The sequence below is a fragment of the Eulemur rufifrons genome, chromosome 15 (genome assembly GCF_041146395.1).
Source record: "Eulemur rufifrons isolate Redbay chromosome 15, OSU_ERuf_1, whole genome shotgun sequence".
NCBI classification, from domain to species: domain Eukaryota; kingdom Metazoa; phylum Chordata; class Mammalia; order Primates; family Lemuridae; genus Eulemur; species Eulemur rufifrons.
Genome location: NC_090997.1, coordinates 3,281,270 through 3,406,639, shown reverse-complemented (window position 1 = coordinate 3,406,639; position 125,370 = coordinate 3,281,270). Strand labels below are relative to the sequence as shown.

The 125,370-nt window shown below is 42.8% G+C and overlaps 6 protein-coding genes and 1 non-coding gene across 8 annotated transcripts; 4 read left to right on the top strand and 3 right to left on the bottom strand.

Annotated features, from left to right (window-relative positions):
* Positions 1-21,552: 21,552 nt before the first annotated feature.
* Positions 21,553-26,507, bottom strand: PSMB9 (proteasome 20S subunit beta 9). The gene is made up of 6 exons (XM_069488274.1): positions 26,391-26,507; positions 24,483-24,550; positions 23,638-23,769; positions 22,879-23,008; positions 22,510-22,651; positions 21,553-21,959 (listed from the first exon to the last, which is right to left on the bottom strand). Exons 1-6 carry the CDS (start codon positions 26,448-26,450, stop codon positions 21,832-21,834), a joined length of 660 nt encoding a protein of 219 aa, XP_069344375.1. The 5' UTR covers positions 26,451-26,507; the 3' UTR covers positions 21,553-21,831.
* A 408-nt stretch (positions 26,508-26,915) lies between these two features.
* On the top strand, positions 26,916-34,214 carry TAP1 (transporter 1, ATP binding cassette subfamily B member). Its single transcript, XM_069488795.1, has 11 exons — positions 26,916-27,625; positions 28,112-28,226; positions 28,371-28,501; positions 29,305-29,510; positions 29,916-30,113; positions 30,851-30,979; positions 31,138-31,326; positions 31,907-32,080; positions 32,321-32,483; positions 32,779-32,915; positions 33,698-34,214. Exons 1-11 carry the CDS (start codon positions 27,040-27,042, stop codon positions 33,902-33,904), a joined length of 2,235 nt encoding a protein of 744 aa, XP_069344896.1. The 5' UTR covers positions 26,916-27,039; the 3' UTR covers positions 33,905-34,214.
* Positions 34,215-35,379: 1,165 nt separating this feature from the next.
* On the top strand, positions 35,380-38,399 carry PSMB8 (proteasome 20S subunit beta 8). The gene is made up of 6 exons (XM_069488075.1): positions 35,380-35,546; positions 36,311-36,458; positions 36,615-36,726; positions 37,140-37,269; positions 37,642-37,846; positions 38,088-38,399. The coding sequence occupies exons 1-6, from the start codon at positions 35,400-35,402 to the stop codon at positions 38,174-38,176; spliced, it is 831 nt and encodes a 276-aa protein (XP_069344176.1). The 5' UTR covers positions 35,380-35,399; the 3' UTR covers positions 38,177-38,399.
* Positions 38,400-39,937: 1,538 nt separating this feature from the next.
* Positions 39,938-48,893, top strand: TAP2 (transporter 2, ATP binding cassette subfamily B member). 2 transcript variants are annotated; one of them, XM_069488798.1, is made up of 12 exons: positions 39,938-40,065; positions 40,477-40,973; positions 41,062-41,176; positions 43,557-43,687; positions 43,961-44,166; positions 45,514-45,711; positions 45,863-45,991; positions 46,817-47,005; positions 47,182-47,355; positions 47,496-47,655; positions 48,005-48,141; positions 48,488-48,893. In XM_069488798.1, exons 2-12 carry the CDS (start codon positions 40,481-40,483, stop codon positions 48,728-48,730), a joined length of 2,175 nt encoding a protein of 724 aa, XP_069344899.1. In that variant the 5' UTR covers positions 39,938-40,065; positions 40,477-40,480; the 3' UTR covers positions 48,731-48,893. The 2 variants fall into 2 exon arrangements, with proteins under 2 accessions (XP_069344899.1, XP_069344898.1); XM_069488797.1 differs by having other exon boundaries at positions 40,473-40,973.
* Positions 48,894-57,284: 8,391 nt separating this feature from the next.
* On the top strand, positions 57,285-60,976 carry LOC138395812 (HLA class II histocompatibility antigen, DO beta chain). Its single transcript, XM_069488799.1, has 6 exons — positions 57,285-57,375; positions 58,833-59,102; positions 59,551-59,832; positions 60,317-60,427; positions 60,678-60,709; positions 60,887-60,976. The coding sequence occupies exons 1-6, from the start codon at positions 57,285-57,287 to the stop codon at positions 60,920-60,922; spliced, it is 822 nt and encodes a 273-aa protein (XP_069344900.1). The 3' UTR covers positions 60,923-60,976.
* Positions 60,977-76,297: 15,321 nt separating this feature from the next.
* LOC138395375 (translationally-controlled tumor protein-like) lies at positions 76,298-76,912 on the bottom strand. The gene has a single exon (XM_069488156.1). It carries the CDS (start codon positions 76,890-76,892, stop codon positions 76,374-76,376), a length of 519 nt encoding a protein of 172 aa, XP_069344257.1. The 5' UTR covers positions 76,893-76,912; the 3' UTR covers positions 76,298-76,373.
* An 18,531-nt stretch (positions 76,913-95,443) lies between these two features.
* On the bottom strand, positions 95,444-95,584 carry LOC138396083 (U4 spliceosomal RNA). Its single transcript, XR_011235569.1, has one exon. It is a non-coding gene; the product is annotated as a U4 spliceosomal RNA (small nuclear RNA).
* Between the last annotated feature and the right edge of the window lie 29,786 nt (positions 95,585-125,370).

Here is a 125,370-nt window from a genome sequence, read left to right as displayed (position 1 = left end):
TAGCCTAGGCCTACACAGGGTCAGGATGAACAAAATCACTGTCTTCTACCTGCACATCTTGTCCCACTGGAAGGTCTTCAGGGACAATAACAGGCATGGAGCTTTCATCTCCTGTGATAACAGTGCCTTCAGGAATACCTCCTGAAGGACCTGCCTGAGATTGGTTTTCAGTTGACTTTTAAAAAATTGACACATAATCTTTTACATATTTATGGGGTACACATGACATTTTGTTATCTGCATAGAATGTGTAATGATGAAATCAGGGTGTTTGGGGCATTTATCATTTCTATGTATTGGGAACATTTCAAGTTCTCTCTTTTAGCCACTTTGAAATATACGATAAATTGTTGCTAACTGTAGTCACCCTACTCTGCTATGGATCATAGAACTTACAAGTTCTATCTAGGTGTCTGTATATACCTATTGACCAACCTCCCTTCATCCCTCCCTCCCACCCACACACCCTTTCCAGCTTCTGGTATCTATCATTCTACTCTTTGTTTCCATGAGATCAACTTTCTTTTAGCTCCCCCCTATGAATGAGAACATGTGGTATTTGTCTTTCAGTGCCTGGCTTATTTCACTTAACATAATGACCTCCAGTTCCATCCATGTTGCTGCAGATGACATGATTTCATTCTTTTTTGTGGCTAAGTAGTATTCCATTGTGTAGATTTTCTTTATCCATATGTCTATTGATGGACATTTAGGTTGATTCCATATCTTGGCTATTGCAAATAGTGCTGTAATAAACATGCAAATGCAGGTATCCCTTTGATATGCTGATTTCTTTTCCTTTGGATAGATACCCAGAAGTGGGATCGCTGGATCATATGGTCGTTCTATTTTTAGTTTTTTGAGACATCTCCATTCTGTTTTTTATAGTGCCTTCCCAATGGTAGTGTACAAGAGTTCTCTTTTCTCTATATTCTTGCCAACATCTGTTATTTTTTGTCTTTTTAAATAGCCATTCTAACTAGGACAAGATGATATTTCATTGTAGTTTTGATTTGCATGTCTCTGTTGACTAGTGATATTGAGCATTTTTATATATACCTATTGGCCTTTTGTATATCTTCTTTTGAGAAATGTCTGTTGGTGTCCTTTGCCTAATTTTTAATGAAATTATTTGGTTTATTTTACTTTGAGTTCCTTGTATAATGTATTCTGGATATCAGGCCCTTGTCAGATCAATAGTTTGCAAATATTTTATCACATTCAACAGGTTGTATCTTCACCCTGTTGATTATTTCCATTGCTGTATAGAAGCGTTTTAGTTTAATATAGTCCCATTTGTCTATTTTTGTTTTTGTTGTCTGTCCTTTTGAGGTCTTAGCCATAAAATTTTTGCCTAGAGCAGTATCCTGTTTTCCCTATGTTTTCTTCTAGTAGTTTTATAATTTTGGGTCTTACATTTAAGTCTTTAATCAATCTTGAGTCTATTTTTGTATATAGTGAGAGGTAAGGGTCCAGTTTCATTTTTCTGCATATGAATATCGAATTTTCCCAGCACCGTTTATTGAAAAGTCTTTCCCCCAATGTATATTCTTGGCACCATAGATATGTGGATTTATTTCTGGATTCTTCATTCTTTTCCATTAGTTTATATATCTGTTTTTATGCCAATACCATGCTGTTTTGGTTACTATAGGCTTGTATGTAATATTTTGAAGTCAGATTTTATGATGCCTCCTGCCTTTTGCTCAGGATTGTTATGGCTACTGGGGCTCCTTTTTGGTTCCATATAAATTTTGGAATTTTTTTTTTTCTATTTCTGTGAAAAATGACATTGGTATTTTGATAGGGATTGCATTGAATCTGTAGATTGCTTTGGACAGTATGGTCATTTTAATGGTATTAATTCTTCTAATCCATGAGCAAGGGATATCTTCCCATTAGTTTGTGTTCTCCTCAGTTTGTTTCATCAGTATTGTGTAGTTTTCTTTGTAGAGGTCTTTCACTTCCTTGGTTAAATTTATTCCTAGGTAGTTTTTTTTTTTTTGTAGCTATTATATTAATAAATGGGATTGCCTTCTTGATTTCTTTTTCAGCTAGTTCATTTTTGGTGTATAGAAATGCTACTGATTTTTATATGTTGATTTTGTATCGTGCAACTTTATTACATTTATTTATCAGATCTAAGGGTTTTTTGATGGAGTCTTTAGGTTTTTCTATACATAAGATTATATCATCAGCAAAGAGGGACAATTTGACTTCTTTTCCAATTTGGATGCCTTTTACTATTTCTCTTGCCTAATTAACCTAGTTAGGACTTCCAGTTATGCTCAATAGGAGTGGGGAAAATAGCATCTTTGTCTTGTTCTAGTTGTTAGGGAAAAGGATTTTAGCTTTTCCTCATCAGTATGATGTTAGCTGTGGGTATCACATATGGCTTTTGTTATGTTGAGATATGTTTCTTCTATGCCTAGTTTGTTGAGCGTTTTTATTATGAAGTGACATTGCATTTTATCAAATGCTTTTTCAGCATTAGTTGAAATGATTATATGGTTTTTGTCCATCATTCTGTTGTTGTGATGTATCACATCTATTGATTTGCATATGTTGAACCATCCTTGCATCCCGGGGATAAATCCCAGTTAATCATGGCTGTATTATTATTATTGCTATTATTTTTTGATGTGCTGTTGGATTTGGTTTGCCAGTATGATGTTGAGAATTTTTGCATCTGTGTTCATCCGTGATATTGGCTTGTATTTTCTTTTTTGCTGCATCATTATCTGGTTTTGGCATCAGGGTAATGCTGACCTGATAGAATGAGTTAGGGAGAATTTTCTCCTCTTCACTTTTTTGGAATAGTTTAAGGATAATTGGTGTTAGTCTTTTTTGAAAGATTTGTTTATTTATTTATTTTTATTTATGAATGAGACAGAGTCTTGCCTTGTCACCCTGGCTGGAGTGCAGTGATGTCATTGTAGCTCACAGCAACCTCAAACTCCTGGGCTCAAGTGATTCTCTTGCCTCAGCCTCCTGAGTAGCTGGGACTACAGATGCATACCACTGCACCTGACTAATTTCTATTTTTTTTATAGAAACAGGGTCTCATTCTTGCTCAGGCTGGTGTTGAACTCCTGAGCTCAAGTAATCCTCCCTCCTCAGCCTCCCAGAATGCTGGGATTACAGGTGTAAGCCACTACACCTGGCCTTTTTTTAACATTTGGTAAAATTAAGTAGTGAATCAATCTGGTCTTGGACTTTTCTTTGTTGGAAGACTTTTTGCTACTCATTTAATTTCATTACTCATTATTGGTCTGTTAAGGTTTTCTATTGCTTCCTGATTCAACCTTGATAGGTTGTATGTGTCTAGAAATTTGTCCACTCCCTCTAGGTTTTCTAGTTTGTTAGTGTATAGTTAATAATCTTGGTAAGTTGTGTGTGTCCAGAAATTTGTCCATGTCTTCAGGATTTTCTAATTTGTTAGTGTATAGTTGTTAATAATAGTCTCTGATGATCTTTCGTATTTCTGTGGTATCAGCTGAAATGTCTCCTTTTTCATTTATGATATTGTTTATTTGGTTCTTCCTTCTCTCTTTTTTCTTGGTTAGTCTAGGAAGTAGTTTTTTGATTTTGATTATCTTCTCAAAAAACCAACTTTTTGTTTCATTGATCCTTGGTATATTTTGTTTTTAGTCTCTATAAAATTTAGTTCTTCTCCGATCTTTATTATTTCATTACTTCTGCTAATTTTGGGTGGTTTATTCTTGCTTCTCTAGCTCCTTGAGGTGCATTGTTAGATTTTTATTTGAAGTCTTTCTACTTTTTTGATATAGGCATTTATTGCTATAAGCTTGTCTCTTAGCTGCACTTTTTCTGTATCCTATAGGTTTTGGTAGGTTGTGTTTAAATTTTCATTTGTTTCAAGAAATATTTTGACTTCCTTCTTAATTTCTTCCTTGAACCAGTGGTCACTCAGGAGCATGTTGTTTAATTTCCATATATTGGTACAGTTTCCAAACTTCCACTTATTATTAATTTCTATTTTTATTCCATTATGGCCTGAGAAGATATTTGATATGATTTCAATTTGTTTAAGTCTTTTGGAATTTGTTTTATGGTCTATTCTGGAGAATGTTCTCTGTGTTGAAGAGAAGAACAATTCTATAATTGTTAGATGAAATATTCTGTAAATGTCTGTTAGGTCCATTTGGTCTTATATACAGTTTAAGTCTAATGTTTCTTTGTTGATTTTTTGTCTAATATTGACAGTGGGGTGTTGAAGTCCCCAACAATTATTGTATTGGAGTCTATTTCTCCCTTTAGATCCAATAATATTTGCTTTATATATTTGGGTGCTCTGGTGTTGGATGCATATATGTTTAGAATTGTTATGTCCTCTTGCTGAATTGACTCCTTTATCATTATATAATGACCTTCTTCTCTTTTTACAGTTTTTGACTTAAAGTCTGTTTTATCTAAGTTTAGTTACTTCTGCTCACTTTTGTTTTCCATTTGTGTGGAATATCTTTTTCCATCTCTTAACTTTTAGTCTGTATGTGTCTTTACAGGTAAGATGAATTCCTTGTAAGCAGCATATAGTTGGATCATTTTTTAAAATCCCTCCTATCAATCTATATTTTTTAAGTGGAGCATTTAATCCATTTACATTCAAAGTGAATGTTGATATGTAAGGCCTTATTCCTGTCATTTTAAAATTGACTTCTTGTTGTTTTGTATATCCTTTATTCCTTTCTTTCTCCTTTATTATGTGTCAGTGTGGTTTGGTAGTATTCTGTAGTGGTAATATTTTAGTTTTTTTCTTCCTTGTTTATGTGTTTGTTCTACCAGTGGTTTTTATATTTTTGTGTATTTTTATGATGATAGTTATTGTTTTTTCACTTCTGGGTACAGAAATCCCTTAATCATTTCTTATAGGGCCAGTCTAGTGGTGGTGATGAATTCTCTCAGCTTTTGCTTGTCTGGGAAAGATTTATTTTTCCTTGATTTATGAAGGATAACTTTACTGGGTATAATATCCTTGGCTGGTGGTTTTTTTTTTTCTTTCAGCACTTTGAATATATCATCCCATGCTCTTCTGGCCTGCAAGGTTTCAGCTGAGAAATCCAGTTAGTCTGGTGGGGGTTTACTTATAGGTGACTAGATGCTTTTCTCTCTCTCTCTCTCTCTTTTTTTGTTTTCCTTCTTATATTTTTGCTTCTCCATGGGTTGGGGCTTTTCTCTTGATGTTTTTAGAATTTTTCTCTTTGTCTTTTGACAGTTGGATTATAGTGTGCTGTGAAGAACTTTTTGAATTGTATCTATCTGGGGATCTTTGATCCTCCTATTTCTGGATGTCCATATCTCTTGCTAGACTTGGGAAGTCTTCATCTATTATTTCACTAAATAGGTTTTCTAACCCTTCTATTTTCTCTTCACCTTCTGGGGCACAGAAAATTTGGTCACTTTATGGTGTCCCGTATGTGATGAAAGCTTTTCTTCTTTTCTTTTTTCTTCTCTTTTCTTTTCTTCTTTCTTTCTCTTTCTTTTCTTTTCTTTTCTTTTCTTTTCTCTCTTCTTTCTTTTTCTTCTTTCTTTTTTGTCTGACTGTGTTCTCTCAAAAGACCTATTTTCAAGTCTCGGGATTCTTTCTTCTTGATCTAGTCTATTTTTGAAGCTTTAGAATATGTTTTGTCTTTCATTCAATGAATTCTTCACCTCCAGAATTTGTTTGCTTCTTTTTTATGATATCTGTCTCTATTCCTCATTCATATCCTGAATTGTTTTGTGATGTCTTTGTATTGTTTTCTAGTATTCTCTTGCATCTCACTGAGCTTGTTAACTATTAGTATTTTAAATTCTTTTCCTGGGATTCTGTAAATATTTTTGGATTGGGCTCTGTTGGTAGAGGATTATTGAATTGCTTCAAAGATGTCATATTTCCTTGCTTTTTCATGTTTCCCATGTCCTTAACATTGATGTGTGTGCATGTGGTGTAACAGGCACTTCTTCCAACTTTTTGAATTTGCTTTCATAGGAGGACTTTTTCCTGAAGATGTATCTATGGTGTAGGTTGGGTAGCAGACTGTGGCTTTGATTCTGGGTGCATGAAGTAATGTATGTCTGTGTGATTTCTTTGGCTGTAAACAGATTTCCTCTGTGGCTTAGGGTGCAGTTATTAGTCGAGGCTGTGGTGAAATTTTTCTGGGGACTGGGATACTAGGTGGGCCAGTCTTCAGGCCCCAGTGGTGATAGTGGTGGGCTAAGCCTGCCTGTCCTTGGGTCCCAGGGTAGCATTTGCTGACGCCATTGTTAGCAGATCCAGGCAGCCTGATTCTTGGGATTACTTGGATTTTGGGAATGGCAGCAGTGAGCCAGGCAGATAGGCAGGTTCTTGAACCCCTGGGCAGTGGGCATAGTGTGGGTGATGGCAGTATCAGCGGGGGGAGAACTCTCTGGCACACAAGTGGTCCATGCTGGCATTGGCAGTGACTGTAACAGGCTGGGTAGGCCAGTCCCCAGATCTATAGGGGGCATGTGTGTGTGGGTGCCAGCTGTGTTGGTAGCAGCAGGTTGAGTGGGCCTGACCTCAGACCCCAGAAGGAGTGCTCAGGTGTCAGCAGTGGTGGACCGGGCTGGGCAACCCCCAGGCCCCTGGATGGTGTGTGCTGGTACTGTGGGGGTAGGGATGGAGCCAGGCTGGGCAGAGCTGTCCTCAGGCCCACTGGTGGTGCCTGTGGGCACTGGGTGTGGTGGACAGGAGCAGTGTGATCCTCAGGCTGCTGGCGGAGTGCTGAGGTGGGTGCAGCAGTGGCTGTGCTGTGGCCCTGCTACTGGGGAGGGTGGGTTTGCTTTCGGTGGGAATAGCTGTGGGTAGGTGGCTGGGGGTCACAGGTTTTGCTCACTCCTTGGCCTCACAGCAGCCTATAGCAGTAGTGGTGGGAGCAGTGGAATTTGTCCTTGGGATGTACAAAAATATGTGGCCACCTGTCTACTGAGGGGGGCAGGGTCAATGCCCATGACTTCCCAGCAGTGATAGCTGTGGGCAGGGAATATCAGTGCGGCTCCAGGTATGTGGACATATAGAGGCTGTTGAGCTCCAGGGCAGGACACAGTCCACTGGGGGCTGGGCTCTCAAAATGGGACCTTGCTGCAGCTGCTTAGCACTCAGGCTTGTGTGGGACTCAGTGTGAGCTTTCTCTCTGGGGCAATGCCGTCCCATAATCTCCAGGCAGCTTTCTATGTTAGTCTTGGGACGGGTCAAGGGGCTTTTCTGTGGCTAGGATTGTAGGAGTCTTCCAGCAGTGTGAGCCACTGGGTGAAGGGTCTCTCACTTACCCTTTCCCTGCTTTAGGGAGCCTCTCCCGACTCCCAGGCAATCCCAGAAGAACAGGCTGCCTTGCTTCCCTCCCCTTCCTTGCTTCTGGTGCTTCTCACCACTTCTCTGTTGAATTCCAGTGCTCTCTCTTAGATGATCTTTCAAAGTGTGATTATTTACTCACTATTTTGATTTCTCTCCACGGAAGAGGCAAGCACCAGATGCATTTAGTCATCTGTCTCGAAAAAGATTTCTAATTTTTTTTTTTATAAGTAGAAGGAGTACACTCTAAACTAAGAATAAACAGGCCAGGTGTGGTGGCTCATGCCTATAATCCTAGCACTTTGGGAGGCCGAGGCAGGAGGATTACTGAGTCCAGTTTGAGACTAGCCTGGTCAGCATAGGAAGACCTTATCTCTACAAAAAATAGAAAAAATAGCCAGACGTGGTGGCGCACACCTATAGTTCAAGCTACTCGGGAGGCTGAGGCAGAATAGTCAATCGAGTCCAGGAGATTGAGGCTGCAGTGAGCTACGATGATGCTACTGCAGTCTAGCTTGGTCAACAGAGACCCTGTCTCAAGAAAAAAAAATTAAATTAAAATAACAATAAGCAGTATAGTATAGTAAATACATGAACCAGTAACATAGCTGTTTATTATCATTATCAAGTATTATGTAGTGTATAAAATTGTATGTACTGTGCTATTATATGACTGGCAGCACAGTAGATGTGCTTACACAAGCATTACCACAAACACATGAGTAATGCATCGCAGTACAGTGTTATGACAGCTGTGATATCACTAGGCAATAGGAATTTTTCAGCTCCATTATCGTTTTCTACTTTTTTTTTTTTTTTTGAGACAGAGTCTCACTCTGTTGCCCAGGCTAGAGTGAGTGCCGTGGTGTCAGCCTAGCTCACAGCAACCTCAAACTCCTGAGCTCAAGGGATCCTCCTGTCTCAGCCTCCCGAGTAGCTGGGACTACAGGCATGCACCACCATGCCCGGCTAATTTTTTCTATATATATTTTTAGCTGTCCATATAATTTCTTTCTATTTTTAGTAGAGATGGGGTCTCGCTCTTGCTCAGGCTGGTCTCGAACTCCTGAGCTCAAAGGATCCGCCCACCTCGGCCTCCCAGAGTGCTAGGATTACAGGCGTGAGCCACCGCGCCCGGCCTCTACTTTTTTTTGAGACAGAGTCTCACTCTGTTGCCCTGGCTAGAGTATAGTGGCATCATCATAGCTCACTGCAACCTCAAACTCCTGGGTTCAAGTGATCCTCCTGCCTCAGCCTCCTGAGTAGCTGGGACTACAGGCATGTGCCACCACACCCAGCTAATTTTTCTGGTTTTTGTAGAGATGGGGTCTTGCTCTTGCTCAGGCTGGTCTCGAACGCCTGACCTCAAGCAATCCTCCTACCTTGGCCTTCCAAAGTGCTAGGATTACAGGTGTGAGTCGCTGTACCTGGCTTCCATTATAATCTTATGGGACCACTGTTATATATGTGATCTGCAGTTGAGTGAAATGTCAAATGTGGTGCGTGATTGCATATAGAAATACAATTGAAATTTGTTTATCTTGTATCCTGTTAACTTGCTGAATTCACTTATTCTTGAAGTTTTTCTGTGGATTCCTTATGATTTTCTACATGGACAGTCATGTCATTTGCAAATGGAATCAGCTTATTTCTTTCTTTGCAATCTATATGCCTTTCATTTTCTTTTTCATGCCTTACTGTACTGGCTAGAACTTCTAACACTATGAATAAGAGTGGTAAAAATGGGCATACTTGCCTTGTTCCTGATTTTAAGTGGGAAGTCTTTCATGATTAAGTCTAATGTTAGCTCTATGATCTTTGCAGATGCTTTTTGTGAAGTAGAGGAAGATTCCTTCTATTCCTGTTTTTCTGAGATTTAAAGAAATCATGAATTGGTGTTAAATTAGATCAAATGTTTTTTCTTCATCAATTGATATGAATATGTGAATTTTCTGCTTTAGCCTGTAATATGGTAGATTACACTAATTATTTATGAATATTAAACCATCTTTGCATTCCTGGAATAACCCTCACTTGGCCATGGTGTATAGTTCTTTTTATATACTGATGGATTTTATTTGCTAATATTTTGTTAAGGATTTTTACATAATGAGTGATATTGGTCTGTGGTTTCCTTTTTTTGTATTGTTTTGCCTGCTTGGGACATTAGGGTTTCACTACATTCATAAAATAATTGGAAATGTTTCCTCCTCTTCTGTTTTCTGAAAGAGATTGTTTATAATTGGTGTTAATTCTTCTTTAAATCTTTGGTAGAATTCTTCCTTAAAACTATATGTGTCTGAATATTTCTTTTTTGTGAGTTTTAAAATTATAAATTCAATTTTCTTAATAGGTATAGAACTATTAAAATTAACTATTTTATATTGAATTATGGTACTTTATATTTTTTTGAAGAAATGGTCCATTTCATTTATGTGTCAAATATATCTGTATAGAATTGTTTGTAGCAATCCCTTACTATCCTTTTGATATCCACAGGGTCTTTGGTGATATATGTTTCATTTCTGAACAAATCTTCTCTTTATTCTTTGTAAGTCTTGCAAGTGGTTTGATTAATATGTTTCAAAGAACTAGCTCTTTGCTTCATTGATTAGGTTTTTTTTTTCTGTTTTCAATTTCATTTTCTACTTGCTTTTGGTTTATTTTGCTCTTCTTTGTCTAGGTTCTTGAAGTGGGAGTCTAGGTTATTGACTTGAGACTTCCTCTTTTGTAATGTGTTCATAAGAAGTTAGTGTTTTAAATTTCTCTCTCAGAACTACTTTACCTGTGTCTCACAAAATTTGATATATTGTACTTTCATTTTTGTTCAGTTATGTGTATTTTTTTGTTTACTTGAGATTTCGTCTTTGACCCATTATTTATAAATGTGTTGTTTAGTCTCCAAGTGTATGAAGATTATCCTGTTGTTGATTTCTAGTTTGGTTCCATTGTGTTACAAGAACATTCATACAGAGTATGATTTAAAATCTTTTAAATTTGTCGAAGTTTGTTTTATGGTCTCAGATATGGTCTATCTTGGAATGTACTCTGTGGGCACTTGAAAAGAAAGTGTAATCTGTTGTTGGGTGGAGTGTTCTATAAATATTGATTAGATCCTGTTAGTTGATAACATTGTTGATTCTTCTATATTCTTGCTGATTTTCTGTCCATTTGTTATATCAGCTGTTGAAAGAAAAGCATTGAGATCTCCAACTGTCATTGTTGATTTGTCTGTTTTTCTTTTCTATCAGTTCTATCAGTTTTTGCTTCACATATTTTACAGCTGTGTTATTTGTTGCATATACATTTATGATTTGTATTTCTTTTTGGTAGATTGACCCTTTTATTTATATAATGTCCCTATCTGTCTCTGATAATATTATTTTGGTTCTGGATTTACTTTGTTTGATATTAATATAGCCACCCATTTTTTCCTTTAATTAGTGTTTGCATAATATATGTTTTTCCATCCTTTAACTTGCAAACTGCTTACCTTTTAAATTGCTATTTACAGGAAACAGCAAGTAGTTGTGTTATATTTTTAAATTCGCTCTGCCAATTTCTGTCTCTTATTTATTGATAATTTAGGCCATTTACATCTAATGTAATTATTCTTATGTTAGGACTTAAGTCTGCCATTTTATATTTTTGTTTTCCATTTGTTCTCTCTGTTTTCTATTTCTTTGCTTTCTTTTTCCCTCCTTCCTAAACAATTTTAAGAATTGCATTTTAATTTATCTATAGTTTGTGTGTGTGTGTGTGTGTGTGTGTGTGTGTGTAGTTCTTTGTATAGCTCTTTTAGTGGTTCTAGGTATTACATTTTATTTACATAACTTACCTATCATTGTCATCATTTATCAGTTTGAGTGATGTGTAGTAAAATTATATTGGCCATAAATCTCATTGAGATACATGAGCTTTTCCCTACTAATTTAATGTCTCTGTGGATGAATAATACTTATTTCTAGAATGAGATAGAATTTAGCCTCAGTTTTATTATTTTTTAATATACACTTTTTGTGTATATTTAAGGCACACAATATAATGTTATGGGATACATATAGATAGTAAAATGGTCACTACAGTAAAGCAAATTAACATGTCCATCATCTCACATAGTTACCCATTTTTTTGTGGCAAGAGCAGCTAAAATCTCATTCAGCAGTAGTTAGCATCACTTTTATTTTGAAATTTCCTTCTACATATGTAAAAAATTTGAAACTTTGCACATAAATAAGTAGATGGGACTAGATGGAGTTTTGTTATAAAAATGTTGCTTAATTATTTAAGTTTCAGCATAATTATATTTCCTAAGTCACACAATCAAATATCGTTAAAACTATTTTAAATGATGTAATGGTTGACAACTTGGATAGGTCCTTTTTGTCTTTTGTCAGAAGTAGAGAATTAGAAACCATCTAACTTACAAAAAGAATCATTAAATTCACTGTGTCAATTTGTGGGAAGCAAACCTAAATGTAAACGTATGTGTTTAATCTAATTAACTTGTCACAAGAGGTGCTTTAAAAAAAAACCATTGGGTCTTGTAACCATTTTCTAATGGTGGAAATTATTTGACTTTGTTACTATACTTGCAGTCTATGTAAAATTTTTCAATTTCACCTCTTTGAAAAATTTCCAATATTAATAGTGATTATGTTGCTCTGTAGCCTCAAATTATTTTATGACTTTGGACTAATTTATATTGTATTAATTAATCACTGACTTTTGATTACTTGCAAAATTCTTAAAAGAAATAATTCATAGAGAGAAAAAGTACTGGGTGACCACGTAGCTTTCTACTTATATACTCTTGTCTTTATTTACTTTTTGCAAAAGTCAAATTAAGGTGGTAATTTCAATATGGTATAGCATTAGTGTATTTTACTGATGAGGTTAATTATATTTTAAAGCTAATGTTGAAAGCCTTAAATAATATTGCCATCCAACTATATGTATATTTCTGTATGTTTAAAGTGCACACAATGATGAATTAAAATAAAAAAAACAGGAGAGAACTTGTATTTTCAAAACTGGTCTTGGCAAAGCAGACAAAAACATACAGTGGGGAAAGGATACCTTATTCAATAAATGGTGCTGGGAAAATTGGATAGCTATATGCAGAAGAATGAAACTGTATCTCTATCTCTCACCATATACAAAAATTAACTCAAGATGAATTAAAAACTTTAAGACCTGAAACCATAAAAATTCCAGAAGAAAACCTAGGAAAAACTCTTCTGGACATTGGCCTAGGCAAAGAATTTGTGACTAAGATCCTTATAAGGCCAATGCAATAAAAACAAAAATAAACAAATGCGACTTAAACTAAAAGTCTTCTGCATAGCAAAAGAAGTAATCAACAGAGTAAACAGACAACCTGTAGAATGGGAGAAAATATTTGCAAACTATGCATCTGACAGAGGGCTAATATCCAGAATCTATAAGGAACTTAGCAAGAGAAAAACAACTGTATTAAAAGGTGGGCAAATGGTATGAACAGATATTTTTCAAAAGAAGATATACAACTGGCTAACAAACATATGAAAAATGCTCAATATCACTAATCATCAGAGAAATGCAAATTATTTTTTTTTAATTTTTTTTTAATTTCAGCATATTATGGGGTTACAAATGTTTAGGTTACATATATTGACCTTGCCCCACCTGAGTCAGAGCTTCAAGCATGTCCATCCCCCAGACGATGTGTACCGCACCCATTAGGTGTGTATGTACCCATCCCCTCCTCCCCCTTCACATCTGCTGGACATCTGTTATTACTATATATGCACTTAAGTGTTGATCAGTTAATACCAATTTGATGGTGAGTACATGTGATGCTTGTTTTTCCATTCTTGGGATGGGTTCCAGCTCTATCCAGGATAATACAAGAGGTGCTAGATCACTATTGTTTTTTGTGGCTGAGTAGAACTCCATGGTATATGTATAATACATTTTATTAATCCACTCATGTATTGATGGGCACTTGGGTTGTTTCCACATCTTTGCAATTGTGAATTGTGCTGCTATAAACATTCGAGTGCAGATGTCTTTTTTATAGAATGTCTTTTGTTTTTTTTGGTAGATGCCCAGTAATGGGATTACTGGATCAAATGGTAGTTCTACTTGTATCTCTTTGAGGTATCTCCATAATGCTTTCCATAGAGGTTGTACTAGTTTGCCGTCCCACCAGCAATGTATGAATGTTCCTATCTGTCCACATCCACACCAACATTTATTGTTTTGGGACTTTTGGTAGAGGCCATTCTCACTGGAGTTAAGTGATATCTCATTGTGTTTTTGATTTGCATTTCCCTGATGATTAGAGATGTTGAGTATTTTCAGAAATGCAAATTAAAACCACAAGGAATTTTAAGAGTTTTAAAAGTTTTAAGAATGGTGATTATTAAAAAGTCAGAAAACAATCTGACTGGGCATGGTGGCTCATGCCTGTAGTCCCAGCTATTCAGGATGCTGAGGGAGGAGGATCACTTGAGGCCAGGAATTTGAGACCAGCCTGGCCAACACAGTGAGTCCCCACCTCATGGAAAAAAAAATAGACGTTGGTGTAGATGTGGTGAAAAGGGAATACTTATATACTGTTGATGGGAATGTAAATTAATGTAACCTCTATGGAAATCAGCATGGTGATCTCTCAAAGAACTAAAAGATTTACCATTCAATCCAGCAATCCCACCACTGGCTATCTATCAAAAGGAAAATAAATCATTATGTCAAAAAGATACCTGCCCTTGTTGTTTATCACAGCACGATTCACAATTGCAAGGGTATGGAATCAATCTAAGTGCCCATCAGCTGAGGAGTGGATAAAGAAAATAGGGTTTATATACACCATGGAATACTACTCAGCCATAAAAAGGAATGAAATAATGTCTTTTCCAGCAACTTGGAAGCCATTAACCCAAGTGAAGTATCTCAGGAACAAAAAGCTGTTATACCACATGTTCTCACTCATAAGTGTGAGCTAAGCTATGGTTATGCATGTTCATACAGAATGACATAATGGATATTGGAGACTCGGAAGAGGGTGGTGGGAAGGGGATAAGGGATGAAAAATTATCTATTGGATACGATGTATGCTATTCAGATGGTGGGTAATACCTTAAGCCCAGACTTCACCATTATGCAACATATCCATGTAACAAAACTCCACTTGTACCCCTTGTATCTATTGATATAAAAAATTGGTCTTGGACTACTCACTCTACACTTAAAGAGGTAAAGAGTTTCTTTTTTTTCTTTAGTGTAATCTGCCCAGATAGCAGAGGTTTCTTATTAGAGTACTCTCACTCAATATCTTGATAAGTTTTTAGTGCTTTGTGCTGATACTTGTCACATTATTAAATCATGTTAAAACAAATAACAAAAGCCCTTTGCATCTGAGAGATTTCAAGCTTCTTATAAGTATTGTTTTTTTTTTTTTTTTTTTGAGACAGAGTCTCACTCTGTTGCCCGGGCTAGAGTGAGTGCCGTGGCGTCAGCCTAGCTCACAGCAACCTCAAACTCCTGGGCTTAAGCGATCCTCCTGTCTCAGCCTCCCGAGTAGCTGGGACTACAGGCATGCACCACCAGGCCCGGCTAATTTTTTGTATATATATATTTTAGTTGTCCATATAATTTCTTTCTATTTTTAGTAGAGACGGGGTCTCATTCTTGCTCAGGCTGGTCTTGAACTCTTGACCTCGAGCGATCCACCCGCCTCGGCCTCCCAGAGTGCTAGATTACAGGCGTGAGCCACCTCGCCCGGCCGCTTCTTATAAGTATTGTTACCTTCTTTATGTTTATTTTAAAATGTCTTATTGTCACTCTGGTTATTGAGATTCCAAAGCTATAAAAATTGCTCTCTATCAGGTACCTGTGCACTTATCTTAATCAAGCGACCAGTTTCCTCTGACAATTCTTTTTTATTATTGCCTTCCTTTTTTTTTTATTTCAGCTTATTATGGGGGTACAAAAGTTCAGGTTATGTATATTGCCCATGCCCCCCATCGCCCTGAGACAGAGCTTCAAGCGTGTCCATTCCTCAGACAGTGCGCATCGCACTCATTATATAGGTATGCACCCATCCCCTCCCCCCACCCCCCACCTCTGCCTGACACCCAATTGGTGTTATTCCCAAATGTGCACTTAGGTGATGATCAGGGAAACCAGTTTGCTGGTGAGCACATGTGGTGCTTATTTTTCCATTCTTGGGATACTTCACTTAGTAGAATCGGTTCCAAATCTCTCCAGGAGAACATAAGAGATTCTATATCACCGTTATTTCTTATAGCTGAGTAATACTCCATGGTGTACATATACCACATTTTACTAATCCACTCATGTATTGATGGGCATTTGGGTTGTTTCCACATCTTTTATTTTTGCCTTCCTTAAGTCCTCATCCAGAATGCAGAACACTGAGACAGTCCAGCTATTTTTTTGCACTGCAAATCTTTAGTTTCTCTAAGTAGCTACTACTCACTTGGCCACTAGGTGGCGCCAAATGCTTAATAGTTCACCTTAAAAAAATGAAGCTATTACAGAAGTAATTATGTGTATTTGGCATGCTTTGTGTATTTTAAATCCTACACTGTCAAAAGAGTTACCCTGTGTATCAAACCTACAATGTGATAAAAGCTGAAGAATAAAAAACAGGAGCTCAACCTTTCCTACATTAATTTTATACAGGTAAAAATATTAATACATGTTTTCGTGAATGCATGTGTTTCAGGAAGGGTAAAAGCATAGTTGTGTCCATATCCCAAGTCTGGCACGGTGACTGTTAATATATCCTTTTTAGAAGATTATATTTCTGGCTTTGAATATCCTTGTAAATTGGTAGGAATCCTAATACACACTTTATAGAATGGATTAGAAGACTGTGGAAAGTTGTCAGTTGGACTAATGACTGGTAGGTCTTTGTGAAATGGTGACATGTGGAGGACTCTACTCTATTCTGATGTTTTCTGGTTACTCTGATAAATTAAACAGCCATCTGGTCTTGGCTTTTCCCCCATGCTTGTCTGAAGGTTCTGTTATAAGCTACTCAGCAAAAATAGAGTCTTTTGAGGGAAACACAGAAAGGACAACTTCAGAGGCTGAGTGGAAATGACGCTACCAGGTATTTTTGACTCTTGATAATCCAGAGAATAGTATTGCGAGAACAAACTTACCAGTTTAAGCTGATGTTGCCACCCCTGGTGAGATTGTACCAGGGGACTTAAAAATTAGGGTTTACAGGACTGTTCTAGTGCAGAAGCAGCTGAATTCAAGACCAATGGAACAAGAAATAAGACTGGATGAAATTGTTAACCAATATTTAGTTATGATGATTTATTTTAGAATATCATAGATATTGTTTCAAATGTTCTATTTTCTGATAGGCATATGAGAAAACCATTTTATTTTCTTCCTGATTTTTACATCTACAACTCTCAATTTTAGCCTGTGCTTATGGAAACTGAAACTAAACATTCTTTGAATGGTACCTTGTTCCAGTGGAATCTCAGAATTCAGAAAAAATATCCTATAGTAAATCTTAATATAGATTACAAGGTGTACATACTCAGGAGAAATTAAGGATGATCATGACTCTCAATTTGAATTCTTACAAATGCTTTTATAATATTTTAAGCTTAGAAATATCTCAACTATCCTTTGTTAAAGGACATTGAGTAAAATTTTGCTTTTTGTAACTCTCCCCCATAAATCCATAAACAATCAAATATTTTTGTAGACAGAATCACTGGTGGAATATATGATGATTCTATAGAAAATTGGACATGTAGTTCTTTCCTACAAACTAGGCAAGGTGCCTTTTATGTGGGTTGCTTTATGTTTTTACAGCAATGTAGTAATGTGCAATGGTTCAATCAATAGTCCTTCTGTCTACAAATTTGAAATCATGATCATGCCAGAGATGTCACATCTAATGGAAAATATCATTTCATTGGGTATTAAAGAGCAACAAGCATTGTAGTTCACATGTGGAAACAAGGTCTGCAAAGTCCTCCTAGGACACTGGTCATAGCTTATTGAGTCCCCACCAGACAGTGGAAAAGGATGTTGCTTCTGACAAGCCAGGATCAGTGGCGAGCTGTGGGCATCTCAGAGAAAATGGGATTTCATCCAGAGTTATAGGCACTGCAAGCAAAATTCGGAGGATATGGGTTGAGGGAGAGTTCTCAGAATAAATGAGTTGATGAGTTACAATAAAAATATTCCTAGTTATAACAGAAGTGATTATAATTATGATCGTATAGGCTAAAGCCTTCCAGACAGTTGCGAATGCTGTAGTCTTAATATCATTAAGGCCTTTGTTTTGTTAACTGTACAATGAGGAGTTCTTTACATCTTAGCCCTAAAACAGGTGAATTAAAAGACACTATCAAATGAATGAGACTGAATTAGAACATTTCTGAACAGTCTTATTTGGTCAGTTCTGTACCTTAATTAAGGTCAGGAACTGTGTAGGAAAAAAGTTCCAAAATTAGAAATAAGACAAAATTGTGCTTGCTTATTTAATATCATACTTGAACATTTTCATAATACTGCCTGACCAAACTCTGAGTAGTTTAGGGATTATAAATTGCCTAAAAAGAACCCAGCCAGCCCTGTGCAATTAGAGGTTAATCTGTAGAAAGCTGATAAGGTCTGATGGCTTTTGCTTTTTCTCTGGTAAAAAAGATAACACCAAGGTTATGTTTTATATGTACTAATTAACCATTTTGAAGCTCTAACCTAGCAATTGTCCTATCTGAGACACATACCTCTCTGTTTTTCAAATACTCTTTGCATCAAGTCTCTTGTATTCTTCCTTCTTAACTCATTAATGAGGGAACCAAATAACTTCTCCCAGAATCAGGCGTTTAGAGTGGAAATGCAGGAACCACAGATGAGAGGCTCATGTTGTGTAAAGGCCCATACTATACAGAGAACAGGTTTGATAAACCACATCGCTGCTGCCGCCCCATGGCTTCTCCATGTTGCTGTGTGTTCTGCTGTTAGGACCTGGGCTTTACTGCAACCGCCACTGAAGACCTCCTAAACCACTTCTGTTCCAGGAACTTCACTTTTTTTTTTTTTTTACCACTGCTTCCCTAAAAGCCAGTTGCTTCTTCTGTCACCTTCTGTCACCAGCGACATTAATACAGTACAAGGGGGACCCCCATTTCCTCCTGTTGCTCACTTTTGTACTGAAGTCTCAGCTGGATGAATTGGACTGGTGGGACTTAGGTCTCCTATGTGTGCCCGAGCTTCCGAGAGGGCTAGGGGAAGTGCGTTTTCTGATTTCTGCTACAGGGAGGCAGGACGCACAAGGCAGGGCAAGTTTCACAGTACTCTAAAGCTGTTCACATCTGATGGACCCCCGGAAAACAACCAGTGTCCACACACTGGGCACTGTGAGGGGCGATGTGGAGCCGCCGCTGGGAGCACGTGCTTAGTTCATGGGCCAAGTCAGTGGTTCTTAAAGCTCAGTTAACTCACAGACTCACGGAGATAGAAACGATGATTGTTTTGTTTTAAGCCATTAAGTTTGGGGGTGGTTTGCTGTACAGCAGTAGAACATACCGTATGTATTTTTGTGTGTCTGACTTCTTCACTCAATATTGTTTCTAGGAGATTCATCCATACTGTTGCATAACATTAATTTTCATGGCTATTATAGCATTCTGTTGTATGAAGACACTGTATTTTACTTATTCATTCATTGTTGAGGAACTATTTTGTTACAACATTTGAAAGTAATCTGTGGATATTATGTCACTTCACCCTGAATATTTTGCCATGTATATTTTAAGAACAAGGATATTTCTCCTGCATAACCACAATACCATCATCAGCCTCAAGACACTTAAAACTGATACAATATTATCAAATACACCGTCTATATTAAAATTCCCTCCATTGTCCCAGTAATGCCCAATAGTAAATGTTATTTTGAGCTGTTAAATTTCACTAATACAGTGGCTCTGCTTCTTCCAGCAGGGGTGTGCAGGGGGATTCGGTGACTTTAACTTTTCTTCTTCTCATAAATGTATTTGAAGCCATAAAATTCTGTCTACGTGCTGCTTTAGGTGAGTCCCGCAATATTTTATATGTAACGTTTTTACCAACCTGGTTGTAAATGAGTTAATTTCCTTTACGACTGCCTTTTAAATCCATGTTACTGATCAATATTTTGTTTGTTTACACACCATGAGAATTTTAGGTATCCTTTTGTTATCAATTTCTAATTTTATTACAGTATGGTTGTAGAACATAGATAGTTTCTAAGATAATGACAATCTGGAATTTATGGGAGTTTCCCTTACAGAATAATGCATATTCTATCTTGTTCGGTGTGACTTGAACTATCATGTATATTTTGGGGGCTTTTTGGAGGCTTTAAAAAAAAATGAATCTTACAAATCTTGTACCTAATTTTATTTCCTTCTTTGCTTTCATTACCCTGTTAAACTGGCTCTCTGGGGGAGAACCGAGAAGTTCTGATTTATAGCCTTGCTGATTTCTGTAGTGTAAATACTCCCACTATGGTCAGTATCAAGTTACCAGTACTTAACAGTTGCCTTGCAAAATTCCTGAACAGTTCACAGTCTGCTCTTGTTAGCCAATATATGACAGCTCTAGTACATCACCTTTCTTTTCTTTTTTTAAAAGATATTTGTGTTTATGATTAATGGATTTACCGCCTTGCATTCCCTTATTTTCTTAATCTTACTTTCCCTTTGATCCAATTTCTTCTTCTTTTAAAAATGGCTTTAAATTGTCTCTTTAAGCTGCTACAAACCTTTTGTTGGAATGAGAGGCATAAGAATATGGTTATTTGGCCAATAAGGAAAGATTAAGCCTTCTAATTTACAAAAGTTTAAATCTTCATTCAGTTCTCAAAGTCTTTGCTGTGCTGCTTAGGGTGTGTCCTGTGTGTGCATCTCAGGGGTGCCCTGGGACTCGTGAGGGTTCAGACTTAGAATTAGGGAATCTCCCCTCACACTCTCATTTTGGAGATTCCCCTGCACCCTCCCACCCGCAGGGGCCCTTGTCTTGGTTCCTCGGGCCAGAAGGCGCGTGTTTCTCTTGGAGACTTAGTGCTTGTGCTACCACGCCCCTGGGGCCTGACTTCAGGGCAACGCTAGGAGAAGAAAGGGGGAAAAAAATTGAAAAGCCACCCAAAGGAGAGTCCCCTCTCCAAGTGTCAACTCTCTTTACAACCCACCTGCTTTTGTTTACTTTTCAGACTCCTTTAGTAGTTGCTTTTTGTATACCTCCCAGAGCTTCTAGTGGTCAGTGGGAAAAATGGGCTCTTAAACTACTGCTTTAAAATTTAAAATAAATTAAGTATCATGGCTAGAAACAACAATTACAGGCTCTTGTAATTTTAGATTTTTTCCCACACTCCCAGAGGCATATGATTGTTTTAGAGCACTTTGCATTTGTATGTGTAGCCTGAGACCCCACTCGTATTTCTGTTGCATGTCCCTGTTCACTGTCACTTATTAGCAAAGTGGCATCGAGTGTTGGAGCTGTAAACTGCCTTAGACATCATTCAACACCTTCTTTCGACAGAAAGGAAATGAGGGCTCCCAGAAGGGGAATAATTGTTGCCGTCACTCAGGAAGTGCATGGAAAAGACAGCAGCGGAGCTCAGCTTTGTCAGCGTGGTTACTCAGGCATCTGGAAAGAACTGCCTAAGTGCCAGTGACCACGCTGGGCCACTGACTGCAGATTTCAAGGAGATGACACGTGGAGCTTGAGGGGATGGCAAGCTTTATGGAGTGGTAGAGGAAGGGCCCGAGATAAAACTCAATCCCGGATCTCAGCCTCTCAACCTGCTGTGCGACCTTGGGCAAGTGCCTTTCTAAGCCTCCATTTGTCCTTAAATAGAAGTAATGATAGCATAGTAAGTCCATAAGGTGCTTTTCCTTGGTTTGAACTCTAAAAGACAAAATTTACAAAACATTTGGCCAATGCCTGGCTCAATAAACGTAGCTCTTTAAAGTTACTGTTATTATTCTTTGAAATTCACAAGTGCCCCTCAAATATTTGAGCATTTTTCACACACTGATCTTTAATATGAATGAATGCATTCTGAAAGGAATTCTTTTATGAGTGAGTTTGCTGATGCTCTCAGCCAGTTCGCATGTGTGTGGCTGTCTCATCTATCTGTCAATCGTAGCCTTAAAGGAACGAGTCCCACCTTCTTTCTCACTTGCACCCTCATTCCTTGGGCATCAGAATGAGAATTTTTATTGTTTATAAAACTTCAGAGTCACTCAGTGCACGATGACCTGTCATGTTTAGGGCTCATTACATTTCCAGTGTACTCCCCCTTTCTTTCCCTAGGAAAGACATTTTAGACCTTGGACACAAGAATAAAAAGGGTGTGCTGACATCTGGGCGGGAGGAAGCCCCCTCCCCTAAGCTACATCTCCCTGAGCACGTCCCACTGACCATACCAGCTTCTGATCCCAGAGCGTTTATTGCAAAATAAGAAAGGGAAGTCTGAGGAAGATTCACTCATCGTAGAATTTCGGCAGCTCATTGCCCAAGATGACTCGATGGTCCACACCAGCAGCTGTAATAGTGACCAGGTAGATGACACCCCCGCTAGAGCCATCCCGGCTCATGGCCAGAGCAATAGCTGCAGAGGGTTTCAGGATAGAGAGAGGAAGAAAGAACAGCTTAGCTTCAAAAACCCTTTCCTTCCCGTCCTGTCCAAATGCCTACTACTACTTTCCCCTCAAAACCTCCCCTCCAGAGAGGCGTATCTAGTGCTGTGCTGGTAAACTGGCTTCAAAAAGGGCCTTCACATGTAGCCTCTGCTGATGTCCATAGTGTGAATCCTGCCACTATGACCAATTTCAAGTTACAGATACCAAGCAGCTCATAAACACTTGGATATTTAACAATTAGCTCTCATGAGCTGGCCTAAGCCAGCCCCAGCACACCACTGGTTCTCACGGCGACTGTCTAGCCAACTTGGTGTACGCAGAAGAGTCCTGATGTATCCCCATTGCCCCACAGTCCCATCCGGTTTTGCATTTGTCCTGCCCCCTTTCACTCTCAAAAGTATCCCAGTTTGGACATTGAACTCAACGGCCACCCAGGTATTCCTCTTCCTGTTCCTCATAATCGACTTCGTTCCCATGTTTAAAAGCCCTCCCCAGGTACCGTTCGACATGGCCAGTTACCATCTGTGGTGAAGCGCCTGCACTCCTCAGGGGACATGCCTGGTTTGTAGGCTGCGTCCACATAACCGTAGATGTAGGTGCTGCCGGAGCCACCGATGGCAAAGGGCTGTCGAGTCAGCATTCCTCCCAGGGTTCCGTATACCTGGGGGGGCACCCTCAGGTCAGACTAAAGAATCATCAGGGCTGTCCTTCCCACTGAGACAAGCAGGTGGTCTCTGCACCCTGTATCAAAGCCCCAGTATCTCATATCCCCAACAGTTGAGACTCTATTATGTTTTCAGAGCTAGTGTGTTTGGAACTCATCGCTACATTGACATATGACTCCATCTCCCCATGTAGGGAGCGGGGAACGTCCAGGGAGGGACTCACCTGGCCCCCTTCGCGGTGGTCCCAGCCAGCTACCATGAGATGTGCAGACAGGTCCTCCCGGTATTTATAGGTGATGTTTCTCACCACGGTTGCAGCAGCCAGAACAAGTGGAGGTTCTTCCAGTTCCATCCTGAAGGAAGCGTTAGGAATAAGGGTCGATATAATTTCCTTAAGTCCCACTCTCCTATGTCATTGCCATCATCCCTGCCAAGTGACACCTGAAACCTTTAGCTGCAATAATTCAAACTCCAGCTTCCCTCCCACGTGTACAGGGGAACGAGAGTCCTATACCCCCAACTGGTAAGAAGCTCTCAGTTTTTCACCCTCTTTCACTCAGCCCCACCCACCGGCTCCCCAATGACATAGCAGTCTTTTGGCTACAAGGGCCCTGCACTTATGGGTAAAAGCAGATAAGTTTACTTCCTTCCCAATGACCTTGATTTCTCATATGGTAACTGCCGGATATTATGGTGGGCCATGTAATCATTTTCTTCCTGATTATTTGTCCTAGGATAGTGATTTACGGTTTTCCAACTGCTTTCACATATATCATTTGGTTCTCAAAATAGTTGTCTGGTGAGATACTGTTATCTCCACTTTACAGGTGCAGAAACTGGCCTAGAGAGATTCAAGTGCCAGCAGGAGCTAAAACACGAATTTTTCATTTCCCAGTGTAGTGCTCGTGGAACGGGACACTGTTCAGGGGTACACAGGTTGGGGGAGCTCTAGTGGGTGGGGAGTCAGACTGGCACTTCATACCCATGGAGCTCCAGCTGGTAGGCGGCCATGTCGGCCACGGCTTGGGCATCGGCGGCTGACCCAGAGAGTGCACAGTAGATGTGCTGGTGGAGGGGGGACAGCTTGTCAAACACTCGGTTCACCACTGCCTCTCTGTTAGGAAGTAGTCACTGTTAGAGTTTGGGAATTTTTGAGGTTGGTCATTCAAAGCTTCTCAAGTTTTCTTGAAAAGAGAATAGCATGCAATTTAATGTTTGGATTAAAGGAGGATAGTCGTCTCAGATAAAATAATCACTGCAAGTATTAATCAAAGTTAGACTTATTTTAGGCTTGGATTTTATAGCAAAACAAAAAATACTACATCAAGAAAAATATGCCTTTTACCAAGTTTTCTTTCCTGTTAACAATCTTGAAGGAGTTACATTATGTTCTGTAGAACATAATGTAATAATATTGGTCTAATTGCATACGCTCCTTTTTCATGTGAGGAAACTGGCTAGGAGGGGAGAGGAGACACATGATATACGAGAAACCGGGTATCTGCTTGACAGGACCATCTTTTTTATCCCTAAACACAGATAGGAGGAGGCCCCTCAAAATCTCTCTCCTGTCCCCCTCTCAGATCCTGTTCCTTTAGGCTCATCCCTGTATTCTACAGGACAGGCCACATAGGCATTCAGGTCCTCTCCCATGAATTCAGAGACCGAAGCTCCCACCAAATGGCTTTATTATAGTGGCTTTCTGGGAAGGTCAACTCCATTTCCCCAAAGCTCCAGTCCACCAGTCCTTTCACGAGTGGGTAAGAAAAATGTGTATGTGGGTAGCGTTGGCTTTGTTCCAGTGCATACAAATCCACTGGCACTCACCCTGCGGACACCCGGGAGTCAGAACCCATCACCACGCCCCCGTCAAACTCCACTGCCATGATGGTTGTCTGCAGAGACAGAGTATGGAATGTCAGAGAGGAAGGGCCTTGATCCCCTCGTGCTACAGACGAGGAAACATTCCCAGAGAAGGGACGTGACTGTCTCGAGATCACACGGTAATTCAGGCCAGAGCTGACTCCCAGTACAGGTTTCTCCCCGACCATCAGCCCACTTTCTCTATTGTTTCATCCAGCTGCCAGGGCAGTGTCACAGCCTGGCTGTGATACAACACAGAAAGAATCCTATCCCTAAGCCGGAGGTTTCCCAAGTGGAATCTTTTCTATTCCAAAGAGAGAAGTGGGGACGAGGCTCCTAGAGCAGAAGTGCTGCCTTTGAGGGGAGCGCTGGGAAGTAGCTCCACAAGTGGATTATCTCCACCACGCAGGCGCGTTGGGTGTGCAGAGAGGGACAGACCCAACACAGAGCAAGTTACTGTGAACTTGGGAAACAAGGTCATGTTTTTTTGGTCCAGAATTCTCCACCCTACCCCCACTTAATCAGAAATGAGCTCTTTCAGTTTCCTGAACGAAGGAAAAGATCAACGAGGTCAGTGGTTAGCATGGCCAGGAGTCAAGGCAGGAGGGAAACAGCAAGGAGCACACAGATGGTTTAAAATAAAAACATTTCCCTTAAGGGATTTCTGATCAAGAAGTAAATGGATATCTCAGTAGCCAGGGGAAGAGATCTGTGCCAAGAGAGGATTTACCTGGGGAATTTAAACTGGCTTTTCCAGGTCAAGAAAAGAATTTTAAAAAAAGTCAGGGAGGGTAAAGCTACACTTTTTCTACTCCTGTGGAGTTGGAAGGAACCTTAAAGATCCTTGATTCAAATGAGGAAACTGAGACCTAGAAAAGGCAAATGACTTATCCAAGGCCACACAGAGTAACAGCAGACCTGGGACTAAAACCCGGGTCTGACTCCTATGCCTTGTTTTGACTTCTACTTCCTACTTGCTCCCTTGGCAATGAAGGAGATTTTTCAATTTATAAGTAGTTTTACCCCTCCCTTTCTCACCACGCCATGTTACCCTCGCCCCCTGGGCCACTGCCCTGAGCATGCTTTCTGACACACTGACTTATCATGAATGGAGAGGGCCAGAGAACAGAGATAACTCCATCCTAGAGGCTATTCCTCTAACACAGCTGCCCTGAGCCAAGGTGGCCGCAGTAGTCTGAGAGCAGAGGCCAGCCAGCCTTGGGGTTGCCACCTGCCCCAGGTGCCCATCCTGAGCAAAGTCCCCCAGTGGGCGGAGCATGGGGATGGGCAGGGAAGACACAGGGGAGGGAGCAGGCAGCACGTGGGCCACGGAGGAGCCTCCCTGGGTCAAGCTGGGGAAGGGCATCGCTGGCTAACAGAGAACCCCATTATCAGCGTTTGGGCTCAGTTACCCAGGGGCAACTTTATCAAAGGTCTGTGTGATGAGTTGGTCTTTCTCAGTAACTGCCCACATCGCTTCTCTCAGGTGCTGTCCTACTTCACCCAAGGCACCATTTCCTCATCTGTTTGCGCTGTCCCCAACTGCCTCTTTTGATTTAACCAGCCCCCACTGTCCAGACCAGAGTGAAAGCGAAAGCGCACTAGAGCAGCTTCCCCTTGACGCTTCCAACTAAGAGCCAAGGCACCCCCTTCTCCACCAGCCTCGCGTGCCGGGTCCCCTCACCAACCCCTGGACGACCCCTTCAGAATAGAAATACTCTACGTTCACTGCGGGGTGCAGGCTCTGGCTGCTACAAGCCACCTCCCTACACTTGTGTTAGTCTCCCCATTCACTTTTCCATGCTTCCAGGGTTTCCCGGACCGCCGCACCTCCTCCATCCCTCTCCCACCTCTCAAGCCCAGACCCATTACCCCAGTGTGGACTTCTCCTGCCCAGGGTAAGTCCGGGTTTGGTGCTCCCGCCTGCAGCATCCCTGCAGCGCTGTGCTCCTCGCTGCCTGCGGCGCTGCTTTCAGACCGACCCGGACCGCGCGCGGGCGCCGCCTGCAGCCCCGCCCCTTCACTGCGCCCGCCAGGTGGCGCCCGCGTCCTCTCGGTGAGGTTGGCGCCCGGCGCTAACCTGTGCTGGGCAGATCTGCCCCGAGACAGGTGACGCAGGAGCCCAGCACTGAGGCTGCCGAGAGCAAATTCGTGCACGCGGATCGGGAGGAGACCGGGAGAGGAGGGAAGGGTGTGCGTGATGGAGAAAATGGGACACCAGGGCTGCGCCCCAGAACCTCAGATCCAATTTTAACTTCGCCCGGGACGGTCTGGGCGGGCCACTTTAGCAAGTGGGCGGATCTAGCGAGCCGGCGGCCGCTTTCGATTTCACTTCCCGTAAAAGGCTGGGCTTCTTGGTAGCAGGACCGGGACCAGCCGGTTGCAGGGACTTTTCGAGAGCCCCGCCCTCGCCCGCCCTGCTGGGTCCCCCAGCCGCCGGCACGAGGACTCGACAGCACCCGGGGACTCCGGCCCAGCGGGGACAGCGGAGAGTTCCAGGCCCGGACCGGGCCCGCGCGCAATGGCCAGTTCAGGGTCCCCCGCTGCCTGCGGGTGCCACTGCGTCTCCCGAGCTTCCCTTGCGTGGCTGGGGACAACGCTGCTCCTTGTCGCCGACTGGGTGCTGCTCCGGCCCACGCTGCCCGGCGTGGTCTCTCTGCTGGTGCCCCCGGCGCTGCCGCTGCTCCGGGTCTGGGCGGTGGGCCTGAGCCGCTGGGCCCTGCTGTGGCTGGGGGCCCGCGGGGTCCTCAAGGCCACTGCTGGCTCCACAAGTGGAAGCGCAGGAGTCCAGGGATGGCTGGCTTCTTTGGAGCCCTTGGCGGCGGCGCTGGGCTTAGCCCTGCCAGGACTTGCCTTGTTCCGAGAGCTGGGCTCCTGGGGACTCCCCAGGGACGCAAATAGCACCAGGCTACTGCACTGGGGAAGTCACCTGGACGCCTTCGTCCTCAGCTACGCAGCGGCGCTGCCCGCAGCCGCCCTGTGGCACAAGCTCGGGAGCCTCTGGGTGGCCGGCTCTGGAGACGCTGTGCGTCGGCTTCTAGGCTGCCTGGGCTCAGAGATACGCCGCTTCCCGCTGGTCCTGGGCCTGGTGGTCCTCTCTTGTCTTGGTAAGGGGATGCAGGGGGGGACGGGAGGACACAAGGGCAGGAATCAAAGGTAATGGTGAATGAAGTAGTGCGGATTCTGGAAAATGCAGATCGGGCAAAACGTCCTAGCTCAGGAGACCACTCAGTGGAGAGGAGAGAGCCCCGCACTGGTGGCTTCAGGAGTCCTGGGCTCCAGTCCTGCCCCAGGCCTTGCCTCACTGTCCTCCGGGTCAACCGTCCTCGTCTCTGACAGGAGGGTGTTCTACTCCATGATGTCTAGCCTTCTAATTGCATCCCTGAGGGGTCTGGTGGGGCTACCATGGGGCAGTGAGCTCCAGGGCAGCCTATTCAGGTTGGGGATTGTGACCTGGTGTCTTCTTTCTGCTGCTCCCTCCAGGATAAGGGCGACTGGTAGGAGGCCCCGGGTTGGGGGGGGCAGTCTGATTGGAGCTGACCTGCTTAGATTTAATATTTGTGACTGCTAAAATGTCTCCCGTCTCTCCCCAGGGGAAATGGCCATTCCATTCTTCACCGGCCGCCTCACTGACCGGATTCTACAAGATGGGACAGCTGCTGCCTTCACTCGAAACATAACTCTCATGTCCGTCCTCACCGTAGCCAGGTCTGTAGGCTGAGACGGGTGTCCCTGGAAAAGAGGGAGTTGGACATTAGGACGGCTGCCCAGCGTGCGCTTCTGTGGGCATACCTGGGACTTGCGTCTGTCTCCTGAACATACTTGACCCTCCTCCTCCTGGGCTCTGTCTAGTGCAGTGCTGGAGTTCCTCGGTGATGGCATCTACAACGGCACCATGGGCCGCGTGCACAGCTCCCTGCAGGGACAGGTGTTTCAGGCTGTCCTGCGCCAGGAGACAGAGTTTTTTCAACAGAACCAAACAGGTTTCTTGTGAAATTCTTTCATTATGCACGTGTGTACTGTTTGCATCCCATCCGTCCGCTTTTACTTCTAACTTTCTTCCCTCCCCACCTCTCTCTCTCTCTCTCTCTCTCTCTCTGTCTCACACACACACACACACACACTATTTCTTACTCTTGATATACCTCAGGAGCAAAACATTGTCCTCTTTACCTTAAGAAAAACCTAGAGTTTTAATCCAGGATTTTCCCATAAATCTGTTCCTTCCCATGTCTCCTTACACAGGAACATCAGAATTTCAAACCTGGAAATTTTCAGTTAATGGAGTCCAGCTGCTTCATTTTACAGAGAAGGAAACTGAGGCCTAGACCCTAAATGCTGAAGCTTGCACAGTCACACACTGTAGGGACAAACTTGGGGTTAGAAGCCCAGTCTCTTGCCACCCAGTGCAGTGCTTGTTGGAGACTCCTGTCTGCTTTCTATCGGGTCCTCCCCCTCCTCCAACTCTGCTACAGGACCAGGTTACGCTCTTCCTGCCTACGTGTGTGGCCTGGGATTACGGGTCTTTAGGGAACAGAAAGCTTTCAGAGAAATGGAAAATCACATGTGCATCAATTTCTTTGTATTTAAATGAAGGTCTTAGCCAGGCCCTTTCTCTAACACTCATTGCTCCTGCACCGAGATTCGCAGACCTCCCCAATCCCCTAACCTGTTTTGCCTTGGCCTCCTTGTCAACACAACCCCGGCACCCTGGCTCATCGTCAGTTCCTCCCCTTACTCGGAAACGGCTTCATTCACTGCATTCTCTTCTCCCCAACCCTGGCAGGTGCCATCACGTCTCGGGTAACAGAGGACACGTCCACCCTGAGTGACTCTTTGAGTGAGAGGCTCAGCCTGCTGCTGTGGTACCTGGTGCGAGGGCTGTGTCTCTTGGGGTTCATGCTCTGGGGGTCACTGCCCCTCACCATGGTCACCCTGGTCACCTTGCCTCTGCTCTTCCTTCTGCCTAAGAAGCTTGGAAAATGGTACCAGGTATGTCCAAGGGGTTGGGTCAACCTGTACAGACCCTCATCTCCCAGACTTGCTGACTCAGTTCCTCTCTGATAGCTTTCAGTCCAACTTTCCTGGTACCCTCACTGATTCTCCATCTTCATGGAACTCGCTGTCCCTGTAAGCCATGTTTCCAGATTGCTCAACATCAGTTTTCATATTCTGTGTCTTCTCTTCTATCTTCTGCCCACAATTTGTAAGAATATGAACTCCAACCCATTCTGGGTCATTTTCTTCTTCCTTGTATTCCTGAGTATCCAAGGGGCATAGCTGTTTCTCTCTGGCCCCTCTGCTTCTACTCAACTTTAATTTCCAAGTAGGTGACTCAGGTCTTGTCCCGTATGGTTTGCCAACTCTGTCTGACATTGCTTGTCCATGTCTCCACAGTCACTGGAGGTGCAGGTGCGGGAATCTCTGGCAGCGTCCAGCCAGGTGGCCATTGAGGCTCTGTCAGCCATGCCCACAGTGCGGAGCTTTGCCAATGAGGACGGCGAGGCCCAGAAATTTAGGCAAAAGCTGCAAGAAATAAAGAAACTCAACCAGAAGGAGGCCCTGGCCTATGCAGTCAACCACTGGACCACCAGCGTAAGCCCATCCCTTGTCCCCTAGATGTCGTGACTCCATTCCCTTTCCTGTGATCTTGCTCCCACTCCTCCTCTACTGGGAACTGGTTGGTTCAGTGTTTTCATCCCAGTAACCTTAGGCTCAATGACTCTATTCAATGTCCCTGACCCCCTCCCTCCTTTTAGAGATGCTGGGTGGCTTCCTTTTGCTGTGGTACACAAACTCCTCCCAACCATGTGGACTGGAGAGATGCCGTGTCTTCCAGTCCCAGGCTTTCTTTTGCCTCTCCTGGGAAGCCCAGGAAGCCAGAAATTCCTATATCTGGGGCTGCTTCTGCGGGTACCGTGTGGATGTGCTAGTGGCGACCATGGGAGTAGTGGGAGGCAGGGATGAGAACTAGACCAGCAACCAGATGCTCCTGGCTTGATGCTGCATCCACTAACTCAGTGACCAGGACAGGTAACTTTCCTTCTCTGAGTATTGGGCAACGTCACATTCAGGAAGGCCTTTTGTAGAGAGCAAAGTGCTCCCCCAACAAGGTGATGATGGCGATGGTGAAGAAGATAATGATGACTTCTACACCGTGTATTTGAGTGAGACCTGTGGACTCTCTGTGGTTCATTCTCCTTTCTGCCCGTCAAGCCTGCTGATGTTACTTGGGGGAAAGGGGCTCTATATCTCCTTCATGCTAATGACTCTGGTTCTGTGTCCCCTCCAGATTTCTCTACCACAACCCAGGTTTTCTGTGGTCTCTGTAGATTTCAGGGATGCTGCTGAAGGTGGGGATCCTATACGTTGGTGGGCAGCTGGTGACCAGCGGGGCTGTGAGCAGTGGGAACCTTGTCACATTTGTTCTCTACCAGATTCAGTTCACCACAGCTGTTGAGGTGAGGTCCCTGCAGTGTCACTCTCAGTGCCATTCCTACCCCTGGCCCAGCACACTCTGTGTGCATTTTTTCCATTCTTTACCCTTCTGATTTCACATCGTGCTGGCAAGCAGATTGGGTCTCCCTGCTTCCTTGTCACTATTGATTCCTCCCTCCAGGTACTGCTGTCCACCTATCCCTGCGTACAGAAGGCTGTGGGCTCCTCAGAGAAAATATTTGAATATCTGGACCGCACGCCTCGCTGCCCACCTCGTGGTCTGCTGACTTCCTTAAACCTGGAGGGGCGTGTCCAGTTCCAAGATGTCTCCTTTGCCTACCCAAACCGTCCAGATGTCCCAGTGCTGCAGGTACACCCCACCAACCCCTGCATCCCACCTGCCACAGCTGCACTTCTGCCATCCCAAATTTCCCTCCTGCTCTCAGCCTGCTTGACAGCAAGCACAGGTCTTTTCTAACCCTTTAAAGGCAAGGATAAGCATCATGTGTTCCATACATCTTTCCCAAACTCAAGAACCTCTTTGGACTTGCAAGAAGAATGCAGAAAGAGGTTTCAAAGAGAAGGCTCTCACATTCCAAGGAATTGCTGCAGCAAAATCTGTCTCCAGCCTTCCATCTTGCCTTTTTCTTTCCATTTGAGACTTGGAATGTGATTTTTCCCATTTCCTGGTGGTATCTGATATCAAGTGTGTGGCACGGTGGTACTTGGTCTTTGCCCTTGCTTTCACCCCATCTTCCATCTCTACTCCTTGGGGAGGCGTCATCCAGAAATCTGTGCTTGTGGGAGGGTAGGAGTTGCCATACTTCCCATTTTTCTTCAGTGGTAAGATATCACACTACGTGGCATGACAATGACAATGACAGTCTTGATGTTAGGGGCCTCTTAGGGGCCTCAGTCTGCTTCTCATCATGTGATTCCCTGGCCTCCAGGGGCTGACGTTCACCCTACAGCCTGGCGAGGTGACGGCGCTGGTGGGACCCAATGGGTCTGGGAAGAGCACAGTGGCTGCCCTGCTGCAGAATCTGTACCAGCCCAGCGGGGGCCAGGTGCTGCTGGATGGGAAGCCCGTCTGGCAGTACGAGCACCACTACCTGCACAGCCAGGTGTGCAAGAAGGTGGCATGAGGGAGGGCAGGGATCATCAAACAAGAAGAGTGTTGTCTCTGAGTATTGTAAAGGAGGGTTAGAGAAGGATAAGAGACCTTGGGTGGCGATGGGAGTGTGGTCAAGAGAGGACATGTGATTCTGTGAGATGCTCTCAGGAAAGATTTTGAGTCGTCAGTCTCTAGATAACCACACTCCTGTGTTCCTTGCTTTATGACTGTTCATCATATCTCATCTCAGGTGGCTGCAGTGGGACAAGAGCCACAGCTATTTGGAAGAAGTGTTCGAGAAAATATTGCCTATGGCCTCACCCAGAAACCACCTATGGCGGAAATCAAAGCTGCTGCAATGGAGTCCGGAGCCCACAGTTTCATCTCTGGACTCCCTCGGGGCTATGACACCGGTACTCTTTCCACTCATGTCACCAGGCAGACACCTGTACCTTCATTAAACCGCGGTAGTCTTGCCTTTATTCTTCAGTGCCTCCTGCCCCCCAGATACCAATCTGAAGCTGTAAGACCTTGCTCCTAGGGCTTCCTTATCCACACATCCTCAGAACTCCATTCAGCTTCTCCGAATCTCTCCTATCCAGCTGCATCTGCTAGTCCTTGGTGTGTGTGGTGTGTGGTGTGTGTGTGTGCGCACCAGTGTGTGCACACGTGGCCACGCAGTGCTCAGCTTGGCTCTTGTCTCTGCAGAGGTAGGCGAGGCTGGGAGCCAGCTGTCAGGGGGTCAGCGACAGGCAATGGCCCTGGCCCGAGCATTAATCCGGAAACCACGTGTGCTCATCCTGGATGATGCCACCAGTGCCCTGGATGCAGACAGCCAGTTACGGGTGAGAGAGTCCCTTCCTAATGTCTACATCCCGCCCAGTCCTGCTTCCTTTATTCATCCCATGTTCGTTTAATTAACTGACACCGTAATTATACAAGGCAGTCTTTGCAATTCTCAGTCCCGTTGGCTTCTCTCAAGGCACCTAGAACCAGGTAAAGGAGACTATACAGATACTGGATCTCTCTAGCCAAACATAAGGAAAAGACCATCCTAAGAATATTACATTAATATTGCGAGAGCTTGTCCTGCGTGCCAGGCATGCTGCTGGGCCCTGTGCATGTTGGCCTCGCTCATTTACTCATCACGAGTCCCTGGGAGCTGGGCGTTGTTATCCATCTTCTATCGCTGACAGAATGGAGGCTACGAGAGGCTGCATGACCTGCTCTGGTGGAGGCCACAGAGCTGCTGCGGAGCACAGCCTGGGTCCAAGTTCAGGTCCGCCTGACTGGAGTTCTCTCGCTCTTTACGACGCCGTATATTTCCTTAAAGTCTAATGTAAAACTTCCCAGTCTGCGGGTAGAGAGAAGACTGTTCAGTACCCTTTACTCTTCTTTCACAGGTTTCACCGGAGGACTCTGACTTTCATCCCACTTTTGCCCCCTAGCGTAAATAGTCTGTAAGAAAACAAAGGTTTGGCAGGGAAGCTCTCAGAACAGGACTGTTTGGTTGGGGTGGTTGGCAGAGCCAGCAGTGATCCTGTGAGGCCTGCCCGAGCCCTGGCAACAGAGGTGTCTCCTGGGTTTCGGGTGGCCCGGCACTGACAGGGTCTGTGTCTGTTCTCAGGTGAGGCAGCTCCTGTACGAAAGCCCCGAGCGGCGGTCTCGCTCCGTGCTTCTCATCACCCAGCACCTCGGCCTGGTGGAGCAGGCCGACCTCATCCTCTTCCTGAAAGGAGGCGCTGTCTGTGAGGCGGGCACCCACCTGCAGCTCATGGGGAACAGGGGACACTACTGGGACATGGTGCAGGCTCCTGCGGGTGCTCTGGAATGAAAAACTCTGACTCCATCTTCCTCTTTGCTCCTCTCTGTGGTGGAGAATTTGGGAGCAAAGACCTTACCAGCACTGCAGAGTAGGTAGCTGCCTCTAGGAGTTGCCTTCTCTCCAGGGGATTTGGAACCCCTTAATAGTCGGGTTTAGAGCCAGGGTCATGCTTCCGCGTGGACAGCACTCTGAAAATGAGGAGAAATATTCAGAATGCACAGAAAGGGAAGATCGACTACTTCCAATATGACCAACGGCATAAGCTGGCCCATCAATACCCTGTGGATTCTTGACATTTATAATAAAATTGTCGTTTTGTACCATGGTTTCTGGTGTTCCCGGCCCACGGGGCGGCTCGCTGTGTTTTGAGCGCACTTTTCAACAGCGGAGCATCTCCCGGTTAGCAGCCGCTTTGTTTTACGGCCCTAAGTGCACCATCTCCCTTAAGTTTTCTATTTCCTGCGATTTCCCCTCCACTTCCCCATGCCCCCACGGAAGAGCAAGACCCCGCCACAGCGCCCACCACGGCACCAGCAGGGCAGCGGGAGCCGCCGGCCTTCCCCAGGCGAAGACGGGCGGCGGGGCTGGAGCGAGCGCGAGGAGGGCGGGGCGGAGGGAGCCGCACACGTGGCCCCGCCCGTCCTTATGCGCTCCCCGGCTCCGCGGTGGCACCTGTGGGGAAATCTCCGCATAGCGGGCGGATTGTCCAGCAAATCTCCCATTCGGGCACAGCCCAGTTGTGTGTGACGTTGGCTGTTGCTGGGCAGATGATGCCAACACAGGTTGCAAGGAGAGGTGAGGTTTAGAGGAGCAAAAGTCGCCCAGCCAAGCAAGGAGCAATGCTGGGGTGGAGGGTGGGGCACAAGAACACGTTCTTGTGGTGGCTGAGGATTAGGGAGACCATTGAATCCGGAGGGGCCCTAGGAGGGATCAAGCTGAAAGATTCGGACTGTCCCCTCTGCTTGGCGCCCCGTCCCCCGCTCGCTGCGGGCAAATTCTGTTGCGGTTGCCCCAGGACCTGTTCTCAGGGCTCAGTGCCCCTCGTACTACTTCTGGCCAATGTTTTTATAAAACGATGCTCACACGACCGCCCCCCCCCCGCCCCCCACGTGAAACTGCTCCCAGCCCCTGGCTGACTTGCAGCTTTCTGGCTGAGGCTGCGCCTGTAGATGGTACGACCCTCCCCACTCCTTGACTGTTTCCAGGGGACGCCCTGCCTCAGTGTCTCTCACTGCAACCCACCGCCAAGGGGCCTTTCCAAGGCGCACCCCGCTTTTCGTCCATTCTTCGGACAGTTCATTGCCCAGCGTTTCCCCGACGTCCATAAAGGCAGAGCGGAGAAGCCGGTCCCCATTGTGATACTCCTGGTTCGGACACCCATTGTCCTTTTCTTGGAAAGGGCAGGGGGATGTGGAAAAAATTCTGGTTCCCTCCCCCTTCGGGCCGTGGCTTTCGCTTTCACTTCCTCCTCGAGAGCCGACGGATCTGCGGTGGCTACGCGGTCATGGCGCTACTGGATGTGTGCGGAGCCCCCCGAGGGCAGCGGCCGGACTGGGCTTTTCCGCGTGCGGGAAGCAGGCAAGGCTCGGACCCGGGACACTACAGTTTCTCCATGCGATCTCCGGAGCTCGCCCTGCCCCGCGGAATGCAGGTAGGGACTGTAAGGGAACCCCGAGGGGGCATGCGGGGAGGCTGGCGCAGAGGAGAGGTGGGTCCGCCGGAGGTGCAGGGAGGCGGGGGAACGCGGCGGGGGGGGGGGGGGCAGCCGTGGTCCAGGAGGGCGCGACCCTGAGAAGAGGCCACGTGGGGATGGGGCCTGAGGGTTAGGAAGTGCAGGTTAGGGCAAGGAGTTAGAGGCGAGGTGGGGGCTCCCATGGGAAGACAAGAGCGCTTTCCTCCTGCCCTTTCTCCAGCACACACAAACCAGGCAGCCTTGTTCCTGGGGTTGTCGTTATGGTACAGGGACTGTGTAGAGCTGGAAAATCTATGAACTTTGGCAGCTACCTTCCTCTCAGCAACTCACTGTTGTGTGACTTAGAACAAGCCACTTAGTCTAGGTCTCAAGCTCTTCCGTAAAATGGGGACACTGTTAATAAGACGTGTTTTGCAAGGGTGGGATGACCTGTGAATGGAGAAAACCCCGAAAGCCGCTATTAAAATTTTCTGTTAGGGGAACGTTGGTTTTCTTTCATTTCTATTGTGCTGGAAGACAGAGAAGCTTGGTGTCCCCTGCCTCTTCTTTTCCTTCTCCCACGCCACATCCTCTGAGAACTTGGTTGTTAAGTGTTCCATTTACGGATGGTTGGAGAATTTCTGCTTATCTCCTTAGCCCCAATATTCTTGAAAACCCATTCCTGGAGCCTCCTGCTGCAGAAGTTTTCATTGTCTCTTTCTCTACCTCTTCTCACTCACCAGCCCACTGAATTCTTCCGGTCCCTGAGTGGGGACGGAGAAAGGAACATTCAGATCGAGATGGCCCATGGCACCACCACCCTGGCCTTCAAGTTCCAGCATGGAGTGATTGTGGCCGTGGACTCTCGGGCCTCGGCTGGGAATTACATTGGTGAGTGTGTGCTCCAGCAGGCAGGATGTGGGCAGCTGGGCCCTCCTCTCCGTAGGAGCCCAACTCTGCACCGACGCTGAAGGGGGTATTGATTTAGGACACTCAGGGAGAACTGTGGCTTCATCCCTTCTCTGTCAAAACTCCATCTTTTCCCAGCCACCTTACTGGTGAACAAGGTGATTGAGATTAACCCTTACCTGCTTGGCACCATGTCTGGCTGTGCGGCAGACTGCCAGTACTGGGAGCGCCTGCTGGCCAAGGAGTGCAGGTACGTGAGGCCTCTCATCTCCTTTCTTAGCTGAGTGGCAGCTCCCTGGCTCTCCAGCGTCACTGCTGCTCACCCTTGCCCCAGGGGATCCATCTTCATGCTAAGAGTATATTTCACAAAACAGCCTTTTGGGGATAAATACTTCTCCCAAATCTCAGCCTGCGCTCCTGCCCATATACCGGATAATTTGTTACTTTAACCCTGACACCATCAACCCTAGTAGGATACATCATTTACTAGGCTTTCTTTATGTATTTTAAATTCTTTATATTCAAAATCTTTCTCTGATCTTTAGATACCACAAAAGAATTCCTTATCCCTTCAATCGTTTCCTGTGCCATCCAGAGGGAGGGAGCTAACCTTCTTCTGCCACCTCTGTCTGATTCACCCGCCTTCCTCGTGTCCTCACCCAGGCTGTACTATCTGCGGAACGGGGAGCGTATCTCGGTGTCGGCAGCCTCCAAGCTGCTGTCCAACATGATGTGCCAGTACCGGGGCATGGGCCTCTCCATGGGCAGTATGATCTGTGGCTGGGACAAGAAGGTGGGTACTCTCTCTCCCACGTTCCCCCGCCGCGGGTGAGATGTTTCCCTTGCACACCTCACTCCCTCCCCTGCAAGATACACAGCGCATGGAGCACTTGGTTTAGGACTGTTCCAGTAGACCCATGGGCTATTTCTCCCTTCAGATATTGTATGTATTTTGTAAGTTTGCCTCTTTTGTTAAAATAGTTGATTACAAACTTGTTTTCTTACTGATTTCTAAAGTTCCATGATTTTACCAAAGTGCTCTCCTAATTCAGATGTTCCTGTGGTAATATTCATTCTTATGTCCACTTTTTATGACTCACCCTTGAACCTTGTTACCAACAACTCCCTCTTCAATTTCAACCTGGAACCTTCTTTTATCTTATAGGGTCCGGGACTCTACTACGTGAATGAAAATGGGACTCGGCTGTCAGGAAATATGTTCTCCACTGGTAGTGGGAACACTTATGCCTATGGAGTCATGGACAGTGGCTATCGGCCCAATCTTAGCCCCAAAGAGGCCTATGACCTTGGCCGCAGGGCTATTGTTCATGCTACCCACAGAGACAGCTATTCTGGAGGCGTTGTCAATAGTAAGAGACCACCACCACCACCACCCCTGGCATGGGGCAGGGAGGGTGACTTAAGACTGAGAGATTCAAGGGAGGCAGAGTGGCAGGGAAGAGGTTTTCAGAGTCAGCAGGGCATTGAAGTCCCAGTAACATGTGTTTTAAGCATGTGCGTGTGTATCATTGGCGCCTTTAACATAATACCGTTAGCAGGAGCTCACTGAGCTGAAAGGTAACTCCATGCTCTTTTCTCACTTGTCCACAGTGTACCACATGAAGGAAGATGGCTGGGTGAAAGTGGAAAGTACCGACGTCAGCGACCTGCTGCACCAGTATCGGGAGGCCAATCAGTAAAGGTGGAGGCGGCTGGGCAGGCCTCCTCTGGGAGGGACTGACTGACTCAGGGACCTCAGCCCGATTAGCCTTCTGGAGGAGGAGAGGCCTAACCTGGGCCAGAGGGAGAGAACAGGCTCCTTGGCCAGTGGGGGCCGCAGGAGTTCATCTTCTGTGTGTTTTCTATTTCAAGGAGCATTTCTCCCAAGGAAACTTCTGGGTGCCCCTCTAAGTACAATAAAGAAAAACGGTTATACAAGTCTCTGTGTTGTGGCTGAGTGGGGTTGGGGCTGTGGTTGTTGGGGGAGGGGACAGGAAATCAAGAGGGGCCCTTCCTGGAGAAGGGCCTCAAACCCCTACCTAAGAAACGGGGCCTCACCAAGTATTTCTCCCTGGGTTTTCCTTCTACGCTCATCTCTGCAGGACTCAGGAAGGCTGATCATTGTTGTCTGTGGACACTTACTTGCAGTTTCATTTAGGTTAGGGTTGTTTCTATAGAGGCACACCTGGGGACTCCAGTGTGGTCCATTGTTAACGGTTTGGTGACCGGAACTTGGGCACCCGGAACAACTGTTTTTGACTCTACAGAATGAGATGGAAAGCTCCACCTCACTGGGTGTGGAATCGTAGACACCACACCCTTTACCCCAAATAACCCTTCAGAGGTAGTGGATACTGAATGCACAGAGGGACATTAGGGGTCCAACGTCATGATGCGTCGTGCTAGATTGTGAGATGACAGGATGATGATTGAAGAGCAAGTGGCGATAAGGAGGACTCCATGAAGTGAGGAATACGAGGAAAAGCGCAAGACCCAGGTTGGGAGAAAGAGGCAGACATCATGAGATTTTCTGAACCTGCTGGATCTGTGGACCACGTCGCCTCCCAGAGAAGAGTTAGTTGCCGAGGCAAAGGCTTGAAAGTAGGAAGCAGCTGAGCATGGAGCTTTCTTCATTAGGGAGAGATCCTTAAAGTCCCACAATAGGGTTGGAAAATTTTTAATAATTCCTTACTTCCAATCTCCCCACCACTATTTCAAAGTCCAAGTGACCCATTGGTAGTCAGTCCACTATGATACCAAAAGGGTGGTTTGGAATCCAAGTGATCCTCCTTTTTTTTTTTGAGTTCGGGAGGTAGTTTGAGCCTGAAGAGTTGTTTCTGGAATAAGCAAATCTTCATGCTCCATAGGTAGGCTCCGGGTGAGGCGGGGGCTTTGAAACCTGATTACTGTTCTAATCAGGGTTGGGGGAGACCAAGAAACAACGCCCGGTACCGGGCATTTCCTCATATGCTGAAGGTGCCACCCACGTCATTTGGAGCACAAAGGTAGGGGCACCCGGACATGTGCCTGTCCCACGTGCTCTGTTGAGGACACATGAAGATAGAGTCACGGCCTCCCAAGGGCAAACACTATGAGTAGAAAGTCCCTTCGGCCTGGTCAGAGCGGCTGCCTGTTTGTCGCTGGGGTTCTGGCTGTGATTTCACCCCGAGACCCTCAAGCTGTAGCCTGCGTGGGGGAAGAGCACTTCTTGAAATAGGTTCAGAGCTTCAGGTAGTAATTTTGAGAAAATCCGTTGTTTCTCCAATTGCAAATCATCTCAATCCTTGAAACAGCTTTATGTCACTTAATGACAAAAGTGTCTAGTTTTGTGCCACAGAGTGACCGCCTCGCCCGGGCAGTAGGAGCCAGCGCTGGGGCCCGGCCCGGTGGCCCGCAGGCCTCGCGCGCCCCCTCCCGGCCGCCCGGAGCGAGGGCCCGGGCCGGGGAAGCGAAAGCGAAAGCGGCGGAGCCCGACGGCCGGGCTCGCGAGCCTCCGGCCGGCAGAGGGGCCGCGCGGGCGACGGAGAGGGGTGGATTTCGGAGCTCAGTCCCCCGCGCTTAGCCGAGAGCCCCGAGGCCGACGCGGCTGGTGAGTTCGTGCCGATGGGGACCTGGAGCGCCCGCCGGCACCCAGCCCAACCCCTCGCCTCCCGGCCTCTGGCCCCCGGGGGTGGATGGGCCGGGAGCCGGGTGTGCTGGGCTCTTGGGAGCTCGGTGGCGGCAGGCTTGAGTCGGGAGGGAGGTCAGGGGAATTTTGTTTTGTTTTAAGTATGAGGTTCCTGATGGTCATGCTCCCCAGCTCCCTGGGACAGGCAGAAAGCCGTCTGTCGCAGGAGGGATGTACTGATGACCACGGGGTACCCAGGGGGTCTTTCAGGGTAGGGAGGGACAGAATGAGAAGCCAATGGACGATGGACAGGTTGAGGGGAGCGGGGGTGGGGTGTGGGAAAAAGGATTGAGACTCCACCCCCATAATTTCTCAACTTCTACCCATAGGCAGGACCATGTGGCTCCCTGACCTGAGACGCTGGGCCTCCCTGCTGCTGGTGGACGGGGCCTTACTCTGGTTGCTTCAGGGGACTCTGGGGACTCTGCTTCCCCAGGGGCTTCCAGGACTATGGCTGGAGGGGACCCTGAGACTTGGAGGGCTGTGGGGGCTGCTGAAGGTGGGAGGGCAGCTGGGATTTGTGGGGACATTGCTGCCCCCGCTCTGCCTGGCGACCCCCCTGTTTCTGTCCCTGAGAGCCCTGGTGGCAGGGGCCTTGAGTGCACCCCCTGTCAGAGTGGCTTCAGCCTCTTGGAGCTGGCTGCTGGTGGGGTACGGGGCTGCGGGGCTAAGCTGGGCCGTGTGGGCTGTGCTGAGCCCTCCCGGAGCCCCGGGCAGGGAGCAGGGCCAGGAGGACAGCAAAGCCTTGATGTGGAGGTTGCTGAAGCTCTCCAGGCCGGACGTGCCTTTCCTCAGTGCCGCCTTCTTCTTCCTCATTCTTGCTGTTTTGGGTGAGTCTGAGAAGATATTGGGAGCTGGGGGTGGGAGAAGGGACTTGGCCCCGGCAGGTTTGTCTGTTATCCTCCCCGCCTCTTTCAGGGGAGACGTTAATCCCGCACTATTCTGGTCGTGTGATTGACATCCTGGGAGGAGAGTTTGACCCCGATGCCTTTGCCAGTGCCATCTTTGTCATGTGCCTCCTCTCCGTCGGGAGGTAGGTGATGGGCAGTTGGGTCCCTTTGCTTTACAGGGGCGCTTCCGTTCCTGACTCCATTTTCAGACCCTTTCATGCAAAGAGCACAAAATACTTAAACTAAAATATGGTTAATTTTTCACCATTCTGTTTCATCCATTCATTCATTTCTTCCTTCCTCCATATTTATCCAACATTTTCCGAGTCTTTGTCCATCATCACGGGTCCGAGTAGGAGTGAGTGTCGTACAAAGGAGCTTAAGTGCCAACGAGAACGTCTCTCAGTGACCTGTGAGCACTTCTGGCTCCACTAAATTCCACCTCCCCTTCCTGCGTCCCACCCCCCACCACTGAGTCTGTCTGCACAGTGTCTCTCCAGGGTCGCCCACCCAGGTGTCAGGGTGGGCCTGTTTCTCCCTCTTGGCTCCTCTTTCCTTACTCATCTTGCCAGTCCCTGAAGATCTTGCTGGGAGGCTTGTCGCCTTTCTTTCCAGCCTCTGCTCTCTTTTCCTCTTCTCTTGCTTTCGCCTCTTTTTAGACATAGGAGTCTGCTCACTCCAAACAGACAAACAAAGTGCTTGGCAGGGCTGGACCAGGGGAGTAGGATGAGGTGAGTGAGGCACCTGGGGTGCAGAATTGAAGGAGGTGCCCACTCACCGTTCCCCAATCCCAGCCCCGCTTGACGCTGCTCCTTTTTGGTGGCCGTACTGCATTGAGCATGCCCCCAACAGCCAGTTCCTCACTACGCCTCATTCCATACTTGCTTCTGCTGACACTCACTACAGCCACACACCGCATAGGGACAGATCAGTCAGCGATGTATGATGCTGGTCCCATAAGATTATAATACCATGTTTTTACTGTGCCTTTTGTCTGTTTAGCTATGTTTAGATACACAATTCCCACCATTGTTACAGCTGCCGGTGGTGTTCAACACAGTCACCTGCTACACAGACTTGCTGCCCAGGAGCAGCAGGCTGGGCCTTACGGCCTGGGCGCGTAGCAGGCTGTGCCGCCTAGGTCAGTGTGAGTGCCCGCGACGTTTGCACGGCGGTGCAACCATCTAAGGACATTTCTCAGAACGTGTCCCTGTTGTTAAGTGACACATGACTGTACTGAAATGTGAACTTCTTATTGATCAATCTAATGCTTTTGTTTTAAAGTCAGTCCCCAATTACTTTTTTGTTTCTCTGTAGCCTTTGGCACTAGTATAATCTCTTGTTATTGATCTCTGTCTGCAGTTTGCATTCATGCACTGCTTTCTACTTCCCAGTCCACTCTGCCTCCTCTGGAGAACTTTTCTCCTCTGGGCCCTCAAATATGATCTTTCCTCATGACTTAATTCTTTAATCTTGAAAAACATTTTTCCTGTGGAGCTAACTCAGTTCCTCTGTGCAGGAGGCCCCCAGAGCCACATTTCCGTGCTGTGCCCTGTCTTGTAAACCCAGCTGCCTCCTTGACCCTCCCGTTGGACAGCCCCGTCTCGTCCCACACTCCGCAGACCCGGACTCCACGTGCATCACACACTCTCCTGGGGCTTCTTGAAAGTGGCTCCCCCTTCTCATCCCCATTCGTGAAGCCGTCAGTGTCCTGGGCTCCCTGCGTCGGCATCCTTAGTGTCTTCCTCACGTTCATTCCTCACCCTGTCATTTCCACTGTGAAAGTGCCTGTCCCCAGTCTCACTGCCATCATCACAGTGCGAACCTCATCACTTCATGTCTGACTCTCCCAACAGCCTCTTCAATATGGCGACTAAATTTGTATCAGAAGCCCATGCTTTGTGAAAAACCTGCTTTTATTGCTTTTCCTTTAAGTTTTATTGTGGAGATTTAGTTGGTCTGAGAGGCCTTCTCCAACTTCGGGGATGAAGGACGGGGACAGCAGACGCTGGGGCCCTGGAGAATGGGGGCGGGGAGTTCATGACCGCAGTTCCCATGACGATGTGTCTGTGCCCACGAGGAGGGCTCTGAGGGTGGGGGAGGAAGGAGGCCACGACAGACACTGAGGAAGGCCACGACACAAGCAAGCCCCGGGCTGTTTCCACAGTATCTTTTCACTTCCGTTACCGTCTTCCCGCGCCTAGCGCACAGCACAGCGCACCCCGTGCGTACTCCGAGTTTGTACATATTGTGACTTTGTTCCCACGTCCGGCTCAGCTCACCGCGTCTCCCCTGTCTTCTGCCCCGTTCATTCCTGTGCCTCCTCTCGCTCTCCTCCCCGCCCTGCCCCGCCCCGGGGTCTCTGGTTTCTTTGTCCTTTGCCTCTCCTGGCGCCTGGCGCGCTCTCCCTGACTTTGCCTTTCCCTTCACTGCCGGCATCGCCTCTGCCTCTCTCGCCCGTTCTCGCCCATTCGCTCTTCCTGCGCGTCCCCTCACCCTGCTCCCGGCTCCTGCTGCCCACAGCTCGCTGTCTGCAGGCTGCCGCGGAGGCTCCTTCCTCTACACCATGTCCAGAATCAACTTGCGGGTTCGGGAGCAGGTTTTCTCCTCCCTGCTGCGCCAGGACCTCGGTTTCTTCCAGGAGACCAAGACAGGTGGGGCCTGGGGGCCAGGCCTGGGATTCCCCTGGACATTCCTTGCCCCTGGGCGCCCCTCCACCCGCGCCCCTCCTGCCTTCATCCCTGTGCCCGGCCTGGGGCTGCCTTTCTCCCCTTGGGACAGGGTGGAGATGCAGCCTCCTCCGCCCTTCTCTCTGCAAGTGAGGGAGGATGCTTAGAGGAGGGGCCTGTGTCAAGGGGACAGTCAGGAGGGCGTTTCTGGGGTCCCTGCAGAATGCATGTTTTCCTCACCTGCTCTGTCCCTCCCAGGGGAGCTGAACTCGCGGCTGAGCTCGGATACCACCCTGATGAGTGACTGGCTTCCTTATAATGCCAACGTGCTCTTGCGAAGCCTGGTGAAAGTGGTGGGGCTGTATGGCTTCATGCTCAACATGTCGCCTCGACTCACCCTCCTCTCTCTGCTCGACGTGCCCCTGACGATAGCGGCCGAGAAGGTGTACAATGCCCGCCACCAGGTACACATGGATGTTAGGGAATCCTGAGGGCGAATAAAGCTTAGAGGTGAGGAGTCCGCATTTGTAGCTGGAGGATCTCCTAGGGAAAGATGTTCTCTTCTCGGCCCTAAGGCTGGAAGGTATATTGTATGTGTATAGCACGTTTGCGTATCCAGTCTTCCGTCAGTGGAGCTTGGAGTTCAGAAGGCCTATGACCCCCTAGAACTGTAGGCAAAAGGTATGTGTGTGAGACAGAGTGGGGGACATTTTTCTGGGGAGACGATAACTTTCCAGCAGCTTCTCAAAGGAGTCTTTACATCCCCTCCTCATGAAAGATTAAAAATGATACCTTGGAAGGTTTTAGGTAGAGGGGTTTTTGCTTTAAAAACGGCAGAAGGAATTTGGATGGAGCACAGGGAAGGTCGGACGTGCAGTGAGGAGTCCTGGTGTGTCAGGACCACCTTCTCTTCTCCTCTTTGACTGTCGTAAAAGTTACTTTACTTAACATTTGCCATTTTGACCATTTTAGGTGTACAGTTCAGTGGCATTAAGTACACCCACATTGCTGGGCAACCATTGTCACCATCCATGTCCAGAGATTTTTTTCACCTTCCTAGACTAAACCTCTGCACCTATTAAATAGTAACTCCCCCCACCCCCCAGCCCTGGCAACCACCATTGTATTTCTGTCTCTGTGACTTTGATGACTCTGGGTACCACATGTATTAATAAGTAGAATCATACAGATTTGTCTTTTTGTGAGCGGCTTATTGACTTAGCATGATGTCTTTAAGTTTTATCTATGTTGTAGCTTGTGTATTTTGGATATTAATCCCTTATCAGGTATATGATTTGCAGATATTTTCTTACATTTCATGGTTGCTTTTTAACTCTGTTGATAGAGTTTTTTGATACACAAACGTTTTCATTAAGTCTGATTTATCTTTTATTTATTTTAGTGTCAGAAAGCTTTTCTCCTACATTTTTCTAAGAGTTTTATAGTTTTAGCTCCTATGTTTTGATATTTGATCTGTTTTGAATCACATATCCAGCTTTCTTAGCTATCTTGGCTGCTTGGGAACGCTGCCCCTCCTTCCTCATCCAGACACTGGGGGTGGAAGAACGACCTCAAATGAAGGGTAGAAAAATAGCATGTATCTCCTCCACTGCCTGACACTGAAAGCTCAGTAATATTTCATTCCCTCGCTCCTTCACGCTTACTTTTTTCTGGAAAGAAAGCGAGGAAGAGGGAAAGAGAACAGTTGGGTATTTTTAGGTCGATTGGGAGCATCCCAGGGCTGAAATGAGACGCAGGGGTCTGCCGGCTTCTGCTGCATCAACCTGGTGTGTTTGCTGCCCCTTTTCCAGGCGGTGCTTCGGGAGATCCAGGACGCAGTGGCCAGGGCCAGGCAGGTGGTGCGGGAGGCTGTGGGAGGGCTGCAGACCGTGCGCAGTTTCGGGGCGGAGGAGCACGAGGTCTGTCGCTATAAGGAGGCCCTGGAACGATGCCGGCAGCTGTGGTGGCGGCGAGACCTGGAGCAAGCCCTGTACCTGCTCTTGCGGAGGGTGAGCTGGCTGAGTGGCAGGGGAAGGGTCGGGAAGGGATGGGGAGCCCACGGCTGGTTCTGGGTCCCTTGAAGCTCAATCTCAGAGGGGCAGGCAGGGGAAAGCATGGGAAGGTCTTTCTTGGCCATATCTCTTTCTTCTCCCCTCCCAGGTGCTGGGCCTGGGCGTGCAGGTGCTGATGCTGAGCTGTGGGCTGCAGCAGATCCTGGCCGGGGAGCTCACCCAGGGCGGGCTGCTCTCCTTCCTGCTCTACCAGGACGACGTGGGGAGCTACATGCATGTGAGTGAGCAGCCCGTGCCTGCCCTTCCCCTTCTCTTTTTCTCTCTGGCCTTCTGGGCCACAGGCTTTGTTCCCCTTAACAAGACAAAACAAAAACAACCCAAATAATGTTGTTATGGAGAGTTTCAAACTTATGCCAAAAAAAGAAAGAGAAAATAATATCATGAACCCACACGTACCCATCAGCTGCTTTCACAAGTGTTAACTGATGGCCAGTCTTGTTTGGGCTGTAACCCCTCTTCCCCCACCCATGTTATATTGGGTGCCTACATCTATGAAGGGAGCCCTCCCCTCAGCTACGCGTTGGCTACCCAGGAGCACAGTTTGATTAGGAAAGGCAGAATAAGCATTTAGTTCTTTTCCTGTATTTACTGGCTCTCAAAAATAGTTACTTCCTCCAGGGCTCCATTTAAAAATTTTCCTAGATAGTTTATAAACATCTTTTGTGTGCGGAGAACTGCGCTAGGCACTCTGGAGGCTGCGAGGAGGAGGTGGGCGCATGCGTGCTGTGGAGGAGGTCCCTGTGTGGTCCAGCCAGACAGAGCTGTGCACGCGGAACTGTGCACGGAACAGTCCCTGCAAGGTCTGGGGAGAGCGGCCCTGCTGCATGCTGGGAGAGTGGACTTCGCGTCCTTCCTGCTGCAAATTCGAACACTGGGGTGTTGGTGCCACTTTAAAGTCCACCCAAATTGCACATTGAAGGGTTGAGAGTCTTTTTTGGACAAGGAGGAGAAGTGTGGCCGTGGGCGGCGTGTGTGTGGAGCTGGGCCTTGGTTCCCGGTGGAGGCGTGTTTGCCTAGCTGCCCTCCCCTTCCTGTGTTCCAGACGCTGGTGTACATGTGCGGCCATATGCTGAGCAGCGTGGGGGCTGCTGAGAAGGTCTTTTCCTACCTGGACCGACAGCCAAATCTGCCCCCACCTGGGGAACTGGCCCCTAGCACTCTGCAGGGGCTTGTGGAATTCCGGGATGTCTCCTTTGCGTATCCCAATCGTCCTGACCAGCCTGTGCTCAAGGTGCCCGAAAGCGGCCACGGGGAGGGAACCTGGACCCCTTGCTCTCTGCCGCTTGTGTGTGAGCAGCCACCGTGGCCTGTAGACCATTTGGGAAGCTGGTCTTGCCTCTGCCAGGAAGAGGTAGGGAGGGGTCCTGAGGGGGAAGAGGTGGGCCCCAGCTCTTCCCTGGTTTCCAGGGGCTGACGTTCACCCTACGGCCTGGCGAGGTGACGGCGCTGGTGGGACCCAATGGGTCTGGGAAGAGCACAGTGGCTGCCCTGCTGCAGAATCTGTACCAGCCCAGCGGGGGCCAGGTGCTGCTGGATGGGAAGCCCGTCTGGCAGTACGAGCACCACTACCTGCACAGCCAGGTGGGTGGGGAGGGGCCGGCGTATGCAGAGCTGGGGTAGGAGATCCAGGGGGCCAGTCGGAGGGAGGCAGGCGAGGAGGAAAGCAGGGTCCCTGCCACGGGGTTTCCACACAGTCCTCTGCTTGTGTCACCTCTGCACAGGTGGTCTCGGTTGGGCAGGAGCCTGTGTTGTTCTCGGGTTCCGTGAGGGACAACATTGCTTACGGGCTGCAGAGCTGCGAGGATGATAAGGTGACAGCTGCTGCCCAGGCCGCCCACGCTTATGACTTCATACAGAACATGGAGCGTGGGATGTACACAGGTATCTCCTGCAACTTGTAAGCCTGCCCCTCAGTAAAGAGGGAAAATGGAATTTACTGTTGGTGGTGAGGGCTCTGCCCTTTCCTCTCCCGCCCTCCTTCCCCCACACCAGGGACTCTTCAGCCTGCCTCCCTCAGCAGTCCTTGTCCCCCGAGAGCAGTGCAGCAGTGGCTTCTCCAGGAGGGCAGCCCCCTGAGGGCCCCGCCCCATGACGTCCCCGGCCCTCCCCCTTCCCCCCGCTGGTGCTAGTGGAAATGCCACGGTACACCTGTCCCACCTGTCCCTCCTGGTGGGGGAGAGTTGTCGTGATCCCCTGTGTCTGAGGAAGGGCATTTCTCTGACTTCCTCAGACGTGGGGGAGAAAGGGGGCCAGCTGGCTGCGGGACAGAAACAACGTCTGGCCATCGCCCGCGCCCTTGTGCGGGACCCACAGGTCCTCATCCTGGATGAGGCCACCAGCGCCTTGGACGCGCAGTGTGAGCAGGCGGTGAGTACCGGGCCGGCGGGGGCACGTTGGGAGGATCAGCTGTGCAGAATGGGGCGGGGCAGGACGAACGCCCACTAGTGCGAGGAGGGTCTGCCTTTTTGGGGTTGGGAGGTGGGCCGGGGAATCGGTGGGGTGGGGACAGCCCCCCTTGCTCCCGGGCTGCCCTGCCGGCCCCCCAGCTGCAGCGATAGGGCTGAGAGAGAAGCGCAGTGCCGACCGTCACCCTTTCCTACCTTCTGGTGTCCCACGCCTTCTTTGCCCCAAGTCACAAGAGATGGTGCCCAGTTGGGATGTGGTGTCCATCGCGCTCTTTCCTTTCTGAGGCACTGTGGTCCTCCCCCTTCAGCTGCAGGACTGGAATTCCCGCGGGGACCGCACGGTGCTGGTGATCGCTCACAGGCTGCAGACGGTGCAGCGCCCCCACCAGATCCTGGTGCTCCATCAGGGCGAGCTGCGGGAGCTCGCCCAGCTCAGGGAGGGGCAGGACACCTATTCCCGCCTGGTGCGCCAGTGGCTGGGGGACTGGGGCCCCGGGGACACTGGGCCTTCCCAGGGCCGTCTCCAGGACCCAGAGCAGCTCCTGCCTTGAGTCTCCCTGGGTAGCTGCCCTGAGCTGGAGGCACGGTGGCGATGTGGACCACATAGTGCTTTTGACGGGGTGGAGCGGGGCGGGGTGGGTGGGGTGATACTGTTTGTGTCCAGGAGCCTTATTTCCTGGGTGGATGAGCCGTGCCTGGTGCTGAGTAGTGTCTCGTGGCATAATAAATATATTTAAAATACTGTCCTTGTTATAGAAACAGTACACGTTCATACGGAAAATTTAGACTGTATTGAAAAGTACAAAGAAGAAAAGTAAAACTACCCATTGTTTTCCTCCCAAAGAGAACTATAGTTACTACTTTGCTGGCTGACCTACCAGTCGTTTATCTGTTCTTCGTGGCACAAATTAACCAATACAACATAAATATTCATGAGGTTGCCTTTCTGTGTCCTTCCCCGTTCCCACCAGTGTCTGATATTTTGGGGAAGCTAACGGGTGGAGGGACAGACAGCAGTGCCCTGATAAAAAGTGTTAATAATAACATGATAATGGCTACCATTTATAGATTTTTAATATGAGGAACTAAGCTAAGCATCTTTCTTGTATTATCAGTTTTGATCCTTATCTCCACCCTATGAGGTGAGTTATTATTATACCCATTTTACAGATGAGGAAACTGAGGCTCGAAGAGATTAAATGACTTTCCCAAGATTACACAGTGGTGGAGTTGGAGTTTGAATGCAGGCCTGACCCCAGAGTCCACACTCTGGGCCAATTAATTATATTGCATCTTGTGTCCATAATCTCTAATCCCTATCCCATTTAATCCCTAATCAGATCAAGCAAAGCTCTGTTGCTTCCAGCTCCTAATAGCTCTGAGTCAATGATCTCTAGTCCCATGGTTAGAGCCTTCATTTGCAGTCTTAGATGATCTCATCTGCAGAGAAGTTTCTCTGCCATTAGTTCCCCTCTTCCAGCCATCCTCACGAAGTCATTTTTCTTTCTAAGGTGCATGGGATAATGTCACTTCCATAGGATCCTTCAGGTGCTCTTATCCCCTCCTGCTGAGATCCTTTTCAGAGCACACAGGGTTTTCCATTGATCTGTGTCACCCTTTTCTGTTGCATTCAGCCCCAGCCGCAACAAACCTCCTGCCCTCCCCAGTACCTCTGTGCATGTGGTGTTTTCTTACCCATGCCCTGCTCCACCCTGTCCTGATTTCTGAGTTCTTAACTCAGACTTAACCCAGGGTTCAGGTCTTCCAGGAAGCCTTTCTTATCTCCTCCGTCTGGAGAAAGTGCCCTTCCCAAGTGCTTCTGTCACTCCTGGGCCTTACCTCTTCCGTAGCCTGTATTAAACTCTGCTCCCTCCTTTGTCCTTACACTAGACCGGACTCACCTAGAGGGAACGCCATATATCTTAATAAGCTTTATATCTGCTGCCTAGCACAGGGCCCAATTCATAGTAGACAATAAATAAAAAGTCTGTCTAATAAATGAAAAAATACCTCCTCCACTGGCCTTGTTCTCAATTCTCCCTACCTGTACTCGCCACTGAAAAGCCAACGTTGTACACATCACTGGTTGCTGGGAGGGACTTACCTTGGACGGCTCCTATTCTAGGAAAGAGAAACTTTCACATTCCTGGAAACAGCAGGTACTTTCCACGGTTAGCAAAGAATTCACCAGAACTGGTTTGGATTTTTCTGCCTGGCAGCTGTTGGGAGCAGGGTGGGGTGAGAGTGGGGAAATTCCTGCAGACCCGCCTTTGCTTCCTTCTGGGGCTGCCCTGCTGCTCCACACCCATCCTCCTCCAAAACTTCACAGAGGGTAAAATCGGCATTTGGAGAGAGAAGAAGGCTGGTCGGATTCCTTCCCCTCCCCACAAAATATCCTTTCTCTGTTCACAAAGTGGGAATAATAATTCCTGCATCTCCCAACCTTGTGGAAGCTGAAGCCCTCATGGAAGAAGATGGTCTGTGATGTCTGCAGTACAATTTGACCCATCGGTCATAATACTTTAAACCTGGAAGCATCTGAAAAGTAATGTAGCAGTCAAACCTTGCCTTACAGACAGAGAAACTGGCCTGAAATCTCACAGCAAATCAGGATAGCGCTGGGAGGAAAACTTAGGTATCTTGATGGGCCCCACAGGAGGATGTAGTAGACCTTAAGGTCTTAAGATGTCCCCAGAATTTCTTGTCTCGGGGGAAACTCTCAGGTAAGCCTCATGTCAGGGACACAGAAAATGTTCCCTGACGGTCAACGTGTTCAGCCCAAACTCCTACAAGTGTGGTCCGCCTGGTAACCGCAGATGTCAGCACCCCTGGTTTGCCCCAGAGTTCATTCACTCCTCCCACCCCACCACCGTTTGATTTCCTTGCCCTATAATTTCCCCGTCTTCCTGTCTCTTACCTTCAGTGTCTTTCCCCATCAGCCCTGTGTTACTTTTTCTAAAGGAGGAGCTGAATGGAGAGGGGAAAACTTAGGAAACTCTCATTTCTTTGGACCCCGAAAGAACCCATCTGCCCTGACCTACGTGGAAATGGCATTGAATTCCAAGTCCTTTGTGCCCCCGCCTAGTGGGACAGCCACCTGGTGTCCACGTGGCAGTCATGAATCAAGAGGAGGAAATGTAGAGTTGTCAGAATTTTGAGGTGGGGAAAGACTAGGGGATAAGAAAAAGAAAAGTTCTTCCTTGTGATCTGGTGCTGAGAGTGAGCCAGAGGAGCACCGGTTTGAGGCTGATGCCATCTAGTGGTCCAGGTTTAAAGCTAGAGTTTTATGGAATCTTACAAATTATGATAATTCTAATAATAATAGTCCTTCCCTGGGTGCTTACCATGTGCTATTTCTGCGCTGAGTTCCTGACGTATGTCTTTTCACTTTATTGTCAAGATAATCCTGTGTGGGAGGTATTACTATTCCAATTCAAAGAATGAGAAAAATGGAGTTTTAGAAACATTTACTAACTTGCCTGGGTCACATAGCTAAGAAAAAGTGGACTTTGCCCAACTTTGCAACAAAACTCCTCAAAAAAGTTGCCTATACTTCTTGATTCCACTTATCTTCCTACTATGCTCTTTTTAGAAGGTAGAGTTTATTTAAGTAAGCAATATATTAATGCGGTTTAAAATTCAAAAGGCATTAAAAAATATTACAGAGGAAAGCTTCACTCCCATCTTGTCCCATGGTTTGCTAACTCCCCTTGCATAGGTAATCCACACTGTGAGCTTTACGTTATCCTTCCAGGGAAATATAGTGTGTATTTAGGCAAATACATATGTATATATATATATATATATATATAAAAAATATGTATACACACACACACACACACACACACACATATTCTTGCTTCCTATTTTCACAAATAGCAGCTCCCTAAATACATTGTTCTAAACTTCCCTTTTTAAGTTAAAAATATAGGGCAACAATCAATAGAGTGACTAGACAACCTACAGAACGGGAGAAAATACTTGCATGCTATACATCCGATAAAGGGCTAATAACCAGAATCTGCAAAGAACTCAAGCAAATCAGCAAGAAAATGTCAAATAACCACATTAAAAAGTGGGAAAAACACATGAACAGAAGCTTTTCAAAAGAAGATAGACTAATGGCCAATAAACATATGAAAAAATGCTGAATGTCTCTCATCATCAGGGAAATGCAAATCAAAACCACAATGAGATATCACTTAACTCCAGTGAGAATGACTTTTATCCAGAAGTCCCAGAACAACAGATACTGGCGTGGATGTGGAGACATAGGAACACTCATATACTGTTGGTGGGACTGCAAACTAGTACAACCTCTGTGGCAAGTAGTATGGAGATTTCTCAAAGAACTAAAAGTAGACCTACCATTTGATCCAGCAATCCCACTACTGGGTATTTATCCAAAGGGAAAAAAGTCATTTTATCAAAAGACACTTGTACTCATATATTTATTGCAGCACAATTCACAATCTCAAAGATGTGGAATCAACCCAAGTGCCCATCGATACATGAGTGAATTAATAAAATGTGGTACATGTATACCATCGAGCATTGCTCAGCCATAAAAAAAAAGAATTAATACCTTTTGTAACAATCTGGGTAGGACTGGAGACTCTTCTCCTAAGAAAATTATCACAGAAATGGAAAAACAAACACCACATGTACTCACTATTAAATTGGATCTAATTGATCAACACTCACGTAAAACTCAACAGAAATCAAACAGGTGGGAAGGGGGAGGGGGGACGGATAAATTCACACCTGACGGGTACAGTGCACACTACCTGGGTGATGGACACACTTATAACTTTGACTCAAATTGTACAAAAGCAATTCGTATAACCAAAATGTTTGGACCCCCATAATATTCTGAAATAAAAAAATACATAAATAATCAGTGAGACCTTAGGAGGAATGTGCAATACTCTTATCTCTTATTTTTAGTAAAATGTCTGTGTATAACTAATTGCTGCTTGTTAGATATTGTCCAAACTCACTTTTGATCTTGAGTGTTTTTACCTTCACAGACTTCATAAAAATAAGAAGAGTATTTGCTTGTTCCTATTATATTGCAACCATTAGAGCAAACATAAGGCCTTCCACCCCCCCCCACCCCATGCCACTGACTGGGTAGAACTGAGGCCAACAGGAGGGTATAGAATTTAAAGAGAAATAACTTAAAGTCACCTGGCTAATGTCAACACCGACACTAGAAACCAACTCCCTTTACTCAGGAGTAGTGGCTACCACATGTGCTTTCTCTGAAGCAGCACTTTACGAGGAAATATCAAAATCTACCTTTGTTGTCCTTCAGCCAAAAGAAATAAAATCAAGCAACTTCTGTAATTTTAACACTGTTACAACAGATGCTACATGAACTCAAGTGGAACTCTCACTGCCTTGAGAGCTGATTGAAGCATCCTACCACCCATTGCTGCTACATCAGGGTATTAAAAAAAGAGACAGAAGGAAGAGGCGGCAGAGGCCCAAGTTGAGCGGTGTGAGGGACTCAGACACAATGGGAGGGAGAGAGAAATAAATGCCTGTAATGACACTGAATGAACAGACAACGAGGTCACTGGGAGAGGCCTGCTACGCTATGGCACTTCTGGAGCCAATTTGCAAGAAATACAATTTAGAATAGGTGACTGCAATGCAATGTCTGACCTGTGTTTCCTTTCCTGCCTCAAACTTGTCAAAACCTTTGACCAAATTTTCACTTCTACAATATTTAGTTGAACTACACATATTTCTCAAAACAGTAATACAGTGCTCTAGTATACTTTAAACATCGTGTAAGTACATGGTGTGCTCATTATATTCAAGTCATTTCTAAGAGACTTATACAAAGACTGTCTTAGTGCCTACTTATGATGTATTTCCAAGTCTAAAAAAAATGCCGTTAATGCCTGTATAACTAGGAAAAGCCACGCATTGTGTTTTTGCAGGGACTTCTGTTTCTAGAGATGATCATTGCATGGGGGCCTCTGCCTTTATGAAGGGAAATTTGCAAATTTTAGCTAGCTCTGTGTTGTGACATTCATGTTTTATGAAAGAAAAACATGTTTCTGTACTAAAAATAAAACCCTAATCCAACCTTTAAAAAAATAAAAAATAAATAAAAATACATAGCTATGTAGTATTCTATTTTATGGAAGTTCCATATTTCATTTAGCCTGTCTCCTCTTATTGATCAGTACTTAGGTTATTGGAAATTTTTGCCATTGGTAGCAATGACTTGTATAGACATCATAATGCACGTGTGCAAAAATATGAGTATGATAAACCCTAAAGGGCGAGTTGCTGAGTCCAATAATACATTATTAATATTGATAGATATTGCAAAATTGCCTTCATAGAGGCTGAATTAATTTACAATCCCAGCAGCAATAGATGAGTTTATACACTTCCCCATTTCTTACCAACACAGAGTGTTGTCAATCTTTTAGATTTTGTCAACCTTACGGGTGAAAGTGGCATCGCATTATAGTTGTCACTTGCTTTTTAAAATGATGACCTAAGTAACAAAGATACTGAACCCAGGAGTAAAAACTGGGATGAAGAAGCAAGATGAGAAGAATAAACAAACACACACACACGTGCAGGCACAGCCAACAACAAATCTGTCAAATATTGGTAAATCAGAATGAGGAGTGAAATGTGACTATAACTATAAAAATCACCCAGAAAATGACAATTTAATTGAAACACAAGGCAGAACAGTCACAAATAACATGAGACTGAGGCAGATAAGGTAAAAGCATTCTAAAGTGTTTGTCTTGTTTGGAAGGAGGTTAGAGGTACTGATCAGCTTCAGATGTTGCCACGTTAGGTAGTCACGTTAAAAATGTAGGACTAACTCTTAACCAATGTGATTGGAATTTAAAACTCCTAAACCAGTAGGGGGAAATTGAAAAATACTTTAAAAATGTAATCAATTTAATATAAGCCATGAAAGGAAAAAAAAAAGAAGCAAAATCAAAACATAACAAAGAGAAAGCACAATATATGATAATAGAAACAAACCCAGTTCACTCAGGAATCAGAATAAATGTAAATAGTTTAAATCTGGGAATTAAAAGAAAGAGGTTCTCAGACTGGATTGAATCTGCATTAAAATATCACAAAATTAAAATATTACAAAATCCAGTTTTATGCCATATGTGATTCACAAGAATCACAGAGAAAACCTAAAGACAGGAAAGGTTAAAACTGAAAACTAGTATAAGCTCACAAAGCAAAAACTAACAGAAGACAGCTTGTGTAGTTACAGAAATATTTAACTTAATTTTATTCTTCTTTTTAAGACAGAGTCTCACTCTGTCACCCTGGGTAGAATACAGTGGCATTATCATATCTCACAGCAACCTCAAACTCCTGGGCTCAAGGGATCCTCCTGCCTCAGCCTCCTGAGTAGCTGGGACTACAGGTTAGTGCCACCATGCCAGGCTAATTTTTCTATTTTTGTAGAAATAGGTGTTGCTCTTGCTCTGACTGGTCTTGAACTCCTGGCCTCAAGCAACTTCCCACCTCAACCTCCCAATTAGTGCTGGGATTACAGGTGTGAGCCACTGTACCCAGCCTAGCACTCTTCTTTGGATTTCATTCAGCATTTTGGAGAAAATGTCCCTTTTCTTCTCCTTTTTATCTTCAATTTCTCTTATCTACAGATGCCTTCCACTTGATTCAGAAATTTAAGGTCTTTCCTATCGTAACAGCATCTTCCCCTACTATGCAACAGAACACGAGAACTCATTCCTCCTATCTAACCCTGATTTTGTAACCATTACCGACCTCTCCCTGTCCCCATCACCCTCTCCTCCCAGCCTCTGGTAACCACTCTTTAATTCTACAAGATAAACTCTTTTAGATTCCCCATATGAGTGAGATCATGCGGATTTGTCTTTCTGTCCCTGGTTTATTTCACTTAACATGATGTCCTCCAGGTTCATCCATGTTGTTGCAAATGACAGGAGTTCTTTCTTTTTCATGGTTGAATCGTATTCCACTGTGTATATGTACCACGTTTTCTTTAGTAATATTGTATATTTCCAAATAGCTGGAAGAAAGGATTTTGAATGTTCTTACACAAAGAAATGACCAGTGTTTGAGGTGATGGACATACTAATTATCTTGATCTGATCACTACACAATGTATACATGTACATCACACTGTACACTATAAATAGGTACAATTATTATGTGTCAGTTCAAAACAAAACAAAAAAGTATTTTCCCTTAGTGTTGCTTTTCTCCCAAATGAGAGACCCATTTTTTTCCTTATTTTCGCTTTCAAAGTTCTTGAAAGACTGTTTATGTCTGTCGTCTTCATTTTCTCATTTCCAATTCATTCTTTATTCTTTTGAAACATGGCTTTTACCTCAACTCTCTGCTGCCCCGTTGAAGGCTGTCGGTGCCCACTAATTATAAAACACAAAGCTCTTTTGTTGTATCCTGGTGAACATTTTTTGCAGCATTTTATTCCTTTGAGAATCCTATCTCCATGTTTTTTTTCTTTTCCTTTTTGTGGTCCTCTTGGCTTATAGGAAATTGTACCGTCCAAGTGTTCTCTCTCTCTCCTGTTTCTTCTCTGACAATCCCTCACTAACTGCTCTTGAGGCAGACGCTGGAGAATGTGGTCCACTCTCTTCTCAAGCCACAGGCTCTCCGCTGGCAAAGTCAATATCCCGCAGGAAGGGGACCAATGGGTCAGAACGGGCCAGGGCCATGGCTAAATGAGGATAGTGGGATACATAATACACAATCCGCCTAGTTCTTCTAGGGCCCTATGCTATGCAGATTACTTTTTTTCTTCTTTTCCCAGCCCATTTTTTACATACCTAAATTACTGTCAGTGATTCTGCGGTTAAACAATTCTGGAGTGGTATAACTCAACTTATGAAAGTATTCTACCTAGTACCTCGTGATGAAAACTCTTCTATCTTGATTGGTTATCAGTCAGAGGAGTTTCCAATCCTGGGGACTCTAGAAAACATATATACTCATACTCTGGGTGAATATTTTTTGGCTGTGTTGTGTGAGGGCAAGGCCTACTCTGAAGAGGCTGATGACTTTATTATCTCATTTTTCCCTCTCTCCAGAATGGGTTCTGGGTGGGTCCCCTGGGCGGTGGCTCTGCTCCTGAATCTGAGAAGGCCGGATTCCTCCCTGACTCAAGGCACAGACTCCCCAGGTAAGAACAGAGCAATCGGGGGGCCGTGTATGCAAGAACTGGCATGGGGAAGGGACGCCTTTCCCAAGAGGTCTAGGCCACAGACCAGACTGGAAGTGGCTTCTGACTTCAAAGAGCAGTGCGGGAAAGTACTTGGGCAGAAAGTGCCCCTTCCCTCTTCACCACATGCCGTGGGCTTCTGGGAGCAGGGGCTTCCTGTACCCGGGCCAGGGATGCAGGAGGAAGGGAAACATTCTGTTTTGTTCCGGGTCCCTGTCCTGTCGGCATCCGTGGGAGGACTGCAAAAGCTGGAGGCAGTCTGGGAACAGCCACCATTCTCCAGCCGGGAGTTACTCTGCCGACTGTGACTGTTTCTGTTTGTCCAAGGGGGGCATATGTGGACAAACGAAACTGGAAACAAAGGTTGCTTCTGCTACCATTTATTAAGCCCCTATTGATGGTCAGCATTGCACTAAACAGCTCTGAGAAGTAAGAGAAGTTGAATACATTATCCTTGTCCTCAGGATACAAATTATTTGTCACTGTTATTTTTCTAGCTGAGGAGACAGGCTATGCACACGCGAAGCCATGCGAGGCCATGAAAGCATATATCTATGAGCAGAAAACAGGGTGTGGTGTGCCGAGAACAGAGCCCTCTTTGCATGTCAAAGTTGCATTAAGTACAAAAGAGGAACAAACCTGGGGAGGACCTTTGTTTTCTAGAGAATAGAAACCACTCTAAGTAAATGACACAACTGACGAAAATCAGCACAGATTTTAAAAGATGATGACAAATTCAGGCTGTAAGAGGACACAGAGAATATAAATGCCAAGGAAGAGGAGGTGGAACCTCACCTGAAAGTCGCTCCTTAGTGAGAGCTGAGCACGGCTCAGCCCGCAGTGCCTGGCGGAGGCCTCTGAACTTAGAAATGAAAGTCAATTTACAATGTTCAAAGATCGATGGCAATTACCCTTCAATTCTCAACTGCAATTCCATTTCTTCAGGTCTTTCCTAACCTACCTGTGTTATTAACCCCATTTGAATTTCCCTTTATCACGGTGGTGGTTCTCAAGGGCACGGAACTGGGGTAACCTACACAGCAGGCTCACAGCACGTTGTAATCCTTGGCCAGTTCGAGGACTCTCTCCTCTGCCCTCATCTCCGTTCCCATTCTTTCCTCTCCTTAGAGAATCCATTCTGAACGTGTCTCGTATGTCTTTACATATGAGGGTGGCCTTTAAAAATATGTAGCAATGTTTTTCTGCATGCACTTCAATTTTTTGTTATATTTTAAAAGTTTAATAAATGTCATTGTGCATGGAATTGCATTGTTTCTTTTCTCACCTGACACTTGCTTCTGAGCATGCAGAGGCCAAAAGGCCTCCTCTCAAATCCACGTGTTCTGCCATCACTTACCAGGTGTGGGTTTTCCCAGAGGTGGGGGGGCTGGTTCACGATCTTTCTTTTGGTTTTCCAGAAGATTTTGTGATTCAGGCAAAGGCTGACTGTTACTTCACCAATGGGACGGAAAAGGTGCGCTTTGTGGTCAGATTCATCTATAACTTGGAGGAGTATGTACGTTTCGACAGTGACGTGGGGGTGTTTGTGGCCCTGACGGCGCTGGGGCAGCCCGACGCGGAGCAGTGGAACCGCCGGGCGGATATACTGGAGAGGAGCAGAGCGTCCGTGGATGCGCTCTGCAGACGCAACTACGAGCTGGGCGCACCCTTCACGGTGGGGAGAACAGGTGGGCTGGAAGGTGGGCCCTGGCGGGTTCAGGAACGTCTCCCATGTGAACCTGGCCGTGGCCCTTCTTCCTTACAAGAAGCAATTTTCTGCTTCGGGATAAACAGATTATGAGCCGTGGAGTCTGTGTATGTGTTCTGTCCCCAAGTGTGACTCATTGTCCTCACAGGTCAGGTCACTGTGGTCTTGGTCGCAGACCCCCAAGGTTTCAGGGACTGTGAGGGCCTGAGTGCTCTCGAATGTTAATAGAAGTGGTGATCGTGGTGACACTTCATCAAGTTTAAATCCACCCTGTTTCTGAGTCTCGGGGGCTGAGATTTCCCTACACTTCCAGTTTCCACTTGGCTGATCTGGGAAAGAGATTAGGGGTAGTGACAGTCCCTAAAGAAATTCCTGTCCTGGCTGGGTGGCTTTTCTTTACAGTGTCTCGTTCTTCTCTCCCTTCCTAGTGCAACCAGATGTGACAGTGTACCCAGAGAGGACCCCGTTCCTGCACCAGCACAATCTGCTGCTCTGCTCTGTGACTGGCTTCTACCCCGGGGACATCAAGATCAGGTGGCTCTGGAATGGGCAGGAGGAGAGAGCTGGTGTCGTGTCCACTGGCCTTGTCAGGAATGGAGACTGGACCTTTCAGACTACGGTGATGCTGGAAATGACTCCCAAATTTGGAGATGTCTATACCTGCCTCGTTGATCACCCCAGCCTGCGGAGCCCTGTGTCTGTGGAGTGGAGTGAGAATTAGTTTCTTGTACTCTGTGGGCCTGACTCAGGACCATATTGACTCAATAGATCCTGTGTCACCTCTGCATTCCTCTTGGTACAGCACGAATTCTTCCTTCCCTTGGTCTGGGAGAGTCGCCGAAATCGGAGTCCTTGGGTTAGGGTGGAAGAAAACATGGCAAATATCTATTCTCATATCTTCCAAGAAATGAGGAGGTCTAATGCCCTCATCACATGCTTCCAACCCTGGGAATTGGTTTCCTCTAATACTTAGGTCTTAGTATTTAGGGGGCAGTCTTATGGGCTCTTAAGAATCAGTAACGGATGGGTGGGGCTACTTTATGGGTGCAAACTTTGGCCTCAAAGAACCATTGCTAAATTTGTCCTTTCTATAGCTAGCATTTGATTTTTTGTCCAGTGCAGACTCTGGGATTTCAAGAAGGTGCGCTGAGTACTGGGGAGCGTTTTGCTAACTTTAGGACCTGTTTCCTGTAGGAGCTCAGTCTGATTATCCTTGGAGAAAGATGCTAAGTGGAGTTGCCGCCTTCCTGCTTGGGCTGATCTTCTTTTTGGTGGGGATGCTCATCCACCTCAGGGGTCAGAAAGGTAAAGAGCCTCCGAGGAGCACACTGTTCCCCCCGGGTCCCCCACTTCCCACCTTCCCTAAACCAAAGAGCGGAGGCAAGGGAAGCTGATTGTCCTTCTCAGGGATCCCTGGGATAATGTTTTCGGAAGCCCGAGCATTCTCAGCAGTAAGCAGAGGTGGAGCTCTGATGGGCCATTCCCCATTCCTCAGGGTCATCGCGACATTTGGCCCTAATTGGGGCAATTCATTCTTCTTTTGATTTTTTTCCAGGATATGTGGAGACGAAGATGTCTGGTGATGAGGTAATGTCTCTTTCCTTCTCTTTGGGTGGCAGATCATCCTCTTGGTTCTCTGGCCAGAGGGAGACACCATGGGGTTAAGGAGGCGTGAGGTTGGCTCTGGCTGGGTGGTACTGTCCCCTGAGTCCCTGGAATGGGAGGGTGGGGCTGCCTCATGGACCTTCGTCTCTGTCCCCGCAGACCTCAAGAGCTGTTCTCCCCCCGCAGCCACGCTAAGGTCCTCGCTGAAGCTTCTCCCCCTGGAGCCTGAAGCAATAGCAAGTGGCCTGGGTCCTGGGCGAGGTAAAGGACGTTCATGAGGCCAGTGTTCTGGGGATGAATATTTTCCGTGATCCTTGGAGGAGTCCGGAACTGATTCTAGAGCTTTGTGTTTTGAGATCATGCATCTCCCACCCATCTGCCGTCTTCCTCCTACTTGTATGTGTCATTAATCCCCATGGCCACTCCAGAAACTCCCCTCAAACCTAACGCCTTCCAGCCTCGGACCATCTACTTGTACTTTTCCACGGTCCAGCCGTAACCCTGCAAGTCACGGTACCAAATGTTTCTCTCTTCCAACTGCAATCTCCACAGTCTTCAGAAGAAAAATGCTCAGTCACCTGTTTCCTTTTCACTGTTTTTAAGAAACTTTTTATTGTAAAATAAAACAGAGACACAGATAACCACTGAAAATATATAATTTCATGAATTATTTAAGGCAAAAGCCCTGTAATCACCACTTGGGTCAAGAAACAGAACTCTGCCCGTTACTGCAGGAGTCCTCACGTGCCTCAGGCCAGTCAACCTCTCCTCCCCTCAAACGTAATCATATCCTGCCTTTTCTGTATTTCTTTGTATCTTTTTTTTTTTTTTGATACTTTTTTGCAGTCTACTCACCCCAGTATGCATTCCTGGACCTATAGCTTAGTTGTCTTTTTTGTATCTTAAACCTCACAGGTTTCTCCCTCATCCTTTTCTTTTCCTCATGATTAATCTGTTGAAAAGCCTTTTGAGCTGCTGAGTTTCCCACACTCTGGATTTTGCTGATGGCATACATATGGCGCCGTTTAACACTTCCTATGTCTTCTGCATTTCATGCAAATTGGCATCTAAATGCAGAGGCTGGATCAGACTCTGGTTTGATCATTGTGGAGAGTCTGTAGGTAGTGTTGTGGTTTTTCACCCTGAGATGCACAATGTCCAGCTGTTTCTCTCTGCGTTATGCTCGCAACCAGGAATGCTAATTGCCTCATTCTGTTAATTTATTGGGGATTGCAAAATGGTGGTATTCTAATTCTATCATTCCTTCCTCATGTATTTGCTTTCTTACTTCCATATAGAGACACTTTCCTTCAGTTACTAGCGGGTTACCCAATGGTAATGTGGACAGGCAGGATCAATGTTTGACTGTCCTTTTATTTAGTTGTTTAGAAAAAACTCAAGCTTTTTCTCCTCTGCTCTTACACAACAGCAATCATCAACACAGAAGACTTCTGTGACCAAATGTAGGTTTCTTTCCCCACACAGCAAACAGCAGACACCAGTGGGTAGCCTCTAATTCAATTCCGACACTATCAACCTGGGGGTAGCGTCACCCACAGGGGGAGGGCTCAGTCCCTATCAGTCCCTAAGACTGTCCCCCCCTGACCTTCAGACACCAGTCATAAATCCAGGCCTCCAGAATTTCTGAGCTCCAGCTTCAATTGGGGATTCCCACAACACCCTCCTTGGGTTTGCTTAATTTTCTGGAGCAGCTCACAGAACTCAGGGAAATGCTTATATTTACTGGTTTAGTACAAAGGATATTGCAAAGGATACAGATGAAGAGACGTGGAGGGCAAGGTGTGGAGAAAGGGGCTCGAGTGTCCACACCCGCCCTGGGCACACCGCCCTCCAGGCACCTCCACATGGTCAGCTATCCGGAAGCTCTCTGGACCCAGTCCTCTTGGGTTTTTATGGATGACTGTGTGGCAATCTCATTAGCCTCCAGGGAACGGTGCAAGACCCTCTCTGGAATGAAGGTCTTATGACCCACAATCAGAAAGGCGGGGGAAGATTGGAGTCCTGCCTCTGGGCTGGTGAAAAGAGGGCAGGAGAAGGCCAGACGGATTCTGGCTCCTGAGCTCTAACACACCCAACATCGTAACAAGTGACTGTAACAAGAAATATGGAAGCTATAAGCTGGAAACCGTGGATGAAAACCCATATATATATATTATAACACCACCCCGGTTTTCAAGTTAATGAATTGGCTTCCTACGATGATCCACAGGTGACTAATCAGATTTTACTTTTATTTTTTTTTGTATTACTATAAACTGAAGGATTTAAATATATTTGATGGGTTTTAATCTACTGAAGCTCTGTTGAAGCTCAAATTTCTTCTAGTGGCTACCTGAAGAAGTTTCCACTTGCCAAAAATGAAACTGAATTTCTTTGACACAAGCCTTGTGATAGTTTCTTTGGTACCTGGTATGACAAGATGTTTCTGGCTCATCCTGTGCATTTTCTGCCTAGAACTGGAATCAGCCATTTTTCCAGAAATCCTTGGTTTATTTTAGGGGGAAGTGTCATTTAAGACCATAATCCAGAGTTGAGGTGATTCGTCCTGCTGAACCTGCAGCTGGAGTTGCCCCAAAAGCTGCAGCAGGGGAGTTCGCACAGAGCCCCAAACATGGCAAGATGGGCCAGTTGGGATTCCAGAGAGAAACACTGAACGCCAGGGTGACTGGTCCACAGCATTTATTAGGGGAACTTACATACGACACGGAGCGGGCTGCTGAGTCAGCCTGGGACAGTGAGAGAAAGAAAGGATGCTCTGCCTAAGTTTATCCGCAGCGAGGAGGTCCGGGTATGGAGTCTATGTGAGAGTTTAAGGAATTTGGCTCAGGGCTGGGACCAGTTTCTTTCAATGTTTTGGGCAGCAACTTAGATACCTTTATCAGCCTGGGAATGTTCAAAGCCTGGGTTTGGGTTCAAGCCTGCTGGGAAAAACCCGCAGCTAGCTGGGTCATAGAGGGGTCAAGGCATTCTGATTTTTTGGTCAGGACACAGAAAGAGAGCAGGGATTGGCCGGGGGGTAGGATGGGGACTCTACACAGGGACTGGTCATTGTGTCAGGCTTTCTCAGTGGAAATAAAAATATAACATTTAAATATGTATATGTGAAAAAAATTAATCTTGTCTAGATTACATCTGCATCTCCTTTCTTTTGTATCAAGAATTCTGGTTTTCGAGGACACAGGGAAAGACACAATTAGAACGTCCATACTCACTCATTTGCTCCCCCTGAGTTAACATGCACAGCCGTCGAAGGATACAGCACTCATACCATCAATACCGCCAAATGGTTACTGGAAACACTGGAAGTTTTTTGCCTTTGTCCTCCCCATGATCCCTCCTTTTAGAGTTGTAGTGTATCTCTATTAATGGATCACATAACACTACATAGAATATAAAATAGTCCCCTTTTAGTCTTAGTTCTGTGAGCAGTGACATGTTTAACGCTCACCATCATTTCTTACGTCAATGTCCCTATTGTGAGGTGGTTCACAAGGCTTGGTCTATGGACCTCTGGGACCCTTCCAAGGGGTCCGGGAGGTCAAACTGACTTTGTAATAATACTAAGATATTATTTGTTCTTTTCTCTGTGTTATTTGCCGGTGGTACAAAATCTGCGGTGGGTAAAACTATTAGTGTCTTAGCATGAGTCAAGGCAGTGACACCAAGCTGTGCACATAGCCCTACTCCTCACTGCCATGCAAGTGCTGTAGGAAGGGCCAGTGCCCTTGATGAAGTAATCAAATCAAACATATCTTTTTAATATTCAGTGTGACAAACAGGCAGCATTTCTGATGCACATTGATGGAAAGGGAGTTAGTCGTCTTGTTGAAAAGCATTTTTATGATTGCTTGAGTTGTGAGTGGAGCTAGACATTTCTTTTTTTTTAAAGGATTAACATTTTCCTTGACAATAGAATGACTGACATACATTATGGTTATTCAGATGTAGGTTTCTGGTAGATATTTTCTCAGAATGAACAAAATAAGCCCATACTTTGAGGAAAATGATATTGACAGTGAATATTAGAATTTCAAGAGAAAATTAAAATTTTGAAAAACTTGTGTTTGCCACAGCTTCCCACTACTGGAAGATTTTTCTGATGAGATTGGTGGTGGTTTTAAACAAATATGGTTTTTAAAATATTGCTTAATGAAATGTGTTAACACAATACTTTATAAATGATCAATGCATGATATTGCAAAATCAGGCATGGATAAAAGATCAATTTAAAGTGCAAGATAGACCAGTGAATTTTAACATAACAGAATATAAAGAGTTAATTGATAAGGTTTCAGATTCCACACTGCAATTAACCTGTAAGAATTTACCATTTGTTGAGTTTTGGTGTCTTATCAAAGAAGAATATCCACAACAGCTGAAAAGGCTGTTGAAATTTTTCTCTTTTTCCCAGCTATATATCTGAGTGAGGCCAGGTTTTCCTCATGTACTTCAGTCAAAACAGCATATTGTTACAGATTGAATGTGGAAGAATATATAACCAAGCTACCTTTATTAAGCCAGACATTAATGCGATTTTAAAAGTGTACAACAATTCTTTCTTTTTCACTATTCTTCTGTGCTGGAAAATTCAGCTATTTTCTATAAAAATATGCTATATCAACATGCAATGAGTTTATTACTGTTATTTAAAAACAAACAAATAAATATTAATGTCACTGGAGTATCCCATGTACACTAAAGCTCCTTGGAGTTCTCAACAATTCTTTAAGAATGAGAAGGGATCCTGCTACTGAAACATTTGTAAACTACAGAGTAGTCACTGTGGTTGTTTGAAGTTCTTTCTCTAGTAGCTTCCTCAGGAACTGTGTAGGGAAGTGGCTTAGTCTGTTTGGGCTGCTGTAACAAACTGCTCCCACTGGGTGGCTTATAAACAGCAGAAATGTGTTTCTCACAGTTCTGGAGGCTGGAAGTTTGAGAGCAGGGTGCCGACATGGTCGGGTTCTGGTGAGGGCCCACTGGCTGCATCTTCTGGCCAAGTCTTCATGCAGCAGAAAGGGAGGGAGCTCTCTGGGGTTTCATTTATAAGGGCCCTATTCTCAATAATGAAGGCTCAGCCTTCATGACCTAATCACCACCCAAAGGCCCCATCGCCTAATACCATTACATTGGGGTTTAGAATTTCAACATATGCATTTTGGGAGGACACATTCAGTCTATAGCAGGAAGTTCTTGCATTTCATAGTTAAAAGTCAGTTTTGCTGGATATAAAAACCTTGGTTCTATTTTCTGCTCTTGAGTATCTTAAAAATGTTACTATATTTTAATGTAACATTGCTATCAAAAAGTCTGATGATAATCTAATTATTAACAAGTCATTGCTATTTTTGCTGGGATGCACAGAAGATATTTTCTTTTTCTTTTGATAACTTAAATAATAAGTGACTGAAAGTGAGAGTCACACTCAAGTGAGGTTTATTAAGCCAAAGTCTAAGGACATGCTTGGAGAAAAGCACAGACCACAGAAGCATCTGTGGCCCTGGCTCTCCATAGAAGCGTTGCCACCCAACCAGGTTCACTTGCCACTGCCCAAGAAGCAGCCAATACGCTGAGTCAGCAGGATTTACGGCAGAGAAAGAGTCTTTATTCTGCATAGCCCGAGCGTGAAGCAGGAAGATGGGAGACATTTCTCAAATCCGCCTCCCCGAGAATTTAGGAGACAGAGTTTTTAAGAATAGTTTGGCAGGCAAGGGATTAGGCAATTTAGGTTCGTTAATTGGGGCAAAATTATAGGGATGTAGAAGTCACCTCCTTGTGTTGTTTCAGTCCCTGGGGTCACAATTCCAGTTGAGTCAGTTTCTTGGTCTGGGCCGCTGGTCTGGGTGGGCCAGTGCATCCACTGGAATGTGGGCCTGGAAGGTATCTTAAAAACTACCTTTAGGTTTCAAAAAAGGTGATGTTATCTGTGGAGAAGTAAAGAATCTTTATGGACCCCAGCTATGGGGAGAAGTGAAGAATATGACCACAAGCTGCATGGCTCTGGAGTCGCAATTATAGGGGGACAGTTACTAATTATTATCATTGTTTTAGGCAGGCCTTTACCACAGTTCTCGCCTTGCACCCCGTTATTGAAGGGCAGTTTCAGAAGGATTTGGGAATTCAGTATTTAAGGGAAGAGGGTATGTGGAAAAAGAAAAGGAGAGGGGTGAGCAGATATGTGGAAAAAGAAAAGGAGAGGGGTGAGCAGTGAGGCAAAATGGTTACATTCTCATGAAGCTCTAATCAGTGCCCAGTACATCTACATTTTACATAAGATAAGGTGAATACTCGAAAAGGCAGTAGAGAAAACCATGAATTATGTAGCCTTCTCAGGGTAGGTAGAAGAGTGATTGATCTCACCTTGTCCTTGGTCTGCATCTGCAGAGAGAAGCTTATAATTGACATTGTCAGTGTGAAACTTAGCAGAACTCATGTTCAACAATGTATTTAAGCTGCAGTTTTAAGGTTATAACTGACATGCATTTGTTTTATAGGGGGCTATGTATCTTGAAAGGTTTAGGGCTGAAGGAAATCAGAAATATTTTACCTCAAAATATATTTCTTTGACATATTTTGAGATGGATGCCTGCAGACAAAAATAATGCCATGAAGCTGTCTTTTGTGGTGGGAAATTTACATCTGTAGAGAATCTCCATTAATGCAGCCAGTTCTTCCTTATCTAATCCAGGAAAGATTAACTGAGAATTTTATACTTTTAAACTTCTTTTTTAAATTTATTCAGGATATTATGGAGGTACAAACATTTTGGTTATATGTAATGCATTTGCCCCACCCAAACCAGGGCTACGAGCCTGTCCCTCCCCCATACAGTGCGTTCCACTTCCATTAGTTGTGGGTTTACCCACTCCTGACCCCTGACCGGCACCCAATGAGTATTACTACCATGTGAGCACCTTAGTGTTGGTCAGTTAGTACCAATTTGATGGCGAGTACATGTGGTGCCTGTTTTTCCATCCTTGTGACACCTCACTTTGAAGGATGGGCTCAATCTTTATCCAGGATAATATAAGAGGTGCTAGATCACCATTGTTTTTTGTAGTTGAGTAGATTTCCATGGTATACATATACCATATTTTATTAATCTATTCATGCATTGATGGGCACTTGGGTTGTTTCCACATCTTTGCAATTGTGAATTGTGCTGCTGTAAACATTCAAGTGCAGATGTCTTTGTTATAGAATGTCTTTTTTTCCCCTTGGATAGATGCCTAGTAGTGGGATTGCTGGATCAAATGGTATTTCTGTTTTTAGCTCTTTGAGGTTTCTCCAAATTACTTTCCATAGGGGTTGTACTAATTTGTAGTCCCACTAGCAGCGTAAGAATGTTCCAATATCTCCACATCCACATCAGCATTTGTTGTTTTGGGACTTTTTAATAAGGGCCATTCTTACTAGAGTTAGGTGATATTTCATTATACTTTTGATTTGGATTTACTTAATGATTGATGTTGAGCACTTTTTTATGTGTTTGCTGGCCATTAGTCTGTCTTCTTTTGAAAAGTTTCTGTTCATGTCCTTTGCCCATTTATTGATGGGGTGGTTTGATTTTTTTCTTGTTGATTTTCTTAAGTTCTATATAGATTCTTGTTATCAGCCCTTTATCAGATGTAGAGAAAGCAAATATTTTCTCCCATTATGTAGTTTGTCTATTCACTCTAATGATAGTTTCCTTGGCTGTGCAGAAGCTTTTTAATTTGATCAGGTCCCATTTGCTTATTTTTATTGTTGGTGTGATTGCTTTGGGGGTCTTAGTCATAAATTCTTTGCCTAGGCCAATGTCTAAAAGAATCTTCCTGGTATTTTCTTCCAGAATTCCTAAGGTTTCGCGCTTTAGGTTTAAGTCTGTTATCGATCGTGAGTTGATTTTTGTGAGAGGTGAGAGTTGGGGATCCAGTTTCATTCTTCTGCATGTGGTTATCCAGTTTTTCCAGCACCACTTATTGAATGGAGATTCTTTCCCCCTGTGTATTTTCTTGTCTGCTTTGTCGAAGATTAGATGACAATATGAGGATGGTTTTATATCTGAGATCTCCATCCTGTTCCAAAGGTCTATATCTCTGTTCTTGTGCCAGTACCATGCTGTTTTGGTTACTGTAGCCTTATATTAAAGTTTGAAGTCTGGTAGACTGATGCCTTCCAATTTGTTCTTTTTGCTTAAGATTGCTTTGGCTATACAAGGTCTTCTCTGGTTCCAGATGAAGTGTAGAGTTATTTTTTCTAAATCTGTAAAGAATGATGGTGGTATTTTGATAGGGATTGCATTAATTCTGTCGATCACTTTAGGTAGTATGGATATTGTAACAATATTGATTCTACCAATACAGGAGCATGGTAGGGATACCCATCTGCTTAGATCTTCTACAATTTCTTTTCTCGGTGTTTCATAGTTCTCCCTATATAGGTCTCTCACCTCCTTCAGTAAATATATTCCTAAATATTTAATTTTCTTTGATGGTATTGTGAAAGGTGTTGCATCTTTGATTTGATTTTGGGCTTGACTGTTATTGGTGTATATGAATCCTACTGATTTGTGTGCATTGATTTTGTATCATGAGACTTTACTGAGTTGATTTATCAATTCCAGGAGTCTCTTGGTTGAATCATCGGGATTTTCTAGATATAATAGCATATCGTCAGCAAACAGTGAGAGTTTGACTTCTTCTGCCACAATTTGGAAACCCTTAATTACCCTCTCTTGTGTGATTGCTCTGGCAAGGACTTCCAGCACTATGTTGAATAGAAGTGGAGATAGTAGGCAGCCTTGTCTAGGTCCAGTTCTAAGTGGGAATGGTTTCACTTTTTCCTGGTTCAGTATGATATTGGCTGTGGGTTTATCATATATGGCCTTAATAATTTTAAGGAATGTCCCATCTATACCTATTTTGTTAAGAGTTTTTATCATGAAAGTGTGCTGTATTTTGTCAAATGCTTTTTCTGCATATATTGAGAGAATCATGTGGTCTTTGTTCTTGCTTTTTTTTTTTTTAATTTTATTTAAATTTTTTTTTTGGAGACAGAGTGTCACTCCATTGCCTGGGCTAGAGTGCGATGGCATCAGCCTAGCTCACAGCAACCTCAAACTCCTGGGCTCAAGCAATCCTCCTGCCTCAGCCTCCCGAGTAGCTGGGACTACAGGCACGCACCACCATGCCCTGCTAATTTTTCTATATATATTTTTAGCTGTCCATATAACTTCTTTCTATTTTTAGTAGAGATGGGGTCTCGCTCTTGCTCAGGCTGGTCTCGAACTCTTGAGCTCAAATGATCCATCCGCCTCGGCCTCCCAGAGTGCTAGGATTACAGGCATGAGCTACCATGCCCGGCCTTGTTCTTGCTTTTATTTATGCGGTGAATTGCATTTATAGATTTGTGTATGTTGAATGAGCCTTGCATCTCTGGGATAAAGCCCACTTCATCATGATGAATTATTTTTTTGATGTGCTGTTGGATTCAATTTGCTAAAATTTTGCTGAGGATTTTTGCATCTATATTCATGAGGAATATTGGTCTGTGGTTTTCTTTTTTTGTTTTGTCCTTTCCTGGCTTTGATATCAAGGTGATATTGGCTTCGTAGAATGAGTTGGGGAAGATACCATCCTTCTCAATGTTTTGGAATAATTTCTGCAGTGTAGGTATGAGTTCTTGTTTATAGTTTGGTAGAATTCAGGTGTGAACCCATCTGGTCCAGGGCTTTTTTTTTCCGAAAGAATTTTTACTGCAGCTCCAATTTCTATGCTCGATATTGGTCTGTTCAGAAATTCTGTTTCCTCCTGATTGAGCTTAGGAAGGTTGTGTGTTTCCACAAATTTGTCTATTTCCTTCACATTTTGTAGTTTTTGAGCACATAGATTTTTTTTTTTTTTTGAGACAGAGTGTCGCTTTGTTGCCCTGGCTAGAGTGAGTGCCGTGACGTTAGCCTAGCTCACAGCAACCTCAAACTCCTGGGCTTAAGTGATCCTCCTGCCTCAGCCTCCTGAGTAGCTGGGACTACAGGCATGCACCACCATGCCAGGCTAATTTTTTCTATATATATTTTAGTTGTCCAGATAATTTCTTTCTATTTTTAGTAGAGATGGGGTCTCACTCTTGCTCAGGCTGGTCTCGAACTCCTGAGCGATCCACCCGCCTCAGCCTCCCAGAGTGCTAGGATTACAGACGTGAGCAACCGCGCCTGGCCAAACATATAGATTTTTATAGTATTCAAAGATAATGTTTTGTATTTCCATGATGTCTGTAGTGACCTCTCATTTTTCATTTCTAATTGAGTTTATTACAGTCCTTGCCTTTCTAGTTATTGTCAATCTAGCAAGAGGGTTATCAATTTTATCTTTTCGAAAAACCAACTTTTGGTTTTATTGATCTTCTGTATAGTTCTTTTATTCTCAATTTCATTTAGTTCTTTTCTGATCTTAGTTATTTCTTTTCTTCTGCTAGGTTTAGAATTAATTCACTCTTCCTTATCCAATTCCTTGAGATGGTTTATTAGTTTGTTGATTTTTGAGCTTTCTGTCTTTTGGATGTGAGCATTTAATGCTATTAGTTTTCCTCTCAGGAATGCTTTTGCTGTATCCCACAGATTTTGATAACTTGTGTCCCCATTATCATTTAGTTCAAAGAATCTTTTGATTTCCATCTATATCTCTTCCTTGACCCAGTAGTCATTCAGCAATAGATTGTTTAATTTCCATGACTTTGTGAAGTGGTGAGTGTTTCTGTTGGAATTGATCTCTAGTTTTATACCACTATGGTCTGAGAAGATACATGGTATAATTTCTATTTTTTTAAGTTTGTTGAGGTCTGATTTGTGGCCTAGGATGTGAATGCTTTTGGAGAAAGTTCCATGAGCTGATGGGAAGAATGTATATTCGGCTTTACTTCGGTGGAATGTTCTGTAGATGTCTGTTAAACCCATTTGTTCTAGAGCTCTGTTTAAGTCCATTATTTCTTTGCTTATTTTTTGTTTGGAGGATCTGTCCAATTCAGTCTGTGGGTGTTGAAATCCTCTGCTACTATGGCATTACTGTTTATCATGTTATTTATATCAAATAGGGTTTGCTTTATGTATCTGGGTGCTCCTGTGTTGGGTGCATAGATATTAAGAATTGTTAAGTCTTCTTGTTGGATTTTCCTTTCACCATTATATAGTGACCATCTTTGTCTTTCTTTACTTTTGCCATTTAAAAATTTATGTTGTCTGAAATCAGAATCACTACCTCTGCTCTCTTTTGGCTTTCATTTGACTGGAAGTTTTTTTTCCAACCTTTGACCTTGAGTCTCAAAGTGTCTTTGTGAGTTAGATGTGTTTCCTGGAGACAGGAGATACTTGGGTTATAATTTTTTATCCACTCAGCCAGTCTATTCTCTTCAAAGGACAATTCAAGCCATTCACATTTATTGAGAGCATTGATATTTGGGGTGGATTTCTGTTCATTTGTTTTGTTTTACCTCTTGAGCCATTGTGGAATCCAAGTTTTGGTCTTTAGCTCCTGAATGGTTTTACTTTGGTGAATGTGTTTTATGCTGTTCAGTGTATCATGCAGGCTGAGTACTTCTTGAAGGACAGGTCTGGTCTTCACAAATTCCATCAGTGATTGTCTGGGATAGTCTTTATTTCTCCCTCATAGACAAAGCTTAGTTTTGCTGGGTAAAGAATTTCAGGTTGGCCATTATTCTGTATAGATGATTGAGAATGGGTCCCCAGTCCCTTCTGGCTTGTAGAGTTTCAGTTGAGAGGTCTGCATTTAGTCTGATAGGTTTTCCTTTGTGGGTTATCTGTTGTTTTCATCTTACTGCTTGAATGATTGCTTCTTTTATGTTTACTTTGGCCAGTCTGATAATTATGTGACATAGTGATTGCCTTTTAACATCGAGGAGTTCTGTGTGCTTCTTATATCTGGATATCTAGGTTTCTGCCCAGGCCAGGCAGATTTTCCTCCAGTATTCCAAGAAATAGATTTTCCAGCCCTTCTGTATTTTATTCTTCTCTCTCCAGGATGCCTATAATTCTTATGTTTGGTTTCTTTACATAATCCCACATTTCTTGTATGTTCTGTTCTTGTCTCTTGCTTCTGTGTTCTTTTTCTTCATCTGATTTGATTAGCACATAGATATTATCTTCCAGCTCTGAGATTCTTTCCTCTGCGGGATCCATTGTATTTTTCAGGCTTTCCACTGTGTTTTGAAGTTTCTTGAATGCCTCTTTCATTTCCAGGATTTCTGTTTTTTCTTTCATAATATTTCAATTCCTTTAGAGAATTTTTCATTCATTTCCTGTATTGTTCTCATAGTTTCTTTGTGTTGGGTTTCTATTTTCTCTTCAATTCCATTGAGTTTCCTTATAATCCATGTTCAGAATTCTTCCTCTGCCATTTTCATCATTTTATTTAAATTAGTATCCTATTTTGAGGGTCTCATGGTTTCTTTTGGGGGTGACTTTTCTCTCTGATCTTTCATATTTCCTGCATTCTTTCACTGGTTCTTTCTCATGAAGGTACTTGGTTGAGAACTGGGAGTGCTAGGACTGGTTTGTGCCCCTAACTTCAAGCCTCCAAGGGACATTCCTTGACAGTGGTGGGAGGAGGCCCACTGGTCTTGTACTGCCTTAGAGGTATTTTAGCAAGTTGGGTTACCTCTGACCTGTTGTCTTCACCTCTTGCCAGTGGAGATTAGTGAGTTTGTTCCCCCACCTTAAGCTCCCAGGTGGTGGATCACACTTGTGTGTATGACTCCACTACCCTCTAATAGGTTGAGATGGAGGGCACTGTGTTAAGCTATAGGGTTACCCTCTCTGTCATTGGTTGTAGATTGCATGGAGGAGCCAGTTATTGAGGTAGTCTGATGCCTCTGTTAGTCTCTGATATCCCCGATGAGGGACATGAATACTCTGATCTTTAGGAAGGGTCTTGCCACTCTCGAAGGTTACTTGGACCCTTTTTCCCCTTAAAGTGGGGCGAAGGGCAGGGTAGATCTCAGCTGATGCCTGCAGGCCTGTGTGTGTGTGCTTCTATGGTTACTTGAGCTGCAGCTAGGGGGAACAAATAATATGTTATTCAGGGTTCTTTCACCACTCTTGGGAAGCTGCTCCTGCTTGGAGGGGTCAACTGATGGAGTTGCTAAGGTCCCTAACCAGGATTTTCCTTCTCATCTACAGATCCCACTGTTGGCAGCCACCCGGCTATGGAGAGCAAGCCCTAGAGTTATGTTCTTATTAGATGATGTATGCTGGTCGGGAGGGCCCAGTCAATGGGCTGTCAGTTATTGTACAGGGCCAGATCTTGCAGCTTCACTCCAGTCGCACAGGGAAAGTGGCTTTTCTTCCTTCTCCCCACCTCCAAGGGCGGAGCTCGCCGAGCCTGGCGCGAAAGTTGATGGGCAAAGGGAGGGGTGTTGCCTGACCAGCTTCTGGGGACCCCTCTGATGGGGGTGTCCCACCACTGGGGAACTAGCGTTGGCTGGAAGCGCTCAAGATTGCCCACCGACATAGGCCTGGCCAGCCGAGTCAACACATTGCAGACGTCTTGCAGATTCACAGCAGCCGCACAGAGCAAGGGGCATTTCTGGCTTCTCCTCACCTCCAAGGGCGGAGCCCATCACACCCGGGCTGGGGGAGAGGTGCTGCCCGAAACCGTAGCGTGCTGCAGTGTCTGAGTTGTGGACCCCCAAAATGGCAGCCACCCACCCACGGAGAGGTAGCACTGGGGGCAACTGCTCAGGAGTTGGCAGATGCAAGTTCGGCGGACTGAATCAACAGGACACCCGCTGTCTCTTGCGTGTCACAGTCCCGCAATCTCCACGCCTCTCTGTCAAAGAGTCATGCTCTTTCTGATCCCCACCCCCCCCAGCCGGCTCAATCATCAGCAGTTTCCAGGGGCAGAGCCCCCTTTTCAGTGCTCACCTTTGTTCTGGCCCTGCTGACCACCAAAGGTGAGGTGCCTGTCTCCACACTCCCTGGTGGGGTCATGGGAAGTGATCGCTCAGGCCAGATCCTCCCCCACCCAGCGCAGTACTAGCGCAGAGCACCCGGGACTTCAAGATGTTTCCCGCTATTGTCCCCTCTCCACAGAGCCCAATGTCTCCTGCCGCAACCCTGCACCAGCGCCAGGCATGTCCCTGTCTGAGCGGGTTTGGAGGTCAGTGGGGGAGCCGGGTGTCCTCCTGTGGGTCAGAGCCCACTGCACTGGCTGGCCAGGCTGGCACCGCCATCCCACGCTCTATTCTCTACTGTTTATCTCACACTCTCCAGACTTTGACATTGTATCTCCCAGTCACCTTTTTTGTTTTTCCCGTCTGCATTGTGGGTCCCATGCTGTTTCTCTGCAGTTTCACAACGCTGTTCTTGGGGGAGAGTTATCCACTCGTGTGTAGCCATCCGAGTTCTTCACCTCCCTCTCTGGAGCAGAGAGCCAGGAGGTCACCTCTACTCTGCCATTTTCCTCTTCCCCTTTAAACTTTTGAAAAGAAACCTTTACCATCTATTCTCTCTGCATGAGGCTTACCTGCATAACAAGATCACCTTTTCTAGCCACCCTTTCTTTCTCCCTCCCATAACCTGTCCTGCCACCAAAACCCTCCTTCATTATAATCCAAGCCCCTCTGTTCTTAAAAAAAGAAAAAAAACCTCTGAACCTCACAGAGGAGTTGAGTTTGGGGAGAGATGGCAGTCCTGGGTGACTCAGTTTCCAGGCATAGCTTTCTCTGCAGCATAGTGAGTTTTGGGAGTCCTGAGATTTTATTTTTCCTTCACACTTTAATGTCCAGAAATTTTACTAAAATATAACTTAGTTTTGGTTATTTGAGTTGAAGTTCTCAGATAAACTACATTCTCTTTCAATGTTTTTCAAACCTTTTAATTAAAAATTAAAATAAGAAATTTTAGGGATGTTTTATTGAGATACTTTTTAGCATTTGCTTTGGTTTTCCTTTTTCAGGGACCTGGCCATTCATATTTTTGCATATATTCAAAGTTTGTCATTTTCTCTTGAATTCTTTTTATCTCTCCATCTCTTTTTCATTTAAAAAATTGCTCTCCTTTTCTCTATTTCTATTTAGGCCTTATTTATTATATATATATATATTTTCCAACTGAATTAGTCTCTTTTTATTCTCGTGGTAATCTCTTCCAGAGTTACTACTTCCATTGTAGGTGAGGAGACGTGTTAAGGCTCCACTTCAAGTGTTGGCACTATGAGCATGGTCTTTCTCTTTACTGCAACTCAGAATTAAAACTTTTGATTCCTTTTTATATTCCAGTCCCAGAAGTAGTTTCCACTGTAGAATTTATCTGATGACAGTCTTACACTTTCTAGTAGTGGCCCACAACCAGGCTCTAGCTTCTCCAGGAACACTATAGGATGGATTTAGTTTAAACAAGTATTAAACTAAAAGGCATTCTCTCAAATGAGTTTAAATGCATTTTATTTTTAGACAACCTACATGACATGTTTTTTTTTTCCTTAAAAACAATGCCTCCACTTCAAATAAGTCACAGTGAAAATAAATGAAGAGCTCAAGATGACATCAGTCCCATTTAAGTCCTGGTGTTGTGTGGCTGACAGGCAGCAGCCAGTTATGATGACAGGTGATAGATCCAAAGTAATTGCCAAATTTGTTAACATTTTTCCATTTCTAAACCATCCTTAAAGAGAATCATATATGGGGTCACACCATCCTCACGGTAGTCCAGTAGAGCAACCATGCCATTTGGATTCATGTTTTCACCAATAAAGAACTGGTAGTGTTTGAAATTAGCAAGGATGTGTTTGATTTGTTCTGCAGCCCCTGTCATAAAAGGTTTTACTCTTTCTGGTCTCTGTTCTTCAAGTTTGCCTTTGATTGACTTCATGTAATCTTTGATGTACTTCTTGTAGGCTTCTTTTGTGAAGCTAGTTTCCTGCAAATGGTGGTTCATGACGATATCCACACCAGTCATTACTGTGCTTTCGGTACCTTCACCCTCGGGGCCTTCAGCGGAAGCATTTCCACCAATGAGCGAGTCATCAACGTTGCCATCTGTCCTACTGACCATCCTCCCCTCCACCTCCAGGCACAGGCCGTCTGAGATCTCGCAGATCTTGTAAATGTCGGAGAACATCTCATCCTGGCTTATGAGGTCCCAACAGATAATCATGATGGTGGCTGAAGGGAGACGATGGCAGCGCTAGCTTAGCAGGAGCCCGGAGCAAGCGCGGTGGAGCCGGAGCAGCGCTTGGGGGGAGGGGGGAGCGGGAGGAAAAGCTATTATTTATATTTGTTCTTCTTTTTCTTCTAATTTAGTCTGAAATGGGTTTCTGATATGGGCTTTCTTTTATTCCTATTCATTTCATTTCCTAATTCTGATTTATATCTTCTAAACACTTTCTTAATGGTTTTTCAGCTTATTTAGAAATGTGCATGGAGAAGAATCCAAACTCTATAAAATAATTTAAAGAGGTTTATTCTGAGCCAAATATGTGTTACCGTGGCCTGGAGAGCCATGCCCAGGAAACCTTGAGCAAGTGATCTTGCCATGGTTGGGTTACAGTTTGGTTTTGTACATTTCAGGGGGAGAGGAGTTACACATAAAGCCATAAATCAATACATGGAAGGTGTACATTGGTTTGGCCCTAAAAGGCAGGACATCTCAAAGCAGGGGATTACAGGTGATGGGTGGGCTTAAAGATTCTTTGATTTGTAATTGGTTAAAAAAATGAAGCTTTGCCTAATGGCTTTGTTTTTTAAGGTAAGATAAGGAAGTCTGTTAATCAGAGACAGTCCACTGGACATATATATACTCAGACTGAAATGACCTGTTAAGTAAATTGATGACCCGCAGGCATGGTTTAAGCTTTGTCTTGTATGGCCTGTTAATGAGTTACAAAGGACATCTCCAAGAAGGGAGAGAGGCATTATGAGGCACGTCTGGCCTCCCTTCTCATGGCCAGCAACGCAGCCTTGGGTACTTCTGGGGTCCGCTTGACCAAGAGGGGTCCATTTAGTTGTATGGGGGGCTTGAAATTTATTTTAGTTCACAATTCCCCCCTTTTGGCCAAGATTTGCCAGAAGCAGCATTGATGATCAAACTTTTATTTTGTCCCATCGTTGCTGGGGTGGTGTGGCTACCTGCCCTGGGTCCGTCCAGGTCTTCAGGGGGACCCTTGTGGCTAAGGTGACTTAAGAGCCAAAAAGACTTACAGCTAATTAAATGTTCTAGGCCAGACAGGACTGGAGGTAGACAGTCAACCTCATCAACCCTTTAAAGCCTTCTAGGCAACATAAGAGTAAAAATCAAAATCTCAAAGGCAAGGTTACAAATTTAATTTTTCTATAAGTGTTGAGCTATCGTATTCTTGGGCTTAGTTGCAGACTTGTAGCAATTTGTTATATAAAACATAAGCATCATTAACCATTCAAGCTTAGGGAGTTAGAGGCTTTTGTTGTGTCACAAGTCTCTAGTAATTTGTCTTAAGTGGCCAATAAATTTTTTGTTATATCTTTATTTGCATAAACCCCATAACTGAGAACAATTATACTGAGGAAGCTCTAAGTCTATGGGAAGCAGGAAATTCTTTATGGTTAGGATGGATGTTTGGAACACATGCCTGAAAAGGCAAAGTCTCTCATTTAATATTTGTTTAGGCATCTGTGTGCCCATCCTTGATCTGGAGGGTCTAAACTAATTCCTTCCCTTACAATCTCACACACTCACCTCTTTTGCAATAGTCCCTGAGCCTACAGGGAGGATGTTTGTAGTTTTAGTAGCAGGGCATTCACAATGCAGAACAAGTTGGGGCCAATAGGATTGAATAGTTTTTAAATCCTGGAGATACCAGGCAAACTTTGCTATTTACTTAATATTTGTCTTGACTTTGGAAAACAAAACAAAAAGAATCAGTGTAAGGCTGGTGGCAGGCACCCCTCCTCTCCCTAATGGAAAAAGAAGAAGCCCACGAGACCTGCCGAGAACAACACCTGTAAGGCCCAGCTAAGTTAAAGAATAGCCACACCTGGATGGTTACCCTGATAAGGGTCTGGGTTCCTGGAGTCACACATACCACCAGCCCCTCCTATTCCTCAATACCCACCCTAAAACTGCAACAAAGAAATTCCTCACTCTTTGCATCAAAGAAACCCCATCCTCTAACTCTAAAAAACACATATAAGCCCACTCAAAACTTCTGGGCGATGCGACTTCTCAGCCCTCTCTCTCTCTCCCGGGGCCTGAGAACCTAGCCCAGTCCCCTCTGTCTTGGGACCCATTACCCTCACTCGGGAGTGCTCCAATAAAACCTCTTTACTTACCCCTTTCAACTCTGCTCGTCTTTCTCTCTCTGGAGCTGGGAAATCCAAAGAACCTTAGAATCAGTAATGTTTTAAATAAAAAGTCACAAAAAATAATTTAGTTCTTTCCATGACTTTTTTGTAAAGAAGCAAATCTTGGACCATGGATGATTATAAATTATTGTTTGAGAAGAACTAAAGTAAAATAATAATTGTCTGGGGATGATAAAAGTCTTAGAATAGCCATGGTTAAAGACACAAAGGAGATTTGGTCATTTCTGTGGCATATGACAATTTAACATAATAGTTATAATTATTATTGATAACATATACCAAGACATATAAAAATTTTAGGAATTTCATAGCTTTTGAATAGATATTCATAATGTATTTATACAAATATAACTCAAGGAAAGTTCGATACCATTTCATATTTGATAATGCTTTCTGTATGGTTTTAATATACCAAATAAGCCTAATAAGGTTCTCTTGGATTTTTAGTGGCTCTATTATTAGTTTGAGGTTAAAAGGACTGAATATAGAATTTTGTTTTTGGAAAGTTTGTCAAATATTAAAGGTTTAAAACATTTATTTAAAATAAAGTTACAAGTCACTGTAAAACAGTGGCTGTTTATTTAACCAAGAGTGATTGATAGTCATCAAGAGACTTTAAAGGCAATATAGGAAGTTATATGGGTATAAATCTTAACCCTTTTAAAGTTTAGCTTTTTTTTTTTTTTTTTTTGAGACAGAGTCTCTGTTGCCCAGGCTAGAGTGCCGTGGCATCAGCCTAGCTCACAGCAACTTCAAACTCCTGGGCTCAAGTGATCCTCCTGCCTCAGCCTCCCGAGTAGCTGGGACTACGGGCATGTGCCACCATGCCCAGCTAATCTTTTCTATTTCTAGTTGTTTGACTAATTTCTTTCTATCTTTAGTAGAGATGGGGTCTTGCTGTTGCTCAGGCTGGTCTCGAACTCCTGAGCTCAAGCAATCCTCCTGCCTCAGCCTCCCAGAGTGCTAGTATTATAGGCATGAGCCACCATGCCCAGCCTTAAAGTTTAGCTTTTATAGTTAGTCAAAAACCTAATAAAGGCAACACAGGGATTATCTTCATAAAAGCACAAAATCTTTGTTTCTTTTAGGCCAGTTACCCAAAAGGTAAAGAAAAACTTTCTATAGCTCAATTGCTTTTTGTTTGTTTTTTGTGGGAAGTCCATGAAGGAACTCAGGAAATTTCACCCCAAAATATGACTCCTTGATATAAAAAGTATTTTGAATTAAAGTCCCTTAGAGGTCAAGAGGCATTGGAAGCGGCTTTCCCTTTATCTGCATAAAACCAGACAGGCCCATCAAAAGAACAATTGACTTCCCTTCCCCTGCCTGTTATCTCAGTGTATTGCAGGAAAGAAAATCAAGAATGCAACCAGACCTGGCCCAAACCATTTTAAACATAATACTTGTCTCTCAGGTAATTTACAAGTCAATCTGTTTCTCCCATCCATTCATTCTCCCAAGTATTCTATTTATCTTCCCTAGCAACCATTTATTGCCCCTAAACAGAATTGCCTATGGTCCTCATCTCCCCTGCCCCTCTAAAAGGAGGGTATAAAGATTCCTGGACCCCACTGGGACACTGGGTAATCACTGTGCAATTCTCCCCAGGAGCATGATAAATAAACCTCTTTTTCTTATTAATCTGCCTTAATTGTGAGTTGATCTTTCAGCAAACTTTCCGGGGAACGGGGAAGTTTCCCTCTCACTCCCACACCCATTTAGATAACTTGGAAGTTAAACCTGATGAAAAGGGCACTTGAATTAATCAGATGCAGCAAGAGTGTGTCCAGGGTCATGAGTGTGCAGTATATTACAGAGGAATGTGAATAAGAAAAACTAGTACCTGGAATAGGGGAAAAAATGACTCTTGGCAACAGCATAAGAAGTTTTCTGACGATATGAAATAATTTATACATATCAAGAAATGTGTATAGTATATAGTATTAAGTTATATTGGAGGAAAACATTGTTTTCTTAAACCTTTAAGATAAAACATTCCAATGTCAGGCCATCAAAACAGACTTAGAACAAAAGGGAAAAAAAATTACAGGAACTGATGAAAAGTTGAAGGTAAGAGTTACCATCTCAGTCTTTTTAATGGGAAAAAAAGCTGAAATCAGTAAGACACAGAAGTTAAACTTTCAGGATATAAGTCTGAGAATTTTTTTAATTAAAAAAGGAAACATGTTATAGAATTAAAACTGATATATCATGTAATTCCATTAAGAGCAAATTAATATTCTAATAAAACTTTCTTGTTTTAACCAAAAATTTTCCTTTATAATTATAGCCAACTTGATCACATACAAAATTCCTTCATAAATTCCCTTCTATGAAGCTTATCCCAACTTTCACAGATGATCTACAACATACTTAAGCTTTCTGTTTTGTCCTAAATTTCCCTTTTCTTAAAGCCAATTATTTTATTTTAGGACAAAAATTTACTGTACAATATTATTCTCCTTTCTGTTTAATATTTCTTACCAAAAATATATTTTTATATTCATAGTTTTTTCCTCTGTCTCTCTTACTTTACTAGTTCCTTTCTATCTTGTTTTTATTTTCTTCCCAAATCTATATTTTGAATCAACCTTTAAATAACCTCTGAATTAGACAAAATTAAAAATATAATTTTTAATAAGAACACATTTAATGCCTCTTTTATAATTTTTCTTTTTTTAAAATTAATTTCAACATTTACCCATGAAAACATCTCTTAGCAAACTTTCTAATCTGGTAAATGGTAATTTATTATTATTATTATTATTATTTTTATTTCAGCATATTATGGGGGTACAAAAGTTTAGGTTACGTATACTGCCCTTGGTCCCCCCCCCCGCCCTGCCCCAGTCAGACCTTCAAGTGTGTCCATCCCCCAGACGATGCGCATCGCACTCATTATGTATGTATAGACACATCCCCTCCCCTCCACATCTGCCCAACACCCGATTAATGTTATTTCTAAATGTGCTCTTAGGTGATCAGTGAAACCAATTTGATGGTGAGTACACGTGGTGCTTATTTTTCCATTCTTGGGATACTTCACTTAGTAGAATGGGTTCCAGCTCTATCCAGGAAAATACAAGAGGTGCTATATCACCATTGTTTCTTACAGCTGAGTAATACTCCATGGTATACATATAGCACATTTTATTAATCCACTCATGTATTGATGGGCATTTGGGTTGTTTCCACATCTTTGCAATTGTGAATTGTGCTGCTATAAACATTCGAGTGCAGATGTCTTTTTTATACAATGTCTTTTGTTCTTTTGGGTAGGTGCCCAATAATGGGATTGCTGGATCAAATGGTAGTTCTACTTGTATCTGTGTAAGGTATCTCCATATTGCTTTCCACAGAGGTTGCACTAGTTCCCACCAGCAGTGTATGAATGTTCCTGTTTCTCTGCATCCACGCCAACATTTATTGTTTTGGGACTTTTTGATAAAGGCCATTCTCACTGAAGTTAAGTGATACCTCATTGCGGTTTTGATTTGCATTTCCCTGATGATTAGAGATGTTGAGCATTTTTTCGTATGTTTGTTGGCCATCAGTCTGTCTTCTTTTGAAAAGTTTCTATTCATGTCCTTTGCCCACTTTTTGATACGGTTGTTTGATTTTTTTTTTTTTTTTTTTTTTTGCTGATTTTCCTGAGTTCTAAATAGATTCTAGTTATCAGCCCTTTATGGAATGAGTAGCATGCGAATATTTTCTCCCATTCTGTAGGTTGTCTATTTGCTCTTGTGACAACACATTTTATGCCTCTTTTATAATTTTTCTTATTAAAAACATATCTTGTTCTTTGGTGACCCAAACATTTAATGAGCATCTTTTATTTAAGACAACAAAATTTTAAGATTCTAAATTATATGAAAATTTTATGTGAAAGCCTTTATCTCATTTATATTTACCTAATTTGTTTATTTATCTTAGCAGTAGTTATCATTTTAAGTTTTTTGTTAACCATTTTTACACCCTGAAATTAAATATATAACACAGAAAATACAGTTTTAATTACTGGTTTTAAACTCAAAAAGTCCTACTAAGAAAACAAATGTATGTATTCTAGTAAGACTTGTTATTTAGTACCATGTAACATCTTTTCTAACTTTTATAAATATAGAAGTTTTAGAATATAACTTGTTCAAAGGTGCTAACTAATTAGATCCTTCCAAAAGACCAGCATCCCAAAGCAAAATCTATTGAAATTGTAGGGATCAAAAGTCCCTGGCCCTCCAAGGTTTAGCCAAACTGTGGGGAGCAAAGGCTACTGTCCCCATAAAGGTTCACTGAAAAATCACTGACCTGAGGTAGATTTGTCCAGACGCAGTCTGAAATGTTGGTTTCTTGGTATGCTCATGGCCAAAAAATGACCAGAAACACCAAAGTAAGGCAAGCACGAAATGAAGTTTATTAAGGTGAGAAAGATTGGATTATAAAACAAGAGCAAGATACATATGCCACAGATGATGACCAGATCCTCTGGTGACAGTCTCCTGAGCCTTTTGAAGTTATACAATTACATTGATAATTTAGCAGAATATTGTTTATGTTTTAGTTAAATATAATTAATTAAATTTGTATTAAACAGATTCTGACGTAGGAATATATTTGATATTACTGTCGGGAACTCTATAAATCTCACAGTATGGTATGGTAGTTACTTTTTTTTGGAAGGGGAATGGATGAATGTAATGTATTATCAAGGTTTTCATCTTAGAAAATGAAAATAAAAGTATTTTTCTATTTTTTATTTCCCTAAGTATGTTAATATTTTAAAATTATTTTACCTTTTAAACAAAGTTGTACATGGACATGGTTTCAAACATCATTACAGATGGTCCCTGATTTATGATGGTTTGATTTATGATTATTTTCAACTTTATGATGGTGCAAAAATGGTATGCATTCTGCAGAAACCATGCTTCAAATTTTGAATTTTGATCTTTTCTAGGGCTCTTGATATGAGGTATGATACTCTCCCAACGCCAGGCAGCTGCAGCTCCCAGTCAGCCATGCCAATGTGAGTGTTCTGAGCACACTGAAGACAAACTAGGCTAAACACGATGTTTAGTAGGTCAAGTGTATTATATGCATTTTTGACTTAAGACATTATCAACTTACAATAGATTTGTTGGGACATGATCCCATTGTAAATCAAGAAGCCTCTGTATTTCTATAAGGCTTGTTATAAAAAACAGCCGACTCCACTGCCTCTCCATTTTCTCTTTCCAGACACAAATTCTATTATATGGTCCCATTTTACAGGTGAGAAAATGGAGGCTTAGGCCAGGCATGGTGGCTAACGCCTGTAATCCTAGCACTTTGGGAGGGCTGAGGTGGGAGGATTGCTTGAGTTCAGGAGTTCAAGACCAGCCTGATCAAGAGCGAGACCCCAACTCTACTAAAAATAGAAAAAATTTGCCATGTGTGGAGGCACACACCTGTAGTCCCAGCTACTCAGGAGGCTGGGGAGGGAGGATCCCTTGAGCCCAGGAGTTTGAGGTTGCTGTGAGCTAGGTTGATGCTATGGCACTCTAGCCTGTGCAACAGAGTGAGACTCTGTCTCAAAAAAATAAAAACAAAAACAAAAACAGCCAGCCAGCCAAACTCAAGATGTGTTGGCTGCGTTTGCTATGATGGATTCAATAACCTTAAGATTAAAAATAAAGCCACAGCTTGAAAAAAAAAAAAAGAAAATGGAGGCTTAGAGAGGTTAATTAACACACCCAAGTTCACAGGGGTAGGAAGTGATGGAGCTATGATAGGAACTCAAATCCATTTGAGCCCAGAGCCTGAGCTTTTAGCTATATTGCTTCTCGCTTCCAGGATGTATTAGCTTCTTATTGCTGCTGTAATAAATTACCACACTCTTAAAACAACACAAATTTATTATCTTTTAGTCCTGGAAGATATAATCTTGAAATGGTTTATGTTAAATTAAATGAAATTTGGCCTAAAGCTGCCTCTGTACTTTGAATTCCAACATAGCAAACTACATATGTAAACAAAGTGCAACCGAAATTAAGAGTATATTCTTGTATTAATAATAAATAGCTGAGTTTCAGCCAATCGCAGGCTGCCTACTGATCAGACCATGTCCATATAAGGCAAAGGCCAAGCTGTTACCAATCAGGCTGTTCCCAAACAGCACTTCCTCTTTCTGTCTAGACACTGTCTGCCTACTTGCTGGGTGGAGCTCTCTGAGCCTCTCCTGGGCTTGAGCGGTGCACAATTCATGAATTGTTTTTTGCTCACATAAACTCTGCTAAATTTAATTTGTGTAAAGTTTTTCTTTGAACAGTCATTTGGGGCTAATCAAGGTGTTAGCAAGGCTGTGTTCCCCTTCTGGAGGCTCTAGAGGAGAATCTGTTTTTTGCCTTTTGCTGCTTCCAGAGACCACCTGCATTCCTTGGCTTGTGGCCTCCTTCCGGCAATACTGCACTCTGACTTCTGCTTCTGTTGTGGCATTTCCTTCCTTAATTCTCCTGTCTCTTCTTTCACTTTTAAGGACCCTTGTGATTACACTGGAACCACTTGGCTGATTCAGAATAATCTCCCTATTTCAAGATTCTTAATTTAATCACTTTTGCTTTGTAAGGTAACATATTCACAGGTTCCAGGGATGCGAACATGGACGTCTTGCAGGAGTGACAGTGGGGGAGATTATTCCATCTACCACAGAGAGCAAAGTTTCATCTGGATGACCCATAGGCCCTGTAAATGCAAAATTCAGTACAGTGAATGTTCTCTTTCTCACACTGTCCCTTGTTGGTGACTGGAATTGCTGCCCACTTCTTCTACTCTTCCCTTCTCCTATATACAACTGTATCTGCTCCCTCACGCCTCTCAATATCCCCCGATCCTCCTTTGGTTCTGGTCCCATCATGTCCAGCCTGTGTTACTCTAACAGTCACCTACCTGCTTTCTCTGCTTCGTGCCCCTCTAACCCACTCTTCCCACCAGAGTATCTTTCTAAAATACTTGGGACTGCCCATGATCCTTCTCTTATTGACAGTCTGTGTGGTGGCCCTACCGACTGCAGAGCCAAGTCCCAAGTCCTCAGCCTGATGTGGGAGGCATCCACCCCTGGCCGTCTGGCTTTGTCTCTCCCTCTTACTTTACTTATCCCAAGCGACTTTCACTTCCCTCCAAGCCTCCCCACCTCCATGCCTCTCCTGGTTTGCTGGACTTGGAAGCCATTCTCGACATCCTTCTGGGTCAGCTTGAATGTCATTTCCACCAGAAAGTTTTCTTAATCCTTTGTGACTTCACTGTATTTTACACATATTTCTACTGAGACCCCTTGTTTGCTAGTATGTCTCCTAGGCGGTAAGCACCACTCTATGTCTTATTTTTTTTCTGTCTCCAGGGTTCAGCTGACCGTCCATCACACAGTGCTTAGTGATGTTACTATGCTAATATTATGTAGCCGTCTCCCCTACATAGTAGTTCCCTTTATCCTGTGGCTTCTTTATTGCTGTGCCTTGTCTGTTACCAACTTCTATCAGTAAAAAAACGATCTAGTTAATCCTTGTCCCCTTTGCCACACCACATCCTCAGTGCGATGACGACTGCTATATAAGAAAGATAAGGTTGTTAGGTTTATGAACTTCCCCCACTTGGAGCAAGGCTTCACCCTGTCAGGCCTGTCCCCGCTTCTCCTCCCCACCTGCTTACTGGCAGATTCCTCTGTGATGGCTCTCCAGTCGCGTGGCCTCCTGCCTTTCACGTTCTGATTTGGGTGGTGAGCAGCAGTGTGGATCATGCAGATCTTACTTGTCTCCACTGGTCTTCAAACAGTTTGTACTTAATTTGGAGGCACAGCTTTTGATGGATTGTCAATGAGAGTGTTTCCTGGTCTCTCTCTAGTGGCCACCAGAAGACCACGTTCTCTGCTTTTCAGCCTTGACTGATTGTGCCTATGTGATTTCTAAGAGAGTAAGATTCTACGGACTGTCCCTGGCCACAAAGAATTCACTCAGGGTTTGGCCTGAAGCTGCGCTTCTGCCATCTTGCTTCATCAGAAGCCTTCTTCTTCATCATCGTTGTCTCAGGGAGGTGTGGTGACTGTTTAGGGTTCAGCCCCAGAAGGTTCTGTGGGAGAGGAAAATAAGGTGGGAGAGAGGCAGTTGTAGGTCATCTGCAGATGGGGTTTTGGGGAACAGAAAGATCTCCTAGCCTATAGCATCCTCAATAAGTGGGAGATGGGCTGGAAGAAGACTGAGTTTTCATGTCGACATGAGGGACACCATCACGATGCTGGATTAACCATCCAATAATATTCCGGGTGGAAAAATTCGGAAGCTTAATCTGGAATTTGACTTTTGCTTCATTAGGCAACGTTCCCAGTCATGTTCCAAGGACGTAGTGTGGCATTTCCACCGCCAGATGACGACTAAGAACAACATTTAAGTTGGTTTTCTCAACTTCCTCTGTAGAGGGAATCCCCGTGGAAACCCGGCCTAGGGGCTTTCCTATTTCTATTTCAGGAAGGAAGAAGGGGCCATGTAGAGCTTCCAGACCAGCTAGATTCATCTATCTGTCTATCTATCTATCAATCATCTATTGAGAGAGAGTGCACCATAGTGGTTTAGAGCACAGACTTTGGAGCCAGAATGTCTGAGTTTATATTCCAGCCCTGTAATGGCTGTGTGAATACACATCTCTATGCCTCAGCTGCCCCTTCTGTAAAGTGGGAATGATAATAGTATTTGATTCTATGTCACTTTTGTGAGAATTACTATTTCTTGAGTGTATAGAACAATGCCTGGCACTCAGTAAGTGTTAAATATCTATTAAATAATTTAAAATGTTATAACACTACACACACATTGTTTAGTACGATATAAACATGTATGTATTTAATTAGATGTGCCAATGTATGTTACATTAATGAATTAAATATGCTTGGGAATATCAGAGAAGAATGATAATCGATCAAAAGACAAAATGGTGTTTGAGCATGTACTCTGTTCTCAACACGAGATAGTAAAAGCTCTTCTTTGCTTTCTGGAAATTCTACACAGGTGCTAATTAACTCATTTTGTTGCACATCAATGGAATAAAGCCTGTAACTTCCATTTAACTATCTATTCCTTGAAAAGCATGAAGAACACTTTCTCAAGACTCTCACGTTTTTTATTTGTGAACACGCACTGGAGTTCATGGATGAAAAGCTTGCAAGAAGGTGTGAACTCCCCCTACATCTGGGACCCCCTGGGGCTCTGCACGCCTTCGCCAGCCTACGCTTATCCTCAGTCAATGTTTTAACTATTCCAGCTAAATTCTTTTAACCAGCGTCCAGCCGTGTCTGCCCAGGTAAGCAAGCACTCGTGTCCCACCTATCCAGGCTTCAGGCTGGTTGGGTGTCCTGCAACCTCAGCTCTGTGATGGGTCCAAGAAAAACTGCAACCTGGCAGTTTGACTTTTTATTGTTGTAAGAGTGGGAGCGTCATTGTTCCCAGCTCTCTACATCCCCACCCAGAAACCAGAATTCTGTCTAAATGTGTTTAAATAGAGACATTGAAAAAAAGGGCCTGAGAAACCAAAGAGGATCGGTGAGAATGCTTCCAACACTTACGCGGATGGGGCTTGGCCATACGGATAGAAGGGTTGGAAGCTCTCATGCCTTGCTCCGTACTCTGTGCATATTCTTGTCAAGAAGCTGAGTGCAGCGGGGAATGCACTGCTACCAGGCTTGGTCCAGATTCATGTCTGCTACGGCCCACAAAATGATCGGGCCTCTGTTTTAGCACGTAAGATAATTCTTCAGTCTTATTGCTGCTCTTCCCATTAAGCATAAACAATGATCTGGCTCATGAATTTTAATGGTGTTTAAATTCCTCTGTGTCCCAACTCATATTTCTGGCTATGAACTTGCTACTGGCAAGATGAATGTCACGGAAAAGAGATATCATCAAAGCTGTCACCGAGGCACAGATGGCAGGGTTGTGGTAGGCATGTAACTAGCTGCCGGGTGGGGAGCTGTCCCTGGGAAGAGTCCAGGTATCACAAGGGAAGTAGAAATAGAGAAAAGTGAAAGAAGAGATGAGCTGGAAAGAAGGTGAGCGACAAGAGCTCTGCACGGCCAATTCATCAGCCGTCGTACTGCTCTGAGGATGAAGGGACTGAAAAGGAGGGAAGAGGTGGAATTTGTTCAAGAGCAGGGCTCGTTCACAGAGGGCCGGCGCATGGCATGACCCTTTCTTCTCTCTGTCTCTGTCTCTCTTTCTGTCTCTGTCTCTGTCTCTCTCCATGGTTTACTGTAACAGGAAGTATCACGGGCACTGGGCAGCTGTCCAGGGTGATCCCATTCTCTTCCTCCTCCCAAACTTTTTTTCAAATGTTTCTGTATTTTGACTTTCTGTTCTCTCCCCAAAGTTTTTCTTAACTCCTATAGTATGACTTGGCTTCCTTATTCTTTGAAATGTTCTGAATCTCTAACTTCCTCTCCCCTGTGGCGTAACTCACACAGCTCCTTGGTACCAGGAGGCACTGCCTGCACACCGCCATCATACGGAGAGGATGAAATGCCTGTGAATCCTGCCAATTTGAGGGAAAACCAGCACTTGTCTTTTCTGACAAAATATAGGGACCACATACCCTGTTGGAAAAGGTGTTGTTGAGATCAGAATTCTCTCTGTCTCTGTCTCTCTCTCTAATTCAGGAAATGCTTAGAGTTCCCACCCTTACAACAATAAAAAGTCAAACTGCCAGGTTGTAATTTTTCTTGAACTCATCACAGAGCTGAGGTTGCAGGAGTTAGGGGAAAAGGAGACGCCATATGGAGGAAGTTTCATGGTGGTGTGAAACAATTTGGGGGGCATGAATGCCATGCGCAGGACTTTGGGCCGGAAAGGGAAATATACAGTGGTTTCTTGGGACTTTAGTGCTCTTTCTTAAAGTTATAGGAACCATACTGGGGAGGAAGGAGAGGAGCTGATTCTGTAAAAAGAAGTTCATTTCTATCTTTCTACAATAAAGCCAGAAGACCAGAGGGGAAAGCTATTATCCTCAACTGTAGTAAATTGTGTTGGGTGGATCTATAATAGCATCACGGAAGTTGTAGAGGACACAGTCATCACAGGTACCTATGAATAAGGGAGAAATGCCACTGAGAGTACCTACCAGTTGTGCTCTTATTCAATTCATGAATGAGTATAAGCCAATCCCTTCAGTTAATCAAATTGTTAGCTTCTTTTGGCTCCTCTCTCTTGAGTAATTAGATAGAATCTCTTTTGTACCTCTGCTTTTGGGAACTCTGTTCCAAGAGTAAGACTGAATGCAGGTTTGTTGGGTCAGGACCCCTGTGGGAATGTCCTTGTATCAGGGGATGAATCCCTGAGCAGGACACAGAGACATAGTTTGAAAAGTTTAGATGTACCTAAGTTTAAGAGAGTTATCAGGAGCTCACAAATCTTTGTTAGATAAATTCCAGATTAGAAAAAACTCCACATTTCTGTTTTTGATAGTTACATAAAAAATCGAAACCATATTCATCCTAATCAAAGGTACATGTATAACTCTTTATTACAAAACTCATCTATTGTCCATAAGAACAGGCCTCTGGCATATATAGCATTTTTACAGAAGTGGAAACATCATGCATCTACTAATTTATTAATAGTTTGTTCATTAGTTTCCCCAAAGTGAAAAAGAGGATACCCCTTTGACCTTCTATCTTGTAATTTGAAGGAGCTTAATTTGTGGCTGAAAAAGAGTATTATATACGACACTTAAATAATTAATGCAACCTACTGACCCAAGATAGTATATAGAATATTGTGATATAATAAGAAATGTAATACATATTTCATCTCTGCCCTGGTTCCTTGGACTCTCCAGAGTGATAAAAGTGTCTTTTGTCTGCTAATGAGATGAATGAAGGCTTGCAGCCCCTTGGTAGCTTCAGATGGGGACTGGTCACCAGAAAGACCAAAGCTGGATTAGAGGGTTGGAACTTTCAGCCCCACCCCTCAACCTTGGGGAGAAGGGAGGGGCTGAAATTTAAGTTGCTCACCAATGGCTAACAATGTAATCAATCATGCCTCCACAATGAAGTTCCATAAACCCCAAAAGGACAGGGTTGTTAGAGCTTCCCAACAGCTGTACACATAAAGGTGCCTGGAGGGTGGTCCTCCTGGAGAAGGCATGGAAACTTCACATTCCTTCCCACATGCCTTGTCCTGTGCATTTCTCTGTCTGTTCATCTATATCCTTTGTAATGTCCTATACAATAAACCAGTATATGTAAGTAAGTGGTTCCCTGAGCTCTTTGAGCTGCTCTAGCAAATTAATTGAACCTGAGGAGGGGTTGTGGGAACTCTCAATTTAGAGCTGGTTGGTCAGAAGTATAGGTGACAACCTATTATTTGTGACTGGCATCTGAAGTGTGGGGCAGTTTCGTGGGACTGAGCCCTTAACCTGTGGCATCTGACACTATCTCCAGGTAGTGTCAGAATTGAATTGAGTTAGAGGACACTCAGCTGGTGTCCACTGAAGAATGGCATGGTGTGGGGGAAACAACACTCACACATCTGATGTTGCAAGTAACTGTGTAAGACAGTGGAAAAATGCTTTGGGTCCCCTCACCCGCCATCTATCAGTATAGGTTAAAAATGTGTAAGCCTCAAAATCCATTATGAAAGTGTCAGGGTGATTAGTTAGTAATTGTTAATAAAGAAAATAGCGTGTTGAAGGAATATTTGAAATAACTGAGGTTGATACAAATAAAACTACAGAATAATTTCCTTATATATTTTTTGATTTCCAAATTAGATACAAAATAAAACCCTGAGTCTGATGGTTGAGGGTGATTCTGATACTCACATATAACTCTATCCACAGAGCATGGATTCTGAGATGTGCTGGTAAAAAAAGTTGCTACCTTCGTGGCATTTGTTCCCAGGGATCTTTTATACCGAGAGAATCTGCATTTATACAGATTTTGCTCCCTTGGGAGTTTCTTTTGACTGGCCCCTGCACCCACATTCACGACTTTCCTTTCTGCCTCTCACTTCAGTTCCACGTCTGTCCACACCTGTGCTCATTACCCAGTAGTGTGGTTAGAAGAACTTCACCCAGAATGAAGATATTTTCCTGGATCACCTTTCTCTCAGGATTTCTGGGCAGTCAATAAAGGAAAGAAGATGGATGGTATCCTCCTCAACTCATTCTATGAAGCCAATATCACCTTGATACCAAAGCCAGGAAAGGACACAACAGAAAAAGAAAACTACAGAACAATATCCCTCATGAATATAGATGCAAAAATCCTCAACAAAATCTTAGCAAATCGAATCCAACAGCACATGAAAAAATAATTTATCATGACCAGGTGGGATTTATCCCAGAGATGCAAGGCTGGTTCAACATACGCAAAGCTATAAATGCAATTCACCACATAAATAAAAGCAAGAACAAAGACCATATGATTCTCTCAATAGATGCAGAAAAAGCATTTGACAAAATCCAGCACGGCTTTATGATAAAAACTCTTAACAGTCCGGGTGTGGTGGCTCACGCCTGTAATCCTAGCACTCTGGGAGGCCGAGGTGGGTGGATTGCTCAAGGTCTGGAGTTCGAGACCAGCCTGACCAACAGCAAGGCCCCATCTCTACTAAAAATAGAAAGAAATTATCCGGCCAACTAAAATATATATAGAAAAAATTAGCCGGGCATGGTGGCACATGCTTGTAGTCCCAGCTACCCAGGAGGCTGAGGCAGTAGGATCGCTTAAGCCCAGGAGTTTGAGGTTGCTGTGAGCTAGCCTGATGCCACGGCACTCACTCTAGGGGCACAGAGCAAGACTCTGTCTCAAAACAAAAAACAAAAAACAACCTCTTAACAAAATAGGTATAGGTGGGACATACCTTAAAATTATTAAAGCCATATATGATAAACACACAGCCAATATCATACTTAATGGGGAAAAATTGAAAACATTCCTGCTTAGAACTGGAACCAGATGAGGTAGCCCACTATCTCCACTTCTATTCAACATACTGCTGGAAGCCCTTGCCAGTGCAATCAGACAAGAGTGGGGAATTAAGGGTGTCCAAATAGGGGCAGAAGAGGTCACACTCTCACTCTTTGCTGACGATATGATATTATATGTAGAAAAATCCCAAGGATTCAACCAAGAGATTCCTGGAATTGATAAATGAATTCGGTAAAGTCTCAGGATACAACATCAATGCACACATATCAGTGGCATTCATATACGCTAATAACAGTCAAGCCAAAAATCAAATCAAAGATGCAATACCTTTCACAATAGCATCAAGGAAAATTAAATATTTGGGAAGATATTTAATGAAGGAGATGAGAGACCTATATAGGGAGGACTACAAAACATTGAGAAAAGAAATTGCAGAAGATGTAAACAGATGGAAAACCCTACCATGCTCATGGATTGGCAGAATCAATATTGTTAAAATGTCCATACTACCTAAAGTGATCTACAGAATTAAAGCAATCCCTATCAAAATATCATCATCATTATTTACAGATCTAGAAAGAATAATTCCACGCTTCATATGGAACCAGAGAAGACCTCATATGGTCAAAGCAATCTTGAGCAAAAAGAACAAATTGGGAGCCATCAATTTACCAGACTTCAAGCTATACTACAAGGCTATAGTAACCAAAACAGCATGGTACTGGCACAAGAACAGAGACATAGCCCACTGGAACAGAACTGAGAACCCAGATATAAAAGCATCCTCATATAGCCATCTAATCTTTGACAAAGCAGACAAAAACATACATTGGGGAAAAGAATCCTTATTCAATAAATGGTGCTGGGAAAATTGGATAGCCACATGTACAAGACTGAGGATCCGCACCTTTTACCTCTCACAAAAATCCACTCATGGTGGATAACAGACTTAAGCCTAAGGCATGAAACTAGAAGAAAATGTTGGAAAAACTCTTACAGACATTGGTCTAGGCAAAGAATATATGAAGAAGACCCCAAAGGCAATCACAGCAACAACAAAAATAAATAAATGGGACCTGATCAAATTAAAAACTTCTGCACAGCCAAGGAAACTATCGCGAGAGCAAACAGACAACCTACAGAATGGGAGAAAATATTTACATGTTACACATTCAATAAAGGGCTGATAACTAGAACCTATATAGAACTCAGGAAAATCAGCAAGCAAAAAAATCAAATAACCCTATCAAAAAGTGGGTATAGCACATGAACAGAAACTTTTCAAAAGAAGACGAAATAATGGCCAGCAAACATATAAAAAAATGCTCAACATCTCTAATCATTAGGGAAATGCAAATCAGAACCACAGTGAGTATCACCTAACTCCAGTGAGAATGGCCTCTGCCAAAAAGTCCCAAAACAACAAATGCTGCTGTGGATGTGAAGAGATTGGAACACTCTTACGTTGCTGGTGGGACTGCAAATTAGTACAACCCCTGTGGAAAGTAATTTGGAGATATCTCAAAGAACTAAAAATAGAAATACCATTTGATCCAGCAATCCCACTACTACTAGGCATCTACCCAAAGGAAAAAAAGGCATTCTATAATAAAGACCTCTGCACTCAAATGTTTATGACAGCATGATTCACAATTGCAAAGATGTGGAAACAACCCAAGTGCCCATCAATACATGAGTGGATTAACAAAATGTGGTATATGTATACCGTGGAATACTACTCAACTACAAAAAACAGTGGTGATCTAGCACCTCTTATATTATCCTGGATAGAGCTGGAGACCATCCTTTGAAATGAAGTATCACAAGAATGGAGAAACAAGCACCACGTGTACTCACCATGAAATTGGTATTAACTGATCAACACTAAGGTGCTCAGATGAAAGTAATATTCTTCAGGTGCTGGTCAGGTGGGGGGGTTGGTGGGAGTGGGTGAACTCACAACTAATGGATGCGGAGCACACTATATGGGGGAAGGGCATACCTGTAGCTCTGGCTTGGGTGAAGCAAACGTATTATATGTAACCAAAATGTTTGTATCCCTATAATATTCTGAAATTTAAAAAAAATTGGAAAAAAAGAATAAATTAATTATTGAATCAACATGTATGAATCTCACAAACATATTTTTGAGTGAAAGAAGTCACATACTAATGAGTATACAGTGTATGATTGCATTTATGTAAGGTTCAAAACTGGCAAAATTAATCCAAAGTGCTAAGAGTCAGGATAGTGCTACTCTTGGGGGAAGAAGTCACTGGAAGGAAGCATGATGGGATTCCTGAGTTGAAGTAATATGTATTTAAAATTGTTTTTATATTTTAGATAACAAATGTCAGTGTACAAAAGGTAATATCTATTTCTTTTATTTAAATAATTTCTTTCTACATTTTTTTCTTTTTATTCAGTACCCGCAGGGACTGTCAAAAATTGCCAGTGCTGACTATATTGCAAGTCATCATGGCGGGGTATTGGGAAAAGTTTTCTATTAGCAATAATCGCGACTCGGATAAACTTCACTGGCTACGATACTGCCACTGCATGAAGCTGGTAATATCTATTTCCTGAGGATCAACACATGTTGGTCCACCTAATGTGTTCACCTTGTTAACAATCATCCAACTGTACTCCCATGATTTATTTTCTAAGGCAGACCAAAAAATGAGGTGTAACCCACAGTTACAACATAACTAGAGGCAGAAAATACTACGAACTTTGAATTAACATATAAATAGGGAAATACATACTCAAATCTAGCAAAGACACATTTGGAGGCCTGTTCCAATCTAACAGGGAGACGGATGGGACAAGAAAAGAGCAGAGGGGGCCTGGGGCAGTGGGCAGACAGAAAATCATCCTTGCAAAAGTAACCTTCTATTGTGAGTGGGGAAATTATAGAAACAAGTCTGGGACAGAGAATACAGGTGCACTGCTTGCTGTGCAAGCTAATAAAAAGAATTTGACTGTGGAGAGAGTCAGAGGTGATAGTCTCAGGAAAGGGTTCATCGAAGTGTTGACTTACATGGTGGCAGCTCCTTTAAGAAACATGATAGTAAAGGGAAAAAGGAAGCAAGTAGGGAAAATTAAATTACATTCAGAAACAAAAGAGAATCATGAAATCAGAAGACCTATCAACCTCTTCTCCCCCAAAGATTCCTATTATTAATGAAACTGCACTACACTGTATTAACAGTAGAGGGTGACCTTGAGCCAAGAAACCTAGTAAGCCACAAAATTTCCTATTACTGCTTTGGCTGCTTTAGGGAAACAGACCTTACAGCATGAATACAAAGCTATAGATGTGATCCACTGAAGCCACCGACAGCTAATGCATATTCTCTCCAAAACGAGAACACCAAGAAGCACGTAAACAACAGCAAGGCAGCAGAAGAGAACTGTAACACTATGCTCCAAACTGAATCAAACATTCACGAGTTGAGGGAGTCATCCTTTTCCATGGAGGGTAGCACGTGAGTTGTTTTATCAGTCTGCTTCCTGCCGGTGGAATTTTGGGAGTCAGGCAGCCTTCTTCCGTTTTGCACTTTCCCCCTTTTAGTTCAGGCAGCATTATTTCTCTAAAACTTTTGAGGGTGTTCCGTGGATTTCATGGAGATTCACTCTATTAGACAAAAGCTACACCTACTGATACTTTGGAGATAATCGCTTCTGTGTTTTGGCCCCCTGCTGAGACATTTGAGGGCCAGCACATTAGAGGATAGGTCAAGCATCCCTTTAATTTCCTGGGGGACCCTCTAACAATTTGATATTTCCATGGTATGTCTGCCACAGTAATACAGTAAGTGATATAAAAGAAAGGCAAAAGAAGTTTAAAAAAATATAGGAATCTTTAAAGAAGAAAGGAAAGAATAAGTTAATATTAAAATGATTTCATTTTAGATTTCTCTCACTCTTGAGCGTAACGAGGGGGCACTCTGTAAGGCAGGTGTGGAAGTGTAAGCGCACCCAGGGGTCATTCAGACTGTAACACTGCGCTAGCAAAAGGGAAGCCATTTTGCTTGCAGTATGCTTTCAGTTTTGTTGTCTTAAAAGTTTAGAATTAACCTGCAAAATGTCCTTGAGGAAAAACAGGTCAAGAGTCCTGAATAGGCCAACTGCAGACAGCTGATGACAAGATCGTTTGCTGACACGGAGCAGGTCACAATGACTTGCACAAAGCTTGCTTTCTGCCACCAGCCCTCTTGACCCCTTCCTTAGTAAGCAGAGGAGAGGAGATGATCTCTGAGACGATAGTCCGCCATCTCCTCAGGCTGCCCTCACTTGAATAAAACACCTCTCCTCCGCCAACACTCCCCTCTGGTGTCTGCTTGGTGGCAGGCAGCCGGGCCTGTGCCCAGCAACAGAAGTACTAAGCAGCTATCAATTGGAGTGCTCAGCTCATGGTCCTGTAGTCACAAAAAATTAGAAGGATGGGAGAGAGAGTACAAAGAACAACCGGATTCCTGTTCTAGCTATCTCGGGATACACAAAATTGAGAAAATATATTGAGGAAGTTCTACACAGCAACCTCCAATTGCTGTACAATAGGTGTTTTAGAAAGAGAGACTAGAAAGAATATAGAATAAGTAGAAGAAATAATGGAAGATTTTTTTTTCCTGAGCTAAGGGAAGACTTTAGTTTTTGGATGGATAAGATTCGTGCAACTTAAAGGCAACAGGCAGGAATCATGAAAATATACAAATAGTTACCTAGCTGTAGTAATGAAAAATTTTGACTACAAAATCAGAAACAAAAGGAAAACAATGATTAAAAAAAGCTTCCAGAAAGGACATAAACAAGCTAACAGTTTATACATAAAAAGACAAGAACCAGATAGGAAACCGATTTCTTTTTTTTTTTTTTTAATTTCAGCTCATTATGGGGGTACAAAAGTTCAGGTTATATATATTGCCCATGCCCCCCCATCCCCCTGAGTCTGAGCTTCAAGCGTGTCCATTCCCTAGACAGTGCACATCGCACTCATCATGTAGGTGTGCACCCATCCCCTCCCCCTAACCCCATCCCCCCAGTCAGAACTTCAAGCTTGTCCATTCCCCCCCCCCAGGCAGTGCGCATCGCACTCATCAAGTAGGTATACACCCATTCCTTCCCCCAGCCCCCACCTCTATCCGATACCCAATTGGTGTTATTCCCAAATGTGCATTTAGGTGATGATCAGGGAAACCAGTTTGCTGGTGAGTATATGTGGTGCTTATTTTTCCATTCTTGGGATACTTCACTTAATAGAATGGGTTCCAACTCTCTCCAGGAGAACCAAAGAGATGCCATATCACCATTATTTCTAATAGCTGAGTAATATTCCATGGTATACATATACCACATTTTGCTAATCCATTCATGAATTGATGGGCATTTGGGTTGTTTCCACATCTTTGCAATTGTGAATTGTGCTGCTATAAACATTCGAGTGCAGGTGTCTTTTTTATAGAATGACTTTTGTTCTTCTGGGTAGATGCCCAATAATGGGATTGCTGGATCGAATGGTAGGTCTACTTGAATCTGTTTAAGGTATCTCCATATTGTTTTCCACAGGGGTTGCACTAGTTTACAGTCCCACCAGCAGTGTATGAGTGTTCCTGTCTCTCTGCATCCACGCCAACATGTATTGTTTTGGGACTTTTTGATAAAGGCCATTCTCACTGGAGTTAAGTGATATCTCATTGTGGTTTTGATTTGCATTTCCCTGATGATTAGAGATGTTGAACATTTTTTCATATGTTTGTTAGCCATTTTTATATCTTCTTTTGAAAAATTTCTATTCATGTCCTTTGCCCACTTTTTGATAGGGTTGTTTGATTTTTTCTTGCTGATTTTCCTGAGTTCTAAATAGATTCTTGTTATCAGTCCTTTATCTCATTGCCACACCCTCAAAGACCTCCACTGCATTGCAAAGATCGTGGATTTATGTTTTGTTTATCTTTTGATGTAAAACTGTGCTGCACGTTGATTCTACTGCAGGAAGTTCAAGGTCCTTAGCACCAGGACAATGACAGCTATAGGGATAGTGGTAATTGGGTCACGTACACCGGTAGGTGGAGACACTGCACTTTAGAAAGTCAAGCAAGCTGCTGCTTTCCCTCCTCCCCTCTGCCCTTTGCAGGTCTGGACTGGGGAAGGTCAGCATTCCTAGAGGGTGGCAACCCTGCAGCTCCTATTTCCCTGACTCTTCCTTTTGTGTGTTCAAAATACGATGCAATCCAAGATGCGGGTTTGGGTGTTTCAGAGGAGCTCAGTCTGACATGCTCTCACAGGTAAGAGATTGCTCCTATAAAATCACATGCTTGAAACAAACTTCACGGCTGTCACTCCAGCGCAAGCCACTGTCCTTTCACGCCTGGAGCTTTCATTATCCTCTGTCACTATCTGAAGTATTCTTGATACCTCAGCAAGAGTGATATTTTATTTTATAATTAATATTTTAAATTTATCAGGATACATGTATATAGTTTGAAAATTAAACAGTAGAGATATGTTGTAATAAAAACAAGAACCCATTACAGCACCCCTTCCCACCACTGGCATTATCTCCAGCTCAACGACTTTTAACAGGGATATGCGTATCTTTGTGTATGTGGAGTATTAACTTAGACATCAGTTGACTTCCTGCCATGACAGCAGAGAATTTAGACCACCAACAACTACACGTCTCTGGCATCCTCTTTGTGTTATTGTTAGGTTACTATGTTTAGTTCCTCTGTAGGGATCCCTATATTTTTAAATACAATACTCTATTATTCTGTCAGTTACATAGAAAATCTCTTGAATTTTCTCCTTGTTCTCCTACACTTTCCTGTTCTACTTTTTTCCTTCTTGCATATTCCAACTTCTGAAATTTATAATTTATCTTTAATATTTTCAAAATTGATAGCATTTATGCTTTGTCAACATATCTATGTCTTTCCATTGTTTGCCCACAGTTTCATTAGGAATTATAATTTTAAAATGTTTAATTTATAAAACTTATATGTATGTTCACTATTGAGTGAATATATTTCCTTTCTTGAACATCTTTTTTTTTTTTTTTTTGAGACAGAGTCTCACTTTGTTGCCCAGGCTAGAGTGAGTGCCGTGGCGTCAGCCTAGCTCACAGCAACCTCAAACTCCTGGGCTCAAGAGATCCTCCTGCCTCAGCCTCCCGAGTAGCTGGGACTACAGGCATGCGCCACTATGCCCGGCTAATTTTTCTATATATATATTTTTAGTTGTCCATATAATTTTTTTCTATTTTTAGTAGAGACGGGGTCTCACTCTTGCTCAGGCTGGTCTCGAACTCCTGACCTTGAGCGATCCACCCGCCTCGGCCTCCCAGAGTGCTAGGATTACAGGCGTGAGCCACCGCGCCCGGCCTTGAACATCTTTTGATTTTTATGGAGTTTCTAATTGCAATGTCTTTCCCATCATATATATAGTCCACTTTCTATGACATCTTTAGATATTTTGAGTGTCTGAAGAGTATTAAAAAATGTATGGAATCATGTTTATCATGGAATCCCCTTCCTGGAGCCCTCCGTTCTCTAGTTTCAATCTAAAAATTTGATTTCCAGGATTGTTGAACAGATGTCATCTTGGGATTCTCTTCATTGTTTCCTTGGGTTTAAACCACTGTTTCATGTATCCGGTATCTTCTTCTTTCTTCCTTTAACTCCCTAATATTGCTGGAAAACATCTTTTAGTAGCATTCTGAAAAGGATATACTGGAAGTAAATTTTCTAGTCTTTACATGTCTGAGAATCATCTTTATCCTGGCCTCATGCTTCAATAAAATGTTGTGAGTTTAAAAGTCTAGGTCTGATCAGGAGAGAGAGGAAATCATGCAGTGATTTGAAAAAGAAAGTTCAATGTAAAGAATTATGAACCATAACCAGGGATTGGAGTAATGATATTAGCTAGTAAGAAGTAAAGAGAACTCTAAAATTATAGTAATAACAGATGTAAAGTACATAATATAATATATAATAGCTACTGCCCTAGGGTTAAGATAAAGCACCCAAGGAGGAGCCTTCTCAATTTTTCTTTCCAAGGGTGAGGTCAGACCTTGCGAGGGAGGCACATTCGTGGCGTACTGAGTGGCAGAGAAGTTGCTGAGTTGCTGCCCTGGCAGAAATTTGCTGGAATTCACCCTGGGAGATCCTGCCTCTAGGATGTTGGGGGAAGCTGTTCCTGTTCCTCTGGTGGTCTCACAAGAGACTCTGCTATAAAACTGCCAAAGGGTGTGTGTGTGTGTGTGTGTGTGTGTGTGTGTCTGGCATGTGTGTGCCTGAGGAACCTGCTGGGTGCTGCTGGCTGCCCTACACTGCAAAATCTGGGTGCTGAGGAAGCTTCAGGAGCCTGGTGCTAGAGAAGCCAGCTGAGAACTTTCCAAAATTAATGACAGACAACAAATCACATATTGCAGATTTGAGAGAATACCAAGCAGGATAAATACACCCCCCAAAATTTACTCCTAAGCATATCATATTTAAACTGTAAATAAAATCATGTTGAAGTGTATAAATAATGTTTTGAAAAGCAAAGAGGAATGAGAAAACAAGTTATTACATTTTATATATTTCTTAAAAGTGGATATAACACATAGATATTTGTCAATATGTGTTATATAATTTGAGCAGCACTGTTATGAAATATATGTGGATATTTTTCAATGCATGCATTACACAAAAGAAGAAATAAAGTACTGCTCAATCAAAAAGAAAAAGTTAAACAACCTAGTAGCAACACTGGAAAGTATGAGTAGGTAATTCACAGAAGAAACTCCAACGGAAAGCAGCATATGTAAAGATAGTACTCTCTTTGATATTTGACAGAGTATCATTGTGTCCCTTCAGCTTAAACAAAATATATTGCACATTGATAAAAATCTGGAAGCACAACTTTGAAGGGTTACTGATAAATTGTCTAGAAACACTTTTCTAAAAACTGATATGGTTTTGGAAGACCAGGTATGAATCTTCAAAGCACTGCCATTTGTTGAATGAAATACCAAGTGGAGAAATTGAGGGTCCTTGACTGGGACGGATCGAAGTGTTTAGAACTCAGCTGAAACCCTGAATGGTGGTTCTCTACATGTAGCAGGTAGAGTATGTCACTAGTGGGAACTGGGGTTTGTTTAGGTGAAGACAGCCTAGGTCTGGACTTCAAATTCATCAATTACTTTAGTCATTCATTTGTCAAATAATTATTTAGCTCCTACTAAGTGCCGCATAGTGTTCCAGATAAAACAGTGAGCAAGGCAAAAATATCTCTACCTTTATGTGTTTTAATTCTAGAAGAAAAGAAAAAAAAATAATATAATAAACAGATACAACATATAATGTTAGGTGGTGATTCCCGCTATGAAGAAAGATATGAGCAGGCGGAGTAAGGGTGTAGAGTAGCAAGGGCTTACTAGTCGTGAATTTCCATATAGGCCGTGGAAGGCTTATTTCAAAAAAGCAGAAATATTTTACTATGTTTTTCCCTTGGGTTATTAGTGTCAGATATAAGTATAAGGCACTAGATTTATCACCACAGGTTTTGGTACCACTTGCATTTATTTTGAATAAAATTCACTGTCACAGAATGAAGCAGGAGGACTGGGCTCAGTGCCGTCTCCCTGTAGTAGAGCACCGCCCAGTCTGATGTGCAGACCTGCAGACCCCTGTGCATACAGCGGCGCCACCCCCACCCCACCCGGACGCTCACATCAGGGCACCTATGCTCGTGTAAGGGGAGCTCATCCCCTGGCATCTCTTTACTGGTGCACAGTGAGCATCTGACGGGTCTGGGAAAAACGAGCTCCTCACCTCCGCCCCAGGAATCTGGAGTCAAGACAGGTGGATTCCATTTAAATCTGTAAGATCTTTTGGGTAAAGGAGAGATGAACTGAGAACGTCTTTGCAGGGACCATTTTTCTACTGTGTAAACTTGGAAGCAGAGAAAAATAAAATAATGGAGACAACAGGCAGAGAAACCTACCTAAGAAATAAACAGAGAGGGTTTCTTGGATAGCACACAAGGTTCTACCTTTAGATCAATTCCATTATATATCTTCTTTGGCTTCTGTTGAGTTAACCCTTTATTATTTTGTCTTTTTGATTAATCTAAGTCAGGCACATGTGTTTCCTATGATGACATACTCTCAGGATGGCTCTGGCTTATTTAACAGATGAAGATGATGATTGTGGATTTCAGAAATGCAGTCGGTGGACTCTGTTACGGCTGGTTATCGAGTCAATGAGCAGATACGTCTAACAAACATCTGTTCACATGGGGATTGTAGCTCCTCCTTGGATAAAGTTGGTGAAGAAATTAAATAAAATTATACCATAGCCCAAGGCCAAAAATGTTAACTAATAAAGTCTGTATCTGGAATGTCTGGGCTTTGATAATCAGTTTAAAATAAAAAAAGAAGGACAATAATTAGCAGGTAGAGTGATTTAATGATATTTTAAATAAAAGGGGAATTGTTACTAAGAGTTTTCTTTCTGCTTTAGAAATGGAAGAATGAAAATTTAAAAAAATCTAAGGAGCTGGAATATTTTATTTTTTTCTTTCTCTTCAGTTCAGTATTAAAAAGATGGGGCTGGAATATTTTAAAGAAATGCCAGATACTGTATAATTTCAACCTTAAATACTTTAATTATGTCTCTATTAATGACTTTTAAAAACATAAAAAATTATTATACTTATAAAATTAACAATATTTCTTTTAATATTGTCTTAACATCAGCTTGCATTCACATTTACCTAATTGTCTCAGAGATTTTGTTTTGGAGTTATTTTGTTCAACTCATGGTTCCTACAGAATCCCCATACTGCATTTGAATGACGTGTCTCTTAAGTAGCATTTGGTATACAACATTTATCCTTTTCATTGTTATGATACTTATTTATTCAAGAAATTAGGTCATTTGTCAGGTAGAATTTTCCTGGATTTGGTTAATTGCATTCTTGTAGTGTCGTTTAAGATGTTTATTTTTATTCCGTATTACTCATAAAAATATCTGAGCCTTCATTATGTTCAGGTTCAATTCCTGCAGACAGAATACTCCACAGGCGGAGCCACGTGCTTCCAATTGTATCACCTTAGGAGTCATTTAATGTCGGATTATCCTACTTTAAGTGCTTTCAAGATCGACGAGGTGCTCAGATGTTATAATCCCTCCCTTGCAAAGTTTCCCACCAACTTTTCTCCAGATGGTTTTAGCCTCTGTTTTAGTCAGGGTTCTCCAGAGAAACAGAATCAATAAGACACACACACACACACACATCTATACACACACACACACACACACACACACGCAGATATGCATACATATCTGCATATACATATATGAGAGAGAGAGGGAGAGAGAGAGAGAGAGGAGTTTATTTTAAGGCATTGTCTCACATGACTGTGGGGGCCAACAAATCTGAAATTCCAGGCTGGATATTCTGGCAAGAGTTGATAGGAGGCAGAAAGCCTTGTTTTGGTGGGCGGTGGGTGGTGATGGGGGGAACCTTAGTCTTTTCTTTTAGGGCCTTTGATTAAATGAGGCCTTCCCACATTATGGAGGATAATTTGCTTTACTCAAAGTCTACTGATTTAAATTGTAATCAGGCCAGGTGCCCTGGCTCATGCCTGTGTAATCCCAACACTTTGAGAGGCCCAGGTGGGAGGACTGCTTGAGGCCAGGAATTCTAGACTAGCTTGGGCAACATTGCAAGACCCTAACTCCATTAAAAAAATTAGCTGGGAGTGGCAGCATGCACCTGTAGTCCCAGCTACTAGAGAGGCTGAGGCAGGAGGATCGCTTGAATCTAGGAGTTAGAGGTTGCTGTGAGCTATGATCAGACCACTGCATTCCAGCTTGGGCAAAAGAGTGAGAACCTGTCTCTAAAATAAAAAAAAAAAAAAGAAAAGAAAAAAATGTTAATCATATTTAAAGAATACCTTCACAGCAACATCTAAACTGTTGTTTGACCAAACAACTGAGCACCTTGGCCTAGCCAAGTTGACACAGAAAATTAGTCATCACAATCTCTATGGTGATCATCGCCTACAGCTATTATTTGATTACAGGTTACCAAATATGATTTTCTAATTCTTTCTTTCTTCATTTATTAGCAGCATTTCTTCTATACAAGTTTCCCTCTATATCATCAACTATTTCGTTACCTTGAAGAATAGTTCATATAGTAAAGATGATAAATAAAATGAATTTTTAATCAATTTTTTTTTTTCAGAGATGGTGTCTTGCTCTGTCACCCAGGATGGAGTGCAGTGGCACAATCATAGCTCACTGCAACCTCGAACTCCTGGGCTCAAGAGATCCTCCTGCCTCAGCCTCCCCAGTAGCTAAGACTATAGGTGCACACCATTGCGCCCAGCTAATTTTTTTTTTTTTGAGACAGAGTCTCACTGTGTTGCCCAGGCTAGAGTGCCATGGCATCAGCCTAGCTCACAGCAACCTCAAACTCCTGGGCTCAAGCGATCCTCCTGCCTCAGCCTCCCGAGTAGCTGGTACTACAGGAATATGCCACCATGCCTGACTAATTTTTCTATATATATTTTTAGTTGTCCAGATAATTTCTTTCTATTTTCAGTAGAGACAGGGTCTCTCTCTTGCTCAGGGTGGTCTCAAACTCCTGAGCTCAAACGATCCACGCGCCTCCTAGAGTGCTAGGATTACAGGTGCCCAGGTAATTTTAAAAGATATTTATAGAGACGAGGTCTTGCTATGTTGCCCAAGCTGGTCTTGAACTCCTGGTCTCAAGTGATCCTCCTGCCTCAGCCTCCCAAAGTGCTGAGATTATAGGTGTGAGCCACTGTGCCCAGCTAAATAAAATTCTTATTTAACTTATAAAGCTACAGAAAAAAATGGTATTTCTATTAGAATTGTATTACATTTGTAAATTAAATTCAGGGATAATTGACATCTCTATGACATTAAGTCTTCCTTAGATAAACTTGGTACGTTTCTTACAAAGTTTGGTATTATTATTCTTGCTGCTTTTGTAATTGAGGTCTTCTCTTTCATTATAGCATCTACAAAGTTATTGTTATTGCATATTCATATATTCATTTTTAAATCTAGTATTTTTGTTTGTATTACTTTTTTATTGATTACACAAGATTTTTCAGATGTGTAGTCATATACTCAGATAGAAATAGCTTTATTTCTTCCCTTCCATTTCTTATAATTCTAATTACTTTTTTTAAAATCTAAATTACTTGGCTAACACTAACTACTGTGTTAAATAGTGGTGTAGATGTTGGTCATTTTTCTGAATTTAGCAGGGAAACCTCTACTTTTCCCCTATTATGTAAGATGCTGGAGTTTTGACTGAGATTATTTTATATATATAAATCAAGAAAGTATTAATACATTCCTATTTGATGTGTCAATGGAGTTTTGAATTATGTTCGTGCTTGCTTTCTAGCGTCTAAGGATCAATGAATTTATAAAGATTCAAATCATATAACATTTGTTCACTGACAAAAATGAAACTAAATTAGAAATCAATGCAAAAATATATAACAGAAGATTTGTAAACTAAAGAACACACTTCTGAATAAAAAAACATGGATTGGAAGAGAAATCAGAAGGGGATTTAGAAAGTATTTTAAGATGTATGAAATAAAACACAGTATATCACAATTTATGCAATGCTTCTAAAGCAATGTTTCAATGGACAATTACAGCATTAAATGCTTATACTACAAATGAAGAAAGGTCTCAAAAGTCTCAAATCAATGAACTAAGAAAAATTGAATAGCTACTTAAGTCTAAATTAAGCAGAAAGGAAATAATGAAGATCAGAGTAGAAATTAGTGACATGAGATCAGAAAAACAATAAAGTAGATCAAGGAAACAAAAATATAATTCCTTGGGAAGATCACTAACATCAATAAACCTCTAGTGAAACTGATCAGAAAACAAAGAGAGGAAAAATAATTTACCATTATAAAGAATGAGAAAAGAGACATCACTAAAGATTGAGCAGAAAGTATTACAAAAATGAAAAACTTTATCCCTATAAATTAAACCACTTATGTGAAATGGGAATATTTTTTGAAAAATACAAAGTCATTGAAGAAAATAGAATAACCTAAAATCTAATAAAGATATTGAATTTCTAGCTAAAAACCTTCCCAGAGAGTAAACTCCAGAATGAAATATTTTCACTGGCAAATTCATTTAAGCATTTAAGGAAGAAATAACACCATTATATAAACAGTTCCAGCAAATAGAAGAGGAGAGAATACATCCCAACTTCATTTTATGATGTCATCATTATCCTTATACTAAAATCAAAGGCATTACAAGAAGAGAAATCCACAGATCAATATTCTTCATGAACATAGATGCAAAAATTCTTAACAAAATTTTAGCAAATTAAATCCAATAATATATAAAAAAAAGAATAACATAGCATGGGCAAGTGGAGTGTATACAAGAAATGCAAGACTGATTTAGCATTCAATTTTTTTCAATTTTTTTTTTTTTTTTGAGACAGAGTCTCACTCTGTTGCCCGGGCTAGAGTGAGTTCCGTGGCATCAGCCTAGCTCACAGCAACCTCAAACTCCCGGGCTCAAGCGATCCTCCTGCCTCAGCCTCCCGAGTAGCTGGGACTACAGGTATGCGCCACCATGCCCAGCTAATTTTTTCTATTTTTAGTTGTTTTGGCTAATTTCTTTATATTTTTAGTAGAGATGGGGTCTTGCTCTTGCAAAGCTGGTCTCAAACTCCTGATTTAGCATTCAAATATCAATGTAATTCACTGTATTATTAGACAAAAACAAAAACAAAAAATCTCATTATTAGCTCAATTAATGCAAAAAATTGTATTTGGCGAAATCCAACACCCATTTATGATAAAGATTCTAAGTAAACCAGGAAGAGAAAGAAACTTTCTACACTTGACAAAGTGCTTCTAAGAAAAGCCTACCACTAATATCAAACTTTTTATGGTGAAAGAATGCTTTCCTTTTAAGATCTCAAACAAGGCAAGAATGTAGGCTCTCATCACTTCTGGTCAATGTAATACTGGAAGTCCTATCAAGTACAAAAAGCAAGAAAAAAAAAATAAGACATACCAATTGGAAAAGATAAAATACAAAACCAAACCAAACCAAACCAAAGCTGTCTCTATTCACAGATAACATGACTGACTCTATAGAATGATAATTGGCAACTTTTTTTGTCAAGGGTCAGGTAGTAAACATTTTTGGTTTGTGGTTTAAGAGACAAAATCAGGGATATTATACAGATAGTTATATAACCATCCAAAATGTAACCATTTAAAAATGTAAAGACCATTCTTAACTCATAGATTATACAAAAACAGATAGTTGGCTGGATTTGGCCCACTGACCATAGTTTTTCAATCCCTATAATAGAACATGTTATGGACTCTACAAAAAAATCCACTATAAGGAAATAGTGAGTCTAGCAACATTGCAGGATACAAGTTCAATAAATATTATCAATTTTATTTCTATATACTAGCATGAATAATCATAATTGAAAATTATAATTTTCATTTATAGTAGCATTAAAAATATAAAACACTTAGGGATAAACTGACAGAAGATATGTACAACCTGTATACTGAAACTTATAAAACATTGCTGAGAGAAATTAAAGAATACCTAAATAAATGAACAGTTATACCATGTTCATGGACTGGAAGAATTAATATTGTTAATATATCATTTCTTTCCTAATTGATGTATAGATTCAACACAATCATAATTTAATCTAATCTTGATTGAAGAAGGTGATAAACCTATTCTTAAATTGGTATAGAAATGCAAACAACATAGAATAGCAAAAATAGTTGGAGCATTTATGCTCCCTGATTTGAAGACACTTTATTTATTTCTACAATTTTTTAAAATAATCTTTATTTTATTAAAAGTTAATATATGCAGTATAGGAAATTGAAAAACACAAGAAGCAAAGAACAAAGTCATCCACAATCACAAGCAGTTTACAGTTTGTATGGGATTGGGATTGTACAGTATGTATCATGCTTTTTCATACATCATGAACCAATCCAAAAAAAAAAAAAACCAATCCAAAATCCCAAAGCCATGTGAATATTTTGATAACCAAGAATACACTACACCAACTCAATCTGTTAGGAAAAAGTGTAATCCTCCCTTTCTTGGGATGAAAATTTTATAGAAGACAAAAATGGCAACAGGCCTTCCGATAAAAGCACCAGCAGAGTTCCGATTAAAATACTGCATTCCCTTAATGCTCAATTTAAAATCAAACATAAAGCAACAGAGTATACTAAGTGTAATGCTCCGAAGAGAATGCGTTATCAGAGCTATACCATTAAAATATTAGCAAGAAGATATGCTTCTACTGAATTACTCAATAGTACAGCCAAAAGGGATGCACATACATCAATGGCTACTGTCCAAATGTGAATATGAACACATCTGCATACCCCCTTCTTTCATACTTCCTTCTGCCCCTCTGCTGCCAGCCTAGAGAACAAGTCCTGATATGCACTGCTCAGGGGTGGTTTAACAATTCCACGTCCAAGATGCATCTTTTCTATCAATTATAACAAAAAGATACTCACAAAATGGCTAATTCACTAGTTCTACTTTTTATCATACACTGTCACCTCAGGACATCTCCAAAGCCTAAATGTTGCAAAATAATGAACTTTTCCACAATAAACACAGATACTTTACTAAAAATGCACATATAGACTGATGGTTATAATCTAAAGCCATCTTCTAGATATGGAGATATTAGGAAAGAGCCCTGCCCTTCACCCTTCCTCTTCTTCCTCTTCCCCCACTCCAGTGACTAAGTACAGGACCATCTCTAGCTCCAACAGGTGGATTAACAAAAGTCACTCCCAGAAGACAGTCCTTCCTAAAAACTAACAAAAGGACATATATAAAGGGATTATTGAACTACCTCTACTTTTAACATATTTTGAGCATCAGGATTTTTTATCCTTTAATACACAGTAATATTAACTAAACTGCACATTCAGAACAATGGTCAACTCATCTAACTCGCTGGCAGAGAACCCTTGTCTGCGTACTTCCTCCTCCCCTCCCCCAGCACCCAGTGACAGTCAGCATATTCTCTAAGACATTGAGTTTAACAATTCCATTCCCCAAATGCAACCACTCCTATGAAATAACAAAAAACACTTAAAGGGTGTTACTTTAGCCCTCTACTTTTAACATATGTTGTGCACTTTTTTTAAAAACATCTAGAAAGACTAGATGTTTCAAATAGGACTTAAGTTTTTTTTCCACTATACACAGTAGCATTGAATGCACACTCATAACACTCATGACAAAAGTTATAATTTCAAAGTGTCCTCTAAATAAACATTCTGGCCTAGAACCCTTCTCCTTCCTACCCTCTACAAACCCAGTGGATCAATCTAAGCATCTGTAATGCTTAGAGGGGATTTTATATAATCTCACAGACGTTTGTGATTTTCTACAAATGATTCTACACATTTCCTGATACATTTATTTTACACTGTATTTCCCTCTAATTGTAACTCTGTGCTTCTTGTTTCTCTTCTTAGTGACTTAGTCTGCCAGAGACAAGTGATGCTGCCTCACACCTACTCCTCATTGGCTGGAGAAGAAACCATTATATCCCTGAAAACAGCTTTTGTAAAGTCTCTTTATCATCAATGTCTTTATTTGGGTGTTAGAGTTGAGTGTTAGATTTAAATGTCAGAGTTTTGGGGAAGGAAAGCAGTTGCAGGAAGTCCCTTTTTACGTGTGCATATCTTGCAGGGTGCCCTGCCCTCGTCTGTACAAAATTGCCCAGATTTCAAAGGGAGAAGATGAGATCAGCAGTAAGGTGGGGGCTGGGTGGGGTGGGCAGACACCACTTCATTCCTCCAAGTCACAATGAGGTCATGGATCTTAACCCAGGGCCTGCCCAGTACTAGCAGGTATTACAAGTAAGTGAATATAAATGTCAGCACCTTAATGTGTTTCCCTGTTGGGAAATCCAAGAGATAGGTCTCATTCATGGGGCCCACTGAGAGCCACCTGTACAGTCCAGCTGTGCCCTGATCCTGCCTCTAATCAGTGCAAATGAACGATGACTCAGGACCCATTACTGAGTAGCTGATTCTCACAGCTTCTAGGTCAACCCAGAGATTTCATGGTGTGCTACTGGGTAAGAAAGAAAGAAACAGGTATGGAGGCAGGAGAAATGTACCCAAATGCCTCCTCAGTTGTCTGGGAGCTAATTCATTTTCTCAAGGATTCTAAAGGAATGGTAGAACTCCAGTACAAAATGACTGCTGGTCCATTCCCCGCCCCCCACCCCTTCCTCCCTTCATCCTCCCAGTATTAAAAAAAAAGGTTTGGCTTCTGTTATATGGGACCTTTTTTCCAATCAATGGGTTTTCTTTTCAGTCAGGCTGGTAAGAAAGTGCAGAGATATTATCAGGTTTCCCTCCAGCAATAATATAATACAGTCTACTATGTTATTCTATTTTCATTATTGAGTGCTTATTACATGCCAAGGACTTTATAAATATTAACTTAGGAAGTCTTACAGCAGTCCTGTGAGACGGTATTATGATAATCATCACTCACATTGCCGGTGAGGAACTGGTGCAGAAGACTTAAATCACTTGCGCGACGTCCCAGCATTAGCGTATGGAGAAGCCATGATTCAAACACAGACACAGGCAGTCTGGGTCCAGAGGGTCGTGCTTAACCTTCATGCAACGCTGCCCCTCAGAGCCACTGGGCCAGTCTCTGCCACTTCCGTTATTCAGACGAGATAATTGAATATGGGCCTGCTTAGATCTTCCTTCCCCTCACTGCATTTCCAGGAGCAGTCCTGTCTTGGGAGATAGAAGCTTGCATGGCTGTTGGTGATTAAGCTTTTCTCTGTCAGCTCCCTAAAGGCAAGCTCTGGGTGGACATTTCTATGTCCTAAATACTTACTATAATGCCTGAGATCTAGTAGGTACATGTCTACTAAATGAAAAAATACTTTATAAATAAACATACACATGTAGGCATTGATGTACGAATGTGTTCCAGTACAGACTCTACACAGGTTAGGAACCTGAAACTAAATTTATCTTCTGCAGACATTTTGTAACTGACATCCTTTGTGGCTAGTAAAACTCTTCTAGCACCAAAATCATTAACCATGGTCAATCATCTCGGCTGAGGGGCAGGGCTTGCACAGGCACCAGCGTGTGGTGTTTCTGACAGCTCTCTCCCCCACGGAAGGGAGCGCCCCATCCTAGCTGCTTTCCCTTCTCAGCACCTGGACACTCCACTCTTTATGGGTTCAAGGTTTAGATCACGTGGAAATGTGAGTGCTTCATCTCTTTTCCTCTCATTTTTTGGCAAAATATGATATGAAGTCATTGTTTTAATTATTTGGGTTGAATCTAGTTTTTTAAAAAGTATTGAATTATATATGAGGGAAATGAGAAAGTTTGGTGACAAAGGCCATGCAGAAGATTGAAGCCGGGCACCTTTGGGGGCTGAGGCAGGAGGATTGGAGACCAGCCTAGGCAACACAGGGAGACTCCGACTCTAATTAAAACCAAAAAACCAAACCAAAACAAACAAAAAAAAAAAAAAAAAAAGAAAGAAAGAAAGAAAAAAAAGAAAAAAAAAAAGAGAAGTTAGCGGTTCAAATGACGTTGAAAACTGTGAACGTGTTGCCTCGACTGTAGGGGGCGTCACAAGCCTGGTGGAGAGGACCAAAGGGCCAGGATAGAGCTGAGAGCTCAACTTCAAGAGTTCCATAACATTGTTGTGAGGACTAGCTCCAGATATAGATTTCATTTAACTGCTGCGTTTTTAAAGTCAGTCACAGTAGGCTTGCCAGAGAATCAGGAAGATCACTTTTTATTGTAGTCTAGATCCTTCAGTGGCAATTTATTCCTTCTGGAATCCAAAGGTATAAAAATAGACATAAATAGAAAAATGTTTAGAGACTTGGGATCAGAGTGAAGGTATTAATTTGTAATTCCTTTTTAATTGCACACATACTAAATAAATGTATTTTGTTATTAAATATCCTTCTAGAACATTTATGTATTCCTTTACAATTCTGCATACTTACGGGCATCACAGTTGACCCTTGAACAACATGGGTTTGAACAGCATGGGTCGACGTCTATGGAGATTTTTTCCCAATAGATACAGTTGGCCCTCCATGTCTGGGTTCCACGTCCGAAACAAAACGCGGGGGGAAAATACAGTATTTCCTGGATGCAACACCTGAGGATAGGGAGGGCCAACTTTTTGTATATAGGAGGGCTCCCCGGGACTGCCAACTGCGGGGCTACAGTGTGTGAGATCTTGAGATCCTGGGTGGGGTGGGGGCGTCCTGGAACCAGCCCACTGAGGGAGAACTGTGATTGAAAGCATCTTTACTGAATAATTGGTCCTCAACTTCCCTCAAACCCCTACCTTAAAACATAAGCAGCCATTCGTTTACCATAGCCAAGCCCCATCCCCAATTAAAAGAAATTTCCTTTTTGATTATGAGTACATCTAAAGAAACCTCACATGGTATTTCCAGGGAATTAGCCAAATAAATCCAAAGCCCATCTTTTCGTAAGCCCCTTAGTGCTACAATCTCGTAAGCTCCTCTTAAATGCTTCACTTTTAAACATGAACTATTAAGAAGAGCAGATTTTTTTTTTTTTGAAACCCAACAATGTGATAAAGAGGGAATGAGTAAACAATTTTAAAAATGACCCCAGGGATAAGGCAGGGAACAAAAACAACTTAACCAAACAATTATTATAATAATACTTTTTTAAAAAACAGATTCAACCCAAATAATTAAAACAATGACTTCATATCATATGTTACCAAAAAATGAGAGGAAAAGAGATGAAGCACTCACATTTCCACGTGATCTAAACCTGGAAATGCCTATGAAAAAAGAATCAGAGGGTTCTCCCACCGCCCCCGCCGCGGGTCTCAGCAGCTCGGGCGGCGGGAGCGAGGGCAGCGGCCAGGCAGCCCAGCTCCGCGAAGGCTCTCGGCGCGCCCGGCCCGCCGCCAAGATGCCCAGGAGGAGGGTCAGCTCGGCGGAAGGCGCGGTGACGGAAGATCCCAAGAGGAGATCTTATTCTTAAGCAGGAGGGAATCTCACTTCATCCCATTTTTTAAGTGTAAATGCTTTTTTTTGTGTGAGGTGAAATCATTCGCTGGTTGTTTATTTTTTGGTACAACCAGAAAATAGTGTGGGATATTGAATCATGGGGAGCTTTGTCTTGGGTGTCAGCTTAACATCCCATAGATGGGGGTTAGTTTTTATATCCTATAATATAAAGCATACGAAATGGCAATATGGAGTCCCAGGCCTGCATTTAATGTCTTGAACATTTTTAAATTACTTCTAATCCCATGTTGTTTTTTAGTAGACTTGTTTCCTAAAGAAAACCACTCCTTGATCATGGCTGTCTCTGTCAGAATTGCATAGACTCTGTAACATCTTTGGTTGTGGCAGTCCTGTTTTCCTAATAACTTTGTTAATGTGCTGTGAAAGATTGAAAATTTGAGTATGTAGTATATATGATAATAAATTGTGAATTGGTGGGACTTATGTAACAGCTTATCAACATTTGAAGATACTGGTACTTGATATCTTAAGGAAAATTTGCTTCCAAATTTTAAGCTGCAAAGTCACTGGAATAACTGTTTTAAAAAGAATTAAATGGCTTTTCAGATTTTCGATACGTATGTTAAGAATTGTGTACAAATTGAAATGTCTGTACTGATCGTCAACACAACCAATAAAATCTCAATTACAAAAGAAAAAAAAAGAATCAGAGAACAAGAAAATTCTTTAGAAAATGTAAGTGTAGAGATAAGAGACAGAATTAAGAAATAAAGTTGCAGTAATAGAAGGTGCATGTACTTGGCTAGTTTTGCCCATGCGTCATTTTTAGTGACTTTTAGAATCATTTGGTTCTCTGACTGTTCCTTTGTCATAGCACTTTATTTTTATTTTATAAAGGTTGTATTTTTATAGCCTTGTGTGGATTTTTTCTCTTTTCATTGGAAAAAATATAAAACTTAGGGAAAAGTTGGAATAATAATCAGTATTATAAGATATATCTTATATATAATATTTTTTTCTGAAATTGCACACATCATGACCCTTTACCCTCAAGTACTTCAGTGTGTATTTCCCAACAACATTTTTTATATAACCAGAATATGGTTACCAATGTCACTAAATTTAATACTTTTATCTAATCTACTGTTAATATTCTCATTCTTAGATTCTGTTTGAAAATACATTAAATCCAAAATTATATTCCCATCTGTGAACATGGTGCATCTCTTCAATTATTCATGGTTTTATGCTCTATGGTAATATTTGTAATGAAAAAATTAAATCTCTATATTTTTTTGTGGAATTTATTCTTTGCAATTTTATATTTCTCTTTCTTTCTTTCTTTCTTTTTTTTTAAATTTTTTGTTTGTTTTTCAGCTCATTAAGGGGGTACAAAAGATCAGGCTATATACATTGCCCATGCCTCCCCATCCCCCCGAGTCTGAGCTTCAGTTGTGTCCATTCCCTAGACAGTGCACATCACACTCATCATGTAGGTGTGCACTCCTCCCCTCCCCCCACCCCATCCGCCCCAGTCAGAACTTCAATCGTGTCCATTCCCCAGGCAGTGCGCATCGCACTCATCAGGTAGGTATACACCCATCCCTTCCACCCAGCCCCAACCTCTGTCCGTATTGGGTATTTATTTTTTATTTCAGCATATTATGGGGGTACATTTAGGTTACGTATATTGGGGGGTACGTTTAGGTTACGTATATTGCCCATGCCCTCCTCTTCCCCCCAATCAGAGCTTCAGCAATTTTATATTTCTATCGCCATTTTGAAAAATTTACTCCATCTTCTCTCACTTCCCTCCCCCCACTGCCACTTTATACTTTATTTGTGCTTCTTGGCAGCTTGCGCTGCTTGAGACAAGTGATGCTGCCTCCCTATATGCTCCTCATTGGTGGGAGAAAAATGTATTCTAGGTACTAACGGCTTCTTCTAACCACTTCTGCAAAGGCTCTTTATCATCATCCTTTCTCTTTAACCATAACTCTTGCCTAGTAACCTTTTCCAATGCCCAGACAGTTCTTTCCTTCCTGCAAGAGCTAAGTGCATATAAGTCTTCTTTTTCATAACCAAGTTTACTTTTCTTCATGTGAGAGGATCCCAGCTACTATTAGGATTCATTCACTAATTGGGTCTGGGGAAAACATACTTTCTTGCCCTACAAAATATATTTTTCCTTAAGCTCTCAAGTAAATTTTGAAATGATCTACCCATAGATTAGTTCTTCCAATAGTAACTATTATGTTTATTCTAGCTATGAAGCATAGCTGCTCAAACTATTTATAGGTAAGATCATCAAGGGTATATAACTTAGGGCACCTGTATAGTTTTCATTAGACAACTTGATTTAAAAAGAACCCATCAGGTTACTGTTTCAAGGACATTGCTAACTGCTTTGCAGATGTTTCTCTGGAAAAAATACAACCAGACGGGGGAATCCATATTAATAGGCTGTGTCCAAAGACACGCTGTCTGAGTGAGGACATGGGACTTTGTGTCTAGAGATAGGCCATCTACTGAGATCCAGGACAGTGTTTCAGTATCTGCAAAAGGCTGAGTCTGGAAAAATAATTTCTGTGTGAAAGAGGATGCTAGAAATGAGCAACCTAAACCTGAACAGAGTCTGAAAACATGTCTCAGAGTAGAGGCCAAAATAGAGCCACCTGCCAGGTAGCAGACTGCGGCTGGCTGCATCTGCTAGGATGGGCTCCAGAAATGGGCTAACAGTGGGACAAAAAGTAATTGGAATCATGGGAAAGATTGAAATAAAAAATATGAGTTGGTAAAAAAGGTTCATATATCTCATTAAGTTCAGTAACTACAAATAGACTAAACTTGTGATTAAAAGACAAAGATTGACAGAATGAACACAAAAATATAAATTCAGGTTTTACTGTTTACAAGACACATACTTAAAGCATGAAGGACATTTCAGAGATTGAGTGTAAAAGTTGGAAAGGATATATCTTGCAAATACTAACTAAACAAAAAGTGGTGTGGACATACTAATATAAAAAAATAAATTCTAAGAAAAAAGGCACTGTAGGGACAGAAAGACTAATAATAAACATTCACCTTACCAAGAAAATTATATTAACTATGAATATATGTGTATTTAATAAAAGGGCCTCAAATATATGAATCAAAATTTACGTAATATACAGGTCAGAAATGTCTACCTTTGTAGCAGGATATTTCAATATATCCCTCTCAATTCTTCATAGGTCAAGCAGGCAAAAGAAAAGATATACAAGATCTAAACAACACAATTTGTAAGCTTGACCCAATGGACTTAGATATGTTGCAAAGTTATTGTCAAGTTCTCATATATGTGTTAGGTGGTGAATTGACTGGAGCTTATTATTAATTATGTAACTAATTAATAACAGAACAAAACAGAAAATCATGCTTGGACCAATGATGAGAGTGAGTCATGAATCAAGGATTATAATCATTCAAATTCTTTGCACCTTACGTGTGTGTAGGGAGTGAGGGGTGGGGAGAGAGAGACAGAGAGAGAGAGAGAGAATGTGGTATTAGGAGACTGCAATACATTTTGACTCTATATAAACAGCCATGACTTTTATTTTAATATAAATAGTCCTGAAATCCAGCCAGTGCCGGAGAAGCTTCCTTCCCAGATCACCCTTATTTCTGAGCTTCTGATAGTAGGAGAAAACACTCAAGTGACTGATTTGGGTTTCCAGTCTCCAGACTCTCCCCCTCCATTCTGGGACCTCATTTTCCCGTCACCAAGGCTCCCCACAGGCCCTCCGCTGCTCTTCCACTTGCTCTTGCATTGTTCTTGCCCCCACCCTTCTCTGCCTTGCTCTGTGCTCCCAGCAGCTGCCGTATGGAATCACCTCTGGCTTCTGGTTTGATCTGAGCCACGAAGAACACAATCAGGGGATTGGAGGAAGGGTGGGAAGTGGTCTAGCTACTTTCCCCGCACTGTGTCCCTGGGCAGGTCATGGAAGGCTGGCAGTTTCACGCAACCAGAAGGTCATGTGTGCTGTCAGATGGTCCCCTCTACACAGCACTCTCTGCCTCCAGTGCCCTTTCGCCACTCTCTGCCCTCATCCCTTCAGGCTTGAGGATGGTAGCAGGGCTCCTGCTGCCTGCTTTCCCCAGCCCAAGGCACCTCTCTGCCCTATTGTTGCCTCCACTCTGATAATCATAGCTTTGTAAACAGATCCTTTATTAAACTCTCCTCAAATTAGCCAATTTGGGTTTGCCGTCTTTTCCCTGCCAGAAACCTGGCTGATCCACATTGAAACCCAACTTCCAACTGCATCCTTCCTCCCACAATGTCCCACTTGCTGTAGTTGTCCCTGATAGAAGCATTAAGTCCCAATGTCTGCCACCAGTCATGAGGCCAGGTCAGAAAACACCAATAATTTCTATCAGTAGTGTCAGTAAATGAAGCTCTAGGATGAGGAGTAAAACAACTTAAGTTCAGAGTGGGGAATGAGTGGTCAAAATGAGAGATCAGGCTACCCATCAATGTTGCAATGAGCTCTGTTGGGAAGCACCTTTACCTACACCAAACACATCCAGTGCTGAAAGATTATCACAACAAAAATGCACAAAAAAGATAAAAATTCAAGAAGGGAGATTTATAAATATCAGAAACAAAGAGGGAAATCTCAGCTATAGCTGCAAGGGGAAGCTGAAACTTAATATTTCGTGGAGATATCAGAAGAGGCCACACCGCCAAAGAAGATGGAATTTTATGGATACCGTAGAGGGGTGCTGGGGCCAGCTCTTATACGCTTTTTGGGAGTTGGCTGTTTTACTAAATTTTTGGGTCAGTTGTTAAACAAAACCATTATTAAAAATTAAATAAACTTGCAATTTACATTAAAATCAAAAGTAATAAATACTAGATCTAATGTACAGCATAAGTACTATAGTTAATAATTTTAATAATATTACTTTATATCTTGGAAATTTGCTAAGAGAGTATATTTTAGTTGCCCTTACCCTCACCCCCCCCACAAGGGTAACCATGGGAGGTGATAGATATGCTAATGGGCTTGATTACTGTAATCATTTCACTATGTATATGTATATCAAAACATCATATTGTGTGTCTTGGATATATACAATAAAAAAGTAATAAAAATAAAAACCTCTTAATTATTTTATTACATGTTACTATTACACCTGCTCTTGAGGCTATTTGCAGCTACTGCAGGAGTGTGTTGGAAATGATATATAAGGGTGGGCTACTGCAAGTGTCTTCCCAACTCTGTGTTCAGTGCTGTCAGGTCGGTAACTTGAAACAGGCCATGGTGGGAGTGTTTGTACTATGGAAATCAGCAAGTGCTCACGTTGTTGACAAATGAGTGAAGTTCTGACATATGTCTCTGGAGTTTCACTTTTGCCTTACTTGTTAATGTAAATGAAAATCTCTGCTTTGATAAAAATGTGACGATAAGAACTTGATCTCCTACTTCTGCAAGAGTACCAAAGCAAGAAATTGACATAAACACTGGTCCAAGATCATGAAATTTCTGGGGACTACAGTGGAAGAAACAGAACCACTTGCTGGGGACATTTATATAACCAGGGGCTCCCCTAGGGGGATAAAAAAGCTCTAACAAAAATGAGATCACAATAAAAAATATAAACCCCGGGCATGAAACACCTAGAATAATCAAAAAGAGATGAATGTGAAGAACTTCTGGTTAAAGTGGAGCAGGGACTTCATAGTTTGATAAATCCATCTATTCCGCAGATGCAGCAAAGATGGATAAAATGAAAAAGGAAGAACAAACAAGAAAGCATGGTTGGGGCCGCAGGTGGGAAGGAAACTAGAAGAGCTGTTTGCAAGCAGGAGAGCCAAAGATGGCCTTTCTACTTCTGTCTAGGAGCTGAGGTTGAGCTTCTGCTGATCTTAGCAGGGACAGATCACCACCAACCTGCCCATGTGCTGTAGACAGAGGGAGGTGAGTGGATACAGTACAGCTTCCCTACCAGGCGCTGAAGCTAGCTAACCACGAGTGCCTCAGAGGATCAGTGTTGTCCGAGATACCACGACAGGGCAATAAACCTGAATGACCATCAGAGAGCTGGGGGTTTGATTGGAAGCCTGAAGGGCTGGAGTGGAGGTGGCTAAAAACTGTAGACAGGGATAACAGAGTGCAGAAGGAAAGAGAAGAGAGAGTGAGAGAATTGGGCAGTGAAAACATCTAGAATAAAAATTAATGGGAGATGGAATTTATTTTATAAAGTACTCTAGTGCATACTATGTAAGTATGTAAACTATTAGTAAGTAAAATACAGATGGCACCAATAATAATGACTTTGTTTTGACTCTTTCTGTGTCCGTGAATAGGGGGTGTTTCAAGAATGCTTGGTTACCCTCTTAGGCGCCTTCCAAACGTCCGGCAGTGAAGTTAGTTGGGGATTAAAAAATTAGTTGCACTTAGTCCTTCTAGTTAAATAATTGTAAATGTCATTAGATTTCTGTGCTTTCCTATACATTTCTCCAAGGATTTAATATATTTACACACTTGATATCTTGGATAAGATATTAACTAATATACCCATCTCATGACTCCTTCAGCCATTATAAACTGGGCATCCTGTCAAGCTCCTAATTCTCACACCTCTAGGTACATTAATTTGGTATGAAGATGATGAGAATTTGGATTTTGAGCTAACAAGATTTAGATAAGATTTAAACTTGAGCTGATGCTGTAGTGGGATGAAACTTTTGAGGATCCGAGAAAGGGGTTATTGTGTTCTCTGAAATTCCACACAGCCTTCTGTTACCATTTCCTTTCTGTTTGGAGAACTCCCTTTAGCCATTCTTTAAGGATAGATTTGCTAGTCACAAAACTTTGCCAGCTTGCATTAGGGATGTGAATTGTGGTGAGCCAGAGGGCTGAATGTAGCAAGCAGAATTCTAAGATGACCCCCAAGCATATTGCCACGTGGTTTACATGCCTTATACAATTCCCTTCCCTCGAGCATGGAAGGAACCTGCAAATATGATCAAGCTGTTATATGATTGTAATTTGTTGACCACAGTTGATCTTAAGAAAGGGAGATTATTATGGATGAGCATCACCTAATCAGGTGAGCCTTTAAAAGAGACTGAACTCATCCTGAAGAGGGACACTGGACATGAGGGAGATCCTCCGTGGCTGACTCTGAAGATGGAGACTGCCTCGTGGCAGGGACCTGTGAGTGGCCTCTGGGAGCTGAGAGTGACTCTGTGCTATATAGGTAGCCCAACAACAGGGACTTAAGTGATACAGGAAAATGAAAATTCTGCCAATAGCCAGCAAGCTTGGAAGAGGACCCCAGTCCTCAGATGAGAACTACAACTCCAGCTGACACCCTGATTTCAGTCTGTGAGACCCTAAGCAGAGAGCCTCGCTGGGTCTTGCCTAGACTTCTGACCTAGAAAACTGTGAGATAATAAATGTGTTGCTTTAAGCTATGTACTAACTTAGTGTGAACTTGTGGTAGCATTAGAAAATTAATATAGTATCCTTTGCTCATTTAAATTTTATATACTGTGTTTTAAGCACTTTTTACAGAACTAGGATGCTTACTGATTGATGAATCTTAATTTTTCATGTATAACCTGTGGTTACATTTATGATGATTTTGAAATATAAATTTTTTTAAGAATATGGTTTAACATAATGTTTTCTCTATGGTTTTTCCTTTTGTTTTGTTATTTAAAATCATCCCACCCCATTTTAATAACATAGATATTCACTTACATTTTTTCTATATTTTTAGTTCTTTCTTATTTTACATTTGAACTTGTAATCTATCTCAGTGCCATCTGTGCATGCATTTATGTCTGGGCTATTTTTACTTTCCAAGTAATTAACCAATTGACCCAACACCATTTCCTTTACTCCACTGAATGGAAGTGTTACTTTTACTATGCACTGCATTCTTAATTCAACCAACCCAGAGGCAGGGTAACTTGTTCTGTCCTTGCAAGTAGACCCAGTGTGGCATTATTTTAAAGAAGCAAGAGTAAGTTGCCCAGCACATAATTAAAAGCAATACAAATCTTTAGTGCAGTCTCTTGAGAAATATAAAATTGGGATTATACATCTAACATCAGAAAAATGATCTAAAATTCTTTTAAGATATTTTCCTCTCCCAAAAGTCTCCCGTGAAAATTGCCTCACCCGGGCTCCTCGCCACCTTGCTGCTTCTCCTTCCATTCCACCTACAGGTGCCCTGATGATAAAGTCTATCTCAAAAGTCTTGTCTCCGGACCCCTTACGCCCACTGACCTCCAATCCCTGTCAGCTCCGGCCCTGTACCTGGCGAACCTGGATTGACTCTGGAGGGGCGGAGTGGGCCCTTCGGTGCCGCAGAGAAGTAGAGACCATAACCTGAACATGAAAACGTCTTGGAAGCATGTTTCTGTTTCCCATGCCAAAGTTTCTCAAAGGGTTAACCGCTTCCAGAAATATAGAAAATAAATTTCTCAATCTCATTAACCTTAACATAAATTGGATTCTGTTTCTGTCCAGTTAATCTTATTCCACAGTCATTTGTCTGTTTTCGTAGCAGTATAAACATATTTTAATGGTTTGTTCAGCTTTCTAATCATTTATAAACATCTGTTAGAACAAACTGCCCCATTTTTATTATTAACAGCTATTTTTTATATTTATTATTCTTAAAAACAATTAGAATCATTTTACTAATAAAACTATATTATTGACATTTAGATTAAAGCATCACCAAATCTACATATTTTGTTTGGGAAATTGACACAAGTTGTCCTGTTCATGAACATGGTATCTTTATTTCTTTATTAAACTTCTTTCTGTCCTTAGGTAAACTTGTGTTCTTTTCTGTGGATTGCACACATAGCTGGTAGAGTTTATTGCTTTGATATTTTGTATAATTATTGCTCTGACATTTTATGTAATTATTACTCTTATAAGTACATTTTTTTCTGGAACAGACTTAGTGGTTTAGTCTGCCAGAGACAAGTGATGCTGTCTTATATCCACTCATTGACTGGAGAGGAAACTATTTAATGATTTAATTTAAATATGACTTCTGTGAATTTTTTTTCAAGCAACATCCCATATTTGGTTCTGCCCTGGTCTGGTAACCACTTCCTTCAGCCAAGGCAACCCTCTCCTCCTCCAAAAGCCAGGCACGTGATACAAAATTTCCTCTGTGTCACTTAGTTGTTCCTCTTGCCTTGAGTGTCTGGGATGCTAGTGTTAAGTATTTGCTTCTATCTGAAGCCTTTCTTTTCAATGTTTTACAGTTAGCTTTGATTCACAAAATATTTTAGACTGATCTTCTACAATATAATAATTTCCTGCAAGTGTGAAGAATATAGGTATATATAATTTTGAAGTAATATCAGTACAAGAGCCTAGGACAGGGTGTCCAGACTTGAACATAACTTTCAACAAGATACACCTTGTCTCGCTACAAGGTGGTTTCAGAATAATCAAAATTGATTTCATTGATATAGACTTAGGAGGCAGTATGTCAGTGAGAGGCAAGTCCCATGTGCTGATTTAGCACATGAGGGAAAAAGGCCAGTAAGAAAGCGGCTCTGCTCTGAAAGACAGGGTGAGGGGTGGTCAGGGAAGATTGATATGATCTGAATTGTAGATACGCACCCTAGCTGGTAACTTGGCATCATCCATTGGGATGAATATTTTCATGAGATCCTGCCTTATATCTCCGGCAATCCTAAGCCAAAAAACGAGGGTCATTTCACGTGAGCCTTGTTCAGAAGAAATCATTAAAATTATTATATTTTTCATTAATTTTCCCCCACACTGTTTTCGAAGAGATAGAGTCTGGCTTTCTCACCCAGGTTGGAGTGCAGTGGTGCCATAGCTGAATGCAGCCTTAAAATCCTGAGCTCAAGGGATCCTCCTGCCTCAGCCTCCTGAGTAGCTGGGACTACAAGTGTGCACCACCACATCCAGTTAATTTTTTAAATTTTTGGTAGAGACAAGGTCTCACTATGTTGACCAGGCTGGTATTGGACTCGTGGCCTCAAGTGATCCTCTGGGCTCTGTCTCCCAAAGCATTGGGATTACAGGTGTAAGCCACTGAGCCTGGCCATTTTTTTTCTTCTTATATTAATTAGAGTAGGCCAACTGCTGCAACAAATAGCCTCAAAGATGTACAATGGCTCAAATACAGTAGAAGTACATTACCAGTGTAACAGCAGAAAGACGTTGATATTTTTGAGTAGCTCTCCTACAGGTGGTGACTCAGGGATCTAGGCTCCCATACTTTAATACAGTGCTTCTCATTTTTTTCCTGTGAAAATTAACACATCTCTGTTTTTCCTCAAGAAGGGAGGTCAAGAAGGGTGGACAATTGTGATCCACTAGAAGACAAAAGCAAGGAGCTTAGTGAATTTGCTACAGTGTTCACTATTGTAGTTGTTCTTATGATTGCAATTAATATGCATTATCTTCCTCCTTCCAAAGCCATTGTTGAGTCTCCTCTCCCTCTGAATTTAGTTTGGGTTGTTTTTTGGTTTGGTAACACAGACTACTACCCCAGAAGAGTCTGTGCTCTTATTTACCCTGCCTTTTCTGTTTTAGTGTCTACTGACAGTCATTACCATACATAAAAGTACTAAAAGACTGTCCAGTAGATTCCATGTGTTCCAAACATACTCATTTCTGCTCTTATTATGTATAAGCAATCCTAGTTTTCCATGGTAATTAAAATTAATTTTTCCATTCAGTATATAAACTCCTTTGTTTGCCTGGTGGTCCAGGGACAGGAGATGGCAGTCACAGTCCATATTTACTGGAATCTTACTGAGTCATTTTGTGGAAGCATTTCTCTTCTAGGAACCAGGATATCTAAACTGGGAAAGCCCAAGTTTCTAAGAACAGTTAGCACAAATTCTGCAAAGTCACTGTCTTTAACAGTATAAGAAGACATTTAATTTTGGTTCACATCATTGATTCAAAGTTTATACTGCATACTAGAGGGCAATGTCTTATAACCAATACCATTTAATCATTATATTGGGCTGGCTACATCTAGGTGATGAGGTATATATTATAAACCCATTGCCACATGTCCTTTGTTATTAAATGGGCTCTGTGGTCTCAGGTAATATTGTGCAGGGTATTATGCCAATGAATATGCCACCCCATCAGTGCTTGAATAGTGATGGTACTAGAGGCACTGTGGGCAAGAATGGCAAACCCAAACCCAAATTTACACCAGT

Coding starts and splice junctions, on each gene's coding strand:
- TAP2 (XM_069488798.1), top strand. CDS start 40,481: ATGTGGCTCCCTGACCTGAGACGCTGGGCCTCCCTGCTGCTGGTGGAC. Junction 43,688..43,960: donor CTTCCAGGAGACCAAGACAG/GTGGGGCCTGGG, acceptor TGTCCCTCCCAG/GGGAGCTGAACTCGCGGCTG. Junction 48,142..48,487: donor ACGCGCAGTGTGAGCAGGCG/GTGAGTACCGGG, acceptor CTCCCCCTTCAG/CTGCAGGACTGGAATTCCCG.
- PSMB8 (XM_069488075.1), top strand. CDS start 35,400: ATGGCGCTACTGGATGTGTGCGGAGCCCCCCGAGGGCAGCGGCCGGAC. Junction 35,547..36,310: donor CCCTGCCCCGCGGAATGCAG/GTAGGGACTGTA, acceptor CTCACTCACCAG/CCCACTGAATTCTTCCGGTC. Junction 36,727..37,139: donor CTGCTGGCCAAGGAGTGCAG/GTACGTGAGGCC, acceptor GTCCTCACCCAG/GCTGTACTATCTGCGGAACG.
- PSMB9 (XM_069488274.1), bottom strand. CDS start 26,450: ATGCTGCAGGCGGGAGCACCAAACCCGGACTTACCCTGGGCAGGAGAA. Junction 24,551..26,390: donor CAGGAGAAGTCCACACTGGG/GTAATGGGTCTG, acceptor CTGTCTCTGCAG/ACAACCATCATGGCAGTGGA. Junction 22,652..22,878: donor ACCACCGCGAAGGGGGCCAG/GTGAGTCCCTCC, acceptor GTGCCCCCCCAG/GTATACGGAACCCTGGGAGG.
- LOC138395812 (XM_069488799.1), top strand. CDS start 57,285: ATGGGTTCTGGGTGGGTCCCCTGGGCGGTGGCTCTGCTCCTGAATCTG. Junction 59,103..59,550: donor CTTCACGGTGGGGAGAACAG/GTGGGCTGGAAG, acceptor CTCCCTTCCTAG/TGCAACCAGATGTGACAGTG. Junction 60,710..60,886: donor CGAAGATGTCTGGTGATGAG/GTAATGTCTCTT, acceptor CTGTCCCCGCAG/ACCTCAAGAGCTGTTCTCCC.
- LOC138395375 (XM_069488156.1), bottom strand. CDS start 76,892: ATGATTATCTGTTGGGACCTCATAAGCCAGGATGAGATGTTCTCCGAC.
- TAP1 (XM_069488795.1), top strand. CDS start 27,040: ATGGCCAGTTCAGGGTCCCCCGCTGCCTGCGGGTGCCACTGCGTCTCC. Junction 30,114..30,850: donor TCAACCACTGGACCACCAGC/GTAAGCCCATCC, acceptor TGGTCTCTGTAG/ATTTCAGGGATGCTGCTGAA. Junction 31,327..31,906: donor CAGATGTCCCAGTGCTGCAG/GTACACCCCACC, acceptor CCTGGCCTCCAG/GGGCTGACGTTCACCCTACA.